This window comes from Balaenoptera ricei, chromosome 18, assembly GCF_028023285.1.
Source record: "Balaenoptera ricei isolate mBalRic1 chromosome 18, mBalRic1.hap2, whole genome shotgun sequence".
Lineage (NCBI taxonomy): Eukaryota > Metazoa > Chordata > Mammalia > Artiodactyla > Balaenopteridae > Balaenoptera > Balaenoptera ricei.
The window spans coordinates 8468856-8613034 of NC_082656.1; the positions used below are offsets into that span (position 1 = coordinate 8468856).

The 144179-nt window shown below is 40.4% G+C and overlaps 1 protein-coding gene across 1 annotated transcript; it reads left to right on the forward strand.

Annotated features, from left to right (window-relative positions):
* Window positions 1-51108: 51108 nt before the first annotated feature.
* On the forward strand, window positions 51109-116935 carry RXFP2 (relaxin family peptide receptor 2). The gene is made up of 18 exons (XM_059903406.1): window positions 51109-51121; window positions 68078-68248; window positions 70598-70675; window positions 74142-74247; window positions 75060-75131; window positions 83102-83173; window positions 83755-83826; window positions 85427-85498; window positions 86568-86639; window positions 89536-89607; window positions 91021-91092; window positions 94729-94800; window positions 94908-94979; window positions 97090-97161; window positions 100808-101037; window positions 101645-102055; window positions 113203-113421; window positions 116667-116935. The coding sequence occupies exons 1-18, from the start codon at window positions 51109-51111 to the stop codon at window positions 116924-116926; spliced, it is 2208 nt and encodes a 735-aa protein (XP_059759389.1). The 3' UTR covers window positions 116927-116935.
* Window positions 116936-144179: the final 27244 nt, after the last annotated feature.

Consider the following 144179-nt stretch of genomic DNA (forward strand, 5'->3'; position numbering starts at 1 on the left):
TTTATGCTTTGAGTCCTTTCAGAGATCTGTCCTTCCGGAAGCCACCTTCCACACCACTACTAGAAGAATATTCTAAAACTTGCTTACATTTTGACTATTTCCAGAGATCCGTTTGGAGAATTCTGTCACAGAGTTTTCACATCTTTTAAACAAACAAGAAAAGCAGTGTTCAAAGCATGGGACTGTCATGGGGGCTGGAGCCTTGAAGGAAAAGAGAAACTCCAGGAATCCTGGAAACCCAACAGGAAGTGAATCAATTTGTCGCTAGATTCCCTCGGGGGGGTCAGCTCGGACAGATGCTCCTGTAATCGTCACTGACATGAAGAAAGGTACTCTTGAGTCTAGCAGCTGAGGGTTCCTTGCCAACTCCACAGCCCACTGACAGCTGGTGATAGACCCACATGTGGCCCACGTGGAATCCTCTGGGGCTGGTGGAGTGAAGCATCAATCTTAAGTAACTGGAACTGTGTTCGTTGTTCACAGCTCAGCTGGAGCTGGGTCCTGGACAGGGGTTCACACTTTTTGTTGTTCTACTGATCTATAAATCAGAAACCTATAATTGATCAGTATGGCAAACCAAGCAATACAATCTTTTCTAAAGGAGAAATTGGAGGGAAAAAATAGCCTAGGAATGCCTCTGATGCTAAATAAAGGGAAGGATGTACATTTACAGTAAAAGTACAATTTGAGTTTCAATGATGAAAATAAGAAATTCAATCTGCTGAAGTTGTTGAGGCAAACTAAAAACAAACAAACAAAAAAGGAAACAAACAAAAACCAACAGCAAAAAAAGAGAAACGTATGTTTGTTTCATCAAGTATCCAGAAAGATGAGATAATCTGAAAAACAACCTTAAAAAGATGTAATCAGTTGTATGTCCCTCAAGGTAGAATGCACAGAAATGTCTGTTTCCATCTACACAATGTCTTTTCCATAAGAATAACAATGCAACCACAAATCTTTAGAGTATGCATAAATGAATAAATAAAGTAGGTAAATACAGAACTATTCAAGAGAACACAACAAGAAGTTAGAAAAATGAGAAAAAGAGGAAAACCATTAAGTACATAGGGCGTGGATATAGTAATGGGAGAAAACACAAATCCCCTGCTATCAGAAGACTATATTTCAGAGGATCAGGAAAAAACAAACCCCAGTGCAGCAAACCCAAAGCCCAAAGCCCAAGGACAGTGTTAACAGCATAAACAATTCTTTTTTGGTGGCAGGTGGGATGAGGATTATCGCTGCTGGCATCACTCCAGTCAAGAAAACCTCCTAAACAAACATCCTTTTTTTTTTTTTTTTAACATCCTTATTGGAGTATAATTGCTTTACAATGGTGTTAGTTTCTGCTTTATAACAAAGTGAATCAGTTATACATATAGGTATGTTCCCATATCTCTTCCCTCTTGCGTCTCCCTCCCTCCCACCCTCCCTACCTCACCCCTCTAGGTGGTCACAAACCACCGAGCTGATCTCCCTGTGCTAGGCAGCTGCTTCCCACAGAACCAACTAATTTGGAGGTAGCTGTATTCTAAGAGTATGACAAAGAAATTCATCCGTTAAATAGCAAACTTTTCTAGTGACTTTTCTTTTTTTGAACCCAGCTATTCCACCTAGTGGGAAATAACTGCATTGGGGGAAATGGTTGACAAGCAAGTGGCTTTTCTAAAACTTGGCAGGGGGGGATATAAAGCTGCATTCGTTTTCCAGCCTGAGAAAATACCTGAATGCAATGACTATGTTCCACAGTGTCACCTAGTGGTCTTGAGGGACAGGATCCAGAACTGAGGCAAATACTGGTAATGTACGGTTGGTTTCAGAAGCCTGTCATTTCAGACAGCAGCCTTCTCCTTTGATTGGGGGCGGGAGTGGAACAGGATTAATAGCTGACCTCAGGGCTCTGCGGTGAGGCTACAACTCTCAAGCCTCACCTACACTGTGTTTCACAGCACTGACCTCAATTGCTTTTATAAGCCTAAAACCACAGCTTTGAAATTGGGTTTCCACTTATCTGATGTGAAACATCTCCATTGGGTGTTTTTGAGATTTCTATCTGAGAACCAGCTAGCGAAAATATCTGATAAATAGATGCATGATTTCATGCAAGTGTCATTTCTGAGTTGTGTGGAGATGATTTGTACACAAATAGCCTCATCTCAGGTTCCAGTCTCACTGTGTCTCCAGGCTGGTTTGTCATTTGATTACACGATCGTGGGCCTCACTGACATGGAAATGTTTAGTTCAGGACAGTCTCCTTTGTTTCCAGAATCATTGCAACTGACTTGCCTGCCTGCAGCCTGGGCCCTACAGAATTTATCACCCACAGCGTTGCCAGTTCCCTTTCTAAAACATAAACGTGATCGTTGTTCCCGGCCTTAAATCCTTTATGGCTTTCTCTTTGCCCTCCGCAGAAAGTTCAGATTCCTTAAGGGACACGCAAGGCCCCAGGCCTCACCCTGTTTACCTCCCAGGTAGAACCAGCCACTTCCATTCACTCTCCACGCCTGGCCAGACTGAGCCCTCCCGGTGCACACCTGGGACCTGGCCTCTGGTGCCCCCACTGCTACAACACTCTTCCCCATCCTCCTTTACCTGTGTTATTCCTGCTCATCCTTTGTCCTTCTCCAACCTCAAGCCTGGGTTAGTGGCCTCCCCACAGTCCCCTAGAGAATTCCACATGTGATACATCCATAATGTGATACATAATACTCTGTTTGATAAGTACTCCTCCATCAAACTACTAACTGATGCAGTGTCTTACAGCTCCATATCTCTAGTGCCTGGAAGAGTGCCAGGGACATAGTCACTCTTTTTTTTTTTAATTTATTTTATTTTATTTTTGGCTGTGTTGGGTCTTCGTTTCTGTGCAAGGGCTTTTCTCTAGTTGCAGCAAGTGGGGGCCACTCTTCATCGCGGTGCACGGGGCTCTCATTATCGCGGCCTCTCTTGTTGCGGAGCACAGGCTCCAGACGCGCAGGCTCAGTAGTTGTGGCTCACGGGCCTAGTTGCTCCGCGGCATGTGGGATCTTCCCAGACCAGGGCTCGAACCCGTGTCCCCTGCATTGGCAGGCAGATTCTCAACCACTGCGCCACCAGGGAAGCCCCATAGTCACTCTTGATAAATACTGGAATAAAAGAAGGCACAAATGATTGAGTCAATGCCCTGATTCTCTGTCCCCTAGCATATCCAGCCAATCAACTTAGTTCCAAATATAAATGTGACCTGATGCTTAGTGGGACTAGTCTGTGACTATTAAACCACAGAGTCATAGACAAGAAGGTGTGACACATTCTAAAGAGAGCCCACAACAAGAAAAGCCAGATGTCCATCCCCCACCCCAGGCCCTACTACAACTAACCACCACCTACATTCAGCATCCCCCAAGTCTCCTCTGAGAAGAGGTCCCGGAAGAGGGAGGAAAGTGGCCATCATTAGCCTTATGGGGACTGTGGTATTCCTGTGGGATTTATCCCTCTGCCTCCAATATCAAGTGAAGGAGGAGAGTCCTAGGCACCCATGTGCATCCATGAGGAGTGCCAGCAAGAAAGGAAGCCCAGCTCTTGTTCCCCAACTCGGTGCTGGCTGAGCATGGTGAGAGAGTTCCTGGGAAAGTCTGGGGTGTCCTCAGGAATAAGGATGTAAAAATATGGAAACTGGGGTTTGCTTCTCAGGTGGATATTCCCAAAGGCAGGAGGCTTGATGGTGGAACCTACATCAAGTAAATAGTTTAGTAAGCAAAAAGGGGCTTTATTATAGTAGCCTAGTGTGCCTGGAAAGAAAAGGACAGGAGTGGACACCCTCACGCTAATTCCTCATGTCTTTTGGTCCCATGAAGGAGCTTGGAGTAGAGGACCAGACACAGGAGGTATGGAGTGGCCGAGATGGACACCAGGCCAGGAGGGAGTCCCCTCCTGGGCAGTGTCAGTAAATGTCCCTGCCTGAAGGGATCCTCAGCAACAGAGAGAGCCAGAGAGACACTCAACACCACGTGTCCATCTACAGCGACCACCGTGTCAGCAGAGGACACCCAGGAGCAGGTATAACCTGAGTAAGGCCAGCGACACTCCCTGCCACCAGCATCAGCCAGTGGATCTAAGACATTCCTTATCTTCTCTGTGATTCCTTTCTTCCTCCTTCCAAGTTAGGAGGGACTAGTCCTAACTGAGAGAAGCCTTATTGCAGAGGCAGATCATGCACCCCACCACCTCCTTCAATTCCAAGCAGATGGGTTTACAGGTCAAGCCTATGCTGGGATGTAGGAGCCAGAATAGGCTAGGTGCAGAATAGGCTACAGCATCTCAGAAAAGTCCCATGTCTCAAAGGCTTAGCATAGTAGGTTACTTCTCACTCATGCTGTTTCCGAAGCACACTGGCAGGGGCCTGTACTCACAGTGGTCACTCACAGACCTGGGCTGAAGGAGCCTTCACCTGGACATGTACTTCCCTCACCATCACAGGAAGGAAGGGGATGCAGCAAATCATGCACTAGCTCTTAAAACTTCTGCCCAGATGTGATACATGTCATTTCTGCTCATATTTCATTGGCCAAACCCAAGTCATATGGCCACCCTAAGTTCAAAGGCTGTGGGAGTTCTTTCCTGCCATGTCCTCAGAAGGAGAACTAGAAGATTCTTAAACAGTTCTAATGATGACCACGTTGGGGGTAGGGGAGAAGAGCTTCAGAATGAAATCCAAATCTAGTTTAAGCTTGAGATGTTGAACCAGAGTGGATTATAATATATGAAAGTGAGCAGAAAGATCTAGAATCTGCTGAAGGGACATTAAGGGACCACGAAGCATGATGCCAAAGAGTACAGTTGGTGGTAATGCTTAGAGAAGAGAAAACTGCTCACGTGTAGACTTACTCAGTAGATGTTTCTTTCAATTCTTCACACATAGAGTCCCGTCCTCTACAGCTATGGGAACCAAACTCCAAGAAGGCACTGAATAAACCCTCACTCCTCAGCACATCGTTTGACAGCCTCTTTCCTCTGTCTAATGTCTATTCCGCTCATACCTAACCATGCTTGTTTGAGCTAAGGAATATGTGACCGTGTGTGGGGGGAGGGTATGTAATTCTGAAATTTCTTGAGAAGAAAAGTATTTTCCAGTAAAAATGTTACATTGGCATGCAGAGGAATTACTTAAAAATTAACCCTAACTTCCTGGATCTGTGCATGAAAATTCACAAATATCTAAGGGAATTATTTCACTTTAGAAAATTCCTATTTGAATTATTTTCACTATATTGTAAACACAAAAGTCATTTTGATTCCTTTACGTTTACCTAAGTTGAGTAGAACCCTAATTCAAATATGAACTCCTTCTAAATTGCCTTTATGAAGAAATTGGTGGCTTAGATTTTTCACTTTGCCAAGTGGAAAATACCATCAGATGCTTAGAAAGGCTCCCAACAACTTGATAGATAGTGATGATTCCCATTTGTTGAAATGTTTCCAATTTGTTGAAATTGGGTTTTTTTGATTTATTCCCTATCAAATAGTGGTACGAAAAGAATTTTTAGTGTCAAGGATGATCTAAGGAAATAACAATTTAATATATTTGGTGTTGAATAAATGAGAAAATTTTATATTCTTTTCACTTGTATCAAAGTAAAGGAGGAAAGCCATGTAATAAAATGTGATAGAAAGTTTTATTTCAGATCTTATAGAAAAATTTTGGAGGCAATAAATTTTTACATTATGTGTCAAGTATTTTTGTTGAACTAGTAACAACTCTATTAGCAGATGGAAATTTTCTCTCATTGGATGTATCAAGCCTGTCAATCTCCTCCCCAAAGAAATTTATACAGAGTAGTTTTTATACTTATATGAAACAGAGACTTAGTGGGCTTTGTAAATATCTTGAGTGGCCTCTGTAAATATCTTCATAGAAGATAAACTCTGGTTCATACAGGAATGGTCCTTTTGCCATTAATGTTGGAATTTCCTTTCTTGTCCCATTCTAAATCTATTTTATATCTGAAAAGGCCTCTCATACGTTGTGCAACTCTCAAGATAACTAACTTCAGAAAGATCTAGAGGGTGGAGTGAAAATATTCTTTCCATTATATCTACTGAAATGTTGAGCACTAATTAGTCACATATATTTGATTTATGAAAGTATATTCCTCATCCTCATATTTTTGTTGGAACCAAATTGAAGTATGGAATTGGGAGTCTTCTTGCTCTCTCTTGCTCACTAGCTGTGTGATTATGAATAGAATCTCTTTTTCTGGGCCTCAGGTTTCATATTTGTGAAATTAGTTGAACTAGATGATTTCCAAGATCTCTTAATTTTCATAGAGGCTGAAAGTGATTAAATGTATTAGCATGTAAAAATTGTACTTCACATCAATAGAATATTTTCTTCTCTTGAACTGCCAAACGATTTTACACTTTAATGACTCAGAATTTGCATGGAGTGCTCTCTGCAATGTTTTTGAGCCTGTGCAAACTCATAAAAATACCTTCATTGAATCTATTGGCAAGAAGTATTAATCATATTTTTCTTTGAGATTAGAACCTGAGGAACTGTCTGTTAGATTAGCACTTGATTATAGTTTTAGTTATACATCCTCTTGCCAACATTTCCCAAAATGTATTTCCAAATTGCCTTTATGAAGAAGTTGATGGCTTAGAAATTATTTCACTTTTCACAGTGAAAACCACCAGCTGATACTTAGAAAGGCTTCAGATGCCACGCTTGATTGACAGTGGTAATTTCCATTTGTTGAAATTGGTTTCTTTTACTCTACTTCTAGTTCCACAGTGAGTTAACAGATATTCTGCTTTTTAAAAAGGAGTCTTGTTGGCAACTAATTTGGAGAAATGATGGGCTGACAGAGTTAAACCAGTCTCCTTACCATGTTCAGACTATTAAACTTGCTAATATGATTTTCTTTCTCCTATACAGGAGTGGAGTGCACTTTAAAGGAAGGGGGCTGCTGCCAGATCAGTAGGTAATCCCCTGCACACCCCACTCCACCCCCCAACACAGCTCTCACAGTGAGTAAGAAGACAATGAGACTTTTGGTCAGAGCAAGTCTTTCTGCACCAGGTATATAGATACTAAGCCAAAGCAGCTTTGTTATGAGAAGTAGGGCAGATCTTGAACCAGTCCAAAAATGTTCAATTCATAGTTCAATTTAAGCCACTTACAGTTCTATCTAAAGAAGGACTCTTTACAAAGCCGAGCTAAGTAAAAATGGAAAGGATTCTTTCTGGAGGCAGTGGGTTTCGGTCCTGGGAAATGTCCACGCAGAGGCAATCTGGAATTACAGGAAACATGTACTCTGAGCATTTCCTGTGGGAAAGGTAGGATGTGATTTTTAGTTCAGGAACTGATTTTTGCTTCAGCTACCTAGTGAAGGGCAGGCGCTTACTCAGTGACAGGCTTCATGGCAGGGCCCTGACACCCAGTCATTTTGCTGGGGGTGTGGGTTGATACCCATGTGGTAGGGGACAGAGCTTATCTGTATGGCCTCTGGTCTAGGCTAAATATAGGCCAGGGAAAGGAGTAGCATCTTCCCTGAGGTCTAGTCCTAATTCAGCAGTGCCCACCTCTAGCACCATGGACACCTGGCCCAGCCTGGCCCCATGTACTGTCCACAGGACAAAGTTTAATAAACAGGCAGCAGAATTTAGGGGCGAAGAGCATGGCCTCTGAAGTCAGACTCCCTGGGTTGGACCCTTGAACAGGTGTGTACTTTCTGTACCTTAGTTTCCTCATCATAAAATGGACATGACCTTAAGAGCTGCCCCAAAGTGTCGTTTTGAGAGACAAATGAGTTAGTCCATGTAAAACAATTCACAAACGTCATCATAATAAGTAATACTTAGCATTACTACAGAAGATTTAATTTTTGAAGTAGTATTTCCAAACCTATTATCTTACTTGAATCTCATATAACAACCATTTAAATTAGGTAAGGCAGATGTAGAGTATTATGCTTTTTTCCCCTAAGATATGGATATCGAGATACAAAGCAATTGAGTGACTTAGGTAGTTAAGAGCTTTAGAATCAGGGAGAACTCCTTTTGAATCTGAGTCTACCAAACCACTAGCTCTGTGACCTTTAGCAAGTAACATAACCTGTCTGTGCCTTTATTTCCTCATCTCTGAAATGGGCATAATAATAATATTTACCTCACAATGTTGTGGTGAGAAATCAAAGAGTTGTTAGTACATGTAAAAGCACTTATAACAATGCCTGGCAAGTAAGAACTAGTCATTTTAATTGTTGCGTTTACTATTTCTCCCCTCTGATTAGTTATATTATTTTCCTACTGCCCCAATTCTTGGTATACTACTTGATACATAAATGGTGATCAATAATATTTTGTTGAATGAAAATGCTATAGGATTTCAGAAGAGATCATGAGATCTAAGGAAATTCTAGAAGGTTTTATGAAGGAGATGGGGCTTGGGTTGGTTTGTGATAGAAAACACTTCAGTATTTTTGAAGGTGACAGAAGAGAGATTATATATTATACATATACTCCTGGATTACATATTTTACATTTTCTCTTGGATTTAATGAATTCTACATTATTTAATTTCCTCCATTTCTAGTTAATTAATGGCAAAACCTGTACAAACTGCATTACAAAGCATAGCTTTATCTTACACATATCTTTTGTGTGTTTGTTGTAAATTCCAGTTAACATAATCAGAAATCAAACTGAATTTATCATCATTATAAGATATGAAAAAAAATCACACCAAACAGCCTTAGGGATATTGTTCAGCTGCATTACAAAAAATGACCCACAATAATTTCACAGAGAACTTTCATTTTATCTAAATTTTATTTTTGCTAGATGAGTCCAATTACATCTCTGTTTCTCTTAGTAGCTTGGGATTTTTTTTTTTTTTTTTAATAGTCTCCAGGCAAAACCTCTATGTTTAATCTGCCTGGAGTGAAACTCCTTCTTCCAACGTCAGAAACAGTTGAGTTATTAGTATATTTTTCACCTACCATTTGCTACCAGCCCTAGAGCATCTTGATTTCTTTGTTCAAATGTCTGCCATTGCCAGTGGGGGTACATTAAGCATATTGTAATGTAATTAACACTGAGCATTCTTCAGAAAGTAGAGGTTTTCTTCCTCTTTTTAACTCCGTATTTGTAGCCCTTCCCAAACTATGCCACAGTATCCAAACAAAAATGAAAAAGCACAGGCAACCAGCTGAACATCTGACCTCTCTGATGTTGGTGTCCAGATCACGTGATCATTTCTAACTCTCCAGATGATCAGCACCTTGTCACCTGAAATCCACGCCGTCACACTTGACCTCTTGCTGCTCCTCTTTGCTGTTGTTGTCTGTAAACCCCTCCCCACTCCCTCTCATCCTTTGATGATTTTACCAACTATGCTCTTTCTCACTCCTGTCATCATTCTTAACAACTTCAACATCCACATAGACAACTGATTCAGTATCTTGGTCTCTCAAATCCTTGGGCTGTTTGTTTCCAGCGATGTGTTCATTCTTCCCACCTCAGCAGCCCTGCTGGAATCTTTAAAAAGCCCTCTGCCTGATAACCACATCTTTTCCTTCCAGGTTTCCCACCCTGAGTGTCCACTCCAGAAATTCTCAGACCTACCAAAGCATCGACCTGATCCTTTGCTACTACCACCCCCTTGGGCTTGTGCCCCTTCTTACTCAGCATAGCTTCCATAGATCATTATTAGAAACATAATCCCCTCACGCCTCCCTCCCTAACTTCACTGGCCTTGCAAAGCTGAAACCCTACTTAAGCCCCACTATGCATCTGCTTCCCACCTGCACCCAAGCAACTCAACAATGCTGCGTCAAACATACAGTCAAGCAGACTTGTTTCTCTTTAAGTATATAGTGACAACTCAGATGAGCACACTTTCTATTATGTGTGCTTGTTCACTCTCCAAAAAGATAATTTCCTGTCTTCTCCTTTCTGCTCAGTTCTACTCATCACACACACACACACACACACACACACACACACACACCTGTTCTCTCCTCTCTGCAATCTTTGCTTTCACCAGTGAGCTTGCTTCGTGTGCTACTAAAAGAAATACACAATCAGATACGCACAGTATTGATTGACTTTACCTGGACAAACCTAGATTAAGCTTTGCTCTTAGGTACAATGACAAATCAAGATAGAGAACATGTTTAATAAAAGTATAATTACATTGTTTTGTTTATCTGAGTTTGTGAATTGAGAACATTATATCTTCAGTAAAAGCGGGATATGTGACAGTGTCTTTTAAACCTTCATTAAAGTATATTTTTTAAATATTGCTACGAGATAGTATAATTAGCTGTGTTCCTATCAGGTTGAATAAAAAGAAATCCAGGGCTTCCCTGGTGGCGCAGTGGTTGAGAATCTGCCTGCCAATGCAGGGGACACGGGTTCGAGCGCTGGTCTTGGAAGATCCCACATGCCGCGGAGCAACTAGGCCCGTGAGCCACAACTACTGAGCCTGCGCATCTGGAGCCTGTGCCCCGCAACAAGAGAGGCGGCGATAGTGAAAGGCCCACACACTGCGATGAAGAGTGGCCCCCGCTTGCCACAACTAGAGAAAGCCCTCGCACAGAAACGAAGACCCAACACAGCCAAAAATAATAAATAAATAAGTAAATAAAAAAAAAAAAAAAAAAAAAGAAATCCAGCATTATCTGAAGGATCAGTGGCAACTAAAGATGATCTGTAGGGCCATAAAGCTATGTTCTTGGATCGATCTCTTTGATATCTTATGGGTAAAGGTACACAGATACTAAAAAGTTGGAGAAAAAACTAATATGCTGGATTAAAAAAATGTTGAAAAGATTTGATGTGCTAAAAAAATAGGCTGAAACAAATAAGATAAAATTTAATAAGGATAAATATAAAATCCTTCATTTACCTTTAAAAACAAATTTGTGATATAGCGCAGGACGGACAACACTGAATTAACAGAAATAAATGCACAGAGTAGTCTTTCATTAACGAAGAAATAGGTTCATCGCCAAAAAAAAATTTATGTTCATCACAAAGAAAGCAATAGACCAACCATCCTATGCACAGGCCAGACCTCAGCTGAAGGAGGAGATTTAATTCTGGGGACTTTATTTCGAAAGAGTTGTAACATCTACAGCACATCAAATGAAGGGGAGACAGGGCAGTGAAGAATGGAGATCTTGTATGAAACACCACTCCGAGAGGCTATGGGTAGATCCTGCAGTGACTGAAGGACAAATCCAAGGCTGTCTGGCATAACTGAGTTAGGCGTCCTTCATAAGAAAGTTCGAATCCCAGCTCTGCCAGTGATGCACTTTGTAAACTTGGGGAAGTTATTCCCATCTCCAAGCTTCAGTAGCTTCATTTACAAAAAAATTATGAGATAATCTTATTAACAACTGCCTCATGAGAAAGGGTATGAAAACTGAATGAGATAATCTATTTGAAGCACTTTGCCCATTCCTAGAACATAATAAATGTTAAATAAAATTTGTTCTTGGGCAAGGGCAGAGCTGGTAGGAGAAGAACAGATTGTTACCAAAGAGCCCAAAGTTGGTACTTTCAAAGTTCAGTACTTTTTTATGTTCAGAAAATATTGCCCTATTTTATCAGTTAATTTGGGAGGGTTTTTTTGTTACTGCTGTTTTTCTAACCCAGATGATTTTAGTCCTGGTTAGGGAGAAAGTTGAAAAGAACGATATGTTTTTTCCACATATGAGCCTGAGGGCAGAGGGACAGAAGTGTCTGAATGCATCAGGTGTCATGGTGATGAGAACCACGAAGGGGTGACATACACAGGGGCACATTGTCAGGAACTGCTTGCTTTCTGTCCCCCAGAGTCTCTTCTTGAAACCTCTGCTTCTGTCTTGAGGATATGTTTTGTCTTTACGGGGCGGGGGGCGTTTCCTTACCTGCTGCATCAAGGGGACTGGATCCTGAGCTTAGGGACATAAAGTGACATCCTGTGGGAGAAAGTCAAAATGGCCATTTGACTTGAGCTCCCGCCACTGTGCAGCGCAGCGCAGCGCAGCCCAGGCCGAGCTGGGAGCCTTCCTATCACCGCTCAGGAATTAGGCTTCGGTGCCTTACCTCTGCAACAAATACGGAGCTTTTGTCATCGACCCTTCCCAGTTGGGTCCTAACAAGGGTCCTCCTGCCCTGTGTCGCCGGCACCAATGAAACGAGTTCAGAATTTGGTTCAGAAGCAGAGGAAAGCTTTCCTCTTTGCTCAGAGAATGGAGAGATGAGAGCTCCCACGCTAGAGCACAGGTTCTCCAGACAAACAGTGGGTGGAGCTGCTTTATACGGAAATCGGAAATCGACTGCAGGGAGGGGCGGCGGAGGAGGAGTCTTTGCCAGTGGGCGCAGGCGCAGTTGTGCTGCTCCCGCTCCAGCTCCAGGGCCCGGCACCGCCTCTCTGCGCACCCCGCTGCCGCCATCTTGGATTGAGTCTCGTGTGCAGACGCTGAGCTGAGGTGTTAGTGCAGCCGTTTGTTACCGGGAGCTCTGGTCTAAAGTGCCAGGTGTGACGCCTCGGAATGCAGCACCCTGTGAGCCAGTGAAACTAGACTAAGCACAAAGGAAAAGAAAACAAAAGGTTAGACTTTATTTTGTTACCCAAATTCTATTTCTGTTTCCCCGGGAATTGTGAATGGGCTTTGCCGGTGACGCTTTGACCTACATCCCTCTCGTCGGTGTTAATCATGCTCTGCCTAGACTTGGCCCATCCGAGGAAGAGAAGTGCTAGTCGCTCCTCCTTCAGGAAGAGCACAGCTGCAAAACTTGCCGGACGCCTGTTTCTTGGTCCCCGGACCTCCTGTGATGGGCCCTGCAAGGCTGCTAAGCGTGTTTCCACTCTCCCCTGTATCTTCAGCTTCCCAGTCTGTCTTTTGAAAAAGTGCTTTTCCTGCCTTCTTCCCGCTCTGGCTTACATCACTCACTTTATTCTGTCCTTTAGAATCAAACTTCTTGAAAAAGCGGTCCTCAGGGCCCGGTAGATGCAATAGCATTGGCTGTGCTCTGTTCTTCAGGCGGGTGGTGGGGTTCATTTCATCACTGTGTTCCGTGACTTACGTGCATGTCACATAATGTGCTTTTGAACATATCAAATAAGGCAAAAGAAAAAAAGAGCAGCCCCATGAGTTCCTGTTGCCTCATTGCCTGGTCATTCCTGACCCCCCTGGAATCTGGAGCCCTCCCCCAGCACTCCACTGAAACTGCTCTGCTAATGTGACCCATGGCCTTATGTGTCTGTGCCCATTTCACAGGAATTCTCTGAGGTGTTCGATGGAATTAGGACTCCATGTCTCTTGGCACCCTTTCTTGTTTTCTGGACAACCCGTCTCCTTCCTAGTTGGTCTCTTAATCTTTTCCCCCAGAGTGTCTTTTTTCCTAGTTAACCACCTGTAGTTGACCTTACTAGCACCCGCTGCAAAGTGTGATCTGTAAATTCTGCTCTTCAGCACACTGCTTGTTGAAGAGGCCAAATGATGGGGACAGGTGAGCTGGGCTTGGGAAGGGGACTGCTGGAGCGGGGCTGGGAATTCTCCTTCTGGAGGCTGTGGCTCCCTCTGGGAGGGCAGGAAGGTGGAAGCAGGGAGTGGATGTACAGTTGACCTTTGAACAGTGCGGGGGTTAGGGGCACTGACCCCTCTGGACAATGGAAAACTCAAGTATAACTTTACAGTCATCGCTCTGTATCCACAGTTCTGCATCCATGGATTCCACCAGCCCTGATCATGTAGCACTGTGGTATTGGGTTGGCCAAAAAGTTCGTGTGGGTTTTTCCATGAGATGTTACGGAAAAACCTGAACGAGCTTTTTGGCCAACCCAATACATATTTGTTGGGGGAAAAAAAAACCTGTCTAAGCTGACCATACTGCTGAACTGAATGAATAAGCATTTTCAGAACTCTAATGGAAAACTGTTGAACTCATGAAAGTGCTAACAAAAGATCAAGATAAAAAAAAAATTAATTATATGGGACTGAGTGAACTGATGAGGATGATTATAATTTTTGTGACTTTCTGTTTGAAAAAAAAAAAAATCCCACAAGGACTCAGAGGCAAAGAATATAGAAATCAATTTTCACTGCAAAGTAAAGGAGCTGTTACAGTGGAGGATTACTGGACTGAATGTCAATATTATGACATAGTATGAGTGTGTTTCGTGTTTGGTAATTGCAATCATTGTTGCTTTTGTTGTGGTCATCCATTTACAATGCTTGGTGTCAGTCTATTTATCTCTTGTAAAAATAAAATACAGTGTGTGTGTGTGAAAAACAAAACAAAACAAAACAAAAAAACCTGTCTATATGGGCCCTTGCAGTTCAAATCCATGTTGTTCAAGGGTCAACTGTATACAGAATTCACAGTCTATGTGGCAGCATTCCCAGCAGAAGGACGTTTTACTCAACTGTGTGAGTGTCAACCTCCATTTGACTGTAGGTCTGAGGCAAGTGGGTGGTTTAGACCTGGCTTAGTCTTAAAAGTGTTTTCATGAGGCTTTTTGATAACTGGATAAAATCTGAGACTTACAGATCTCAGAAGGTGTAGTCGGGAAGGCAGAGAAGGGAAAGAAGCTTTACAAATATAAATATGTGAACCTGGCTTGAGGGAGGCCTCGGCCACACCAGGGTTCTTATCCCCAAAAGCAGGCCAGAATCAGCCCTCTCTGCTCCATGACAAAATGCTCATGTCTTAGTTTATTAAAACGTCAACTGGGTGCCTGTATGGGGGACCCTCACTGTTCTCTCCAGGCAACCGACACAATGTAGAATGGAAGCAGAAGACTACCTTTCTCTTTCCTCCCATTCCCACCTTAAGCTCAGAGCAAGCAATCAGTTTTCAATTTTTCTCTCCTGTCGGGTGCTACCCAACCCCTCAGATCTCCAGATTGAAATCAGTGGGAGATCGTCCATGCCCCAGGTCAGTCAGCAGGGAGAGAAGCAGGGGGGAGAGAACACTTGGGAAAATGCTTCCTTTAACTTAAAATGTTGATCTAGTCTCTAGCTTTCCTACCAGAGGTCTCTACTCCTGTCTTATGAGGTCTGAAAAGGACTGAAGATTGAGGGGCAGAGTAGGAGGATAAAGGAATCTAAGTTTGCATGTTTCCAGAAATCCATCCTGAAGGTCACTCAGTCAGTGGCCTATCTCCAGGGCCTGCTTCGCTCTCCTCTTTCCACCAAGTCATCCTTCCCCTCTCCAGAGGCTGCCCCAGGCTGTGCTGTGCTGCTCTGCCCAAGTCCAGGGGACTCAGGCACACAGCTGAAGACCCAACTAACACTTGATGGCAGTTCACAGAAGATGTCGGGGAATAACATAACTTCAGATGGAAACAAGATGAATGTCTTAGCCTGCTCAGCTGCTCTAACAGAACACCACAGACTGAGTGGCTTAGAATTTCTCACAGTTCTGGAGGCTGGGAAGTCCAAAATCAGGATCTCTGGTGAGAGCCCACTGCCTGGTTTGCAGATGGCCATTAGAGGCACACAAACATACATTCTGTAGCTAGGAACCTTTTCTCAGGGTCTGCATGCCCCAAACCCTCCAAATAAGCCCTCGTGGTTCCACCTTTTCTCTGACCCTGGTGTGATGCTAAATCTTGCCCCTCACATGGGCAGTGGGCCTCTCCTTGACAAATGTCCCTCCTGCATAAGATCTAGTTGCCAATATGAAGAAAATGACAAACTCTCCCAATAGATGTAACAGTTGGATAAATGGAGAGATCCACTGTGTTCTCAGGTGGGAATACTGAATCTTTTAAAGATAATAACCCTATTATCTTAGAGGATTAATATAATTACAATTTAAAAGTCCCAGCAGAGTTCTGGAAATTTGCAAACTGATTGCAAATTATTGAAAAAATAATCAGGCAAAAATTGCTTAAAAAAGATGAATTATGAAGTGAACTACTGGGTTTCAAAATCCATCTTAAAGAAAGCTAATGATAGTGATGATGATGATAAACTATCATTTCTTGAGCACTTCTGAGGTGCTGGGCATTATGCTAACCACTTTCTGCACATTATCTTTTCTAATCTTCACAATAATGCTGTGAAATAGGCACTATTATTATCCATATTTTACAGAAGAAGTGACAGAATTAAAGTGGTTGTTCAAGATCACTAACTTCTTCAAGATCAAACAGCTAATCAGCTGTGAAGCCAGGGTCTGCCTAATTCCTGGGCTTATCTCTTCACCCCTCTACACTGACATGGAACCCACATGCTACTGATGAAAGAATAGGCAGATGGAGCAATAGAATAGAACAGAATGCTCAGGGTAATTTTCTTAGTTAAAAGTGATGAAATAAGACACCAGGAAAACGTCTGTGAAAGTAACTATGCAGAAATTCAAGCCTATATTGTTACAAACACATAACACCCAATACACATACAAATGAAGGCGAAAAAAACCAAAATGACAGCAAATATAACAAAGAGTTGGAATGGGGTTAAGGTCAGAATTGCAGTCTGCAGCTGGGAAAGGAAAACAAGTGCAAGCAGAAGGGAGTTGAGGATGAAAGAAAACCTGGAAACATTTGGAGTAAATTTCTAGCTCAGTATCAGTTGCCCTTTGGCTTATTTGGCTGAAAGCATCAAGGATAAAGCAGACAATGTGTGAGAAGCCATATTAAAACAATAAGCTACTCACTTTTACCCACCAAATTATCTCCCCTTCTAGGGATCCACAGCCCCAACCCAGGGCAAATGAGTGACCCAGATGGCAAACTGCCATCTTCATGCTGGGGCGCAATTGTTACTGGATCAGGGGTGGGTGAGAGGCACCCCCCCCCCAACCAGCTGCCCACTGAACATGCTGTGGAAGCGCCAGCAGGAGTGGCCAGGTGCCCAACCGTGACCTTCCTTATATTCGAGTCCAGGAAGTGCCCCCACCGGGTTGACGCCCAGGTGGAGGCTAACGGTGGTTGCAGGGACAGAGAGGGTCTGGGGCTTCGTGGGGTGGGGAGCATATAGCAGAGAACCCATCGTAGGGAGGTGGGGGGGCCACAGGAGCCAAGCTCCAAGCCCTCCGCATGTGCTCCATTGTCCCGATGGACTTCACTTACAAAACACAAATTCAAAGATGAAATTATTAAGAATTTGGAGGCTGCAATCACAGAGCATTAAACCCCAAGCACAGGGTTCTTCTGAGCATGGGCCCTTGTGTGACTGCGCTGGTCCCAGGCCTTGGGAAGAGTTGGCTAGTTAAGAGAGACCTTACAACCCCTAAAATAGCTGTAGAAATATTTTACAAAAACGTTCACAGACCCCTGGTCTAGAGGTTTCTAATAGGTTATTGGATTTGGGGGGGATCTGAGCTTTTCATTGGCTTGACAGTTTTGCAGCTGTATAGAGATAGAAGTTAATTCTTAGAGGGCCAACAGTCGTGCTAACCACGCCTTTCACAAGGTGAAGACGTGATTGGCTGCTGCTCTGTGCAAGAGGCTAGTTTTGCATCTAATCACAAGTGCACCTCTGCACTCCTGACTGTTTATGTCTGTGTCTACTCTTTGGATTTGTCCTTGCCCTTCCCACCCTTTTTACATCTTACTGGAAAATGAACTAAATGTTCGTTCTATATTTGTAGGGCCAACATGATTCACTTTTTTGAAAAGAGTTATCCTTTAACAGAATATTGTTATTTATCCTTTAACAAAGTATTGTTATTCTTCCTTTGACAGAATATTGTTATTTATCTGTTGATTTTCCTTTATTCAACTTGAGAAAATGTGTGTTTGTTCAGTATCAGGAGTTGAAGCAGCGTTTTTTTCTTTTGTTTTGTTTTTGAGATTGCGTGTTAAACCTTTCAGCGGTTGCCAAATAGTGAAAGAGGAAACTTTACATTTTCTAAAGTTTTCTTTTACCACAGTGTGGTCCCCATGGGCTGTGAGGTGTGCGGGTAGAATGATCAGAAGCCTAGCCTGCCGGCTGAACGAGTGTTCTGGGCAGTGAGGTAGGCGCACAGGCACGGCTTGGGGGTGGAGACTTCCTGCTCTGCAGGGTCTTCCTCCTGGAGGACAGGTCTGACTTGACCTAATCTCCTGCTGGCGGTGGGGTGAGGCGTGGGGGGTGAGGAGTGGGGGAGAGAAGAGGCTGCCGTGGGCGGAACCATCCCTGCTGGGCGCCAGCGGTTGGATTTTGCTGCTGTTCCCTGTGTGGGTAATGCAGCACGACCACTGTCATCGCGAGCCCACTGCCGACCTGTGTCAGTGAAGACTGGGGCAAAAGTGGGGGAAACTGGTGCCGTTAAGCAGGTATCGCCCCTGCACCCCGTGGACTGATTGATGGCCAGCCTTCTCTTCTGGTGTCTGAGGTTTCCCAGGGCTCACTGGGGTCCCTTTGGGGGATCCTGTGCACTCATTTCCTAGGTGAGGTCTCTCCTGTGCTCATGTTGAAATGTGAGCAGTCTTCTCTGGTTGCTGCTATATAGTCTAAAAATGATTCATTATTTTCCCCTTGTTTATAGTAATGTCCCTAATTTTTCAGAGCTGATACGGGATTTCCTCTAAAAAATTTCCTCTTAATTCTTTGCCAGTTTCAGTGGAATTAAGGAGATAAACAAGGCAAATCAGTGGACTCAAACAATTGTCAATCTACATCATTTCTACTTTTTAGCGTCTGTAAATAGCGACGATGTCATCTTCATATTTGGATGATTTTCTCAGGATCTAGTCTCACAGTGAGATTACTGATCTATGCATATTGACATATTTATGTCTCTTGATACATAATTACTAAATTGCTTTTCTAAAAGGTCAGTTCCTTTTCCAGTGACTTCAGTGATATATGAAGGTATGAAACAGCAAGACTCTAGCTCATCGTGAATATTTTCCCTCCCTATTTTGATAGCTAAAATAGTGCCTGGTGCTTATTTTAATTTGTCCATCTTTTATTCTTTTGAGGAAGACTCTGTTACCTTCACATAAGCTGCAGGGATGTTAGCAAGCTCTCGTGCTTGCTGGTTTCACCTTGTTCCATTATATTTATTTATTTATTTATTTATATTATTATTATTTTTTAATTTATTTTTGGCTGCATTGGGTCTTCTTTGCTGCACGCGGGCTTTCTCTAGTTGCAGCGAGCAGGGGCTACTCTTCGTTGCAGTGTGCGGGCTTCTCATTGTGGTGGCTTCTCTTGTTGTGGAGCACAGGCTCCAGGCACACGGGCTTCAGTAGTTGTGGCACGTGGGCTCAGCAGTTGTGGCTTGTGGGCTCTAGAGCGCAGGCTCAGTAGTTGTGACGCATGGGCTTAGTTGCTCCGTGGCATGTGGGATCTTCCCAGACCAGGGCTGGAACCCGTGTCCCCCTGCATTGGCAGGCAGATTCTTAACCACTGTGCCACCAGGGAAGCCCCTCCATTATATTTAAATTAAAATATTCAGTAGCTTCAGTTCCCTTGGGTGATGAAAACCTAGTGTCCACTGTGACAGGTCTGGAGACTTGATATTTTTCGTCTAGTCAATTCTTATTCCAATTTTTTGAATCAATGGAACTCTCAGTCTCTCCCATTTCTTACCTCATGTGACTCTCATCACTCTGTCCCCTTTTCTTCATTCCCCTCAAACACTCTTCATACGAGGGGCTGCAAAAGGAGGGATGCAACTTGCAAGTAAACAAAACCTCTTAGCACGGCAAACAACCTAAAAGTTAAACATGAGACATTTCTATCATAAAAGGGCACAGCGGGGACCTCCCTGACGGTCCAGTTGTTAAGACTCCACGCTTCCACTGCAGGGGGAACAGGTTTGAGCCCTGGTTGTGTAACTAAGATCCCACATGCCACGTGGGCAAAAAAAAAATTTTTTTAATTAAAAAAACACTTATCTCATTTACTTTAATTTACTTATAAAAAAAAAAATTAAAAGGGCCCAGCCATTCCTGCTCCTTGGAAATTCTCATTGATCCCTTTCCTTCTTGGATCCTGGTTCCCTGCATTTGGCTGGCCTGCCTCTTCCTGACCACACCTTGTCAAGCTCCCCTCTCTCCCCTGAGTCCTGCGCTCCTTGCCCTGTGCTTCTCAGAGGCCTGTAGTCCCCCTCTCATTTCCACTTGGCCATGTCCTAGGGCTGTCTTTTCACAATCTGAAATGGCCCATTTAGTGTTTTGCTAAACAAATGCAGTTTTCTCCCTGAGTAATTATGCCAATCACTTTTAACCATTATTTTTTCCTCCCTTTTTCTCCAGCCGTATTTCCTCTTTTGTCTGTTTTCTGCTCAGGCTCTTTGCTTGTTTATCTACTGATGTCTTAATGTTTCTCTTATTGGTTAATGCCCTCTTTTCGTTCACTTAAAGATTCCTGAATTAAGAAAAAAAATCATAATTAACAGATGTTCTCTTTACAATAAACAGAAGGTACTATTTCTTAGTTTCTGGAGAAAATTACTTTCTCCTGGAAGAATCAATAAATCTTTCAAAAGATTATTCCATATATGGCTTCAAGCTAAAAAGCAGAAACTCAGATCCCATTTTATATATATATATATATAATCAGAAGAAATTTCCCATAATTGTGTTTGTTTATCTCTGGTTTATCTTGGTAATCAGTATCACATTGTTACCCATAAAAAATACAATAAATAGTCAACATCTGAATTTTACTAGACAAAACAAACATCTTTGCTTTGAATATTAGACATGTGTTCTTTTATTTTGAACCTTATTCTTAATAGTTTGAAAATCATCTAGTTCTAGAAACTTATTCTATCAAACTCAAATCTTTGGCTGTGTCTTTGCAGAAGTTACCTTATCTTGCTGTTTATTATATCTCAGATGAAAAGCGGTAGATTTTTAGAAAATGCAATTCATAGTTGTGTACTTTATATTTTCTTTTAAAATCTGAGCAGCTACATGGCCAGTGCAAATTAATAAAAATACCCAGACCTTTGCCAGCATTTCTCAAGTCTTCCCCAGTATACATGCAGTGACCCTTTGAGGAAAGGGGAAGTGCTCTTTACAAAAAAAAAAAAGAGTCAAGAATGATGTACAAAGGCAGACTATAAAGAATCAATGGGGAATCAAAATAAATAGAATATAAATGAAATAAATATAAATATTCAAATGTATTTTATAAATTAAAAAATCACATCAAAATAAAGGGGTTGCCAGGCTTTCCTGGTGGTGCAGTGGTTAAGAATCTGCCTGCCAGTGCAGGGGACACGGGTTCGAGCCCTGGTCCAGGAAGATCCCACATGCCACGGAGCAACTAAGCCCGTGCGCCACAACTACTGAGCCTGGGCTCTAGAGCCCACAAGCCACAACTACTGAGCCAACGTGCCACACCTACTGAAGCCCGCGTGCCTAGAGCCCGTGCTCCGCAACAAGAGAAGCCACTGCAATGAGAAGCCACCGCAATGAGAAGCCCGCACACCGCAACGAAGAGTAGCCCCCACTCACCACAACTAGAGAAAGCCCGCGTGCAGCAACAAAGACACAGCACAGCCAAAAATAAAACCAAATAAATAAATTAATTTAAAAAAATAAATTAATTAAAGGGGTTGCCATGTCAAGAGCTTGAAGGTAAAAGTAATTCTCTGCCACCAAATCTGTGTGACTAGCTTTGGGCTTCTGTCAGAGGATTGATGTGCATCTCCTGAGCAATTAGTAGGCTGCAGAAAAGCAATGAGACTTCACATGCCTTAGATCGCAGGTGGAACCTCAACCCCATCTCCGAATGGTGGTTAATGAATTCCAGCCTTTTCTGGAGAGGTCCCTCACATCATCCTAGGCACAAGGTTCACCACCTGACTTTGTTCTTTATGAGCTGCTATCCAGCAGAGAGCCTGCCAAAATACAGCAAACCTCTTATCGACACTTCAGCTCCTTGCATCTGCCCATACATATGGGAATAATTCATAGAAACTGAAGAGACCTGCAAAATATCTCCAGTAACTTTCAGGTGCTGGGAAGGAAACTATAGGTCCTAAGAACACAGACAGTATTTTCAGGTTTTCTTTAACTTTGGAGGCCAGGTCATTGAAAGTGAAGAGAAGATCGATAGGATAGAAGTGAAAACTTGCTTTCATGGATGCTGTCAGGGAATGGGATTTGCTAAACACGCTCTCTACTACTGAGCTACACCCCTGTTGTGTAGGGGTTTGCTTTTCTAGATTATGGCCCAAAGTTCCCAAACAATGGGTCTTTAATAAGGGACAGAATGATTATCCTGAAGTCCAGGGGAAAAAAAGCGTTTTTTCCCTTTCATTCCAATTTACAAAGGCTAATTATCTGAATAAGAATTCTCTTTAATCAATTTGGGTGTAAATTTTTAAAAATGCTTCTGTAACCCTTGATATCTGAGGCCATACTAGCTTGTGGGAAGGTAAATAGAAGTGTGATTAGTATTCTTGTTGTCAATGAATATATTCTTTGGTTCTGAGCCTAAAACAAAGGATGTTGAGAGCCCAGCACCTGCTGCATCATCTCCCACATCCTAGCCTTTGCCAGGTAGATGGGTGGCTTTTCCTCTCTTGTTGCGTATGTGATGTTGGTGGGGGGTGTCGGATGTGGAGGTGTGCTGTGCAGAGAGAACAGAACAGGTTTGTCTCCTGCTGTCTGGAGCATCTAGCACAGTTCCTGGAGCATGCTTCCTACGGGTATGGTGAGGATGCGTGGAATAATAGGAAGAATTGTAGCTCTGTACAAAAAACCCTGTTTCAGGAGTCAGATCGTATGGTTTCAAATTCTTTCACTTCCTGACAGCATAACTTGGCAAATCACTTAACCTCTCTAAACCTCCAATTCTTCAGCTGAAAAATAAGGATAATAATAGTCTCTTGTTTTAAAATGTTGATTCCTTACCAAAAATAGGATAAGTCCAAATTCCTTATCGGTACATATAAGCTTCATATTTTAGCTTTGAACTAACCGTTGCTGGCTCTTATCTCTACCTAATGTACTTTATTCTCCAATCCCACCAAGCATCTGACCTTTTCCTAGTAGGACAGTAGGACACAGAAGGATCCCGTAATAATTGGTGTCTGTTAGACAAGGTAACTATTCTTCTGCCTTGTAAACTCCTTCTCACTCTTAGTATTTCTCTCAAAAATCTCCTGCCCTTTCTGATTTCTCTAATTCGTGGGAAGGAGTTAGATCCTCTCTCTGAGTGCACAATGAACTCTGAGTTTTCTGCTCTCTACCAAATATCTGTTTTACACTCTTTATGCTATAACTTCTGAGCATCTTGAGAGCAAAATGTGTTTAATTTATCTTTGTCTACCATCTCTAGCACAGTAATGGTACACAACAGACTATCAATTAGTGTTGAATGAATTAAGTTCTTCCTTATGTGTTTTTTAACATGGTTTTTTAAAAACTAAGCTTAATTTGACAAACAGTCTTATATAAGAGTTTATACAATAGCTCAATTTGATCAATGAGTGAGGTAAATGAATCTTCTTACTATTGAACATATTCACTGATGTTCAGTTCTGTACCTTGAGGCTGGTTGATTCTAACTTAGCTCATAGAAGAAGAAAAACAAATAGCCAGTAAACATATGAAGAAAAAGGTTCAACTGAACTAATAAACAAAGAAGTTAAAGCATAACAACAAGATATGAAAAACGAAACAAAACAAAAACAAACCCAAAGGAATAAGCAAAAAAAAAAAAATTTAAAGATACACAATTCTGGTTAGGGTGCTGTGAAACAAACTCTAATACATTGCAGGTGGGAGTAGTGATCTAATACTTTTGTAAAGCAACTTGATAATATGTATAAAGAGTCTTAAAAATCTTCATATCTTTTTTGAGTAGTCAACTTCTAACAATCTCTCACAAGGAAATAAACAGAAATGTAGACAGAGCTGTGTGCACATAGGTACTCTGCACACCATCATTTATGATAACAAAAATTGGAAACAATCCAACTGGGAAGAGTTAAACAAATTATAGTATATCCATGCAAGAAATATTATGTAGTCACTGAAAATTGTGAGTATCAAGAGTCAGTAATAGTGTTGAGAAACGTTGAGGTTTGAAAGGGCATCATCAACTTCAGCACAAAGATGATGGTACATAAGCAGTCCATAATGGCAACGGCACTTTCATTGGGTACCTTTTATTTATTTATTTTACTACATTTTTCCTGTCTATTTTCAGTTTTCCGTAATGAACATATATCTTATAAAAAATTAAAGCATTAATTTAAAATTAACACACTGAACTTATCAGAGAGCTACAATCGTGGCCTCAAGTGATTTCTTCCATAAATGGATCCTCTAGCCATCTTTCCTTTAAGAGCACTCCTCAGGCAAGGGCTCACTAATATTTAAGCTGAACTTTGAAGAATCAGAAGGGGTTTGTCAGGCAAGAAAGGGGAATAAATGGCCTTGGCTCAGGACATGGGATATCTTGACAATCAATCTTTAGGAATTGCAGAGTGGGATATGAGAGATGGGTCTGAAACAGACTACAGGTTCATGGAATGTAGGGCGCTGGGGTCTGTGCTGTGGAGTTTGGACTTAAACCTGCTGCTTGTGAGGAGCCTGTGGCTGAGCAATTCTGCTCCTAGGTATTGATATGTACCCAACTAAGTACACACATGCGCTCACCAAAAGACACATCTGCAGATGTTCATGGAACCACTGTTTGCAGTGGCCACAGACTGGAGCAGTACAGAAGTTCATCTGTGAGGGGTGGTGGATGGATCTACATACAGTCTTTGGAAAACAGTGAGAATGGATGGAGGTTTAGTTGCAAAATTTAGTTGAGTTTTGCAGCTGTGGTGTTGAGTGAGGAAGGCTACTCACGCAGCGGAATGTGTGCGTGATTCCACTCGTGTGGAGTAAAAGAACAGGCCAGAAAACGTATGCTTTTGGAAGTCACAGTGGTGGTTGCCCGGTGGCAGTGGGCAGTGATAGGAGGGAGACGTAGGAGGGGCGGTCTTTGGTGCAGTTTCATAATCTGTGTCTGCAGATCACATGAGTGCATTCACTGTGTGAAGATATATTCAGCTGTATGGTTAAGATTTGCACACTTTTTTGCATGTTATACTTCAAAAATATTTACAAAAATAAAATATGTTAAAATAAAACCAACTCTGGAAAAACTTTTCTTTCCTGCTTCTACACTGCAACATACATAGTTGGAAGTCCCGGCTTCCTGACTACAAAGGTCTGGAGGAGTTGAACAGCTCTCTTCTGCCTTCCTAGCTCCCAATCCATCAGAGATCCCCAACCACTCAGGGCTCCAAATTATTGAATCTGGCTTTTACTTAATCAATAGAGTAGCAGGGGAGAAAAGCTCTAAAGGTTACCTTAGACCTGAGATAATGGCTGGTCTAATCCAGGAAAATCTGCAGCTGCTTCTCTGTTTTTAGAATTCCTCGTTTGTAAACAGATTCAATTCTGCCCCTAAGGAGTGATAATGTGATGAATCATACCCCTCAGGCAATCCAGATTACAGTGCCTGGCTTTCGTCATTAGGCTGGACTTCTATATTGCCAAGTAATCCAGATGTTTTTCCCTATTTTGGTTTAAAAGTTGTTACTATTTGCTACATACTTATAATGGATTTCATTTCAAGCAAAAATTATGGACGAGCCCCTGCAAGGTGGTTGGAGAATTTCTTACCCAGAAAGAAGGTACATTAAAGTCATAAAATCCCTTTGGAGCAGCAAAATCATCTCAGCTCTGTGTTTTGGACTTACTTCTACTTTCCAGAGTCCTTTCTTCAAATCTTTTCTTTAGATAAGGTGACTTTAGCAGACCCTGATGGTTCTTCCTCCAGGTAATATGTTCTCAACACAGAGGAGCCATGTGGTTTATTGAGAGCACATGTTCCCTACTGTCATCACTCAATGTGTTTGCCGCTCCATGCACCAAAGCCATGAGCAATGACAAAGCCGTGAAGCTAGAGAAATTGCTCCCAAATATCAGCATGCCAACTCTCCTCTCTTTACACTATACAGAGGTTTTCATTCGCTCGTGAACTCACTCACTCAGTCCCTCCACATATAATTTATTGAGCATCAGCTATAGCCAGGCATGTTGTAGGTACTTTGGATAGATAATGAAGAAAACAGTCCCAGACCTTGGCCTTGAGGAACTTACATTCTAAAGACAGGAGACTGACAACAAATACATAAATATATAAAATGATTGTGGGTGGAGAAAGGGCTAAGAGGGAAAGCAGAGTGGCGGGAGGTAGCAGGATGGAGTTGGATATTTTGGGTAACCTAGTCAGCGGGGCCTCTCTGAGCCTGGACCTGAGTGAAGTGAGAGCTCTAACTCCACCAAGATCTGGGGAAAGTGCATTCTGTGAAGAGGAACAGCCTGTGGAAAAGTCTGAGGGAAGAGCGAGTTCGGTGGGTTCAGGTTTGCAGATCAGTGTCCAGCAGGTCGGCCACCTCAATTGGTTCCAAGGTTTACTCTCTGAACTAATATCTAGTTAAATGCCCTTTAGCTTCTTCTTGGCAATTTGCTCCCCCAAATGGATTTTTCTTCTGACCATTTCCAGAACCGTGTTGTCTGGGGAGTATTGTCGGGAATGTCAGCCAAGATCCCTTCATCGGTGCCTTCTGGGCCTTCCTTTGATGGCAGGCTAGAACACTTAGCACGGGGGCTGTATAAATCCATCCTTTGAAGAGCCACCAGTGATAACAAGCTCCTTCTGGACTGTAGCATTAGGTGCCTAATGGCTGTGCCCCAGGAGCCAGGAATGTGCTCAAGGATTGAACACAGACCCAGGGCTGACTTTGGATGCTGGCTCTGCCTACCTCAAGCAACTTGACCTCTCTGTGCTTCAGTTTCTTCATCTATAAAATGGGGGCAATAATAGTAACCACCTCATAAAGTTACTGTGGAAATCACTTTAAGTAATATAAATATTTAATATCATGCCTGGTACATAATAAGAGCTTCATAAATATTAGTTTCTGTTGGAACCATCATTGCCCTGTCCTAACCATCTTCCACACTGCTGACAGACATATCTTTCTTGAGAAACAGTTCTCTGATTATAAAAGTAATAAATGCTAATTGTGAAAAAAATTGAAAAATACAGAAATGTATAATAGAAGAAAATAAAATAATTTATAATTCCATCACCCACTGAGATTATAATTTCAGTTTCCAGTTTTTCTCCTATGCATGTATAATTTTCATTAAAAAAAATTGGGATCATACTATCTAAATTATTTAACTTTCTTTTTCCATTCAGTTTGCTCTGTGAGCATTTTCCATATCCTTAAGTTTCTTTTTTTAACATGCTTTTTAATAGTTGTGTAATATTCTTTGCTACACATCTGTAGTATTCACTTCATGAGATTGTTGTGAGGATTAATATAGTTAAAAAGTAGTAGTAAAAAGTAGTTTGAATATCATTTTTGTATAGAAAGAGCTTTAAAATATTAGCTAAAAATAATAATGATTGTGGTGTTGAAACCACATTTGGAACAGTTTAATTTATTTCCAGTTATAACCAGACATTTTCTGGCTGAGCAGGACACACAACCTTCTTTGTTCTACATCCATTTGTGCACATGGTTTTCATTGTGTGACTGGAAAGGAGAGAGAGGTTTAGCGTAAGTAGGGGCTTGAGGGGAGAGTGGAGATGCAGCTCCCTCCCCTGATCTCCCCACCCCATGGTCTTCCTCACCCCATGGGTAGGGGTGGTGAGGTGTCTACTGCTACACAGCCCCATGAACCGAATTTGAACCTCTATAATTAGAAGAAAGAGAACCAGGGACCTTACATAACCATTTCCATGAGTCACGGCATGAGGTTCTCAGTGGTGTGAAATCACAGACTGGTTGTATTGTTTCTACTGTAAGCGTCTCTGAGCAGAGGCCTGGTTACTCTGAAAATAGGTGTCCACAAGTGGCACCTTTTTCTGCGGCGTTTTCTTCTCCTGGCCTCTCTGTGGAGCCCAGCGGTGCTCGGGCTCCCTGAGGCTCAACACCTTTCACAACCACGGAGGGCAGCCTCCCTAGCAAACCGCTGGTGTCCTCACAACAGCTGCTTCAGCTGTGGATATGGTGAGATCACAAGTGACTACTCCGGTAACTGAAGTTAAAAACCATGGCAGCCAGAGAAAAAGAAAACAAGAATGTATTTCCTCTGGAGCCAACATGGGCCACTCTGGAGAGAAAGCCAGTCTGGCTCCATTTTAACTATTGCCCCAGAAGACAGCCAGGAGGAGTGGCCCCCCGCAAAGTTCTCAGAAGCCAGTGGAGGAACCCCAAGTGACCAGCCAGGAGACTGTCCAGCAACCGTGGCCAAGTGTTGCCAGTCAGGACTTCTGAAAGCCACAGAGCTGCACCCCAAGAAAAAGAATCAGCTTTGCTCATTCGCCACCAAGCCCAGAGAATCAGATTTAAATATCTGCCAAAGAAAGAGCCAAAGCCTGGTTAGAGTGGTACAAACCAAGTAAGTCCTTTCCTGCTTCTCCTGTTTTTTCCGTGGCTTCCACTTAGACCCTGGAAGGGTCAGAGACCACACCAGGGACTAGGTAGCCATGCAAGGAAGAGAAGACATCACTCCTACAAAACACAGCTTGGCAGTGTGTGCCTCCTCTCTTTGCTGCTCTTATGGGCTGAATTGCATGCCCCTCCTCCCCAAAATTCATATATTGAGGTCTTAACCCCCAGTCCCTCAGAATGTGACAGTATTTGGAGATAGGCCATTTAAAGAGGCAATTAAGATTAAATGAGGAGGGAGCTTCAAGATGGTGGAAGAGTAAGACGTGGAGATCACCTTCCTCCCCACAAATACATCAGAAATACATCTACATGTGGAACAGCTCCTACAGAGCACCTACTGAATGCTGGCAGAAGACCTCAGACCTCCCAAAAGGCAAGAAACCCCCCACGTACCTGGGTAGGGCAAAAGAAAAAAGAAAAAAACAGAGACAAAAGAATAGGGATGGGACCTGCACCTCTGGGAGGGAGCTGTGAAGGAGGAAAGGTTTCCACACACTAGGAAGCCCCTTCACTGGTAGAGATAGGGGGTGGGCAGAGGGGAAGCTTCGGAGCCATGGAGGAGAGTGCAGCCACAGGGGTGCAGAGGGCAAAGCAGAGAGATTCCCGCACAGAGGATCGGTGCCGAGGAGCACTCACCAGCCCAAGAGGCTTGTCTGCTCACCCGCCGGGGCGGGTGGGGGCTGGGAGCTGAGGCTCGGGCTTCAGAGGTAGGATCCCAGGGAGAGGACTGGGGTTGGCTGCGTGGACACAGCCTGAAGGGGCCAGTGCGCCACGGCTAGCTGGGAGGGAGTCCGGGAAAAAGTCTGGAGCTGCCGAACAGGCAAGAGACTTTTTCTTGCCTCTTTGTTTCCTGGTGCGCGAGGAGAGGGGATTCAGAGCACCGCTTAAAGGAGCTCCAGAGACAGGCACGAGCCACGGTGATCAGCGCGGACCCCAGAGACGGGCATGAGACGCTAAGGCTGCTGCTGCCGCCACCAAGAAGCCTGTGTGCGAGCACAGGTCACTCTCCACACCGCCCCTCCCGGGAGCCGGTGCAGCCCGCCACGGCCAGGCTCCCATGATCCAGGGACAACTTCCCCGGGAGAACGCATGGCGCCTCAGGCTGCTGCAACATCACGCCGGCCTCTGCCGCCGCAGGCTCACCCCTCACTCCGTACCCCTTCTTACCCCCGGCCTGAGTGAGCCAGAGTCCCCCAATCAGCTGCTCCTTTAACCCTGTCCTGTCTGGGTGGGGAAGAGATGCCCTCAGGCGACCTACACACACAGGCGGGGCCAAATCAAAAGCTGAACCCCGGGAGCTGTGTGAACAAAGAAGAGAAGGGGAAATCTCTCCCAACAGCCTCAGGAGCAGCGGATTAAATCTCCACAGTCAACTTGATGTACCCTGCATCTGTGGAACACCTGAATAGACAATGAATCCTTCCAAATTGAAGAGGTGGACTTTAGGAGCAACATTATATATATATATTTTTCCCTTTTTCTCTTTGTGAGTGTGTATGTGTATTCTTCTGTGTGTGATTTTGTCTGTATAGCTTTGCTTTTAGCATTTGTCCTAGGGTTCTGTCTGTCCGTTTTTGTTTTGTTTTGTTTTGTTTAATATAGTTTTTAGCACTTGTTATCATTGGTGGATTTTTTTTTTGGTTTGGTTGCTCTCTTCTTCCTTTCTTCCTTTTTTTTATTCAAAAAAAATTTTTTTAAATAATTATTTTTTATTTAAAAACTTGATTTTACTTTATTTTATTTTATCTTCTTTCTTTCTTTCTTTTTTTCCTCCCTTTTATTCTGAGCCATGTGGATGACAGGTTCTTGGTGCTCCAGCCAGGCGTCAGGGCTGTGCCTTTGAGGTGGGAGAGCCAAATTCAGGACACTGGTCCACAAGAGACCTCCCAGCTCCAGGTAATATCAAACGGCGAAAATCTCCCAGAGATCTCCATCTCAACGCCAAGACCCAGCTTCACTCAACGACCAGCAAGCTACAGTGCTGGACACCCTATGCCAAACAACTAGCAAGACAGGAACACAACCCCACCCATTAGCAGAGAGGCTGTCTAAAATCATAATAAAGCCACAGACACCCCAAAACACACCACCGGACGCGGACCTGCCCACCAGAAAGACAAGATCCAGCCTCATCCACCAGAACACAGGCACTAGTCCCCTCCACCAGGAAGCCTACACAACCCACTGAACCAACCTTAGCCACTGGGGACAGACAGCAAAAACAACTGGAACTACGAACCTGCAGCCTGTGAAAAGGAGACCCCAAACACAGTAAGTTAAGCAAAATGAGAAGACAGAGAAACAAACAGCAGATGAAGGAGCAAGGCAGTAACCCACCAGACCTAACAAATGAAGAGGAAATAGGCAGTCTACCTGAAAAAGAATTCAGAATAATGATAGTAAAGATGATCCAAAATCTTGGAAATAGAATGGAGAAAATACAAGAAACGTTTAACAAGGACCTAGAAGAACTAAAGAGCAAACAAACAGTGAGGAACAGCAAGATAAATGAAATTAAAAATTCTCTAGAAGGGATCAATAGCAGAATAACTGAGGCAGAAGAACGGAAAAGTGACCTAGAAGATAAAATAGTAGAAATAACTACTGCAGAGCAGAATAAAGAAAAAAGAATGAAAAGAAATGAGGACAGTCTCAGAGACCTCTGGGACAACATTAAATGCACCAACATTCGAAGTATAGGGGTCCCAGAAGAAGAAGAGAAAAAGAAAGGGACTGAGAAAATATTTGAAGAGATTATAGTTGAAAACTTCCCTAATACGGGAAAGGAAATAGTTAATCAAGTCCAGGAAGCACAGAGAGTCCCATACAGGATAAATCCAAGGAGAAACACGCCAAGACACATATTAATCAAACTATCAAAAATTAAATACAAAGAACAAATATTAAAAGCAGCAAGGGAAAGGCAACAAATAACACACAAGGGAATCCCCATAAGGTTAACAGCTGATCTTTCAGCAGAAACTCTGCAAGCCAGAAGGGAGTGGCAGGACGTATTTAAAGTGATAAAGGAGAAAAACCTACAACCAAGATTACTCTACCCAGCAAGGACCTCATTCAGATTTGACAGAGAAATTAAAACCTTTACAGACAAGCAAAAGCTAAGAAAATTCAGCACCACCAAACCAGCTTTACAACAAATGCTAAAGGAACTTCTCTAGGCAGGAAACACAAGAGAAGGGAAAGACCTACAGTAACAAACCCAAAACATTTAAGAAAATGGGAATAGGAACATACATATCGATAATTACCTTAAATGTAAATGGATTAAATGCTCCCACCAAAAGACACAGACTGGCTGAATGGATACAAAAACAAGACCCATATATATGCTGTCTACAAGAGACCCACTTCAGACCTAGGGACACATACAGACTGAAAGTGAGGGGTTGGAAAAAGATATTCCATGCAAATGGATATCAAAAGAAAGCTGGAGTAGCAATTCTCATATCAGACAAAATAGACTTTAAAACAAAGACTATTACAAGAGACAAAGAAGGACACTACATAATGATCAAGGGATCAATCCAAGAAGAAGATACAATAATTGTAAATATTTATGCACCCAACATAGGAGCATCTCAATACATCAGGCAAATGCTAACAGCCGTAAAGGGGAAAATCGACAGTAACACAATCATAGTAGGGGACTTTAACACCCCACTTTCACCAATGGACAGATCATCCAACATGAAAATAAATAAGGAAACACAAGCTTTAAATGACACATTAAACAAGATGGAATTAATTGATATTTATAGGACATTCCATCCAAAAACAACAGAATCCACCTTCTTCTCAAGTGCTCATGGAACATTCTCCATGATAGATCATATCTTGGGTCACAAATCAAGCCTTGGTAAATTCAAGAAAATTGAAATCCTTTCAAGTATCTTTTCCAACCACAACGCTATGAGACTAGATATCAATTACAGGAAAAAAATCTGTAAAATATACAAACACATGGAGGCTAAACAATACACTACTTAATAACCAAGAGATCACTGATGAAATCAGAGAGAAATCAAAAAATACTTAGAAACAAATGACAATGAAAACACGACAACCCAAAACCTATGGGATGCAGCAAAAGCAGTTCTAAGAGGGAAGTTTATAACAATACAATCCTGCCTTAAGAAACAAGAAACATCTCAAACAACCTAACCTTACACCAAAAGGAATTAGAGAACAAAAAACCCCCAAAGTTAGCAGAAGGAAAGAAATCATAGAGATCAGATCAGAAATAAATGAAAAAGAAATGAAGGAAGTGGTAGCAAAGATCAGTAAAACTAAAAGCTGGTTCTTTGAGAAGATAAACAAAATTGATAAACCATTAGCCAGACTCATCAAGAAAAAAAAAGAGAAGACTCAAATCAACAGAATTAGAAATGAAGAAGGAGATGTAACAACTGACACTGCAGAAGTACAAAGGATCATGAGAGATTACTACAAGCAACTCCATGCCAATAAAATGGACAACCTGGAAGAAATGGACAAATTCTTAGAAATGCACAACCTGCTGAGACTGAACCAGGAAGAAATAGAAAATATGAACAGACCAATCACAAGCACTGAAATTGAAACTGTGATTAAAAATCTTCCAACAAACAAAAGCCCAGGGCCAGATGGCTTCACAAGCGAATTCTATCAAACATTTAGAGAAGAGCTGTCACCTGTCCTTCTGAAACTCTTCCAAAACATAGCAAAGGGAGGAACACTCCCAAACTCATTCTACGAGGCCACCATCACCCTGATACCAAAACCAGACAAAGATGTCACAAAGAAAGAAAACTACAGGCCAATATCACTGATGAACATAGATGCAAAAATCCTCAACAAAATACTAGCAAACAGAATCCAACAACACATTAAAAGGATCATACACCATGATCAAGTGGGGTTTATCCCAGGAATGCAAGGATTCTTCAATATACGCAAATCAATCAATGTGATACACCATATTAACAATTTAAAGGAGAAAAACCATATGATCATCTCAATAGATGCAGAGAAAGCTTTCCACAAAATTCAACACCCATTTATGATAAAAACCCTCCAGAAAGTAGGCATAGAGGGAACTTTCCTCAACATAATAAAGGCCATATATGACAAACCCACAGCCAACATTGTCCTCAATGGTGAAAAACTGAAACCATTTCCACTAAGATCAGGAACAAGACAAGGTTGCCCACTCTCACCACTATTATTCAACATAGTTTTGGAAGTGTTAGCCACAGCAATCAGAGAAGAAAAAGAAATAAAAGGAATCCAAATTGGAAAAGAAGAAGTAAAGCTGTCACTGTTTGCAGATGACATGATACTATATATAGAGAATCCTAAAGATGCTACCAGAAAACTACTAGAGCGAATCAATGAATTTGGTAAAGTAGCAGGATACAACATTAATGCACAGAAATCTCTAGCATCCCTATACACTAATGATGAAAAATCTGAAAGTGAAATTAAGGAAACACTCCCATTTACCATTGCAACAAAAAGAATAAAATATCTAGGAATAAACCTACCTAAGGAGACAAAAGACCTGTATGCAGAAAATTATAAGACACTGATGAAAGAAATTAAAGATGATACAAATAGATGGAGAGATATACCATGTTCTTGGATTGGAAGAATCAACATTTGCATATTTGCAAGTATTTGCAAATCCTATATCTAATAAGGGGCTAATATCCAAAATATATAAAGAACTCCTTCAACTCAATAGGAAAAAAAATTCGATTAAGAAATGGGCAGATGGGCTTCCCTGGTGGCACAGTGGTTGAGAGTCCGCCTGCCAATGCAGGGGACACGGGTTTGAGCCCTGGTCTGGGAGGATCCCATGTGCCACGGAGCAGCTGGGCCCGTGAGCCATAACTGCTGAGCCTGCGCGTCTGGAGCCTGTGCTCCGCAACAGGAGAGGCCGCGATGGTGAGAGGCCCGCGCACCGCGATGAGGTGTGGCCCCCACTTGCCGCAATTGGGGAAAGCCCTTGCACAGAAACGAAGACCCAACACAGCCAAAAATAAATAAATAAATAAAAATTAAAAAAAAAAAAATGGGCAGAGGATCTGTATAGACATTTTTCCAAAGAAGACATTCAAATGACCAACATGTATGTAAAAAGATGCTCAACATCACTAATCTTCAAGGAAATGCAAATCAAAAACCACAATGAAATATCACCTCACACCTATTAAAATGACTACTATAAAAAAGACAAGAAATGACAAGTGTTAGGGAGAATGTGAAGAAAAAGGAACTTTTGTGCACTGTTGGTGGGAATGTAAATTGGTGCAACCACTATGGAAAACAGCATGGAGTTTCCTCAAAAAATTAAAAATAGAACTACCACGTAATCCAGCAATTCACATCGGGGCATTTATTCAAAGAAAACAATAATTCAAAAAGTTATTTGCACCCCCATGTCCACTGCAGTTTTACTTACAATACCCAAGACATGGAAAGAACCTAAGTGACCACCAATGGATAAATGAATAAAGAAAATGTGGTATATATGTATATACAAAATGGAATATATTCATCCATAAAAAGAATGAAATCTTGCCAATTTTTACAACATGGATGGATCTTGAAGGTATTATGCTAAATGAAGTAAGTTAGACAGAGGGAAATACCGTATAATCTCACTAATATGTGAAGTTTAAAACAAAAACAAAGAAACCGAGCTCATAGATACAGAAAACAGAATGGTAGTTGCCAGAGACAGGGAGGGAGTAAGGGTTGAAATGGGTAAAGGTGTCAAAAGGTACAAATCTCCAGTTATAAAATAAATAAGTCATGGACATGTACACTGTGATGACTATGGTTAATAATACTGTGTTGTATATTTGCAAGCTGCTGAGACAGTAAACCTTTAAAGTTTTTATCACAGGAAAAAAAAATTTTGTAACTATACATGGTGAGGGATAACTAGACTTATTGTGGTGATAGTTTCACAATATATACAAATATCAAATTGTTATGTTGTACACCTGAAACTAATATTATGTTATACGTCAATTATACCTCAATTTTAAAATATGTATGAAAAAGAAAGATACTCTCAATGGAGACCAATTACCTGTGAGAATATTTGAGCTAAAATATTTCTATTTTAATTTTTCAATATTAAGAATAAGCTAGAATCAAATATATCCTTAATTTAGCAAAATTTTCTCTGAGCTTGACACTTAGCATGTTTCCTGGGTCCTTGCCATCCCCATTCCTACCCCCAGGTGGTTTGTAAACAAGTCAGCCAATTTTAAAGCCTGAAGCCAAGCTTGCGATCTTGCTTCTAAATGAGCTGTTTGATTTCTGAGAAAGGGGCACAAAGGTGTCTATGAAAAGCACACAGTTTTCCTCAGTTCTCACGTTCATAATACACCAGGTGCGGGGCTTTGTTCCCACACCCACCGATTTTCCCATACCAGCTGGGTGTCCTACAATTCCATTCATTTCTAACACTAAACAGAGTTATCACAGGCCCCACAAGACTGCCCCCTCCTTCAGATGCCCATCACAAGGGTTGAGTCCTCAGGTTGCCCACCATTTATGTCCTTCTTGGCTAAAATTAGAGGTTCCCATGACCCTCTCCTCGCGTTCAGTAATATGCTAAAGCAGCTCACAGAACTCAGGAAAACAGTTTACTTACTACTGCTGATTTATTACAAAGGATATTTCAGTGGCTACAAATGAACAGCGGGAGAGAAGTGTTACATAGGGCGAGGTCTGGAAGGGTCCTGAGCACAGGAGCTTCTGTCCCTATAGAGTTGTAGTGCGTCTTTCCCCAGCTTGTAGATGTGTTCACCAACCTGGAAGTTTCTCTGAACTCTGCACTCTTAGGGATTTTTTTATGAAGGTTTGATCATTTATTTACTCAATTGCCAGCCCCTCTCGCCTCTCCCGAGAATGGGAGGTGGGCCTGAAAGTTCCAAGCTTCTGATCATGGCTTGGTCTTTCTGGTGACCAGCCCCAATCCAGGAATCCATCAAAAGTCACCTCATTAGAACAAAAGACATTCCTATCACGAGGAAATTACAAGGGATCTAGGAGCTTTGTGTCAGGAACCAGCGTCGAGGAACAAACATTATCAGGAACCAGGGGCAGAAGCCAACAGATATTTATTTCCTATTATTTCACAAAAGGTTTGTCCTGATCTCAATTTCAGCAGTGCCTGCCTTACCCATTCTTCCTCTTTTTCAAAGAACTCCTTTTTTGTTTCACAATTATTTTACAACTAGTCACAAGGGAAAGTGAAGGCTTTGGGGAAGAACAATAATTAATTACAAGAAAGTCCACAATACACTTAAGGTTCCCTGCCCTTGTGTGTCCCTTCCCCAGAGCCCCACTGTTGGGTGGTCTTAAGGAAGGTCTGTAGGACTTCTCCCCTCAGGGAGCCTGCCAGCAACCCCATTTCCTGCTATAGAATGAGAAGGGGGATAATCATATCTGTTCTGCTTCACACTGAAGGATGATGGGGGATCAACTGAGAATAGGTATTTTAAAGTGCTTTGGTAACTATAAAAATCTCTATTCAGATAGAATGGATTGGTATTTGATTTCCAAAACAGGCTTCACTACTAGGAGGGAAAATGTGCTGATATTCCCTGTCAACATCCTGGCAATCATTTTCCTCATTAAAACTGACTAAGTTGGCTTTCTGCTTCAACTTGAACTGCTATGGGTTTGGACAGCATCACCCTATTTCCCAGAGTTTTATTGCTGTAGGTTAACTCAGCCACAAAAGAAGCTTGAGATTTCAATTCTGCCAAGCTGACAGAGCAAACGGAAGTCATGCGTCTTTTCTCACCACCATTGGGAAATAATCATAAACGTGAATCTTTAAAGTGGGGCAAGTGCATTAGACAAGGAGCTGAGATACATGGGCAGTGCTGAAGTGACCTTGAGGAAGCCATTTGAACTGTCAGCCTGAATTTGTCACCTGATAAAAAAATGGGGTGAAAAATATTAATCCTGCCTATTTCAGAGTTGTTAGGAAGATTAAACGAGGTCTGTAAAGACACTTTGCAAAGTATAAAGTGGCCTATGGAAGTGAAATATTATCAATTATTATATTTATTGTTACATAACTGAATTACTAATTAGAAAAGGGATGAAGTTAAAACCGAATTGAAAAGTCAGGCGTTTCTCATATCATAAAAGCCAGTATTTGAGGAGGTCATAAAATAACAAGGCTAATAAACCATGGTTGAAATGTATTATCTCATTTACCGCTCATAAGAACAAAGCTCCCAGGAGTAGGGGAAAGTCTCCCACTTTTATTCTTCAAACTTGAGATCAGACCTTTTATATTACAGTGAGCAGGTAATTACGGAGGAATTACTATAACCGAGTCACTTTGATGCACAATGGACATCAAGATCTCTGCCATTGAAGAGCTTAGAACATAGAAGAGGAATGAGAACATATACCCAAAAGAGCAAATAATGTCACCACACTATATAGGCAGCAATAAATTATATATTGTGAACAAAAACTGCCTCAGAATTTGAGAAGAGGGAGAAGTCTCTGTGAGCTGGGAAATTTGGAAGAGTTTTGATGAGAAGGCAGTGGGACTTTTATCAGGTCTTGAAGGACACATTATATGTATTTGGACAAACATAGACTCGTAGGCAACCACTACAGACAGGGAGAACAGTATGTGAGCAGAGGTTGTAGGTGAAAAATCATGGATGCATTTGAAAAGCATTACGGTAGACTGAGTGGCTGGAGTCAAGGAAGCATGAAGTGGCCAAAGGAAAACAGGGTTACAGGCTTTCCCAGCTCTGCTTTGTCTCCATCAGTAATTCAACTCCAGGGATCCTCCATTCCCAGCTTCAGCCCCAGCCCAGTCATCACTCTTACCCCATTTGCAGTGACCTCCCAAGGGAGTCCCAGTCCGCTGTGTGGCACACATGTACCATCTCAAGTTAGGAAATGACCTATAGGGAAGACACCTCAAAGGAGGAATATTCTAAGATAATACTTGTGTCAAAGCATTTTTTCTAATCGTAATTAAGTATCTTTTCATTAGGACATACCTGTTCTTGATTTGTGTAACATGGTTAAGCTTAAAAACAATGATCCTGAGTGTTTAAAGTAAACCTTTTAGAGCCTAGTAACTTGGGAAAAGAAGCAAAGCAAAAGTTTTGCTTACTCCAATGCTGCTATCTTAAAATCGTTTTTGGTGCTTTTCTAATAATGATGTTTAGTTAGTTCATCAAGTAGTTAAGAGCAATAAAATAATTTTTTTCTCTCAATAACTTATAATGTCAAAGAGAGAAATCAACCAAGATTTAAAAATAATCTCTTTTTCTATTCTGAGAACTATAAAACAGTCAGTTTATCAGTTTACTCATGGAGTACATAAATCCTAAAATTCTTTTCAGCAAATAAATTCTTTTATGGAACTAAAACCATTGGACTATAAATGTATTTGAGCTCCACGTTGTATTAATTTAAATGAAGGAAACAGTGAAAAAGAAGGCGATGAGAGGTGGTGAGAAACACAGAGATTAAAGAGAAAGATTGATGAAGGAAATATCCCCCCTTTACACAATCAGCAAATGTTTACTGAGAGGCTCCTCTGCACCTGGACCAATGCTAAAAAGGAAGAGGGGGAGGAAGAAGGAAGGAATAAACAACAACAACAACAGCAGCAGCAAAGGAGAAGCCCTGTGGTTTCTGGACCAGAGGGAGTCCAGGGTGAACTGCTGTTCTCTAAAGCTGTGCTGTCTAAGGTGCTGTTACCTGGAAGCTGAACCTTCTGTCCTTCAACATTTTGTTGAGTTAAAATCTGCAGTGCGTTGGTCTCCCAAAGCATCATTAAAGCTTCACAGACTCTTCTCAAATTTGAATAATCCCAGCAATAAAATTGCCCTGAGGGCTGCAGAAGCTGCTGTGAGGCCCACACTCACACAGGGGATATTTGTCAAGATTCAGATGAACTAGAGTTGAGGCCAGATTTGGCCCATGGGCTGGAGATTTGCCAAATCCAAAGTAATCCAACATGTTTCTCCAACAAATATTATACAATACGTGATCATGTTCTGAGTTCAGAGTTTCATGTAGTGAAAAATCCTAAGCAAAAGTTGATGTATTTATGGAATGCCAACCTGTTTATATTCCTAAAAGACACATTAAATGAAGTGTTCAGTTATTCAATATAATTGAATATATAATTATTCAAATACATAATTGGTGCCTGTTATAAAATCCAACAGATTCAATTTGCTAAAATTAGTACTTAGACAGTTTTTAAGCTACAGAACTACTTCAACATATGCTAAAGACAGACTCCGCAGACTTATCAGAGTCTCAGTGTTTGTTTCAGCAAATGAGGTTTTCTGGTTTATTCAATGGCCAGACTTTCTGGATTGTTAACACTATTTTGCTCTTTCAGTTTTTTCAGACTCAGAGGATTTCGCTCTCTCCCCTCCCCCTCCCCCTCCCTTTCACTCTCCTCCTCCTCCTCCTCCTTCTCCTTCTTGCGCTCTCTCTCTCTCTCTCTGTCTCTCTGTCTCATACATACACACATACTACATACACATATCCTCCTCTATTTCTGTGGTGTTCTGTTAGCAGTGGCTTCTGAAAGGGACACAAAACATGTCTGAGAATGCAAACCAAGGAGATGAAATATATTCTGCTTTAAAATATTGGAGAAAGAGTTTTACAAAGCTGCAACTTTCTAATTTAGCAAAAGTGTAAACTTCATATTGTTTACCATTTAGAGCTTTAAGCAAAACAAGAAAAAGAATTGTGTATATTTAAAATATATGTATTATTCGAGTTTATTTGCATTTATTTATTTTACTGGAACTGCAAAATCTTTCTTTATATAAATTAAAGGATATGCTGTATCATGAAACATGGTTTTCCTGATATTTTAGGGCCAAATGTTTTCTAGAGAAATATATTTTTGGTTTTATAATGAAAATCAATGGGTCTATTGACTCAATGGAAAGACATGTATTTTACAGATACTATTGTTGCGAATGCAACTATTGCAAGATCCTGTTATACATTAAGAATCTGAAGTTTTGGCAAGATTTTTTGACAAGACAGTTCCCATGGAAATTCTATAATGTGGGATCTCTGTAATAAAATAGAACCCAGCTAGTGGCCCCTGATTTGCCTCCTGCCAACCTGTCTTTAAAATAGTCATGAAAACAAGAACAAGGTATAAAACTGATGCACCAGTAGAAGCTAGAAACATGGGTCAACATTTATGGGAAGAATTCACCTATCCAAAGTGCAGATGGGGCCCTCAGGCAGAAGAGTGGGAGTGAGGGAGAACGATATGGCACCTCACATGTCTCTCTGTGAAGTCCCCACTTCACAGTTAATGGAGACTTTACTGGGCAAGCATGGACCGTCAGCCGTTTAGATCATAGAGTCTCTTCTTCAGGTAAATGAGCTCTTTAACAAATATAGTAAACCCTTCCCTCCTTAGAAAAGCTCTTTCTATTTAATTTAGGGACTATAATTTCCAATGATACGATAAAGCCATAGGTAGAAGTGGCAGGAGTTGTTCAAGCAATATAATTCAACATATTATACATATGTATATGACAAGGACTGTGTTAAGAACTCAGGATAAAATGATGATGAAGTAATAGTCTTTGCTATTGAATATAGTGGTAAAGTGAACAGACATGAATTACTATGTAAAAAACATCCTAACACAGATGCCATTTAGTGGTAATCTAAATCCCCTCAGAAGGGAGGGGATATCTGTATGTGTATGGCTGATTCATTTTGTTGTGCAGTGGAGGCTAACACAACATTGTAAAGCAACCATACTCCAATAAAAATTTAAAAAAAAAAAAAAGCATCCTAAAAGAGGTTTCCTAAGACCTGCAAGCTAAGGAAGGGTGCTTTAGAGATTGCAAGTTGACCATTGCAACATCCTTCTCTCCTTCCTTCTTAGTAACTTAGCCCTGCTTTTTCATTTGCATGTTTCCACCTGGAATGAAAGACTACATCTCCTGTTCTCGGTGTGGCATGAGTCCTTGTTGACATAGCGAATCTACCGAGCCAGCCTGGACAACCAACTTTCCAGAATTATTTTATGTGAGAAATGGTTCAATTTTTCTTTTACACCATTATGTAGGGGTCTAACAGGTGAACCCCTAAATATGATACAAGGACTAGTCAGAGGCGGAGAAGAGGAAGAAAGTGCTGCTTGGAAGAAAAAAGCAAGAGATGGAAGACCTCTGAGAGCAGAGTACCCTGCTATTGTGGTTTTTCATACCCTAGTTCTAGTAAAGGAAGACCTGAGGTCACAGAGCAGCTGCTCCTCATTCTAATAGAGCCACAGGAGATAAATGAAACCCTGGCCCAATAAATTTAACAGAAAGACCAGCACATCAACACATCACCCAGCATTCTAGTAGGAAATGAGCTAACACAACAGTGAGGGTTCCCATGAGAAAGCACCAGTAGTAAGCATATACATATATATTTTTTTCTTTTATTACCTTTGCATTTTGATTCATAGAAAGTCTTTCCTTACACCTTAAAGAAGAATCCATCCATGTTGTCTTCTAGTGCTTGTGTGCTTTCATCTTTTACCTTTTGAGCTCTAATCCATTTGGAGTTAATTCTTATGTTCAATGTGAGATACACATCTAATTTTATCTTTTTTTCAAATTGCTCTTCTATTTTCTGGTCTCTCCCTCTTAACTCTGTTCCTTCGTTCACACCACTGCTTGACCTGTCTCCCTAAAACATACCTTCCCACACATGCTTCTCCTGCTCAGTGGCCACAGACGACTTCCTGTCACCTGCTGCATCAAGCCCGAAGCCTTCATGCCAAAAAAAATTAAAGCCCTCCATAATATTTACCATCCAGCATATTCAGTCCATCTCCATAATCCTAGACTGTAACAATTTTCTGGTCTTTTAAACTTAAATGTAAGAGCTAAAATTTATATAAATACATACACAAAATTGGTATATAGGCTATATTTTTAAAAATTTTTATTGTATATAATCTACAGCTCAGTATAGTTTTTAAAATATATAAATATATACCTATTATTGTACACAACATTTTGGTTTACACTGAGTATAATAAAAGAATGAGTTAAAAGTGATTTTCCCCTGGGAAGATAGTGTTTTACAAAGTGCTCTGTTCAGACCATGAGCTCATTTAGGATCCGGAGGTCTGTCCTGGGCAAGTCTTAGAAATCAAATATCTCCATTTTATAAGAAACACAGAGTTGCATATTCTGTTTTAATTTTTTAGGGATTTCCTGTATGTATCTGTTATATCCACTGGTGACTTCATTGCTACATTTGGCAATAGTTACAAAATTATAATTTGAGTTTCAGATTTTTTGTGAAAAACTTCAACAGCAAAAAACTGAAGGTAAAAATTGAACAGCATAAAGATAAGGGAATGACAAAAGAACTGCTATAAGAAAGTCAAAATTCCTTGGAAAATTTTATAGGAATTTTTTTGGGAAATTTTATAGGAGAGCTAAATATTTCTTGAGCACCAGTTCATGTAAATGTCATAGTAGTCTGTGATGATGTAAGCTTTGGCCTTCCTCAAAAATCAGCATCCAAGCCACTCCTGGGAAAACTGCTGTTTATTGCTGAGCCTTGGATTGTTGTTCTATTAACAATTATCTGTATATGATCCTGCCTGGTATGGTTGTGTGACTTCCAGAATAACTGGTTATTAACTGTCTCGAATAGAAAAATAACACTACCAGATGTGAGATGAACAAAAACTGTAATTATGATTAACATATCTTTGGAAGCTTTTTCACTCTCTGAGCTTTCCGGAGCAGAAAAGAAAAAAATGTATATACCGTATACAATTCTGGATTTTCCCTTTTCTTCCATGGGCTTACTCTAAGTATGGCTATGACATTTGGAAACATCTCTTTATTTTAGCCTATTTTTCTTCATTGTTCTCCAGTGTACATGTTCACTTCATAAGTTCTTGTTATCAATTGTTCTACTACTTAGTTCCTTCCTCTTGGCCTATTTGCTTTTCCAGTACTGTACTGTGATGATGCATCCCCTCCCTCTACCATCTTCCTATGTCATATGTGTGTCTGTGTGTGTATACACACACACATATATATATGTTAAATATGACTAAAAGAATGGGAGATGTCTTAAGCCTACAGAGGCATGAGGACAGGAAGAAAGTATTGACTTGAGGCAGCCTGCTATGTTGCGTGACTCACGTAAGAACTTTAGGCCACTGTTGGCACTAGCCAGTGAAATCACTTCTCTTTCTCTCTCTCACCTCAGCTCCTATCCAGGCTGCCTTCCAGAGTCTCCTTGAGCTCCCTTGGTTCTCATCGGAGCTCAGGGGACTCCTAAAATACCTAGAGAAGTCATCCTTACATGCATCTGCCTCAGGGACAGCTCTGTGATTTAATAGAGGATTTTAGCCTTTATCTAGCCCTGTACTTGGCCCTACTTATTTGGATTCATCAACTTGATTCTGAAGTTAGCTGCTGTATCAGATCCCACAACATAAAACTTTTCGATATTTTCACAAAGTTTAGTGTTTACTCCTATTCATTTGTCAGCTTTATGTGCCTTAAGTATGCATTCTAAAATCCAGTACCATTGTATTGACAGGATCTAACGGATTTTCTGCATATGTGCTTGGAATATGCATGTGTACATATAATTACTTCACCTACTCTCTGTGATATTGTCATTTTTTTTTTTGTAGATCTTTTACTTTGGTTCACCCAAATGGAGATCAGCTATGCTGGTCCTATAATGAATGTTCATTAGATAGTAATCTGAAATTAGCTGTGTGTAGCTCTAGTGCCTTAGAATTTTAATGACTTTTAAGTAAAGCTTCTAATGAATATCTTCTTATATATATATATAGCAACTATATGATTAAAATTTCTTCATTGTAGCTTTTCAATCTCTTTATTTTGAAGTATTTTAGGTAATTATTCTATGAATGAGACTCCTTGTTTCCCACACCATACCTCTTTCCTGAATTCTAACTTCTGTTTCCAACTGTTGGCTAGACATTGCTCTCTGGATGTGCCTCAGGCCCCTCAAGTTCAGCACATGGAAATATTCAGTCAACATTGTCTCTGATAAAACACTCCTCCTCCTGGGTCTATTACCCAGTGGCTCAGTTTAGAGATCTGAGAATCACCTGAGGCATCTTTCTCTCCCTTCCTTCCATTGCTCACCATATCCCTTCAATTTTACCTCCTAAGTATATCTTAGATTTGTTCCCTCTTCTCTGTTCCTTCTGCTTTGGTCCATGCCTTCCTGGGCTACTGCAGTGGATCTAATGGGTCCTCCTGCTTCCAGACTGTGTCCTCTCCAACATACCCTCTACACAGTGGCCAGCCCACTCCCCCTTCTATTTGATTAAAACTTCTCAACAATTCTCCCTTCCCTGCCACATAAAGTCTACATTTCTTCCCATGGCTTAAAAAGCACTTCCTAAGCTTGTCCCTGTTCCACGAGAGCATTGGGCATCCTCCCACAGCCCTGTTCAGTCCACCCTCTGTAAGGCCACGCGCCCCCCACTCTTCAGCTCCAACGTAAGTAAACTCAATAAAGGTTTGTTGAATGAATAAGTCCACAAATGAAATGAAAATATCCATCATGAGTTAACAAAGAGTTGCACAAAGGTGAACAGCGCTAACTCTGCTATCCAGAAATTAACCGGTTTATTTAGGGTCTTCCGCTCACTCTCCCATCTAAGGCCAACAATTTGGGCACTTTTCTGGATACTGCATCCAGCTGTCAGAATGTAAAATTATAGAATGAAGAAGCAGTGCACAGATCAGTGTTCATACTCAAGCAAAAGACGAAATAAGAGAACAGGATGAGAATAATGGCCGTCACGAGCATTCGGGCTGATTTGAGGGCATTGGTAGGCTGTGCCAGGTTTGTGTTTTTATGATCCTATAAAACGAAGGGCTGGCATAATGAATGCGAGAAGAATTTAGATAAAAATGATTTGTGGCTTTTCACTTTACATCAAAGATCATTACCCAGCAATATACATGATTGTGTTTTATAAATAAAGGTACGTTCATTCAGGGTAAACTCAATACACAGACCTGAAAATTCAAACATTCACCAAATAGTGTTCTAATTTATTTTACGTTACCTGAAGCTTTAAAATGAAGGCAATTAGAGACCACGGTACACATGCACTAGAAAATAGCACCTATTTGTTTATTTAAGCTCAGTCATATTATACAGAATTTCAGAAAAACAAAAGAACTTAGTAACTATATGAATGATTTTGTGAATAATGAAGGGAATGTCACCTCTGCAAGTAATACCTGAATAATTTACTCTAAGAAATTTGGAAATAATATATAATGCAAAAGACATTCCAAAAGAAGAAAATTTCTTCAAATAAAAATGGAATTTGTGCACTAATTTACTTAACATACGTAGCACATGCTGCTAACCCAATATCCTCAGTTTTTGTCCTGAAAAACTAAGATCAGGACCAATGACTTCCAGATCTATCTGTCTGAGTCAGGGTTTGTTGTGGCAACCAAAACAGCAGCAATAAAACAGAAATCTCAGTGGCTTACAACAATAAACATGTATGCCTTGCCCACGGGTCTGTGGGTCATCTGTGGCTCTTCTGGGCTTGGCTGGACTCAGGTTCAAGCATGCTGCACGTGATTCTCGTTCTGGCTAGGGAGTGCGAGGGGAACCAAGCCACACCACACAAGCACATTTAAAGCCTCTGCTGGAACGTGGCACATGCTACATCTAGTCACATTTAATTGGTCAAAATCAGTCTCACGACAAAGGCAAAAGTCGATGCAGCAGAGAAATATACACTACCTATAAGGGGTACTGCCAAGTCACATGGCAAAAAGTGGGAGTGCATAATCCTTTTGCAGCAAGTGGAATAATCAGCAATGCTAATCTAATGTACCATAATATCTCTCATATGCTTTTTGAGTAACTACCCTCTTTTTGGTCTGGCCATGTTTGTGTGGGCAGTATTCTCTCAGTCTCACTCAGGTACAAGAATCTGCTTTACTTCCTTCTGCCATCAGCCTGACTTGAGAGTATCTTAATACCTCTGTGAGAATAGCTGACGTGACTTCTTAATCTCTCAATCCGTTATGTTCAAGATATGCAGAGCACAGGTTTCATCTAATGGTCTTTGCATCTCAGATTGTTCCCTTCCCTGAAAGGCCATTTAACTTCTTATCTTTATCCTTCATTTGGGTTCTTACTTAACTTTTTAATATATCTTTTGCTCCCTTTAAAATATAGTTTTCCTAGGAACACAGTTTTTAGTTGCCAGTCATTTTCTCCCAAAATTTAAATGCTATTGCACCTATTCTGGCTTCCATCATTGTTGCTGAGAAATCTGCTAGTATTCTAGTTTTACCTTTGTAGCTCACCTGTTTTTTCTCTCTGCTTTCCTTTAAAGCCTTCTCTGTATATTTGATATTACCCAATTTCAACACCAAATGTCCAGATGTGGATTTATTTTTATTTGCACTGCCTACTAGAAATTGTTCTTCCTATATCTGTAAATATTATATTTTATCATTTCTAGAAAATTCTTAGTCATGATCTCCCCCAAATATTCTCTCTTCCTTACTCTCACAATTCACTCCTTCTGGGACTCTAATTAGCTGTATGTTGAAACTTTTCACTCTTTCCTCCTAACTCTTCTTTAATTTTGTTCATTCCCTGTTTATCTGTACTACATTCTGGATAATTTCTTTACCTCTTTATTCCAATCTACAACTTTTTTTCTCAACTATGTCTTAATGACTACTTTTACCCATCCATTGAGTTCTTAAGTTCCACAAATATGTTGTTCGTGTCTAAAAATTCTCTTTGGTTCTTTTGAATGGTTTCTTATTTCTTACTCACTTTTGTGATTCCATGTGTTTCTTCCTGTAAACATTTTATATTCCATAACTGATAATTTCAATATTTGAAGTTCTTGGGGTTCTAAATCCATTGCTTTTATTTCTGCTAAGTGTCACCCAAGTGTGCTTGGTTGATCTTTGATAATGAGCCTATATTTGGTTGATGTTAATCTGGGTAAACCCTAAGGAACTAAATTAAGGATGTTTTCTACAGAGTTTATGTGTCTATTTCACGGTGCTACAGGGTGCCTCTTTGACATTGCTCAGCTTAATCCTCTGAGGAGGCTGAGGCTGAGCCCTGAGACCTTGCCACCCGACACAAGCTTGGTCTGGAAGTTGGTCTAAAAGTTGATATCTGCATTTGTTTGCAGGCACGTCTTGCCTTTTATGTTTGTTTACTGTTTACTTGTTTCTGTTCTGCATTGCTGTTTCAGCATTTTGTTTTTGTTTTGTCTTGTGCTTTTCCTTTAGACTTAATTCTTCTCATTTTTAACACTCCAGAAATGCAGTGAAAATTGTTTTATGCAGGAGCTGTTATTTTCAAGCAAGAAGGCTTTTCAGAGTATCTAATCTACCATCCTGCCAGGAGTGGATGTCTCGGTGATATTTTTTACTCTGGGTTTGTAGCTGTACTCCTAATCACTGAGCTTGCCAAGAGTTGAAATTCCCAGATAAATGGAGCATGACTTAAATTATTTTAAATGTAAAATATCAGAGTTAGAACACCTAACTGAGACTTCCCTTCTCAAAATGGACCCTATATCAGGACTGGTTTGCTTAATTGACTGACACTCTATGCTAATGAGATTATGTGATTCAGTTAGGTTTGCTCTGTCTACAGAGTGCAAATAAGTCTGCTACCATTGCTGAAAAAGTTACTCAAAATATCAGTCTTACTAAATGACAAGTTAATGATGTAATCTCATGAAGAAAGGCTAACATAATTATAATCACAAATACTTAGCTGGTATAGCTGAATATCTAATGTTTTACTATAACTTCGTATATGGAGGCTATTCAATTGAACATTGCCATTGTTGGCCTAATATCATGAGCGTGGGATTCTTATATTTATTATTCTATAATTTATCTTTTTGGGGAAAAATCTTACCTATTAATATAATTCCTTCATTGACTATCCTATGTCCTTTCCCTCAAAACAGAAAGTGATACTAAACAGCTAATGAATAGGTTTTGTGAATGAAAGACTAGAGACTGTGGAAATAAGAGGCATTTAACAAGCCTATACAGTGTGAGTGTTTAGCAAATATCTTGATTGAAAATACTGATTTAGCAAGATAGTAAATTATAGCTTATATGAAAAACAGTCACACACTTCTGAAAGTGAGTTAATATCAGGGTTTTCTGACCATATTTAAATTATGTTCTGGATTTCAGAACTTTATATGTAACAATGGCTTCTAAGATGTGAATAAAAGTTACAGTAGAGGCTAAGAAAATGCCCCTACCTCTCCGCCAGCCCCGCCCCCCAACTATTAAACTAGGTAATTAGTCCTTTCAGTAAATAAATTCCCTTGAATTAGCGAGAATTATATTGAATTATGCTATTTATTAAATACTATATTTATATGAGCTTTTATACTGTTATTGCCAAAAATATGAGTGCTACCCACAGGAGATTGGAATGAAGGAATAAACTGATTCAGGCAAGGATCAATAAAATACACCTGTGCAAATTTGAAGTTAATATCCAGGGATGAATCAGTTTGTACAAGCCTTCCTCTCAGCTCTGCATGAAACACTCTCTGGAGCTTCCTTGCCAACTGTGTCTCCAAGGAAAGAGTAAATCCATTCACCCTTATTTAAACACATATATTATATCCTTGTGTACATTTCAACCATTTGGGTTTCAGTTCAAAATGCTGGATACTCATACTAAGTAAATCAAAGTTAAAACATATTAAATGAAACACGTTTCAGTACTTGCACTCTCCGTCTTTGGAAACCAATAATGAATGAGCCTAACATGTTCTTAACTATTATTTATAATTATGGAGTTCTGAATTTTTCATGTTAATATTTCAAAGATTAACTTTGAAAAGCTTAACACAAAGGGATGGTGATTCAGCTTTTTAACAATTTAAATCTGCTTCTAAGGCTTAATATTCACGAAGAAGTCGAAATTAAGTTCTTTGAAATCTTGACATTTCTTCTTTCTCCAAAAATTGTGTTTTCATGGAGTATATATTTAAACTTCAGATAGACTTGTGATGGGCAATTCATGGTATTTAACTGCACTTAAAATTTCATGCTCAAAGTTTCAGTACCAGAAACTAGCACCCATCATCTTGTTAGTAGAACACAAAATGTAAGAAAAACTGATCACTCTGAATTTTTTTTACATGAACTAAGGTAAATTTTATCTAAAAAGACCTCGAGGTTAATGAAGAAAAAAAATTGCTTGAAATATAAGAAAAAACCTTGAAATACTTCTTTTCATTGTTTTTCCTTTATTTTCTTTGTTGCTCTCTCTTTTGGTTTGAAAAATAAGATGAGAACACATCTAAATGTATCTGGAAAAAGTCTTAGGGAATTTAGCTCACTTCTTAAAAGAGAAAAGAACTAACTACATTATGTGATAAATAAAATATTTTCTATTTGAAATTCCCTTTGAATCTTTATTCTATCAAAGGCTGGAATGAAAGAAAGAGCAATGAAAACCCCATCTCTTATGATTTGTGATGACAGTAGCCATTTGTCACAGGATGGTTTTTCAGTGTTGTTTCAGTGTTATTATGATTAATAACAACATATAAGAGAATCTGTATCGTTCCCTTACAAAATCCTATGTCCAAATCAGAACTACAAAATGTTTCATATGTCTACATAGACATTTCTCAGAATTTCATAGACAACGAAATTCTACAATGTCCTTTTGTAGACTCTTTATCATTACACTAGGATCAACTGAATCCTACAACCAAAGTCCCTTTCTATACTTTAACTTGCACTAACTATGCTGTTTTAAAAACTGCTTTCAGGATGTAAGAACTGAATTATAATTAATATTTTCTAATAGGTATGCAACATGGGATTGAAAGCAAGAATAAAATTACCCATTTTTAAAAAAGAATATGATTATAGAGGAAGTAAATGAACTTTAAAATATTGTGTGAATGTCTTACAGTAAGTAACTATTAAACACAGGGCTGTATATTTAGTTATTACTTTCTGTATGTCATTTGAAAACATTTAAGTGCATTTGAATGGAAGTAGGAGTTCTTCATGTATTTGCCAGTGAGTAGTTTTTTTGTCACTTTTTTATTGCATGAAAAATATGCTTGAAAAGAGTTTCATCACCTTTTCAGTGTAAATCTATATCCCTTTCTATTTGAGAATTTCTGTATATGTTTGGATTTAAATTAAGAGCAAATTGTACTACATGCTCTAAGGGGAACATATTTTTAGAATGATTTTAAAAAATGTTTCTTACCTAATAATACCAGAGTCTTATATATGTCTCTCTGTACGTACTATAATGAATTAATGACCAAGAATACAACTGTAGATTTAAAATAAAATGAAACCAAAAAAGAAAGAATGAAAAAGATAGGCTGCATAGTGACAAAGACCGTCTCCTCTCGTGCCAGTAAAGTTCTAGCTGTTGAGCATGCTCAGACACAGGGGAGGCACTGAAGTTACTATATCAGAACTCCTTCTGAGGTTAAGGAGCATACATCTAATAACTCAATTGCTGTGAACCCGTTGTTATTTTTCTGGTATTAAGCGTCTCTTCAGCTGCAGATTGATTGCAATGTTCCTTCTACTTCATTTCATCGTTCTGATGGATGTCAAAGGTAAGGCTACTGCTTTCTTGCTTGAATGAGTGCAATTCCAAAAGAACAGAATACTTCTACTTGGTTCTATCATATTTATGATACACTCATTGCAGTGTTTGATAAACAGACATCCAGTTTGCATTGTCATTATCACTAGTTGCCTATAGTCCCATCCTAGCAATTTCTAGATGCAACAAATTTTTCATGGAAACTTGCCTTTAAATGTTGTTAAAATTGTAATAAGATAGCTTTAAAAAACAATGTTGAAGAAATCAATTATAATGGAGAAATTTTTTTTAGTATTTGAAAAAATGTATGACAATTAATAACTTAAAATTTTGCCTTATGAAATTTCAACCTGTTGAAATCTGTTCATAAATTTTATATAATTGTTAGTTGCTATGTTTCATTGTTAACATAGTTAAACTGGGAACTGCAAAGCCAAAGACAAATCTAAAAATCAGTATCTCTCCCTAAGAGCAAACCTATGTAAAATAAAATAATTAAAAATGGACAAAAGTTACCTATTCATATAATTCTATTTTCTGTTTTTTATTTTTAAACTTTTCATTTTAGCCAAACTGCGCATTTTCAAGTTGGCAGTATTTTTATTGTAAAGCTGAAAAAAAAAATAAAATTTAATCTTCCCCTGGTTTTAGAGAAAAATATAGACTTGTTTTGTTATGAGCGTGTACACTTGTAAATAATCTAGTCATCATACCCAAGGCACATTGGGTTTATTATTATTATTTTAAAATGTATTTAAGTTCATAGTCTTTCTTAAAAACTTTTGATAAACCTCTGAGACTAAAGTTAGAATTCAAAATTATTTTTCTTTTCTGAGAAATTCGTTTTAGGTTTTTAAAATGTTTAATTTTATTAAATGAAGTCAACTGAATATTTTAAATATTGAAATAAAATGCAGTATTTATGAGCAGTTATTTAAGAACTTCTAACAGATAAAAGATTTTTTAATATTTAAATTTTAGTTTGAATTTGAAATACTAAAACTTTGTTTCAGATTATTTTAAAATATTTTAATACATGTAACATGATTTTTGTCTTATATTTTAATCTTTCTTACATGAAAAGTGTTATCTAAGGAGAAACGATATATGAACTCATTTTGCATGTAATACAGTTGTAGAAAGCACTCTACTCTTTTTTTTTTTTTAATCTTTTATTTATTTATTTATTTATTTATTTATTTTTGGCTGTGTTGGGTCTTCGTTTCTGTGCGAGGGCTTTCTCTAGTTGCGGCAAGTGGGGGCCACCCTTCATCGCGGTGCGCGGGCCTCTCACCGTCACGGCCTCTCGTGTTGCGGAGCACAGGCTCCAGACGCGCAGGCTTAGTAATTGTGGCTCACATGCCCAGTTGCTCCGCGGCACGTGGGATCTTCCCAGACCAGGGCTCGAACCCGTGTGCCCTGCATTAGCAGGCAGATTCTCAACCACTGCGCCACCAGGGAAGCCCGAAAGCAGTCTACTCTTGATATAAGGTCTTCTTCCCTCAGAAGTTCATGCCCTATGCACATTTATAATATTCAATTTTTTATGAATTTTAAGGACAGACAGTTACAAAATAGGTTCTTGGATTCAACACACTTCATAGAGGTTATCTATGCCCTTAAAAAATTCTTTAATGTACAAGACTGTAACTATAGTTAACCAGTTTTAACTACTTTTGCTTATGGTAATGCATCTAATTGATTTGCCTTAGAAAAACAAAATCTTTATGAGAAGAAAAATATCTATTACTAAAATAATGTTTTAAGATTTACCACAATGTGTAATGGTGTTCTTTAAAAAAAGAAGGAAAGAAACTTTAAACATGATTTTTTTAATTTCTAAGTAAATGTCATATTTAAAATCCATAGTATCAATCTGATATTTAATTGTAATTCCCTGGAAATTTTTACTTTCTAATTTTATATTATTTTCAATTGATAATTTATATTTAAAATCATTTATTTTCAAAGTTAGATATGTTAACCAATGCTTTGCTATCTTATTCCTACTTATAAAAATAATAATAATTTGCTATATATATTAACAAAACTTCTTTCTTTTTCACAATAAAATTAGAGTTAAATTAGTTAAAGCAGTTAAAATTACACAGTTAAAGCAGTAAGGCTCTTTATCATAAACAAAGAAAAGTCATTTAGAATTATGTAAGAGTAAAAATTGCTTCTTAAATTTAAATGAATATTTGTGATAGATTCTTAGACCAGATCTAAACAAAGGGAAAAGTTAACAATTATATGATTGTCTTTTCTCTTCTGGCCATGATCACCCTTGCATGCCTAATGAATAAATGATACAACCATCTTAAGCTACAGACGTTAATTGATAAGTAAAGATAACATGTCTTATTATCACTTTTTTCATGTATTTTATCATCCATTTATTCACTGGGTGTCCTTGTTAACCAGCTTCAAACTCCCTCCAAAAAAAAGTTTTTTATGGACTAATTATGAACAATATTGCAAACCAAAAAACATGGGCTTATATGGGAAACTGAAAGCGTGAAGTATTGAGAATGCTACTGGATAACTACCAGTTGCTACTTACTCAAATAATTTGCTAACCTTGAAAAAGGTAGTCATCAAAAGCAGGGCTAGAGCAGCATTTGGACGTGAACAGTATTTGACTGCCCCCTAATGGACTAGTTCAAATCTCATCTTGGTCCTTTCTCAGTAACGTCAGTTCGACTTGGATGCTGTGACTTAAGAAAACGTTTCTGAACTAAATTTTAATTTCACACAATTATATCCATGCTGCCGATAGCTGTGAAAATCAATTATATTGCAAGACAGTCATACTGAGAGGCTAAAGCAGCACCACTAATGAAAAAGAAACTCACCTGCTTCAGGGCTGAATGGAGCCTGCTGTGAGGGAAGAGGAAAAATATCAGAAACCCAGAAGTTAAGGCCATTTGAGATAAGTTATCTTTAAAGGCACTAACTAAATACATCTCACAACAGATGTTTATTCATTTGTTCATCTTACTGTGAATGAATATGACCAGATGCAATAAAAGAGTTTTAAGGACTCTCACTTGAAGTGACAAAATTGGCTGTCACCTGAATTTTAAAGACGAAAATGGGGATGTTGCTTCAAATAAACTGATGTTGAAAAATGGCACATTCGTCCTAAGAAATTGTGGCTTGAATAAAATTCAATTAACTAAGAATAGTTTTTGTGTACATAGTTATATGATGATAAATGCACAGACTTTTTAGGAGTATATATATGTTTGAGAACCCAAAACAGCTTGGTTTCCTTGTTTGGTAAAAATGTAACTTACCATTCATCAGGCAAAATGAATGTGCTTGGTTTATATAAGAAATCACAGTGGAGGGCTGCCCTGGTGGTGCAGTGGTTAAGAGTCCGCCTGCCAGTGTGGAGGACATGGGTTCGAGCCCTGGTCGGGGAAGAGCCCACATGCTGCAGAGCAACTAAGCCCGTGCGCCACAACTCCTGAGCCTGCGCTCTAGAGCCTGTGTGCCACAAGTACTGAGCCTGCACGCCACAACTACTGAAGCCTGTGCACCTAGAGCCCATGCTCCGCAACGGGAGAAGCCACTGCAATAAGAAGCCCGCGCACTGCAACGAGGGGTGGCCCCTGCTCGCCACAACTAGAAAAAGCCCATTCACAGCAACGAAGACCCAACGCAGCCAAAAATTAATTAATTAAAAAGAAATCATAGTGGAATTAGAGGAAACATTTTAAAGTGCTTTGTTCACATGCATCAATTCTTCATCCCTATAATTCTAGATGTTGTGTATGTATAGAAAAAAACTAAGCTTGCAATAAATATTGTTCTCATCAGTGGTATATCACTTTCTTTTTTGTTTTTTGCCCAGGGAAGTTCTGTGTTAATAGAATATGTTTGATAAGGGGAAGATAATGTTATCTCCCAGTTCCCCAGGTATGAATTCTTTCTTTTTTGGAGGCCTGGACATTTTCATGAAGTTGGAGGGATTTTTCTCCTGCACATGTCTCCCTATGAGTGGTCTCAGAAATGCCTCAACAGAGTGCATTGGAGTGTTCAGTTCTGAGCCGTAGTTTATGAGTATCTCAGAGATTTTACCTTGTGGGTGATCCAGTTCCAAATCTCATGCTCAGTTTGCAGAGATACCACCACTGCTTTCCCTACTGGCCGTGGGCAAGGGGCAATATTCAAATCACAACCTTAGGTGGTCAGCAGAGGCATTTCATCCCCCATGCATTGTTAGGGGCTCTGTCCCAGCAGGTAGCTTCATGTAGGTCCCAGACTCTGCTGGTCAGGCTGCATTCAGCCACTTTCTCAAACAGGCATGGGAGCCAGATCTAACTGCTCATCCAGTCTAGGCTCCTGTCAACCAAGTGGGCTTAGCTCCTCTCACAACAGCAGCTTTTTCTCTGTTCATGTTCTGTGGAGATTCTCTCTTCAATAAACTAAATATTTCAGTGAAAAAACATAGTAACAGTCTTCTCTATCTTTGGAAAACTAAATGTTGTGGGAAACATTTTCAGGATTTGCTCACAATAGATCATCTTTGACCCAAAGCTCAGAAAAGAAGGTAGTTTTTAATTCTTCAGATTTTGCTTAATCAGAGATTGGACATGAAAGGGCATACACACCAGAGATTTGAAATCATGAAGTAGAGTGTTACACAGCGGAAGGGGTTAGGATAGGAGAGGTAGCAGAGTGGCAAGGATGCTAGATTTAGGGGTGAGCGGACCTGTGTTCAAGTCACAGCCCTGATCCTCTGAAGCCTTTGACCTTCAGCATACCAGAGAACCTCTCAGCCATAGGCAAACATCAGTGCAATTATTGAATTGCTAAGAATCACTTGTGATGATGGTAAAGAAATAGATTCTAGGACTCTAGCCCCCCCCCATAGATTTGATAAGTCTAGGGTGGGGTGTGGGACTCTGTACATTTAAGAAGCATTCTAGGTGGTCTGATGAATCTGCCCCATAGGTCACACCTCTGGAAACACTGGTATTGCAGTTAGCACATCAAAATATGAGTAGGCTTTTTTTTCTGTAAGGGAGGCTAATTCCTTGTTATACTCTTTGTGCATACCAGGATTGCTAATTGGATTCACTTGGATTATTTGACATGTTAATACTACCTGAAAAGTCTTCTTTTTTCAATTTTGGGGGTTATAAAGACAAATTAAGTATTCGGCAAGGGAATAGCTGATCTAATGATCAATATACTGACTCAATGGACAGTAAAATTCAAAAAAGTATAATTAATACATAAGTTTACCTATAAAGTAGTCTTGATGCTAATTACCACTCCCTCCTTAAGAAATAAGAAATTAGTAAACCAACGACACAATGGTTTTGCTGAGTACACAAGAAATTAAAGATGATACAAACAGAGGGAGAGATATACCATGTTCTTGGATTGGAAGAATCAACATTGTGAAAATGACTACTACCCAAAGCAATCTACAGATTCAATGCAATCCTTGTCAAACTACCACTGGCATTTTTCACAGAACTAGAACCAAAAATTTCACAATTTGTATGGAAACACAAAAGACCGTGAATAGCCAGAGCAATCTTGAGAAAGAAAAACGGAGCTGGAGGAATCAGGCTCCCAGACTTCAGACTATATTACAAAGCTACCATAATCAAGACAGTATGGTACTGGCACAAAAACAGAAATATAAATCAATGGAACAGGATAGAAAGCCCAGAGATAAACCCACGCACATATGGTCACCTTATTTTTGACAAAGGAGGCAAGAATATACAATGGAGAAAAGACAGCCTCTTCAGTAAGTGGTGCTGGGAAAACTGGACAGCTACATGTAAAAGAATGAAATTAGAACACTCCCTAGCACCATACACAAAAATAAACTCAAAATGGATTAAAGACCTAAATGTAAGGCCAGACACTATCAAACTCTTAGAGGAAAACATAGGCAGAACACTCTGTGACATAAATCACAGCAAGATCCTTTTTGACCCACCTCCTAGAGAAATGGAAATAAAAAGAAAAATAAACAAATGGGACCTAATGAAACTTAAAAGCTTTTGCACAGCAAAGGAAAACAACACGAAAAGACAATCCTCAGAATGGGAGAAAATATTTGCAAATGAAGCAACTGACAAAGGATTAATCTCCAAAATTTACAAGCAGCTCATGCAGCTCAATATCGAAAAAACAGCCCAGTCCAAAAATGGGCAGAAGACCTAAATAGACATTTCTCCAAGAAGATATACAGATTGCCAACAAACACATGAAAGGATGCTCAACATCACTAATCATTAGAGAAATGCAAATCAAAACTACAATGAGATATCACCTCACACCAGTCTGAATGGCCATCATCAAAAAATCTACAAACAATAAATGCTAGAGAGGGTGTGGAGAAAAGGGAACCCTCTTGCACTGTTGGTGGGAATGTAAATTGATACAGCCACTATGGAGAAGAGGATGGAGGTTCCTTAAAAAACTAAAAATAGAACTGCCATACGACCCAGCAATCCCACTACTGGGTATATACCCTGAGGAAACCATAATTCAAAAAGAGTCATGTACCACAATGTTCATTGCAGCTCTATTTCCAATAGCCAGGACATGGAAGCAACCTAAGTGTCCATCATTGGATGAATGGATAAAGATGTGGCACATATATACAATGGAATATTACTCAGCCATAAAAGAAACAAAATTGAGTCATATTTAGTGAGGTGGATGGACCTAGGGTCTGTCATATAGAGTGAAGTAAGTCAGAAAGAGAAAAACAAATACCGTATGCTAACACATATATATGGAATCTAAAAAAAAAAAAAATGTGGTTCTGATGAACCTAGGGACAGGACAGGAATAAAGACGCAGATGTAGAGAATGGACTTGAGGACACAGGGAGTGGGAAGGGTAAGGTGGTACGAAGTGAGAGAGTGGCATGGACTTATATACATTACCAAATGTAAAAATAGATAGCTAGTGGGAAGCAGCCACATAGCACGGGGAGATCAGCTCGGTGCTTTGTGTCCACATAGAGGGGTGGGATAGGGAGGGTGGGAGGGACACTCAAGAGGGAGGAGATATGGGGATATATGTATATGTATAGCTGATTCACTTTGTTATAAAGCAGAAACTAACACACCATTGTAAAGCAATTATACTCCAATAAAGATGTTAAAAAAAAAAAAGTAAAGGAGAACTGCTCACTGGCTATGCTTGATCTGAAATCACTTTGAATGACTTTTCATTTTCAATACTATATAGTATACCATTGATAAATATACCACAATTTTTATCCACTTTATTTTTTTCAAGGACGTTTGTATTGTTTCCAGTTTGGGGCTATTATAAATAATGCTTCTGTGAATATTGCCGTCTGTCTGAGTCTCTTGGTGCACATGTGCATGCATTTCTATGGGTATGTACCGAGAACTAAAACTGCTGACTCATAAGGTTCTCAATCGTCAAGTTTAGTAGATAATGACAAACTATTTTCCAAAGCAGTTGTTCCAGTTAACACTTCTATCAGTGCAGGAGAGTTTGCATAGCTTGACATTCTCACCGGTGTATTATTGGTAGTTTTTTAAATCATACGTAACCATACTGGTCATTTGTTTTTGCATATGGTAATTTGCATTTCCCTGACTACTAATTAGATTTATTCCTTTTCAGATGTTTTTGGCCATTTGGATATCCTCTTTTGTTTAGTGTCTATTCAAGTCTCGCCCATTTTTCTATTTACTGTTTATCTTTTCCTTATTAATTTGTAGGACTGACCTCTCTCTCTCTTTCTCTCTCTCCTAATTACAAAACTTTTTGCAAACATCTTCTACTCTGAGGCTTGCCTCTACATATTCTTAATGGTGACTTTGTTTTATTTTTATTTTTCGGTTAACAGAAGTTCTGAATTTTAATATAGTCTAATTTAGCTATCTTTTATGATTAATGCTTTCATTTTTTGTTTTGTTTTGTTTTTTCCCTTAAAATCCTACCCTAAAGTGATAAGTCTTTTCTCCTATATTATCTTCCAGAAACTATTGTTTCACCTTTAATCTTTAGATCCATAATCTACTTAGAGGTGACTAACCCCCACTACTGCTCTGCAGTGCCACTTGGTCCTAAATCAAATGTCCGTGTGTATCTGTATTTTTCTGAACTTTCTGAATTATTGTATCATTATCATAAGTCCTGATATACAGGTAAACAGTTCTCTCACCTTGTGTTCCTTCTTCAAGACACAGCTAGTTCCTCCCGTCCTTTATCGTCACCATATGCCTTGGAGAAACAGCTTATCCATTTCTACGCACACATACCTATACATGTACACTCCTGGATTCTTATTGGAATTGCTGTGAACCCATAGATCAATTTGAGAAAAGAATTAACTCCATTTATTTAGGTCTTTTTTTTTAAATGTCAGCTTTTCAATTATATATATATAAAGCTGTTTTTAAAACAATATTTATTTATTTTTATTTATTTATTTTCTTTATTTTTTTGGCCGTGTCGGGTCTTAGTTGCGGCACATGGGATCTTCGTTGTGGTGCTTGGGCTTCTCTCTAGTTGTGGCGTGCAGATTTTCTCTCTAGTCGTGGCACGTGGGCTCCAGGGCACATAAGCTCTGTAGTTTGTGGCACACGGCTGTCTCATTGAGGCACGCGAGCTCAGTAGTTGTGGCACTCGGGCTTAGTTGCCCCGGTGGCATGTGGGATCTTTGTTCCCCGACCAGGGATCGAACCCGTGTCCCCTGCATTGGAAGGCGGATTCTTTACCATTGGACCCCCAGGGAATTCCCCAGTTTGCGAGCATTGCCTCCATTTATTTAGGTCTTTAATGTCTATCAATAATTTTATATACTTTACATAAATGTCTTGCAGGCTTTTGTTCGATGTATTCCTAAATATGACACAGTTGATGCTATAGTAAAAATATTTTTTAAACATTTCACTTTCTAATTGTTTGTAGATGATATATAGAAATTAAATTGATTTTACAGAAACCTTGATAAACTCTATAGCACTAATAATTTATTATTTTGGATTTTTTATGTTCACCCTCATATCATTCATGAATGATGACAGTTTTATTTCTCACAACTTGTATATGATTGATTTGCTTGCCTTGCCTCACTACATTTGCTAAGTCCTCCACGACAGCCTTGAAAAGATGTAGTAATGATGGACATCACTGCCCTGATCCCAACCTCAAACTAAACGTCTTCAAAAAGTTACCATTAAGTATATTATATGCTATGGGTTTTTATTATAGAATATTTAAATATTTTATATAGAATATTCTAAAAATAGAATGTTTTCTATTTTTAGTTTGCATAGTTATTTTAAAGTCAGGATCAGATCGTTTCCTCTCTGGAGCCTCTGTTGTAAGCAAAGTTAAAGACAAGTGACAAACTGGGAGAAAATATTTGTGAGTTATGGAACAGAGGGCTAACTGCCCTGAAGAATTCTGGTCAACTTTGCCAGATTTGGTTTTCTCACACATAGTTCCATACACTGTGTTCCAGGCCACTGCTGTCAGGAATGAAAGTTTCAGCAGTCCGTGAGCAAAAAAATAAGTTAGTTTTTTTGTAAAGCTAAATGTATTCCTTTCAAAGGATTGTCTTTTCTTCTGTGCATATATTCTCTCAAATTTTTAGCAATAAAATACTGTTTTTTTAATAATCATTATTATAATAGTGGTAATTTAGGTTTTTTTAATGTTCTTGTTTGACAAACTAAAATACTAGTAACTCTTTGCAGGTCCCTCTAAATTCTCTAATTGATTTGATTCTGACCCAATGCATATCAGTGACATTCAGTATATTGACAAAGAAAAAAAGAGCCAATGCATTAAGGAGATGGGTGGGAATAGAGACAGGGCCTTTAGAGAGCGTGGAGAAGAAGGAAGTAAACCAGGGCAGTGAGACATCACAAAGCCAAGGGAGAAAAGGTTTCAACCTGGTGACTGTGGTTGGCTGTGTCAAATGCTGCAGAGAACTAAGTAAAATGAAGACTATAAAATATGTCTGGTGTTAGTAACAAAGAGGACATGAGTGATTCCAGTGGGAAGAGTTTCAGTGGAGCAGCAAGGCCAAGACTGAATGCTGTGAACTGAAGAAAGAAAGGGTGGTGAGGAAGTGGAAACATTGACTAGTATGATTTTTCTGAGAAATTTAACTTTGAAGAGAGAAGGGTGTCTCAGTTCCAGTGTGACTATAATAGGATTTGGGTTGGTTAGTTGATTGGTTGGTTGCTTGCTTGCTTGCTTGACTGGTTAGTTGGTTGATTGATTTGTTTGTTTTGAAGATGGGAGATGATTGAATAAGATTAATGTGAACAGAAAAACCAGTGGAGAGACAGGAATATTGGAAATACAGGAGAGAAAGGAGATAATGGAGAGAGATTTTGAGAAGAGGCGATGAAGTGGAATATAGAACACAGACGGGAGGCTTTCCCACGGGCAGGAAGGGAGCCCATCAACCTTTGTGCATCATAAAATAAGCATCCGGGGCCTCAGCCTTGTACTGTGCAGCCACAGCTCAGCACTAGCAGCTGTGTGAACAGTGCCCCATACTTGTGCGAGGTACATCCTGCCCAGTCATACGCAGCAGCCTAGGATACAAGTAAATATGTAAGTTGATTTGACTAGAATTTGAGAGAATTACCACCAAGAAGAACAGCCAGTGAAAGTCCCTCGAGAGAGAGCAGTCAACCACTCAGAGAGGAATTGGAAGAGAGAGACGTGAAAGGAAAAAGCTATCATCTTCTCTCCTCTCCACATTTCTCATGCCAAGTTTCTGTCAGGTTTCACCCTGTCTGTTTCATAATCACCCTTTCCATGTTCTTCTTCCCTTCATCCACCACAGTGTTCATTCTCTGAGTTCATTGTACACAGGCAGATTTTAGGAAGAAGCCAGTCTTTCAAACTCATGGCAGAACAAAATAGGAATTTAAATACTAAAAGACAAGATATGAACCTAAAAGAATGCATCCCTTAAAATGAAGCTTAAGCAGTTTACTGGTCAGTAGAAATGTTTTGGGAAAAGAAATCTTTCTTGTGCCTGCATATACCTTAGAACCCACCAAGAACCATGGTGTTCAGTTTGTGACCCACATAAAAGCACCCAGCCAAGGGGGACATAGGATGGAAATCCATCCCTGGTGAGGATGATGTTGGCAATTTAAAATTCTTTTTTTTTCCGATTTAAATCAACACGTATTGAACCTATACTGTGTCCCACATAGTTAAGCAGCATTTCCCCAAATCTGTCCAAGCATTGGGCAGTAGTCTGAAGAGGGAGATGGGGTGATGGTTTCTGCAGAAAATCTGTGAGTAGGATCCTGAAGGGCATTCACCAGTCAGAGGTGGTGGGTTTGTCTCAGAAGAACACTGCAGAAAATAGGGGCTTAGAGAAAGTCAGTTAAGGTAGGAATCTTTGAAATGGGAGGAAGTTGGGGGAAATGTGTGCATGCAACTGGATCTGAATTCTACACATACTGATATGGCCACACAATATTGTCATAGCTGGGAGGACTGAACAGTAGCATAAAGGGACAAGATTTCTAACTTCAAAAAACAACCACCAAGAGGGTAATTTCTCTCCACTCACCTTAACATAACCACTTTTTAAGGCAGACTTTACTAGTTTCCTTAAAACAAATAATAAATTGGGTGCCCTAGAAAGGTGAGGTTTTAGTGGCGCTCAGACTCTTCCCAGAAGGAGGGGGGCGTCCAATAGGTGGACTCAGCGAATGACCTGGATTCACCTTTGCTTCACTGAGTAGCGCTGCTGCCCCTCTTGGAGATCCTGCCACCTGAGCTCCGGGTGGGAATGGACGTTGTCTGCCTTGTTGAGGTAGCACGTAGTACGCACTCAGCTAAAATTTCCTAGATGTTAAATGAATGTTTCTTCCTGTGCTGCAGTAACTGGCTCTTTAGAGTAAATGGCAGAGGCTCCCCTGCATCTGAACTGGATTGAACTCCACTAGGAGCAGTGCACGCTGGGAAATGGCCTCACTGGCCAGGATCCTCTGGGCTCCCTGTGGGTGGTGGGACCTTCATCCCTGGCAGGGCTGTGGAGAGAGTCTCAGCCAGAAAACCAGGCTGAGACGATAAAGGCTTTCTTCAGCTTCATGCAGGACAAGCATTGGCAGAGAATCAGAGAAAGCGGAGAGGGTCTTGCTCACCTCCATCGATTCTCAAACTGAGCACCTGTAAGATCATCCTCACCAGTAGTTTCCCAACAAGGAAAGGGTTTGTGGGCAACAAAGTATGTTCTTAGGCAGCGGTCAGTTGGTTTCCAAAAGCTATCAAGGAGTCATTTTAGAATCCCTTTGCACAGATATGTCCAGAACATTGACCAGAAGAGAGACGAGAAAGACCATGATGGAGAAATTTTCTTTCATATGTTCAGACCTCCTCTCAGCCGTGTGTTTGACACAGGTCCCTTAGAAACTGCTGCAGAAACTACTGGCACAGCTTGTATGTAGGCATCCTCCGTTTTTATAATCCCCGAGTTTCAGTAAAACTATCTCCACTTCCACAGATGGCAGGAAGAATAGACAGCATACTATGCTGTCTACAGATGGGTATTGATTCTTTTTCAGTATGCGCCAAATACAGCAAGGATTCTTAATCATTTTCTAAATTGTATAATAACCGAATGATAAATGGTAAATACCTTGAAGACTAAAAAATACTTTCTCATCAAAATAAAAACATTAGGGCTTCCCTGGTGGCGCAGTGGTTGAGAGTCTGCCTGCTAATGCAGGGGACACGGGTTCGCGCCCTGGTCTGGGAGGATCCCACATGCCGCGGAGCAACTGAGCCCGTGAGCCACAACTGCTGAGCCTGCGCGTCTGGAGCCTGTGCTCCGCAACAAGAGAGGCCACGATAGTGAGAGGCCCGCGCACCGCGATGAAGAGTGGCCCCCGCTTGCCGTAGCTAGAGAAAGCCCTAGCAGAGAAACGAAGACCCAACATAGCAATCAATCAATCAATAAATAAATAAATCTTAAAAAAAAAAAAAAAAAAAAGTTTAAAAAATAAAAACATTACCCTGCAACTATGGGAATTCTACATTTTTAAAGGGGCTATTCCTTCAACTCTTCTTTTATTCCTAAATGACCCATTAATTCATTTGTTCATTAAAAAAATTTTATTGAGTACCAAGTAAGTACAAGGCACTAGGTTAGACAACTGGGATTTAGGATACAGAAGGCAAGGGGTAGGTAGGGAATAGATTTTATTTATTTATTTTCCTTCCACATAAAATTTATACCTTGAGTTGTTTTCAGGAATATTCCATTCTGGGGTGAAAATGGAGAATTTTGAGAGATACAGTTGGTAGGTGCTGTTTGTACATGGGCAGTCTTTCTCCTCCGCTTCCTTCACCCGTACTTGCTAGGTGAAACCCATTTTTTCCCCAGGGAAAAGGAAATCATCTTGATCCTTCTTGTCTGTGACACTTGACTGTTTGTCTCCCTCGCAATGAGTCTGCATCTGTGAGGATGCACATTTAGTTGAGTCCAGCCCTCAGAGAACTCAAGGTTATCTTCATGATAAGACCCTATAATGGAAGACAATATGCCACCTTCAAAGTGTCTTACACAGCCTCAGTTTTCTGTTTCAAAATTGTCTTTAATCAAATGAGTAACCACCTCTTCTAGATCAATAAAAAATATTATTAGGAAGTTGTAAGGACATTTTTGTTGCTTAATCATTTACAACCCCTCTTCAGCTTTCAAAAGAGATTTGAGGCTACTTAAAATAGAAACCATATATGTCACATGGCTTTTAATTTTTTTTTTTTAACTTTTTTGTTTGGGTTTATTTATTTAGTTATTTAGTTATTATTTATGGCTGTGTTGGGTCTTCGTTTCTGCGCGAGGGCTTTCTCCAGCTGCGGCAAGTGGGGGCCACTCCTCATCGCGGTGCACGGGCCTCTCACCATCGCGGCCTCTCCTGTTGCGGAGCACAGGCTCCAGACGCGCAGGCTCAGAAACTGTGGCTCACGGGCCCAGTTGCTCCGCGGCATGTGGGATCTTCCCAGACCAGGGCTCGAACCCGTGTCCCCTGCATTGGCAGGCAGACTCTCAACCACTGCGCCACCAGGGAAGCCCCAACATGGCTTTTAAAATTGAATAACATGAAGAAGTTGGAGAAACTTTATTATAGTCCTATTATTTCTTTTCATAGAAGTCATATAAAAAGATCATGCAATGCTAAGGCACAGCAACCTTCCATTAAAGTCCTATTTTTTCACTTTGCATTGAAATTGCCTGTATGCCAACATTAACCAAGGGTCTACCGTGGGCCAGGCACTCTTCAGCACTTCACAAGCACTAACTTGTCTGGTTCCTGGGATATTATCATTACCCCTATTTTAAATATGAGAAAACTAAAGTTTAAAGAGGTTAAGCAGCTTGCTCGAAGTCACACAGCTTGGGAGTGGCAGAGAGAGTTACAATCTGGGTCTGATGGTCTCCAGAGGACTTCATTACTAATGAATATTTTAAAATAGCGGGTCCCATGCCATTAGTGGCCCGTGAGATCAACTTAGTGACTTGTGATGCCTTTTCAACTGAATAAGATAGAATAGCAATGATCAGAGTTCATCCGCTGTAGTAAAAGGTAAGTAATATTTCAAGAAATTTTGCTTTCTGTGTGTGTGTATGTGTGTGTGAGTTTGTATACCAGACTGTGATGTGATACCAAATTTACTTCTAACTGTGAGTTACTATTTTAAACAATTCTAAAGCTGCTACACTAAGGAATACTGACCCTTATTCATGTTCCAAACACAGGAGGACAGCTAGTTTTTGTAAACCTGCCCTCTGTAGAAATCTTTATAGGAAGTTAAGAGAGTTTACAGTCTATGACTCAGCATGACTCTCCCTGTGTGAACAGGCTTAACAAGCCAAACCCCAGAGCCACACAGCAGAGAGTTTTCCTAAAATAGTCAGACCTGACTGGTCTTACGCCCAATTGCTCATAGTAAATCATTCATCGACCCCTGCAGCAGAAGCAGAGAAAATAGTTCTTGCTTTTGTAAAAACAAAAATCCAGTGGGTAGAAAAGAATCCGAGGGCCACACTCGCCACTCAGGGAAGGCCTAGTGGATGCAGCAGCAGCTTTCATGGGAGAACGGACACTGCTTCATCTGGCTGTCCCCAGGAGAGGGCCAGATGCTGCGCTTTTATGTGTTTGCTGGATCTTCAGGGTCATCATGACCAAAGGACTAAAGCTCAAAAAATCAAATAACCTACTCATCCTCTCTAACAATATCACTAAAAGCTTGGCATGCACCGTAACTCAGACATAGCTTTAGTGCCTGTAGCAAACCCCTGCCCTTTTACAAACGGCATGATTCGTTAAACAAGGAAGGCCAGCAGCCTTCACCGACTTTAGGAGAGCCTGGTGATCCGTCTGGTGGGAGAACACCTCAGTGCAAGGCAGCATTTGCTTGGAGGGCCCAGACCTCGCCAGGGTGTTTTCCCAAGAACCAGAGTAGAAGTGCCTTCATATTCTCAGCCTTCATTCCTCATCTTTACGTGGGGATAATAACACCAACAACACAAAGTTGCTGTTAGGAGTAAGTGAAATAATTAGGAAACACCCAGCACGCAGTAGAAGATGCTCCTCGAAGGTTGATTCTCTGGTCCTCTGCAGTATTAAAAAGCCCCGTAACCCCCAACCCAAGAAAATTCCTGGCCATGATGCCACCTTCAGTGGTGCGGTTAGGAAAACTTTGCCAACAGCCCTCGTTCCCTTCTATTAGTCATGATGAGTCTATACTGAGTAGACTACTACACTACTCTCTGCCTGAGTCTACACTCTCCTTAAATCTGTTTCTGTGAAGTTTCATCTTGCACTCCTTCCCCCCCCCCCACTCACATTTTATACCCTTGACTCATTTATTTTGCAGCTGGAAGTTTGTACCTCTTAATCTCCCTCACCTATTTCTGTCCAACCCATACTCCCTTTTTTTTAAAAAAATACATGACTTCCAAATTTTTACTAGAGTATTTACAAAAACACCCACATCTCTTTATTTTCTGGAAAGTACTCTTTCAAAATTAAAAGAGTGTCTCTTGCATCTAAAATTCTGGAATTTCTTTGGTCATCCTATCCACAGATACAGTAACTTTGTAAATGTTAATTCTCTTTCCTTTCTGTGCTTTCTCATTCAACCCAGCAGTTGCTCAACTCTCATTCATTTTCTCTTACTTTCCCAGCACAAGAAGACTATTTTTAATTCATCCTCATAGAGGACTTATGCTCCTTGAAATGCGGGTTCCTGATTCCCCCGAGCAAGATGGTTAAAAATGGGCCTCTGGGGTCAGAGGGATGATTCAAATCTACCTGTGTGATTTTGCATTCAACTTCCCTAACCCTGAAATAGGAAGGATACTATCACCCACACATAGACTTGTTGAAAGAATAACTGAGATTAACCACTGTGCAAACTACCTGGCACACAGTAAGCCCAATGAGTGTTAGATGTTATTACTCAGTATTATCTCTCCTTTTTCCAGTGCGGTTCTGGATTTCACTGCCATGCACACTTAAACTCTCCTTTTGCATGTGTATTTTCATTATGTCACCTCAAATCCTCCTTATAAACGATTAATAAGTAAATAAATCCACCTATTTGGTCCTGTTAGCTCATGGTTTTACCTTTTTGTTTCCAGGAGTGAACAGGTCTTTAATTTCATACAAAAGTAGGACAATTGATTTGGTTTTGTTTACCGTTGCCTTCCTGAAGCAAATTCAAAGTGAGCCTTGATTCCACTCTTGGTGTAACTGGTGTTTGGTATGATTGTGATTATTTTAAATGTTATGAACATTAAATATTATTTTAAATATTATGAACATTTTTCAGAGAAACTGTACACTAAGAATAACGCCAGACAAACTCAACTCATAGTGTTTTGTGAAAATTAAATGGGATAACACAAAAAGAGTTTGGCCATATTAACAATTTCTTCCCATTACGTAAGACTTCTATCCCCTCTTTCACATAGATTTTGCACTGACCGAAGGAAGTACAATCACTCCTTTGTGCCCAAAAGGATATTTTCCCTGTGGGAACCTGACCCAGTGCTTACCCCGTGCGTTTCACTGTGACGGCGTGGACGACTGCGGGAACGGAGCTGACGAGGAGAACTGTGGTGAGTCCTGGGCTCGGCTCCATACGGACACCACCCCTTGTGAACCTCCCAAAACTGGGGGTGGATTGAATGCTAATGGTGATGAAAAAGGGGAAAAGGGGATTTGGTATTCTATAGGGAATCCTGTTGTGACACAACTAATTGCTCCCCAATGGATTTGTGATAATTACCAGAATTTTCATATATAGAGGTTGCTTAAATCAGAAATACAGTATTAGAAAAAGTTGTATTTGATGAAAAAATAAAATTATTTAAAGTTCTACTTGGATACCCATGTTTTAATTTTAAATGGCTTACTGTGACCACTTCCCTATGGCTTGGTAATTTGGCTCAGCTGAAGGAATATCCTTAAAGTGCAAATGGGCCTGCCTAGAGAATTAAGTTATTCAGTAGACCCATATCCAGTGCCCATTGTGTGCTCTCCAAGTCACCAGGACGCAGCAGGCTCAAGGGAGACAAGTGTCTTGCCCTTATGTGGTTCACAGGGACCATGTGAAGAAGGAGGACAGTAAACTTGTACATAAACAAATTAAATAATTTCAGAGAGTGATAAGTGCCATGAAGTATATAGAACAGGATAATGGGATAGAAAGTGAGTTGGGGGAAAGGCTACTTTAAAGATATAGCCAGAAAAACCCTCTCTGAGATGATGACATTTGAATTGAGAATGAAATGAAAAGAAGAAAGAAACCATGAAAAGGAAACAGCAAATGCAAAGGCCCTGAGGCTGAATGAAACAAGACAATGTGTTTGTGGGAAGGAAAAGTCTGATTGGCTTGGGCGGAGTGAGCAAGGATAAAGAGGGTAAAGAGGTAACAGGGGTCAGATCACGAAAGGTCTTATAGGCCATTTTAGGTCTGTATATCAGGACTGTACATGTCATCTAATCTAACCCGTGTATTTTTCTCTCGAAGAAACTGAAGCCAGGAGAGGTTGACATGTCTAGTTAGTCACAGAGTATACACTAGAACCCAGGTCTCCTGAATCTGAATGAATCCTGTGTGTTTTATACCACACAGAACTGCCACTCCTTGGCACTGCCCAGCTAGCAATCAGAGGCGACAGCAAAGTCCAGGAGTGCCAGTGTGCATCTCTGGAATCTGCTCTCCTGCCCCTGGGAACTCATGCATGCTCCCAGCACCGCTGCCTTCACCACCTGTGAATCACTCCTACTCAGCCTGTAGGGTGCAGTTTAGGTGTCCCCTCCTCCCCTGAGAAGCTTGGCTTTCCCAGCCATGCCTCCCCACCCTGAAGCTCTACCCCAGGTCTAGGACAAGCACCCTTTCTCTCTGTTGCCATAGCACCCTGGGTATACCCGGGCGACCGTACTAAGGACTGCCTTGTCTTTACACTGTACTTCTCTCACTAGACATAAACTCCTTGAGGAGAGTTCTTATTTGTTTTGGTGTCACCAGATCCTAGAACAGTAGAGTACAATCAGTGCTCGTGATGGGGCAGCTCTCTGGATGCCAATGGCAAGTCACTCAAATTCTTGGCCTTTCCTCTTCAGTGGAAATCTTAGACCATGCATGTTATCTACCTCATGAGGGTGTTAGGAACGCAAATTAAATAATTCATGTAAAGGCATCAAATAGAATAATTTTAAAAACCACTGAGGTTATCAGCAAGAAATAAAAATAAACTAAAATCTTCAGAGATCAAAGGGACCTGCGGGCAGTTATTTAAATTTACTTTTCTATTTGTATGAACTTCAGTGTCATACATCATATTGTGTGTTTTGCCACTTTAATAGCTTATGCTAAAGTAATGATGCTTCAAAAATCAAGCCTTCTTTTTTAAAAGAATACAATTTTATTTCAAAAAACGGAAAACTTGGCAAATAAGCAGATTGTATCATCTGACAAGTTGAGAAAATATTTTTCTCATCAGGACTAGACAGACTTTATTAAAAGGAACTTGGTTTTTTCCTTATTAAAAAGGTCAGGTGACATAAACTTTGTCAGAACTCATTACATATATCAAGTATGTATCTACATACACGTGTGCATATGACAAAATAAAATTCAGATTATATTTTCTTCTGAGGACCTCAAAATTAAGATCAAACATTTAAAATGTCAGCATTAGAGACAGGTGATATTTTTCAAGATAGACACATGTATGGAAAATAATCATCTATTTTATGATACACACATTTAAACTATTTGTAATTGCAGAAAAAGACAAGACTCCAGATGTTTGCCTACCTTTTTCTCCCTTGTTATCTTTCTATTACTTAAACAAATTTTTAAAATTGATTTCATGATCAAATTTTTATACTTTTGTTTTGTAATTTGATATTTTATTTCTAGAATAACTGACACATGTTCATCGCCGTGTGTTTCACAGGAGACACTAGTGGATGGGCGACTCTGTTTGGCACAGTCCATGGAGATGCTAATCATGTGGCATTAACACAGGAGTGCTGTAAGTAGTATTGGTCTGAAGACTCAGCCTCAGCTTTGCGAGCAACATTATTTATGGGGCATGGATTTATATGGGTAGTGTGATAAATTCCCTTAAGAATTTCAATTTCAGTTCAGTGTATTTCAGTGGTCAACTGGTCTATTATCTGTTCTTGGGACTGAAAAGATGGAAAGAAGAAAACAACATGCTCCATTCATGCTCATTCTATGTATTAGCCTGTGAGTGCAAGAATACATAGGTACTGAATACTTGTGACAAATAATAAAGATCTTACTCCCTTTGGTTACTTTCTTTAATAAAGATATTAAGCACCAACTACTTTCCAGGACCTATGTTAGGCACTGAGAGTGCAAGGATGACTGAGGTCCTCAAATACCTCACACTGTTGCAGGAAAGACAGACCCTTATAGAAGCAGGAATGATACAATATTTGTGCGAAACTGAAGGAAGGACGCTTGCACAAGGGAATGTGGAAGCCCTTTGGGAGAAATGATGGCTGTGCCAGGGATGGGGAAAAATCCACAGACAAGGTGACATTGAGATGGACTTGGAAGTCCTTGGATGGAGGGAAGGGGAAGAGGTGACAGGATGAGCAGGGGAGTTTGATCAGCAAAACAGTGGGGTCAGTCAGAGCCTGCTTCACATTCGTTCTAGTACACGAGGTGGAGGAGCAGGAGCTGGACCCAGAAGGGTGGAGCCAGCGCACAGAGGGTTTTGGGTGCACTCTCTGGAGTTTGGCCTCTATCCCAGAGATAGAATTATATCTCTCTATATACACAGATTATATTATATGTTAATCTATTATTATATGACATATAATATGTATATACATAGATATAATTATGTACGTGTATATACAATTACAAGCATACATTAGTATGGATACATAATATATGTATATAAAGTCCATATATTAAATACTACCCTACAGTATATTATGCACTTTATAATACCAGGTTATAATTGCCACTTATTATATACTTTATTATACACAAATATATCATACATAAAATTAGAAATTGAAAAGAGTAAACTAAAAGGATTAAAAATAAATATAACTGAAAATTCTAACATTCTCTTCTGGAACCACAATGGGTCATCTTGTACACATGCCATGGTGGAGATCACTGCTGTATACAAGGGGCAACCACCAAAGTTGTGAGCTTATTTCCATTTAGTGAAGAGGAAGATGAAGTGATAAGAAGTGTATGTGAAAATGATTCTTCTACCAGAATTTTAAAGAATGGGTTAGAACGGTGTTCTCAGCCTGAGACCGTTCTGCCCCTGGAGAGCATTTGGCAATGTCGGGAGACATTCTGGGTTGTCACAGCTGGAGAGGGGTGGGTGACTGCTGGCATCCAGCGGGCGGAGGCCTAGGACGCTGCTGAGCCTTCTACAGTGCACAGGTCAGCTCCTCACGCCAGGGAATGGTCCTGGTCCGACCCCGATGTCAACTTTGCCGAGGTTGAGGAGAAAGCTTGGTGAAAGAGACGCTGGACATTATGTTTCTTGCAATGCTCCAGGCTAATACTAAGAACCTGAGCCCAGAAAATACCTCTTGGAAGAGTGAGGTAGGAGAGCTTCAAGAGGCACTTCAGAAGAAGAATCCAGAGGTTGGGGTTTAACTGACCTGCAGATGAGGGAGTTCCACTCACATTTCTGGTTTAGTCAACTGGCTCACCTTGGAGTACATGAAATTCTCTTATTGGTAAATAAGAGCTTCCAATCCTAGGCTTTCAATCTAATAATGTAACCGCTATTTTCAATGTCAATTAAACATTGAAGTAAACAATCTGGAGTTATCTTTAGGAAGTTGAGATGATTAGCATAAGCCTACGAACACCACAGAATATTTTCTAAACACTTATACACTAGAATGCATCTTTTGGATTAGGGAGGTACTCAATAAAAGTTTGTTGGATTTACTAAAATTTGGTGAAATTGATTTTAAAAATGAGGTTTGAATAAAAATGATCTAAAAGAAGCAGAGCAATTAGAAAGAACTTATAATCAGATTTAAATAAATAATAAATATAAACATTTGAAAATAACTCTCACTTTTTTTAGCTCCTTCAAAAAAAATACCCACAGGATCAGAGGCAACATCAAATGCTCCATTAATATCATCCCCCAACCCTCTCTCTCTCTCTCTCTCTCTCTCTCTCTCTCTCTCTCACTCGCTCTCTCACACACACACACACACACACAGAGTCATTGTTCTGCGGACCAACTTGGCCTGGTTTCTCCATAGATTTCTCATATGCCATTATTTTAACAATTAACATAATTAATAACTACATAATATGTAAATAAAAGAATTATGTGATAATGTTTATATATTATTAATATATTATGATAAATCTTACTAATTATGGTAATATGCCATTGTATTAATAATTATGTGAGTTCCTTCAAAGTAAATCCTAAAGTGTTTTTCTTCCTTCGGAATGCTTCAGATAGATGGATCTTTGGTCTTTTTCTGCTTTACAGTTTCTCTACAACTTTTACCTACCACGTTAACTTCATAGTGATGAAAAGCTAAGAGCCGGAATGATAGAGTGTCTGGGTTGGTTGATTTCGCTAAGGCACAGTGGTGGCCAGTGCCCAGCCTGCATCTCACTCTTGTCGAAGCTCTAAGAGAAGTTTGAAAGGGGGAAAATAATTGAGTTTAATTTTAACCAACAAGCATTTACTGAGCAACTTCTTTGTGCCATTCAATTAAATGGAACTGACTCAGTTATACCCATTAAAGATTTACTCAATCATACTCATGTTTTTCATTGAGAAGAACTTAATCTTGTTCACCATATGCTTTTATGCTATTTAAACATCTTTGTGGTTTCTTTCTAATCCCTTGTTAAATGCCTCTGAAATGACCACTGAAAGCTAGAACTGAGATGAATACCACATGAGTCTATATTTGTTTTTGGTTTTGTTTTTCATACTTTATTTATTTATTTTTGGCTGCGTTGGGTCTTCACTGCTGTGCACGGGCTTTCTCTAGTTGTGGTGAGCGGGGGCTACTCTGTTGGCGGTGCACGGGCTTCTCATCGCGGTGGCTTCTCTTGTTGCGGAGCACAGGCTCTAGGCACGCGGGCTTCAGTAGGTGCAGCACGCAGGCTCACTAGTTGTGGCTCGTGGGCTCTAGAGAGCAGGCTCAGTAGTTGTGGTGCACGGGCTTAGTTGCTACGTGGCATGTGGGATCTTCCCAGACCAGGGCTCGAACCTGTGTCCCCTGCATTGGCAGGCGGATTGTTAACCACTGCGCCACCAGGGAAGTCCCAAGTCTATATTTGACTGGGAGAAAATTCTTGTTTGCTTTTATTATGGGCCAGAATAAGTTCATTTAACAAGATGTGAATGTTATACATTCAATGGAAAAAGAACAATGCCAGTTACTAGAAATAAAGTCATAATTAAAGAGGTTTTTTTTTCCTATTGAATCGTTACACTTTTTGCCCCCTAGTTTTAAATCAGTACCCACAACGCTGTGACTGCAAAGAAACTGAGTTGGAATGTATAAATGCTGGCTTGAAGTCTGTGCCAACTGTTTCCAGCAATGTGACATTACTGTGAGTAAAATTCAAATCTTGATATTTGCTCCTAAAGTCACATGAAAACCATGTAGTCTAATCTAAACTCTCTTTGTTCTGTTTTATGCTACTTATATATTAGCAAAATCATAGAAAGTCCCTTTAAAACCACCAGCCATCAGAGAACTCTGCACGCTTCTTCTCCAGGGAAAAAATGTTTCAAAACACTGTATGTTAGATTAGCCAGGTTATCGTTTAGCTCACAAACGTCTGTGGCCTGGAGTTATTTTCAATTACTTTCCAATTCATGTATTATTACTAATATGCCAGTACTATACAAGTAAAAATAAAAATTTGAAAAAAAAGGAAAGGTACTCACTCACTCTATCTCATTTTAAGTAGTGGTAATTTGTCCAAGACTTTAAGGTGTAAAAGATCCACAAAGCTAGCTGTGACATAACTGTGCAAGTTTTTCTGAACTCTGCATAGAAGTTTTGAGAGCCTCAGGAATTTGCCTGCAGACATATCATAATTTGGGCATGCATGAGTTGGTTAGGATTTTTGTTGTGTTTTGTTAAATTATCTAGAGAAGAAAAAGTTAAATCACCATAGATGTTCCAGTCTATTATATTGTACGAACTGGCTAACCTTGTCAAATATTTGCAAACTGCTTTAATTTTGCTTTATGGACTTTTCATTCTCACATGAAAGTTTTTATTTATTATGGGCATTTTCAAATGTGTGTGAAGTGGTATGGAGCATCTTCAAATATTCTCAGGCATGCAGCTTCTAGGGAAGAGTTTGGTTGGTCATAAAATCCATGATAACGTTTTCTTTCCATGTTATTTTAGGTCTCTTAAGAAAAACAGTATTCACAGTCTTTCAGATAAAGTTTTCATCAAATACACAGAACTTAAAAAGATGTAAGTAGCTATTAATAGTGTTTTTATGGGAAAATCTGTGGGATGTTTTGTTTAAGATGTTTTTAATCTAAGAGTAAAATGAAATATAAGGTTGATTACCTTTATCATTAAAGTTATTTTTCTAAATGGAATTAAGATTAGACAATAAAGCATTGAAAAGTATGCTTTCTTTCCATTTCATAATTTAAAATAACAACTGGTTTTACTTAAACTTTCCGTAGAGAGTTAAACTGGATTAAGCATCTCAGTAAGAAAATACATAGTTCCACGGTTTTACTCCAGATCATTTGGAAAATGACATTGCAGATTCAGAGGCACTAGATGCACTTTTTAACCTGGAAGAGTGTTAACATAGACAAGAACCATCGTTTAAAACATATAATGATAGGATATGGGCTGTCTCCCAGGACAAAAAGAGCAAAAACACGATCTTGGTGAAATTGGTGATATTAGCATATCTGAGGAGAGAAAATAATAAATAGGACACGGTCAGCCATGAGAAACAAAGTGTCAGGATGCTTCCAGCATCATCAAAAAAAGAAAACCAGGATCTGAGAGATACAATCCCTAGAGATAGTCTCTGTTGGGGGGCAGGGATGGATTGTGCATCTCCACCGTAACTCCCATGAACTTTATTGTGACACTGTTCATATCAAGATGGAGAATCTCTTTGCTTTGATTCCCTGCTCATCAATCAACCTTATGATGACTACATTAACTTCCTAAATTATTCATACTAAAGTATTTGGGAGGTTACCTTGGATGGGGAATAATAACATTCCAATTAGTGGAATGGAATACATCCTATTTAAATAAAGCGATTAGGGAATTCCCTGGCAGTCCAGTGGTTAGGGCTCCACACTTCCACTGCAGGGGGCATGGGTTCGATCCCTGGTCGGGGAACTGAAATCCCACGTGCTGCATGACGTGGCCAATAAATAAATAGATAGATAGGTAGAGAGATAGATAGATAAATAAATAAATAAAGCAATTAAATATTCAACCTCTTCAGAGTTTGGTTACTATGTGTCAGTCCCTCTGAGCCTGAGTCACTCTGGGATAATGGAGAGGTCAAGTTTCTGTGCTTGTGAAGATGATCATTAGACTAGATTAGAAAATTAGCAAGACAATGTTGTAAGGTCCCTAGGTAGTACCATCATCTTACAATTTTGCCCTTTAACATTCAGAATAGAAGAGAAAGTTTCTAGAAATGTGATATATATTAAAATCCAGGATAAAAAATAATCTGATCCTTTGCTGTACTGGACAAACACATTTGGTTTGAAATGCCATCAACAGTTCTGTGCTGCTCATGAATTTAGGTATCAGACTCCCTTATACAAGAAAGGAAGTCCCTGAAGGAAGTCCAGTAGTGAGGAAGAATCTTGTGTGAACACAGAGAATCATGCCTGTGTTTGATTGTAGCCTCCGTGATTCAGTGAGCTCCTTCCGCTCCATCCTGGAGAATGTGCTCATGTTGCTGTTGTCCCCAGGAGTAGCTATGCATTGCCTCTGGGGTTCCAGATTCCTCTAGAGAAGAAATCTTAACTATACTGCTTCTGGCCTTACTGGAAATGCTTAGAATCACAGCCTGTTCATTTCTACGAATCAATATTGTCCTTGCACTCCCTGAATGATGCTGAGGGGAAGAAAACTAAAATAGCCTAGCATAAAGGAAGGAAAAATATTCATGTTTTAGAGTAGCTGTTTAAAACTATTATCTAGAGTCATAGAAGTCTTATGAATTCCTAATTAAGTCTTCTCATTATTTACAAGGTAACTAAAGTCTGCAACAGTTAAATGACTTACCTAAGGTCTACAACTAACTAGTAGAAGAGCTAGAATTACAGCCCATATCTTCTGATGCCCAGTGCAGTGTTTATTCTACAATAAACAGAAACCTAGAGATGGAAAGAAATTGCTCTAGCATCTAATTGAATCTTCTACCAACACATACTCTTCTGTCCCACGCAGGACTCCCTGCTATATCTTTTGCCCCCAAATTTGGGGAAAGCTGACTTCTGGGGAGGCAGAGGTATCACTAGAAGGTTAAGCAAGGAGATTTAAAATTAGACTTCGCAGGCCAAGTCCTTCCCTGGACTGCTGATTCATAGCTTTGTTCTGTGTCAGTACTTCTCTCTCGGTATCTGGTAGCCCACTGAAGGGAAGAATGTGGAAGCGCTATTGATAATACAGGCCTCAATTTTCCCTAGTGAAAAAAAGTAGAGATTTTTTTCCCACCAGATTGCCCAGATCAGCTGGAAATTTCTCCAATTAAACATTTAATTTCTCCTAAGTCTGAGAAAACTTAGGTACCACATCATAACCTGAATATCACTCAGCAGGGGTTCTCTTAATGCAAACTGTTATTTGATGCTTTCGAGGCAATTTGATTCTCCCAGAGAATCAGAGAGAAAAAAATTATAAGACTCTTATCAATAAACATTCACCAAGTGTCTCTTACATGCAAGGCACATCAAGGGAGATTAAACACAATTTCTTACATTCATCTATCACTTTTTAAAGTTGACAAAGACTTCCAACATTTGGAATTCTCATTTGGACTTTGATCCTCAAAGTCTGTGAGGTAGGGCAGACAGCATCAGATTCCTTTCAGGAATGAGGAAGCCATCCTTGGAGAAGAAAGGTTGTTTGTCCAAAGTCAGCCAGCTGACAAGTGTTAGAACTTGGCTTCAAAGCCAAACCTCTGACTATAGTCCTCTGGAAGTCCACCCACATGGACCGATCTCAGAATATTGTTACCATCGATGAAAGTGTCCAGAAAACAAACTTTGGTTTCAAAATAACCGAAGTTCTTTATAAACATTATTCAAATATCCTAAAGCAGTTCATAAGCTCAGCAACTCTTCTTTAAATCTCCTTCCCCTCCCCCATCCCCTTTTCATACCACTCAGCTCCTCCTGCCACTCTCCAAAACTCGCAGAAAAATCTCCCCAGTCTCAGGCAAGCCCTTGTCCTGTCCTGTCCCTTTTCTTCCTGATCCTGCATTACAACAGTCCAAACAACCAACGTAGCAAAACACAAACCATCCCCAGGAAAGGGTGTCAGGGGAAGGAAGAAACTAGATGGACAACCCCAGAACTCTTGTTAGAGACAGCAGGAGGGTAAAAGCTGGCCAAGCCCACATGTTCGTTCATTCTTTCAACAAATATTTATTGATACCTATGAGGTGTCAAGGATATAGCGGTAAACGACACATATGAAAAGCCCTCTCCTCAAGGAGCTCAACTTCCAATGCAGAAAGATAAAAATGCGTAGTGTGTTAGATAGTGATTATGGGGGAAAAAAATAAACCAGGAAGGGAATTAGGAGGTGCTGAGGGAAAGGAATTTCAAACAATATGCTAATAAACTGTCCTGTCACATAACTCTACTACTGCCCCAAACATCTCTAAAGCTCCCCATGATTCTGAGCGTTACCCCGTGAGACGGATGAGAACACACCCAATCAGTCTTCTGTGTAACTCCTCTGATATTCAAAGCTGGCCATTATCACCATGCCCCCCACCACAGGTTTCTCCCCACGCAGCCTCGAATCCTTAACTTCTTCCCCAAAGGGCCTGGTTTCAAATCTATTTGTCACTCTGTATATGGTCACTTACATATTCCTTACGTGTAGTATCTAGAATAAATGTAATATTATCACTTGTATGACACATACAAGGGCAGAACAGGGGGAAGCTAGCAACCCTTCCTTTCTAAACTCCTTACGCCCTGAGGTTACATTTGTTCTTTTTGTGGCTACTTCATACTCTTAACTCCTAGTGATTGTGTCTCTAAAATCCCTCATCCTGTACCATATGCATAACTGACAAGTGACAGCTTCTCCATCCTGTACTTGTGTGCTTAGCACCTGAGAGCTAGTTGTGGCACTTCAGATTTATCCCTATTCAGTTTCACCCTGTTAGATTCAGCTTTTCTTACCAGACTGGGAAGATCTTTTTGGCTCATCCAACAGATTCACTCTTCATCCCAGCACTCTGTTATCTGAAAATAAGATGAGCCATCTTCACCTAAGTCATGGAGCAGAATATTGAGCAGGACAGTGCCAGTATTCTTTATTTTGTCTGTAAAAGCATCATAAAACCACTTAATCAATGCCCGGGAGACATATAAGCAAAGTCGACCGCACATTTTTATCTGATCAGTCTTTAAATGAAGAAAATCAGGTTGGTCTGACGTGCCCTGTTTTTCGTGAACTTCCCTGTTCCTGTTCTCTTTGAGGTGCTCACAAAGCAGCATCACAATATCCTGTCCTACGATCTCGCCCAGAACCAACTTCAAGCTCATCCAACTATAGCTTGTGAAATCTACTTACCTTTTGGAAAATCAAAATGGCATTTGCCATCTTTAATTTTCCAGCTGCTCTTCCTTTTTCCAGATTCCATTGATCATGACTGAGTGTACGCATTTTCAGTGTTTCTCAGTTTCTAGGAGAAATTGTCCAAACCAGAGGCTTTAACTCATTTTGATTAACTTATTCTACCATTTTGGGCTTTCACTGCCACAACGCTGTATCCTATTTATTCACTTCAGTCCTGAGATCACCTTCATTGACCAAGAAGGCAAGAACAATGTAGGAATTGAGAATTTATATTTTTTTATTATTTCATGATAATATAAAACATGTCCCATACAGCAGGCTTGGGCTTTTCCTTAACATTTTCTTGTTTCCAAAATATAACTAGAAATTCATTTCTACTGCCCATTGTATTCTTCACTCTCTGAGCTTTGAACATGTCTTAGGTCATTCTTTCAATTATGATTCCATTTTGTGAACCCCTCACCTTCGTCCTTGGACTCTGAAGAAACCCCTCATGACCATCCTACCCTCTTCCTGAACTGGATGGTCCTCTGGCTCTCTCCTAGTACCATGTACCGCCACTGCCAGCACCCCTCATTGTCACATATGCTGAAACATATGTGAGGATCAGTGTGTATTCTGTTGAAGGAATGATGTGTAGGACTAACACACAGGGCTAAAGAGAAGGTGGGGAGCATCTTCAGCAAGGAGGACCAAAAAAGCATAAGCAGAAACACTCAAAGGATGTTAGAAAGAGAGTGACCAGGGAAGTTTGTCTAAAGGAAACGAGTTCCCACAGGAATGATGGAGTGTATGCTGGAGAGGTCATTGAATCATGATTGTAGGGCCTTTGAATGCTAGGCTAGATCATCTGGGCTTTATTCTGTTTGACCAGGGAAAAGACATGCATGAATATGTGTTTTAGATTGTATTGAGCTTATAAAGTTGATATGCATCTTTAAGTTGTATTGGGATATATCCTAAGGGATCACCCAATTTAACGTCAAGTGCGTCTCCGGTCTTGCATGCTCTAAATATTCACAGTGAAATTAAGGTCATTTAGGCATCCAGAAAAAGAAATTCCTAAGTCAAAATAAAATGTTAATTGCTAGATGAACAAATGTTACTTATCTGATTGCTTTTACTAGCGATCAGTTTATTCTTTTTAATATTCTTTTAAACTTTCTAACATTAGGGGGTAAGAAGCAATTTAAGATGATCTTTGAGAGAAAGAAATAAAATACAATTTATGAGCTTGACCATAATACTTCATCACTGCTACCACGGAAACCAACAGCAGTTCCTCTCCTCACTGTGACATAAATTTTATATAAATTAGGAATTCCTTCTTAAACTGGGTTCTTGTTCAACACAATCATTGGCAACAAAATGTAATTCAAGGAGTCTGCCTGGCTCATGAATACAAAATGTTGCATTAAAAAAATAGTCTATAAACATGCATGCCATTAAAGCATTTATTTGCTTTAGTTTCAGGTACATAAATTCCTGGCGTTTCTGCTTGAAAAGTCCTGACAGCTGAAACAGCAGGAATTCATGAACCAGTAAGTTATTCTTAGAAAAACCATTCAGTGTAAAGTATATCAAACGGGCTCATATCTCAGCTGTGAAGAAAAAGAGGACACCACTTGCCAAATTGTCATGTTTCCAAATTTCCCCTCATATTCACCAAGCTACTATTCTGTAAAGAAGAAAGCAGATACTGAAGGATCAAGTTAAAAAATTCAGCAGCCTAAGTCTGAGACGAGAGACCTGGGACTCTAGTTCTCCATGGGGTGCCAGCAAACTGGCTAAATAGAAGACTAGAGCTTCTTTATTATTTAAGAAGTTGGAGTCTTAACTGGTGTCAGTGAAGGCAGATAGACTGAACATATCAGGTGAGTCGTGCAGATCAAAAGCACAAGGTCAAATTCACAATTTACGACTGCCCTCATCTCTTCAAGATTGACAACGTGTAGGTAAAATGTGCAGTGCACTTTTGACTTAATTATCTTAAATGAAATGTAAATAACACTAGTTAGGAAGTAAATTTTATATTTAACAGGAACTTCAAATATGTAGATTATGGTGTTATATTCTTTTTCTATTTTCATTTGCTATTGTAATATAATTCACCATATTAACTTTCATTACATCACTCTAAGGGCTCTGAAAATGCTAAAACAGATATTGATCTGTATGGGTTCGTTCTATGCACAGCAGAACTTTAAGGCAAAAGCAGAATTTATGCTACAATGTGAAGCATCTCCTTACAGACATGTTGCAGCAGGGAGAGGGGGATGGAATGGCACAAGTTCTTACAGGGTTTCAAGTTTACTTTGTAGGATTGAAATTGTTGCTTTGTGTGTCACTACAATTGTAATGCATGTGCTCTGTAGTACGCAGCTTTTCCACATGGTGGTACACAGAGAAAATGACAATATTTGTTCAATATTTGGGATAAAAGATGGGTTTGTTAATAACTGGAAGCTAATCTTGGCTTTACTTTGCCACCTTGAGGGCTGAGGACATCAGTATCCCAGCACACCTATAACGCAGTCATGACTCAAAGGCTGGGAAGCTTCACTGGGAGTAAATGTGGTGTAACAAAATTCAGAGTACAGCCAGATGCCGGACAAGCAAAAGATCTACCGATAGTTTTGCAGTGAAGTATCATAACAATGAGAAAGTGTAAAATATTTTAGGAAGCAGGAATTCCCTGGCGGTCCAGTGGTTAGGACTCTGCACTTCCACTGCAGGGGGCATGGGTTCAGTCCCTGGTTGGGGAAACTGAGATCCCACAAGCCACGTGGCCAAAAACAAAACAAATCAAAACAAAACTTTAGGACCCAAATCAAATCAAAATAAGAGATAGGGAAGCCACTCAGAAGATTATGTAGACGTTAGTTACTATTAATAGCGTGAATATTTCCTGCCTAAAGTTCTTTAGAGAATATGAAATCAAGGCTAACCCCCCACTGTATTAATATAATGAGCATAGGAAATGGAAGCTGTTTACTTAGATACTCCTGAAAGTGCTATTATTGAATCCATACACTCTTGCTAGGTTGCTTCAGCGGTTAAGGAGCTCATGGCCCTGTGAGCTGAAGTTGGTACACTGGCCCCAGTTCAGCCACTGATGCCATTTGTGACCTTGAGCCCGTGTCTAACTAGCTGCATCCTCCTCACTCTGCATGTTGAAACAGAACGAGACTTGCCCTCGCCTCGTTTCATGGGAATAGAATGAAGAGAAGTGAGGAGTTGAAGGTGGAACCCTGTACTGAAAGAGCAAGAAATCTCAGCAGTGAGAGCCTGGCTAGTCTCACATGCTGGGCAACTCCCGCATGTCAGAGGAGGAAGGCCACTGGAATGCCAGTTTGCAGAAATACGACTAGTTCTGTCCCCACACACAGCATACTGGACCTCAGTGGTTCAAGTCAGAGATGTCGGGGTCTCATTGCACGGGCGCTATCAGGACAGCAGACACAGCTAGGTGCACAGCCTTCTCTCACTGGCAATGCTTCTACCTCCCAACGTGAGAACAAGACAGGATTTTATGAGCCAGGAGCACAAATTGTCTTTAGGTGAAGAAACAACCTAACAAATACATGAACCATAATCACATGACTCTTCTGTCTTATTCCTACCAGATTCCTTCAGCATAATTGTATTAGACATATATCCAGGAAAGCATTCTTTGGATTACATAATCTGCAAATACTGTGAGTAACTTCTTTATAATTATGAGTACAATTTTAAGTAACAATTAAAAGGGTAGAATGAATGGTACTTTTTTAAAGGCTCGACTTTGGATATAGAGAAATGGGAGAAATAAGTTTTCACAAAGTACAGTGTAATTAGTTATTACACTGAAAGAACTGCTAAAAAATTCCAAGTTTTACCAGAATACAGGTATAAAGGCTCTCTTTAATCTTGTCTCCTCAAGTTTGGGTCATTTCCACAAATAGAAAATATATAACTTACCTAAACACTTTCTTAAAATGTTAGTCTACTAAGGATGTGTGACCAAAAGGAGAAAAGCAAAAATCACCTCACATATTTATTCTTCTGTTACACTCTAACATAATATAATGTCCCAATACATTATTTTTGGCCACTTTCCTGGTCCTGGCCCTGGTGCTTGTTACACTGGCTTTTGGTTATCTGTATCTCCTGCCTGTTCTTTGATTTTCTGGCCCCTGCTCATCCAGTAGAGTGCTTTCAGAAACAGATGTCCAGTAATTATATGTGACTAAAGTGGAGTATTAAGTTTGCCTAATTTACTCACCCGTGCTATTTGTAGATATCTCAACCACAACTGCATTACAACTCTCAGACCTGGAGTATTCAAAGACTTACATCATCTAACTTGGCTGTAAGTATTCTAGCTTTTCCTTCCCTCGGATGGCAGTCCTAATGATACTCATCAAGGCTCATAGTTTCCATCTATGTATGTATCTTGTTTATTATACTTATTTTTCTGCTTGTCACATAATCTGGAGCATGTTACCCAAGCACTTCAGATAATGGCATGCCAAATAGTGGTTGTGTGAAGAGAAATCAGTGCTATGTTTTTTCAGGTGGCCTCTGCGCCCAGAAGTCGGCTTGCTAAGTCATCCATCCACCTGGTGTTTACCTATAGCTGGGTGTCTCAGCCCAGCTCTACTGGCATTTTGGCCCAGATAATTCTTTGATTGTGGTGGGGGGGGCGTGCATTTTAGGATGTTTAGTGCCATCTGTGGCCTCTACCTCACTAGATGCCAACAGTACTCGTTCCCAGAGTTGCAGCAATCAAAAATGTCTCCAGACAATCCCAAATATCCCTTGGGGGAAAGAGTGCCCTCTGTTGAAAACCACAGACCTAGAAAGTAAGCAAGATAAGGCCTTTTTCGATTTCCAGAGAATTCATAGAAAAGACTGAAAATATGTGAGCTTGTTGTGTTTCATCACTTATCAAGCTGAGCCACCAGCTCCATCCTAAGGAGTCTCACATCAGAGGTCTTTGTTTTCATCAGGAAAAATGAACAAAGTGCAGTTAGAAGGCTGTGTCAGTTTTCCTATTTTCTGTAGGTCAGCCTGGTCTAGTGGAAAAAGCCAGGACTTCAGCTTCATCCAGATCCTTGTGTATGCCATGGCCCCATGCTTAATGTTCCAGACAATTTTCTTGATCTTCCTAGGCCTCTTTTTCCTCATCTTTAAACTATAATCATAATTCCTTTTTTCTAAGAGGGATGTTGTGAGAATTAAATCATATAACATATATAAAGTGTCACATGCAGAATGCCTGGCATATAGTAGGTGCTCAGAAGCCCCCTTCTCCAAATCCTACCCTCAGGTACCTCTGAAAGTAAGAGGAAATGGTACCTGGCTTCAAAGGCAACAAGAGAAAAGAAGGCATATTTCCTCTTATCTATTTTTTTCTAGGAAAATACCATATAGAATTAAAAACAGTGATTTGAATTTGTAAATTTTTTCACTCTTTCACCCTCAAAGCTTCTAATAAGTTTATTTGCATAGGCCCCACTAATTACATCATTTAAACACTGTGAGACCAAGGAACCATTTGTGATTTCCTAAGAATTATTTTTCATTCATTTTTCATTCAGTCAATCAGTAAGTCAAAGCATTTATGGAGCCCATAATCAGCCAATAGCTAAGTGCAGCTTGTCTGGACCCAGGAACCCAGAGGTGAAGGTTCTTAAGTCCAAAGGGAGGTGGATACAGGGAGCAAAGACCATCGGGATGGACTTAATAAATCCTGGGATGGGGATTATGGGGGTTTGGAGGAAAGTACTGCTCCAGCCACGGGGTGAAGTAAAAGCTCTCTGGGAAGAGCCCTGAGCCAAGTGTGGACAGACAGGAAGGAGGAGAGCAGGTGTTGGGGGGAGACAGGATTGACACGGCCTTTTATTTCTTCCTGGTTTAATTTCACAAATGTATGTAACATTGGAAATGTTTGTGATACGTTTTGTCAGAATTCTAGATGACAATCCCATAACCAGAATTTCACAGCGGTTGTTTACTGGATTAAATTCCTTGTTTTTCCTGTAAGTATTCATCTACCTTTCAATCCATCTGTCTATAAATTGCAATGACGTCTAAAACTAGCTTACAAAAAGAGCTTTAGGAAAATCAAGCCCCCTACAATGTATATTAGTCAAAACCTTCCCTGTATTTCAAGCCACAGTTACTGTTGCTACTTCCTATCCATGGCTCATGGTATATTTGAAGCCGACTAGTTCAATTCCTTTTGATCTCCTTTAATTCCCTTTAGTCCTAAGGCATGTTCTGTTTTGGTTTTCTAAGGCATGTTTTTATTTGCAGTGGTTCACCAAAGATAGTATTCATTTTCATCTCCTTACTACATTTAAATTTGTTAGAGTCTTCCAGGAGTTCAGCTCCAACTGCATTTTTAACAAAGGAAAATGTGCCTTTGTCCAGCAAGAGTAACTGAAAATTCCAAAATCTTTGTCTTAGCAACTAAGCTTTTCTCATAATTACATTTGCAGTGTTTATTAATATACTGGGATGATTTATCAGCAGGGGATTATTATGTTCCTTTACAGTTGATCATATAGCATCATTAATTTTCCATTTGTGAAAAGGGACCACAATATCATAAATTAATCATGCAACTTAACATGTTCATGAGTTGTCTTCTTCCCCAAATGCCCCCCACTATCACTTCTTAGATTTAATGCAGTTTCCAGTGTGGCCTTTTAATATTGTAAATGATTAACATTTCTCTTAAAATGAAACTTTGGATGTATGATGCTGGAAATGATTGCAAATTTGAAGTTTACAAGGAAAATTACCATGAACTTCAAAATTATTACCCGGTATATACTTTTGTTTCATCTCATGAAGTCAAACTGTTTCATATTTATTCCTAGGTTATGTATCACACTTATGCATTCATAGTTTCTCTGACATCTGCTCCCTTATCCATGCCACACACATATCTAGAGACCATTTTGAAGAGGTAGTTATGTTTATATTCTTCATCCTAATATACTGATTTTAGCATACAAGTTCCCGAACTGTGGAAATAGTAAAAATACTGTTCTTAAAGTGGCATATCATTTCGTTTCTAATTAATCTCTTCTTTGTGTAAAGGTCTATGGTGAATAACTACTTAGAAGCCCTTCCCAAGCAGATGTGTGCCCAAATGCCTCAACTCAACTGGATGTGAGTATGCACTTAGCAGCTAATTTGTTATTCGCCCAGATTCAGGAAACTAGCCCTGAAGTTAATTAACAGTTACACAAAAAGCTCATCTCTGCTTTTCTTTCTAAAACCAAAATTTGGTCATGTCACTTCCTGGCTTAAACATCTTTTGGGAATCCCCCCGGGTGTGAGGGCAACGTTCAAGCCTCCCAATTTAGCACCAGAGACCCATTGTCCTCTATCCCTTACTGCACCTGGTCTCTTTGCCAGCCCCTTCTCCTCTTGTGCCTTCCTTTCAGATACACCAAATTACTGCTCCTTCAGTCAGTTCCCTGAACACATGTTGTTCCTTCAACTTGAAAGGTCTTGCTTCTTCATTCTCCGACATTTCCTTCAAAAGTCAATTTAAGTGTCACCTTCAGGAAGCCGTCTCTGACACACCCACCAGTTCAGTGGTTGCCTCTGTGCCCCGATTACGACAGGAGAGCCTCCACCACGCCTCCCCTCCTCCCACTGCACCGCTGTCTCAGGGCACTGTCATCATAGAACCATCTGTTTACTTGTTTATCCCCTACCGTTCAGTAAATTCTGTGATTTTATACCCAGCACAAGGATCAGCACATAATAGTGCTCAAAAAAAACTCTGCAAATGAACGTGCTAAACCATTTCCACTCCTTGGTAGCTTTCGACCAATACACATTTAAACCATTCATTTGGTTTCACCACCACTACCCACCATTCCACCATGTTCATATTCACGGTCTCCTGAGACAGGCAGGATTGGTACAGGAGTGACTTCCTGTCCTGGGAAAATGCCGGTTGTACTGTCCCCCCAGAACTCTCCCCATTGTCAAATCAGGGGACTCAATACCCATAATATGATAAAATTTTAGTACCTCAGCTTTGGATCCTCTCTGAACTTGCCTCACTTGTTACAACACTATTAGGTGACCTTGTGTTTATTTACTGACTTAAAAAAATTATTTACATACCTGTTATCAAAAGGCTTTTAAGGCAATGGGGGTCTCACGTAAGTGCGCTAAATGTTAAAAATGGGAGAGATGGGACTTCCCTGGCAGTCCAGTGGTGTAGACTCCATGCTTCCAATGCAGGGGGCACGGGTTTGATCCCTGGTCAGGGAACTAAGATCCCACATGCCGTGCAGAGCTGCCTTAAAAAAACAAAGTGGGGGGGAATTGATGATCTGAAAAACATGAGAATAAAACTCATTAAGAATAGGTGGAAAATACTTAGAAACTAAGCAAGTACATCCACACAATGGGAAAGCAACATGAAGGAGTAACGTTAACAGAAAAATATCAGGCCTCCAGCCTGTACCCACCTGGTCCCCAAAATGGGCATCAGCAACAAGCAGGAGACCAGGAAGCAACATCCGAGCCCCGGGTTCTGGGGACACTCATTTTCACTCTAGGCTCCCACAGACACGAGGGAAAAAATAGACACTCAGTGAAAAGATGTCGTTAGCAAGATTGGCTGATCACAAATGAGAGCTGAGAGGTCAGACCCAAATCGCCCCAGTTCAAAGGCAGAAAAAACCCACCTTGGCCATGCTTCTCCTCCCTCACTTGCTATCAGCTAGGACTGTTGCTCACAACTGCAAAGTGTTATGAGATGTAAAAACATTTTCCCTATTCTACTGAACAATATTTGGACTTTCAAGGGACTACACTGTTTATTATTTGCAATTGCTGTATTTTAAGAGTGAAAAAAAAGTTGAGTTCCTGCAAGACCTCCAAGATGGCTTTAAAATAGGATTTTAAAGGCAATGACAAAGGAACTGGTGATTTTAACGTGAATGTGAGAAAGGTTCAGAGGCAGCAAAACAGCTATTGTCATGTACGGGAAGCCTGTAGGAAGCCAGCGGTAAACGGAATGAGGAGAGTTGGCAGCAGAGCCGACCCTCTCCTTCCTTGGCGCTGCTGGAAGCGGCCATGTCGGAGTGTTCCCGAGGTTGTTCCCTGACGGTGCGGGTGCTGCTGTCATGAAAGGTTCACCTTGGCAGAACGTCATCTCTCCACCAGTGCTTCTCCAGCGTCAGCGTATAGCGCAAGCAGCGCAAAGACTCAGGACAGCCCGCTGGACCTCAGTCCTAGCGTTTCTGATTCAGTGGGTCTGGGGTGGAGCCTGGGAATCTGCATTTTAACAAGTTCCCCGGTGATGCTGGGACCCGGGACCCTCGGAGCAGCACTGCACTCAGCGTCAGCACCATGGAGGGAGGTAGAAAGAGCAGGCACTTCCCTTCACACAGCTTCGGACTCGCCATCCTGACTCTGGCATCCAGTATTTGGTAGATAGTTTGGCCTAAGTTTCTCCTTCAGCAAAATAGAGACACAAATATCTACCTGACCCTGGGGGAGGGGAGGGGAGAATATAGCGATCTACGATGCCATGACTAAGTGTCTATGCATTAGATTCAGATGGATCGGAGTTAGAAGGTCAGTTCTACCCCTCAGTAGCTGTGTGACGAGAAGAAAAGTGAATTTCCAAGATCCTCAGATTCCTCATATGTTCAATGGGAGGTAATAATGCCCACTTTGTAGGAGTGTGTATTATGCACTCAGAACAGTACCTGACACTATAAAAGCCCAATAAATGGGAGTTACTGTTATTACTGTACAAATTTTATGCTAATTAATAGCATGGTGTCCGGCACAGAGACACATTCACTAAATGGCGGGCTGCCCTTTCGCTCAATTTTATTAAGTTCTAACGCTAATTAGAAGGGGAAAAAGATACAAAATATTAATTATACTGACCCTGCAATAAGTAGGAGGAAAGCCTAAAAATTGGAATGAAGTAAAAATAAAGTTCAGAACTGTTATATCACCAAAAACTGCCTTTAGACATATGATTTGTGCAAAAACATTAAAAATAGTTTTTCTCCATGCCTTTTAGGGATTTGGAAGGCAATGGAATAAAATACCTTACGAATTCCACCTTCCTGTCGTGCAATTCACTCACAGTGCTGTAAGTATACAGTGTAATTCAGTAAATGAGGGGAAACCCAGTAGCTTTGGAAATCGAAAGGAAATATTGGCAAGGAATTTTAAAGTATGTTTTGTTTACAGCCTTGGTCTGAAACTGCAGTACTAGAAAATGTACACATGGATCTATTGACTTGGATGGTAGGGCCAAGCCTTATGTTTAGCTGCCAACCATTTAAGCCTCCTCCTTTCTGAGGGCAGTCATCATTTCTGTGCACTCTCTCTGCTGAACTGGTACCTAACCCCACGGTCAACAAGGAAATGAGATAATGTATGTGAAAGTGGTTACTGCTAATGACACTTATCACTTGATGTCTCTCTCTTTAAAGAAAACAAAATTTTATTCTAAAGAGAAGAACCTCTAATGTATTCTGATTGGCCAAAGATTCTGACTGGTGATTCTGATTGCTGACTGTGTTTTTTATGGGGGCAGGAAGGCAGATGGATCGGTTAATTGGCACATTTGCACTCGTAAGCTTAAAAACACAAGAATGTGCTTTTGTTTTAATCATAGTTCTCCATATATAGTAAGTACTTAGTAATGTTTGTTGCTTGGATGGGTGGTTGGGAAAGAAAAATCAGAGCATATCCATTTGTAGTAATCTAACCACTTTTCTCCAACAGACTAAGAGATAAGGCTGTTGCCAGGTTGCAGATTTATCAATCAGATTGAAGATTAGCATATTTAGTAAGAAAAGAGGCTATCCCACATAGGAGATGCAAAGAGTTTATTCTTTGTCTCATAGATAATGAGAGAGAACACTGGAAGATAAACAAATACCATCCACGCCTCCTATTTTATAACACCATGTAGCTTTTGAATCACCTTCATACTCTTTATCTCATTTGTTTATACCCCTGTAAGGTAGTTAGCTGACGACCCCCTCTTTTTTGCCGTTTGTCCTGGAGGATTCCATTTCTAGACAGAGGAAATGTAAAATCACTGTTCCCCCACTAAATTTAAAATTTGTTTGTGGCCCAAATGGGGTTGGTTCAAGCTTTGCTCTTTTTCTGGACTACTTCTTATAAGGAATGTGCCTTACCCAAAGATCCTCTCAAAGCCTTCACAGAATTATTAACAGGGTCCAAATTTGACATTGCATGTGTGCATGTTGGGAAAGAAACACTTTCTAAAGTAATCAGAATCCAAACGAAGTGCAGCTCTGTAAACCACACTCAGCACCTCCAGTTCCTTACGGGAGCATGTCCTGGAGAGAGCATATGGATACATTCTCTGTAAGAAGCTCCTGCCTGTGTTCCACACCAGAACGTGCCTTGCTTTGAGATTTCAATGGAGGCTTATTAAATTACACCCGGATCAATGGCATCTCCCAATGAGAACTGATTACTACAGCAGACACAAATCAACAATGCTGACTCTTACCATGTCTTACAGGTTTCTGCCTAGAAATCAAATTGATTTTGTTCCAGAGAAGACATTTTCATCATTAAAAAATTTAGGAGAACTGTAAGTAGCATTGTCTACTAGGAAAATATGATTGCTTCTTCAGGATTACAAATCTAAATGGCTAGTGAGACTGCTTTTCATTAGTAGCAATCAAAATCCTGTAGACCATTGGATATTCAAAATCAATTAAGAAAACCAACATTATCCTAAAAGTAAATTAAAAATCAGACAGTGGGCTTAATATGGATTTAGCCTACTCTAATTTCTCTGCCTGTTTTCTTTGACTGATTTCATACATACGTGTGTTTGGGAGTAAATGAGTTTTCCATGGCTCCTTAAACTCAGGGATTCTCCTCTCTAATGTCTGGAGTACAATTAATTCTCAATACATGCTTGCTGAATGAATAAATGACTGAAATAATATTAATCAATTATAACTAAACAAAAGAATGAACATGCTTATTATCCCTTAAGATATTATAACTTCCAGAGCAGATGACGCAAATAGAAATGTCTAGAAAGAGGCTCATTGAAAAATATTCAGAGAGCTCATGCACATTTTTCTGTTCAAATATATGTTTTGTAGATCTAAACCTTTTGAAAATCATCTGTCTTGCTATTAATTCATCGCTACCCACAAAATGATGTATCATTGGCATTTAAAATTGTCTGTTACATTACACATAGTGGTGATAAGGGTAGAGATCTCCTTCTCCTGATCTGAAGTCTAAAAAATGGAAATTAATTTCTTAATCACCTTCTCCCCCATTCTTTATACCTTGCTTTGAAATCCAGAAAGGACTGTGAAAAGTAGTTCAATAAGAGTAATTTGAAAAACAATTCACAAATAATTAAGATAATTTAATCTAATGAATGAGTATCATAAACCAAATCCACAAATATTTAAGTGCCTATAATGTGCAAAGCACCACATTAGAACTAAAATATTATCATTCTATGGCAAAAAATTAAAGACAGCTCACTGCTTTCTCACAGGGGCATTCCTGATCAGACCTTGGAGGATGGATACAGATTTGGGTTACGGGGGTGGAATGGAGGAGTAGAGTAGCCCAGGACAAACAGGAGTGTGTTTTTATACAAACTAAAGGAGACAGTGGTACGGAGTCCACATTCTGAACATTTTCCTAATCCTCGTCTTATACTACACTTAGGCAAAGCCAACCCCCTGCCCCTGCCAAAAACAAGAGCCTAAATAAGAGACGCTAGCTTTCTTCTTTTAGGACCACCAATAATTCATTCCAATCCAGATAGCACCAGTATGATAGAAGAAATTCAGAGCTCAATAGAATTAACTCGAACAAGGCATTTACATTTCTTAAGTTTACAAAAATGTTAGATAATTTTACTGTGCCTTCTTGACCACAAACCCCTTCTGGAGAGGAATAAGCACACTTAGATGAGGCCACTCAGATTCTTTCCGCACAGAAGACTGTACTTTATTTTTCAAGGTAACACTTTGCAGGACGTTCTCCAGGTGTACGAGATCATCGTCATCTTGTTTTGCTGTCACTCTCCCTCTGATCTGTGCACACCTGTGGCTTTCTTCTGCGCCGTGACCCACTTGTGCTCCTTGCATCTGGAGCACCAGCTCAGAACACCAGCTGGCAGGCTGTCTACACTTGGATGTCATGACAGTCCCTCAAAGTCTATTTGTTTAAGTTAATTTACAGATGACCCTTACCCCACAGCCAGCTTCTTCCCCTAGGCTTGCCTATCTTAGTGGAACCTGCATTCTTCCTGGCAGCCTGGCTAGAAGACTGTTCCCTTTCCTTCTAACTCTCTTTACACTTGATGTCCTATCAGACCGCAAACCCTGCCAGTGCCTCCTTCTACCCGTATCAGCTCTCACCCGGTCCAGGGTCACAGCCTCCTGCCAGGTCTCCCTCCTCTGAATCTCTGGCATTTCATCCTATCTTTCATTCTTCTAACAGAATTATCATCCCATAACCCAGAGCATATTTTCCCACTGTCCTGTTTAACATTCTCCTTCCTTGTTGCCTGCCATAAAGCAAAGTCCTTGACAGAGTTCTCAAATATTAACGTTCAGAAGAATCACAAGGAATGCTGGCTTTAAATGCATGTTACCAGGCTCCCTTCCAGAGATTCGGGTGTGATAGTTCTGGAGTGGCACCAGGAAAGTGCTCTTTTTATAAGCATCTTCCTTGATTCTGATGCCTGAACTGTACTCTGGGAAATACTGCCTTGGAAGGTATTCATGGCCTTCCCATTTTGTCTCCAGGCTCTTTTCCAGGCTCTCCTCCTCTACATCTCCCCATCCTTTCTATCCTCCACCCACGTTGGACAACTTGCTGACTCCTGGAGATGTCACTGACTTCCAAGCATCTGTTTCTCTGGTCCTGCTTAATCCTCACCTGAAAATCTGCTCTTCTTTGACTCCACCTATAAAAATCATCAAACTTTGCTCAGACGCTTCCTAATTTCCCAGGCCAAGTTTGATGATTCCTTCCTCTGTTTTTCATCTGTACTTGTGTAATAACACTTGTTTCATTCTTTTGTTTCATAATCTAGTTGTTTACTCTAACTGTAAGCTTTTTTTTTTTTTTTTTAATTTATTTTTGGCTGTGTTGGGTCTTCGTTTCTGTGCGAGGGCTTTCTCTCGTTGCGGCAAGCAGGGGCCACTCTTCATCGCGGTGTGCGGGCCTCTCACCGTCGCGGCCTCTCCTGTTGCAGAGCACAGGCTCCAGACGCGCAGGCTCAGCAATTGTGGCTCACGGGCCTAGTTGCTCCGCGGCATGTGGGATCTTCCCAGACCAGGGCCCGAACCCGCGTCCCCTGCATTGGCAGGCAGACTCTCAACCACTGCGCCACCAGGGAAGCCCTTAACTGTAAGCTTTTTTAGAGAAAGAACTAAGTCATAGTTATTTGTCACTCCCATATATCCATCAGGAGCACCAAAAAATCAAAAATAGATAAGATCTTTTGTTTGACTCCTAGGCGATTTCACATCTGTTTCACTTTTAACATCTTCTCTGGCTCAGAGGATATTTTGGACCCTTCAAGATTCCTGATTCCTTCTTATCCTGACAAATCTCTTTTTCACATTCTGTAGGGACACTGCCCTGCAATTTTTTCTGGATTGGACAGCCCTATTATATTTAGATCTAAATTCTCAATTTCTTCTAAAAAAAAAAAGTACCATATAAAAGTAGACTAAAAATATGTGAACTTATCCATTCAAGATCATCTGGGCAGCTATTATGTGGTCAAAACTCTCTTAGTTGGAATGCAAAATAAGTAGAGACATAGGTCTTGATCTCAGAAAGCTTCTAATGTAGTTGGATAAACAAGATATCACATACATGAACCAAATAGGAATCACAGAAACAATGAATGGTTGAAGGTACAAAGAGTACCTAAAACAGAGGGAATTAATCAAAGTAGACATTGAAGCCATGTTGGGAGTGTGTTGGAGAGGGGCTGAGAGGAAATTCCAGATATGGGAACTGGATGAGCAAAATGTCACCTGTCTGAAGGTGATGGAAAACATATCCATTTGGCTGACTCACATGACTTTGTTGGGTAACAAGCTATCAGGTTGGTTAAATTGGATTGTATTTTCTGTTACATCAAATGGGCTGATGACAGTTGTGAGCAGTAATAACTATGTCATTTATTTCCAATGTAATTGCTTTGGGTTTTCACTGTCACCAACAGGGACCTGTCTAGCAATATGATAATGGAGCTACCACCCCACATTTTCAAAGACCTGAAGCTTCTTCAAAAACTGTAAGTTCTTCTTCCCCCTGTCATCAGATTTAAATGGCAACATCTTGAGTTTCCAAAATAATAATATCCTCATGCTTCCTTCCTCCTCCCTTCTAATCGTACAAAAGGAACCTGTCGTCCAATCCTCTTTTGTATCTCCACAAGAACCAGTTTGAAAGTCTTAAACAACTTCAGTCTCTGTAAGTCAAATGTAACAGTATGTTGATTATAATTTTAGTGTGTGTGCTTTACTTAGGACCACATTTATTTTTAAATAGGTATTTGACACACAGGAGAGCTTTTAATTTGAGCATGCATCCTCAGACAGTTGTTAATATCATGATTACCATCAAGTATGTACTGAATGACAACAGAATCTCATTTTTTACCATTCAGTGTGTGTAAAGACCATTTCTGTGTTTGAAGCTATATATAGCTCCTTCCTGAAAACAGGATTCATATGGAAAAATCTCTTACAGTTTTCACAAAGAATTAAATTTGCAATAGTTGTGTTACTAAGCAGTCGGTAAAAAAAAATAGCAAATTATATAAGACTTCTCTACTTCTTCCCTTTCTTCTTTCCTACAACAGTCTACTTGATATCGATCCTCAGAGCATGCTTTTTACTTTTCAATCAGTAAAGAAAAAATTATCCCATAAATATGAACATTCAGACAATTAATATTGTTTAGTATTTTAAAATTTCCAACATACTAGATGTTAAATGGTGCCAAGAACTCTGCCAGCTGTTCTGTGAGCCTCTTCAGTTCCTTTCCCATGAATAGCCATTGTTGGTTAAAGTCTGGGTTTTTTTTTTCCCCACAGAGTGCATATTACTTTACCTCATCCCAGCCCAAAGCCTTTCTTCATTTAATTCCAAAGACCAATCCTTAATATCACTTTTTATTCTTGCTAAATAGTTTTCTGTTGGAAATTAATACAAGCTTTAGATTCTCAATAGATATTAGTGAACATCCAGTGATGAAAAAGACTTGGTTCCTGCTCTCAAGAAGCCAGAAGATATGGACAAAATGATCTTCCCTTCACTCACTACGTACTGAATTCCGAAAGGCAAAGTATCAAGTTACACATCACGCCTTTCTGAAAAGTCAAAGTAGTAACTATTTACCCCATACTTCCCTTTCTTCATTTCTTTTCTTTCTTTATTGTTTCATTTTCTTTTCTCTAAAGATTCATTTACACATTTATTTTACAAACATTTATTAGCCACCAACTTAATCATAGCACTGTCTTGGGCACTCAGTATATAGTAGCCTCTGCTCTTTTGAAAACCACAGGCTATTCATCAAATAATCACATAATCCATGTAATGGTAAAACTGTGATAAGTTCAGGAGAAGCTAGAGAGCAGAAGAAAGAAGGGGGGGGGGCGGAATCCTTTAAAAAGGACTCCAGAGTTTCCCGCAGGAGGGGCCCTGTGATGATTCAGTGGTAGAATTGTTTCGTAAGTCTCATTTCTGACCACCAAGGTCCTCTATAAAGGACTCAATATGCAAAGGAAAACTCAGAACCTTATCCAGAAATCCTTATTCAGATTTGCCCAAAAGAAGCTGAGTGAGAATCAAACATCTTTCAAAATAAGCCTTTAAAAAGCAAAAGGTTTCTGTCTTTTTAGACTATCCTCTTTCCATCTATGTTTCCTGAGAACATGGCAGACTCCCTTAATTCATGCCATCCTAAAGTGTCTTCTAATAATCCGTATTTGAAGAAGCTTCTGGATAAATGAGGAGTGTTAGAGGTTATCACTGGAGTCCTGTGTGGACATTTTATGGGGTTGGAGGAATTACAGGAATTATGCTTCCCACTGTTGTCTTAGAAAATGACTGTCCTGAATCGGAGCTCCTTTTATTATTGCTTCCATGGTTTTCTACCTTAAAGATACATAGGCCAGGAAGAAATGACTGTATTTAAATCCAGATTCTGACAAAACTCAGGTTGAAAATATCAAGTCCTGTCTGAAACCCTCTAACTCATATTTCGTGATTTATAAAATCAAACTACAGAGCCAGTTTCACAATCATATAAATCACAACTGTCATTTTTAAATCAAAGAAATGAATGAACGTGTTTTATTAGAAGGTTGTTCTGTGTATGAAAGTGACAAATCAGCTCCAAGTTACAGGAGGCATAAATAGAAATGGCAGTTTTCTAAGACAGTTTATTGTAAAATTTTCATCCTAATTTGAATTTATAACAAGATTTTGAAGCATGGTGTTTAAGATTGACAAAGAATACAATGATTTAAAAGTTAAATCCTAAAAACATGAAACCTATTGTGCATATTTTCCAGAGACCTGGAAAGGATAGAGATTCCAAGTATAAACACACAAATGTTTCAGCCCATGAAGAATCTTTCTCACATGTATGTATGTATGAAAGAATGGGGAAAAAAGTATGGTGAAATGTTGCCGATGGGGAAGAAAGTATGGTGAAATGTTGCTGATATTCTCTTTTAAACTGTCTGATGTATCACTGCAATGTGTTTTATTTTTAGTTAATTAATTAATTTATTTATTTATTTTTGGCTGCGTTGGGTCTTCATCGCTGTGCGTGGGCTTTCTTTAGTCGCAGTGAGCGGGGGCTACTCATCGTTGCGGTGGCTTCTCTTGTTGCGGAGCACGGGCTCTAGGCGTGCAGGCTTCAGTAGTTATAGCACGCGGGCTCAGTAGTTGTGGCTCGCGGGCTCTAGAGCGCAGGCTCAGTAGTTGTGGCGCACGGGCTTAGTTGCTCTGCGGCATGTGGGATCTTCCCGGACCAGGGCTCGAACCTGTGTCCCCTGCCTGGGCAGGTGGATTCTTAACCACTGTGCCACCAGGGAAGCCCCTGCAATGTGTTTTTATGCAAGAAAAGTCTTTTTATTGAGAACTTTTTAATTTTGTCACCTTTGGTCCCTGTTCAAATAGAGCTCAATATTATGATGTGCTGACATGAATGACACTTCTCTCTGGAAACATGCTGTTTATCCAGTTGAGGCCCAATAAGAGATTAGGGTACCAGAATGCCACATATGACACAAGATGAAGTCACTGGCTAATGGTACTCAGGAGACCTGGAAACATTAATTCACCTCACATGAGTGAGCAGTCAGCTACTCTAAGATTTGAGCCCTTAAGAGGAAAGGTGCTATATAAATTCCAGGTGTTGTTTCTGTTACTGAGTGCACTGCAAAACAGAGGTAATTAATCTTTATAGTAGTTCTGATAAGTCATGTTAATATATTTGGCTAAAGTGCACTGTGTAAGTTGTCTTAATATAGGAGTTTATGACATGATCATTTCTTTATCAACTGTGTAATCTAATGTGTTCATGACTTCAAAAATCAACCATTGTTATCCACAGCAATAGGGAGGATTCGATGTAAGATATCAAGTTGGGATCAGCAAGGGGCTGAAATGGTTGGTGTGAAGGTGACCTTTTGGGAGAATATTTTGTTTATGTCTGTGCAGTAGGTGTGATTACCCAAAGACAAGTATTTGATGTATATCCATATGGTTTTCATAAATTCTCTTTCTGTGGCTCTAGTAGATAAATATTTCATGAGGCTATCATTTCCTTGCTGCAGGCAGAATGTGAAGTCTCCTTAGAACAAAGAAATTCAATCTTTATAGAACTTGATGGAGAAGCTGCTGCTTTAAATAGGAACCGCAGGTTGAGGTCAAGAAGGACCCAACAATTAACAGAAAACGTGTGAACTTAGTTACTTCCCTACTAAGTGACCTAGTGGTTCTTCTTTCATCTTCCTTGCCCATCGTTTATTGAAACACGTCCACCTGCCAACCAGTGCCCTGGTCCCAGTGGGAGGAGAGGTTGGACCACCGTAAGCTACTTGAGGGCAGGGATAGCCTTCAATATCTCTATGTGACATACCCAGCACTAAACCATGCATCATTCATTTGCCATCTAACAAGTATTTGTTGAGTACTTCCCCCATGCCAGGGAGAACACAGGGATGAATGAGAGAGAGAAGTGTCTGCCTCACGAAGCTTCCATTTAGCTTTGGGAACCAGAAAGTAAACTAGTTAACAAATAAATCATTAAGAAATGCTGGGAAGAAAAGTATAGCAAGATAAAGGCAAGGAAGGAGGATGTAGGTAGTTCACCTAGAAGTCAGAGCTGTGACAGTCAAGCAGCCCTGAGTGGAAGGAGACAATTCTTCCTGGAAGATTCTTCCAGGAAGAGAGAAAAGCAAAAGCACTGCACTGAGAAGGGGGTGAGCCTGGCTTGTTCGAGGATTAGAAGGGAGCCGACGTGTCTGGGTGGAGTGAGCACGGACGGGAAGCGCTGAGGCAGATCAGAGTAGCCAGGGGTCCAATCATGGGAGGCCTGCAAGCCGGGGCAAAGTAAAGCTTTCTTTTTTTTTTTTTTCCCCTGCCTCTCTTTTTTTCAAATTTTCTTCTACTTTATTTTTATTTTCTCTTTTTTACTGAGATATAATTGACATACAGCATTATAGTTTCCTGTGTACAACATAATGATGCAATATTTGTCTATATTGCAAAATGATCACCACAATGAGTCTAGGTAACATCCATCACCACACATTGTTGCAAATTTTTTTTTCTTGTGATGAGAACTTTTTAAAAAAAATTTATTTATTTATTTATTTATTTTTGGCTGTGTTGGGTCTTCGTTTCTGTGTGAGGGCTTCCTGTAGTTGCGGCGAGCGGGGGCCACTCTTCATCGTGGTGCGCGGGCCTCTCACTATCGTGGCCTCTCTTGTTGCGGAGCACAGGCTCCAGATGCGCAAGCTCAGTAGTTGTGGCTCACGGGCCCAGTTGTTCCGTGGCATGTGGGATCTTCCCCAACCAGGGCTTGAACCCGTGTACCCTGCATTGGCAGGCAGATTCTCAACCACTGCGCCACCAAGGAAGCCCGATGAGAACTTTTAAAATCTACTCTCTTAGCTACTTTCAAATATACAAGACAGTATTATTAACTATAATCACCATGCTGTACCTTATCTTTCAAATGTTTTTAAATTGTTGTATTATATTGAACGTCAGAAGCTTTTAAAAAGTGCAGAGGATATAGTATTCATATGTTGAGAACATTGGCTTTTTAAAATAAAACAGTTAATTGCTCTTTTAATTGTATCCAATGGAATTTTTTTTACCAAAGCAATTTTATCTACACATACAAATGTTAAAATATATAAACAAACTTTCTTTAACTTGCTAGTTTAGCAATTGAATGGGCAGATGACAAAAAAAGATTAGATGAAGAGAAAAGAACTAAAAGAGGTGGTGAACGAATATAAAAATAAAATGAGTTTTATGGGAGAAAATCCTAAACATAACAGGTTTGGAGAATGGCAGTAAACCAAATGATCTCCCCAATTCCAGCCCTTCAAGATTCCACACACTTAGACCATAAACACATTGATCACAGACAGGCCTGTATTTTTCTCTAGAAATGGTTTAAGTCCTTCCAGGCCCTATTAAGGAATCTGTGTTTAAGGCAGCTGCTTCTCCTCCTCACTTCAATGAGACTGAATTTTCCTAGTCTCAGGGACCTTCCCTTCCTGCCTGTACCAGGGAAAAGAAGGCTAGTTTAAGTGAATATACTTAAAACTAAGTACAAGACAGGAATGTTTTTAGTGAGCTACTCCGCGGGTCCCTTATATCCCAAACCGAAGCCCCTGAATGTTTGCTAAAAGATCAATTTAACAATGACAATCTACTTTTTTGTAATACCCTAGAGAATCACCCAATGTGATGGGGAAAAGTAGAGTCCTGGAGATTTCCCATTCTCATGTCCTCCCCTGACTTACCTCAGACAAGCCACAGCAGATACCTGTGTTCTTTAGGTTCTTCACCTTTAAAGAAAGAACACTGCCTAGAGTAATGTAATATTTAATGAAGAACTCTACAATTACGTAATCACTACTAAACAAAAATAACCAAGCCTAGTGAAGCCACACACCTAACACAGCTGCAGCCCCAATAGGACTGCAACTGTCGTTTCTGTGTCATTGCTGTAAAGTGACTCTTTTTTCCCTTTGACTTTAGTTATTTCAAAAACTTTCGATACTGCTCCTATGCTTCCCATGTCCGAATATGTATGCCCTTGACTGATGGCATTTCTTCATTTGAGGACCTCTTGGCTAACAGTATCCTCAGAATATTTGTCTGGGTTATAGCTTTCATAACCTGCTTTGGAAATCTTTTTGTCATTGGCATGAGATCTTTCATTAAAGCTGAAAACACGACCCATGCTACGTCCATCAAAATCCTTTGTTGTAAGTATGTTTCCTATATATATGGATTAAGGATATCTTTGGAGAGCTGTGCTCTAGATTATATTGGCATTCAACAGATGGTGTTTAATATGAATTATATATGCTGGGCAATTTTTTTTAAAGTATGAAGGTACTATTGTTCTCTTTGGCTGCTCTTTTCTGGATTGCATGAATCTGCAGTGACTTACGTCTTCGAAATGGGGTAACAGGGAGCCGATGAGTTAAGGGATGGATTATAGAGAACAGGTTGTGGGTCACAGAACTATGTTTTGTTTAACCTTCAATCGCAATAGCATCCATGCTCCTCAAGCCCAGAAAATGATTCCTTTAATAACTATGTTAGTAATATTTTTTACTGTTTAAAACCTAGACCCCCCCCATACCCCCGCAAATTATCTCCCCACCACCATTTTTTTCAAAATTATAAAACAAAGATGCAGTGTAGTACTTTAGAAATAGTACACCTTTTGAAGTCCATTGGCTTCTAGGCACTATTGTAGGTTTTACGTTAGTTCGCTTAATACAGGAAGAAGGAAGCAGGCCTAAATCAGAAAACTAAGACGGAGATGCTGGAACTACCAACATACATTCTATGACTCTTCAATAGGTGCGGACTGCCTGATGGGTGTTTATTTGTTCTTCGTTGGCGTTTTTGATCTAAAATACCGCGGGCAGTATCAGAAGTACGCGTTGCTGTGGATGGAGAGCTTAGAGTGCCGCCTCCTGGGCTTCCTGGCCGTGCTGTCCACCGAGGTCTCCGTCCTCCTGCTGACGTACTTGACTTTGGAGAAGTTCCTGGCCGTTGTCTTTCCCTTCAGTAACATCCGTCCTGGAAAATGGCAGACCTCGGTCATCCTCATTTGCATCTGGATTGTGGGATTTTTAATAGCTGTGATTCCGTTTTGGAAGGAGGATTATTTTGGAAACTTTTATGGAAAAAATGGAGTATGCTTCCCACTTTACTATGACCAAACAGAAGATATTGGAAGCAAAGGGTATTCTCTTGGAATTTTCCTAGGTAAATTATATTTTTCATTTCTTGGACAAACGTTATTCTTGTAGCAATACCATAGATTTCAGTAAAGCCATATTTCTCCATTTCAGAAAGTAAACAAATATAGTCAAGACTGTTTTCCTTTTTTAAAGAAAAGTCCTTGCTATGTATATATAGGAGGTTTTATTAAATTTTTTATTATAGAGATTTAGTATGGAAAACAAAAACATACTGTCAGGATCTCTGAATGATCTTTTTATTATCTGTAAGACCCTTTGATTTCGTGTTCATACAAAGTGACAATGAGCTGGAGGAATTCTAGTTCACTGCCTTGTCCTGTGACGCTACCAAGTTATTTGAACTCATTTTTTTACAGTCTAGATATGAGCTAAATAAATAATAATAAAATTCTTGAAACTGACTAGCAGGAGATTATCTGAATGGAAATACCAGGAAGGTTTATTACCTTCTGTAAATGCAGTTCCAAAGTCCGCAATGGAAGGGTGCTTAATAAAACTCTTTGCTTTTTAGTTTTCTTAATTCTCCCTAATTAAAGAGGGAGAATTCAGGGTTTTAGAAAAGAAAACGCTACCTTCTCTATTACAAATGAATGAGAAGTTTAGCCCTTAAAGATTAAAAAGACTTTTAAAATTGTCTAGTAGGTATCTCTCTTGCTTAAAACTAAGGCCATTCCCATGTCCCCTCTTTAACTAGGGCAGTATTATCATTTCGATTCCCCCTTCTCATCTTGTCCCCCTCATCTAAGAAGTCAATAAGCTCCATCATCCTTTCGTTTTTTTTAATACTCGTTATCTTTTTTTTAAATTAATTAATTTATTTTTGGCTGCTTTGGGTCTTCATTGCTGCACGCGGGCTTTCTCTCGTTGTGGTGAGCGGGGGCTACTCTTTGTTGCGGTGCGCAGGCTTCTCATTGAGGTGGCTTCTCTTGTTGCAGAGCACGGGCTCAATAGTTGTGGCTCGCGGGCTCTGGAGCGCAGGCTCAGTAGTTGTGGTGCACGGGCTTAGTTGCTCTGTGGCATGTGGGATCTTCCCAGACCAGGGATTGAACCTATGTCCCCTGCATTGGCAGGCAGATTCTACACCATTGCGCCACCAAAGAAGTCCTCATCCTTTCTTTTTCATCAAATATTTTTCCCTCGAAATACACCTTTGTCTTCTCTTTCTTCCAGTCTCTACCTACTGCTGTCACCTTTGTTTAAAGCCTTATGACCTCTGCCCTGAATTATTACATTAGCCCTCACTGGTCTTTTGGCTTCTGGGGTCTTCTCTTTCCTGTTTATCTGTTCACTACCTGAGTACCGAAAGGACTGAGTATCCTCTGCTCAGAGACCTTCAGGAACTCCCTGCAACCAAGGTCAAGTTTAAATTAGTCACTTAAAGCCCATCACAAAATGGCCCTAACCGCCACTCCCAGCTATTCTCCATCTATTCCTTCTCTTCTTCCTCTGAAAAAGAAAACACTTTATATGTACCATTTTAATAATACTCCTCACATAAACCCTGTCTGATAGCCATTTTTTCATGGCTATGGCACTCCTACAATGTTGTAAGCCGTTCCCGGCATAGGTGCACTTCATGGAAGCCCTCTCTCCCTCACACACACATATACACACACACTACTGTACATTCATTGGTTCAAACAGGATTTATTAAGCACCTCCTATAGGCCAGGCACTATTTTGGGAACTGGAGATAAAACAGATTGGCCCCACGGATCTGCAGCCAGAAAGAAGGATGAAGACAAGGAAACACGTCCTCACGTCACAGGCTGACAGATGCCACGAAGGAGGAGTACAGGATGTTCCAGGAGCCCCAGATCTGAGGACCAGGGAAGACATCCCAGTAGAAATGAACCCAAACGGAGGCCCAGAGGATGAGGACACATTAGCCAAGTGAAGGCAGAGGTCGTGTTCCAGGAGCTGGAGACCCACAGCCAGGGAACAGGCCCAGATAAAGGGCAAAAGAACTATGGTGTGGAAAAAGAAAAAAAAAAAAAGAACTATGGCATGGCTGGATCTTACAGTTAAGGTGTGGGCGTCACTACAAGGGTTTAGCACACACACATAAACATCATCTACATACACATAGCTTATCTGTGAGAGATGGAGTCCTAGAGCCCGTTCTTTTGCGTAAAAAATATAAGACTATATAGTTTTTGTTTTTGTTTTTTTTTTAAATGAAGGTCTTTTTTTTTTTTTTTTAAACACTATTTTATTTATTTTATTTATTTATGGCTGTGTTGGGTCTTCGTTTCTGTGCGAGGGCTTTCTCTAGTTGTGGCAAGTGGGGGCCACTCTTCATTGCAGTGCGCGGGGCCTCTCATTATCGCGGCCTCTCTTGTTGCGGAGCACAGGCTCCAGACGCGCAGGCTCAGTAATTGTGGCTCACGGGCCTAGTTGCTCCGCGGCATGTGGGATCTTCCCAGACCAGGGTTCGAACCCGTGTCCCCTGCATTGGCAGGCAGACTCTCAACCACTGCGCCACCAGGGAAGCCCCCGACTATATAGTTTTTAAATAATTTTTTAATTTTGGAATATATTTAGATTTAGAGAAAATTTGCCAGGACAGTACAGTTTCCTTATACCCCTCACCCAGGTTCCCCGACTGTTAACATCTCACATTCCTATGGTGCTTTCAGAACATACACTTCTGAACCTTTCTATAAGTCTGTTTTCAGGATTTGTACCAGAGGAACATCTTTAACAGTCATTTTATTTTATTCTTTTTTTTTTAACACCTTTATTGGAGTATAATTGCTTTACAGTGGTGTGTTAGTTTCTGCTTTATAACAAAGTGAATCAGCTATATGTATACATATGTTCCCATATCTCCTCCCTCTTGCATCTCCCTCCCTCCCACCCTCCCTATCCCACCCCTCTAGGTGGTCACAAAGCACCGAGCTGATCTCCTTGTGCTATGCGGCTGCCTCCCACTAGCTATCTGTTTTACGTTTGGTAGTGTATATATGTCCATGCCACTCTCTCACTTTGTCACAGCTTACCCTTCCCCCTACCCATGTCCTCAAGTCCATTCTCTAGTAGGTCTGTGTCTTTATTCCTGTCTTGCCCCTAGGTTCTTCATGACCTTTTTTTTTTTCTTAGATTCCATATATATGTGTTAGCATACGGTATTTGTTTTTCTCTTTCTGACTTACTTCACTCTGTATGACAGACTCTAGGTCCATCCACCTCACTACAAATGACTCAATTTCGTTTCTTTTTATGGCTGAGTAATATTCCATTGTATATATGTGTCACATCTTCTTTATCCATTCATCTGTTGATGGACACTTAGGTTGCTTCCATGTCCTGCCTATTGTAAATAGAGCTGCAATGAACATTTTGGTACATGACTCTTTTTGAATTATGGTTTTCTCAGGGTATATGCCCAGTAGTGGGATTGCTGGGTTGTATGGTATTTCTACTTATAGTTTTTTAAGGAACCTCCATACTGTTCTCCATAGTGGCTGTATCAATTTACATTCCCACCAACAGTGCAAGAGGGTTCCCTTTTCTTCACACCCTCTCCAGCATTTATTCTTTGTAGATTTTTTGATGATGGCCATTCTGACCGGTGTGAGGTGATACCTCATTGTAGTTTTGATTTGCATTTCTCTAATGATAAATGATGTTGAGCATCCTTTCATGTGTTTGTTGGCGATCTGTATATCTTCTTCGGAGAAATGTCTGTTTAGGTCTTCTGCCCATTTTGGGATTGGGTTTTTTGTTTTTTTGATATTGAGCTGCAGGAGCTGCTTGTAAATTTTGGAGATTAATCCTTGGTCAGTTGCTTCATTTGCAAATATTTTCTCCCATTCTGAGGGTTGTCTTTTCGTCTTGTTTATGGTTTCCTTTGCTATGCAAAAGCTTTTAAGTTTCATTAGGTCCCATTTGTTTATTTGTGTTTTTATTTCCATTTCTCTAGGAGGTGGGTCAAAAAGAATCTTGGTGTGATTTATGTCATAGAGTGTTCTGCCTATGTTTTCCTCTAAGAGTTTGATGATGTCTGGCCTTACATTTAGGTCTTTAATCCATTTTGAGTTTATTTTTGTGTATGGTTTTAGGAAGTGTTCTAATTTCATACTTTTACATGTAGCTGTCCAGTTTTCCCAACACCACTTATTGAAGAGGCTGTCTTTTCTCTACTGTGTATTCTTGCCTCCTTTATCAAAGATAAGGTGAACATATGTGCGTGGGTTTATCTCTGGGCTTTCTATCCTGTTCCATTGATCTATATTTTTGTTTTTGTGCCAGTACCATACTGTTTTGATTATGGTAGCTTTGTAATATAGTCTGAAGTCAGGGAGCCTGATTCCTCCAGCTCCGTTTTTCTTTCTGAAGATTGCTTTGGCTATTCAGGGTCTTTTGTGTTTCCATACAAATTGTGAAATTTTTGGTTTTGGTTCTGTGAAAAATGCCATTGGTAGTTTGATAGGGATTGCATTGAATCTGTAGATTGCTTTGGGTAGTAGAGTCATTTTCACAATGTTGATTCTTCCAATCCAAGAACATGGTATATCTCTCCATCTATTTGTATCATCTTTTTTTTTTTTTTTAATTAATTTATTTATTTATATTTATTTTTAGCTGTGTTGGGTCTTTGTTTCTGTGCGAGGGCTTTCTCTAGTTGCGGCAAGTGGGGGCCACTCTTCATCGCGGTGCGCGGGCCTCTCACTATCATGGCCTCTCTTGTTGCGGGGCACAGGCTCCAGACGCGCAGGCTCAGTAGTTGTGGCTCACGGGCCCAGTTATCCCGCGGCATGTGGGATCTTCCCAGACCAGGGCTCAAAGCCGTGTCCCCTGCATTGGCAGGCGGATTCTCAACCACTGCGCCACCAGGGAAGCCCTATTTGTATCATCTTTAATTTCTTTCATCAGTGTCTCATAATTTTCTGCATACAGGTCTTTTGTCTCCTTAGGTAGGTTTATTCCTAGATATTTTATTCTTTTTGTTGCAATGGTAAATGGGAGTGTTTCCTTAATTTCACTTTCAGATTTTCATCATTAGGGTATAGGAATGCTAGGGATTTCTGTGCATTAATGTTGTATCCTGCTACTTTACCAAATTCATTGATTAGCTCTAGTAGTTTTCTGGTAGCATCTTTAGGATTCTCTATGTATAGTATCATGTCATCTGCAAACAGTGACAGCTTAACTTCTTCTTTTCCGATTTGGATTCCTTTTATTTCTTTTTCTTCTCTGATTGCTGTGGCTAAAACTTCCAAAACTATGTTGAATAATAGTGGTGAGAGTGGGCAACCTTGTCTTGTTCCTGATCTTAGTGGAAATGGTTTCAGTTTTTCACATTGAGGACAATGTTGGCTGTGGGTTTGTCATATATGGCCTTTATTATGTTGAGGAAAGTTCCCTCTGTGCCTACTTTCTGGAGGGTTTTTATCATAAATGGTGTTGAATTTTGTCGAAAGCTTTTTCTGCATCTGTTGAAATGATCATATGGTTTTTCTCCTTCAGTTTGTTAATATGGTGTGTCACATTGATTGATTTGTGTATATTGAAGAATCCTTGCATTCCTGGAATAAACCCCACTTGATCATGGTGTACAATCCGTTTAATGTGCTGTTGGATTCTGTTTGCTAGTATTTTGTTGAGGATTTTTGCATCAATGTTCATCAGTGATATTGGCCTGTAGTTTTCTTTCTTTGTGACATCTTTGTCTGGTTTCGGTATCCGGGTGATGGTGGCCTTGTAGAATGAGTTTGGGAATGTACCTCCCTCTGCTATATTTTGGAAGAGTTTGAGAAAGATAGGTGACAGCTCTTCTCTAAATGTTTGATAGAATTCATCTGTGAATCCATCCGGTCTGGGCTTTTGTTTGTTGGAAGATTTTTAATTACAGTTTCAATTTCAGTGCTTCTGATTGGACTGTTCATATTTTCTATTTCTTCCTCGTTCAGTCTCGGAACATTGTGCATTTCTAAGAATTTGTCCATTTCGTCCATGTTTTCCATTTTATTGGCATAGAGTTGCTTGTAGTAGTCTCTCATGATCCTTTGTATTTCTGCAGTGTTGTTACTTCTCCTTTTTCATTTCTAATTCTGTTGATTTGAGTCTTCTCTTTTTTTTTTTTCTTGATGCGTCTGGCTAATGGTTTATCAATTTTGTTTATCTTCTCAAAGAACCAGCTTTTAGTTTTACTGATCCTTGCTATCGTTTCCTTCATTTCTTTTTCATTTTTTTCTGATCTGATATTTATGATTTCTTTCCTTCTGCTAACTTTGGGGTTTTTTTGTTCTTCTTTCTCTAATTGCTTTAGGTGTAAGGTTAGGTTGTTTATTTGAGATGTTTCTTGTTTCTTAAGGTAGGATTGTATTGCTATAAACTTCCCTCTTAGAACTGCTTTTGCTTCATCCCAAAGGTTTTGGGTCGTTGTGTTTTCATTGTCATTTGTTTCTAGGTATTTTTTGATTTCCTCTTTGATTTCTTCAGTGATCTCTTGGTTATTAAGCAGTGTATTGTTTAGCCTCCATGTGTTTGTATTTTTTACAGATTTTTTTCCTGTAGTTGATATCTAGTCTCATAGCATTGTGGTCGGAAAAGATACTTGATGCGATTTCAATTTTCTTAAATTTACCAAGGCTTGATTTGTGACCCAAGATATGATCTATCCTGGAGAATGTTCCATGAGCACTTGAGAAGAAGGTGTATTCTGTAGTTTTTGGATGGAATGTCCTATAAATATCAATTAAGTCCGTCTTAAGCTTGTGTTTCCTTATTTATTTTCATTTTGGATGATCTGTCCATTGGTGAAAGTGGGGTGTTAAAGTTCCCTACTATGATTGTGTTACTGTCGATTTCCCCTTTTATGGCTGTTAGTATTTGCCTTATGTATTGAGGTGCCCCTATGTTGGGTGCATAAACATTTACAACTGTTATATCTTCTTCTTGGATCGATCCCTTGATCATTATGTAGTGTCCTTCTTTGTGTCTTGTAATAGTCTTTATTTTAAAGTCTATTTTTGTGTGATATGAGAATTGCTACTCCAGCTTTCTTCTGATTTCCATTTGCATGGAATATCTTTTTCCATCCCCTCACTTTCAGTCTGTATGTGTCCCTAGGTCTGAAGTGGGCCTCTTGTAGACAGCATATATACGGGTCTTGTTTTTGTATCCATTCAGCCAGTCTATGTCTTTTGGTTGGAGCATTTAATCCATTTACATTTAAGGTGATTATCGATATGTATGTTCCTATTACCATTTTCTTAATTGTTCTGGGTTTGTTATTGTAGGTCTTTTCCTTCTCTTGTGTTTCCTGCCTAGAGAAGTTCCTTTAGCATTTGTTCTAAAGGTGCTTTGGTGGTGCTGAATTCTCTTAGCTTTTGCTTGTCTATAAATATTTTAATTTCTCTGTCAAATCTGAATGAGATCCTTGCTGGGTAAAGTAATCTTGGTTGTACGTTTTTCTCCTTCATGACTTTAAATATGTCCTGCCACTCCCTTCTGGCTTGCAGAGTTTCTGCTGAGAAATCAGCTGTTAAGCTTATGGGGATTCCCTTGTGTGTTATTTGTTGTTTTTCCCTTGCTGCTTTTAATATTTGTTCTTTGTATTTAATTTTTGATAGTTTGATTAATATGTGTCTTGGCGTGTTTCTCCTTGGATTTATCCTGTATGGGACTCTCTGTGCTTCCTGGGCTTGATTAACTATTTCCTTTCCCATATTAGGGAAATTTTCAACTATAATCTCTTCAAATATTTTCTCAGTCCCTTTCTTTTTCTCTTCTTCTTCTGGGACCCCTATAATTCGAATGTTGGTGCATTTAATGTTGTCCCAGAGGTCTCTGAGACTGTCCTCAATTCTTTTCATTCTTTTTTCTTTATTCTACTCTGCAGTAGTTATTTCCACTATTTTATCTTCCAGGTCGCTTATCCGTTCTTCTACCTCAGTTATTATGCTATTGATCCCTTCTAGAGAATTTTTAATTTCATTTATTGTGTTGTTCATCACTGTTTATTTGCTCTCTAGTTCTTCTAGGTCCTTGTTAAACATTTGTATTTTGTCTATTCTATTTCCAAGATTTTGGATCATCTTTACTATCATTATTCTGAATTCTTTTTCAGGTAGACTGCCTATTTCCTCTTCATTTGTTAGGTCTGGTGGGTTTTTGCCTTGCTCCTTCATCTGCTGTGTGTTTCTCTGTCTTCTCATTTGCTTAACTTACTGTGTTTGGGGTCTCCTTTTCACAGTCTGCAGGTTCGTAGTTCCCATTGTTTTTGGTGTCTGTCCCCAGTGGCTAAGGTTGATTCAGTGGGTTGTGTGGGCTTCCTGGTGGAGGGGACTAGTGCCTGTGTTCTGGTGGATGAGGCTGGATCTTGTCTTTCTGGTGGGCAGGTACGTGTCTGATGGTGTGTTTTGGGCTGTCTGTGGCCTTATTATGATTTTAGGCAGCCTCTCTGCTAATGGGTGGGTTTGTGTTCCTGTCTTGCTTGTTGTTTGACATCGGGTGTCCAGCCCTGTAGCTTGCTGGTCGTTGAGTGAAGCTGGGTCTTGGCGTTGTGATGGAGATCTCTTGGAGATTTTCGCCGTTTGATATTACCTGGAGCTGGGAGGTCTCTTGTGGACCAGTGTCGTGAACTTGGCTCTCCCACCTCAGAGGCACAGCCCTGATGCCTGGCTGGAGCACCAAGAGCCTTTCATCTACACGGCTCAGAATAAAAGGGAGAAAAAATAGAAAGCAAGAGACAAAGAAGATATAATAAAATAAAATAAAGTAAAATAATATAAAATAAAGTTATTAGAAGAAAAAAGAAAAAATAATTATTAAGAAAAAATTTTTTAAAGTAATAAAAAAAAAAAACAGAAAAAACGGACAGACAGAACCCTAGGACAAATGGTAAAAGGAAAGCTATAAAGAGAAAATCTCACACAGAAGCATACACATACACACTCACCAAAAGAGAAAAAGGGAAAAATATATATATATCTTTGCTCCCAAAGTCCACCTTCTCAATTTGGAATGATTCGTTGTCTATTCAGGTATTCCACAGACGCAGGGTACATCAAGTTGATTTTGGAGCTTTAATCCGCTGTTCCTGAGGCTGCTGGGAGAGATTTCCCTTTCTCTTCTTTGTTCACACAGCTCCCGGGGTTCAGCTTTGGATTTGGACCCGCTTCTTTGTGTAGGTCGCCTGAGGGCATCTGTTCTTCACTCAGACAGGACGGGGTTAAAGGAGCAGCTGCTTCGGGGGCTCTGGCTCGCTCAGGCCGTGGGGAGGGAGGGGTATGGATGTGGGGCGAGCCTGCGGCGGCAGCAGCCAGCACAACGTTGCACCAGCCTGAGGCGCGCCGTGCGTTCTCCCGGAGAAGTTGTCCCTGGATCACGGGACCCTGGCAGTGCACAGGGCTGCACAGGCTCCCGGGAGGGGAGGTGTGGAGAGTGACCTGTGCTTGCACACAGGCTTCTTGGTGGTGGCAGCAGCAGCCTTAGCGTCCCATGCCCATCTCTGGGGTCCGCGCTGATAGGCGCAGCTCGCGCCCGTCTCTGGAGCTCCTTTAAGCGGCGCTATTAATCCCCTCTCCTCGCGCACCAGGAAACAAAGAGGCAAGAAAAAGTCTCTTGCCTCTTCGGCAGCTCCAGACTTTTTCCCGGACTCCCTCCCAGCTAGCCGTGGCGCACTAGCCCCCTTCAGGCTGTGTTCACACCGCCAACCCCAGTTCTCTCCCTGGGATCTGACCTCCGAAGCTGGAGCCTCAGCTCCCAGCCCCGCCCACCCAGGCGGGCGAGCAGACAAGCCTCTCGGGCTGGTGAGTGCTGGTCGGCACCGATCCTCTGTGCGGGGATCTCTCCGCTTTGCCCTCCGCACCCCTGTGGCTGCGCTTTCCTCCGTGGCTCCGAAGCTTCCTCTCCGCCACCCGCAGTCTCCGCCCGTGAAGGGGCTTCCTGTGTGTGGGAACCTTTCCTCCTTGACAGCTCCTTCCCACTGGTGCAGGTCCCATCCCTATTCTTTTGTCTCTGTTTTTTCTTTTTTCTTTTGCCGTACGTGGGGAGTTTCTTGCCTTTTGGGAGGTCTGAGGTCTTCTGCCAGTGTTCAGTAGGTGTTCTGTAGGAGTTGTCCCACATGTAGATGTATTTCTGATGTATTTGTGGAGAGGAAGATGATCTCCGCATCTTACTCTTCAGCCATCTTGACGCTCCTCCCTTATTTTATTCTTAAACTTTCTGACAATAGGCCTGAGATAAATTAATTTTGTGAAATTCTATTTGTATGAATTTATAATGAGATTCCATGGAATATGAAATCTTTTGGATAAAAACAATGGAACACCTTAAATTTATAGAATTTTTCCCTAGACTTCACCAGTCTTACATACAGTCTAATCAGATGAACATTTTTTAAACAACTTTGAAATTATATGGAAATTTTATGTTCACTATAAGAATAAGATAATCACTTTTAGGATTTTTATGATAGCAAGAATATAACAGAGTGACAAAGAAGTCAGCATTATACGATAATGATAAGTGAGAATCTTCTGAACATATTTGACCCTAAAAGAGTAATTTATATAGTTGAATTTTTAATGTTTCTCTTATTCCTTGTTTTCCTAAAACAAGTCTAAAAGGTTCGAATTTTAGTTTAGATTACTGTGGGCAAACTGAAGAAAAAATAAAAATGTATTTTAGTTCTATGTATTATTTTTTTAAGACCAGAAAACGTAAGAAATAATGTTTCTGAGGCTATTGTCTTCTTGATAGTCCAAGGATATCTTATTCATATTTATAAGTTAAAGGAATAGGGGCATATTGATTTCTTGAACTGTACATGTGATTATAATCCCTTAAGGTTTGAATTTGCAGAGAACTAAAAATGAAATAGCTTTTTTCCTGCTTTAAAAAAGCTAAAATTTACCTCATGATATACATAGATCTGAATTTCAAAGTCTACAGTTCTTGGAAAAGTGTTTATGTATTTAAAATACATTTTTGATCTGGCAAACCCAATTTTTTAAACTTGTTCCAGTTTATAGCCTTGGATTCAGGGTTTTAGCTGATTTACCACTGGGCTTATACCAAGAATGCTTCCTGGAAGTACAGGGAAGGGGGAGAGACACCATATTGAACATCTATGTAACACAATATTTCTACTGTTGATTTATACACCTGAGATGTTAAGAGGTGTGCTTTTCCCAACAGGTATGAATTTGCTGGCTTTTCTCATCATTGTGTTTTCCTATACTATTATGTTCTGTTCCATTCAAAAAACTGCCTTGCAGACTTCAGAAGTCAGGAATAACACCGGAAGAGAGGCGGCCGTCGCAAACCGTTTCTTTTTTATAGTGTTCTCTGATGCCATCTGCTGGATTCCTGTATTTGTAATTAAAATCCTTTCCCTCTTCCGGGTGGAAATACCAGGTCAGTCCCTTCTGTAATTCCCAAGTATGTTGTGCTTTCTTATGCCCTTTGTTTGACGAGGCGAGAATACAGTCCGTCACATATAGTAAGTTCTCCATAAATACCTACAACTTGAATACAAAGGTTTAGGATTTCCTAAGTGTTTTATAATCAGTATTCTAAGATAGGAACCGGGTAATGGTGCAACCCAGACAAGAATAACAAAAACACAGGAGACAGAGAAAAACTAAGTCTTAGTGTCTTGCTTCCACTTGAGCTAGATAGTGGTGCTTCACCAAGAGTACCTAAAACAAAACAAAATATACATGCTCAGGTTTCACCCTGGGCCCCTGAATTTAGTCTATAGGGGCCAAGGCCTCTACATCGGTGTTTTGTGATTCTAAGGTGCACAACCCTGGTTAAGAACCACCAGTCTATTTCATGGCCCTAGCCATGTGGTTGTCACACTGTGCCCTGTGGAGGTCTAATGTTCCATGAAAGTGCCTATCTAAAAGGCCACACCCCTACTTCAGCCAGAGAAAATCACCTTTCATTAGTTAGGATTTTGCTTGAAGGCCTTTCTGGGACCTAGAAATTGTAGCCATCCTAGGGTCCACCCAGGGCTTTTGCCCAACCCTCAGGGAAACAAACTTTGGGATCATCTTCAACTCACTTTTTCAGCCTATTGCGAATCTATTTGGAGTGTTCCTCCAGGGCAGGAATTGTCTTCTTCATCTTGGTAGAAGATGTTTTCAGGATTTGTACCAGAGGAACATCTTTAACAGTCATTTTATTTTATTCTTAACTAAACTTTCTGACAATAGGCCTAAGATAAATCAATTTTGTGGAATTCTATTTGTATGACTTTATAATGAGATTCCGTGGAATATGAAATCTTTTGGATAAAAACAAAAGAAGTGTCAAGCATGGGGCTGACACATCAGAAGCCCTTATAAAAAAGTGATGAATGTACAAGTAACAAACACCTGCAACTATTTATGTCCCTCTGCCTTGCCAAATGCCTCACTGCAAAATGACATACAACATTTGCAGCATCCCCTTAACCTATGAGCTTAGTCTCACAACAAGGTTTTCTGATAGCAGGGGTAGTAATCATTATTCTTAGAGAGAGTCTAAGACATTGCAGATCATGATATGGAACTAGAACAGGAAAAAAAATCATGAAAATGTTATTGGGCCACACATTGGTCTTTCTCTACATTTTATAGTTCAGTCCTTTGAGGTTTGTCTTGAATACCTCGGTGCACATAGGAGAGAAGTCTTTACCACATTTGACTAAGCCCCTCCTCGCTTGCCCAACTTCCCATGGTGTTGTAGAAATTGCTACATTCATGGACCTAAATGCCCCCTGTCCCCACCCTCCAAGAACTCTGGGGTCTGCTCCATCATGGTAGGTCACTGAGAGTACATGGGTTCAGCCCCAAAGATAAGCTGGCTTCAGCCCTCCCGTCTCAGGACTTACCTGCTAACCTTACATCAGTGAGCCATCCTGAGATGAACAGGAAGTCTCATTCCTGATCACAACCTCCTTTGGGGACACAACAGACAAAAAACAACTGACTGTTTTTCTTCAGTCACAAACTGTTCATATCTAATTTTTTTTTAAATTAAGGACAGATAATCTAGTAATATAAAACTTCATTTAATAAATCTAAGGTATACTAAATAGAAACGTATTTCTTTCATGTTCTTTCCAGTTAAAAAGAAATAAGGAAAAGAAAGAGAAGACGGGATGGAAAAGAGGAAAGGCAAACATAGAAAAAGGAGAAGGGGGAGATCAAAGGGAAGGAGGAAAGGGCAGATAAAGTCAGAGAAGAAATGGAAAAGTAAACCGGAGGAAGAACAGACAGGATGTAGGGAACAGAGCAGGGCTAAGAGAAGAACAAGTAACAGTGTCTGAAGGATAAGAAATTTACAGGATGGGTAGGGAAGGAGGGGGTCACAAAGGAGAGGGGGAGAGGAAGGATGCTAGGCTTATGTCCAGCTCTCACCTGAGCTGGCAGTTCTCAGACTTTTGAAGATGGGGGAGGAGACAGCAGAGTGTGGTGGGACTGGAGAACCCCAGGTTCTGAAAATGTGCTGAAAATGGTTGTTCGCAGAGCCGGCCCAGCTCACTGACTTCAGTCATGTAAGTTATCGTCAGCCCCTTTCACAGATAAGGCAGTTGAGGTCTGGCGAGCTTAGGGGATTTGCCCACAGTCACACAGCTAAGAAGTGTGTAACCCTGGGAGCAGGCTCTGTTTAAGGGAGAAAATAGATTTCATCCTAACCAAGCAACTGATGTACCATCGGCCCTCCGTAGCCCTACATTCCAAATCCATGCATTCAACCAACTGCAGATGGAAAATATTGGAAAAAAATTTCCAGAAAGTTCCAAAAAGCAAAACTTTAATTTGCCTTGTGCTGGCAAATATTTACATAGCATTTACATTGTATTTACAACTCTTTACATGGCTGTACCTTGTATTAGGTGAAGTAATCTAGAGATGATGTAAAGTATACGGGGGGACGTGCATAGGTTATATGCAAATACTATGCCATTTTATTTAACGGACTTGAGAACCTGTTGATTTCAGTGTCTGTGGAGCTCCTGGAACCACTTCCATGGTGGATACTTAGGGACAACTGAATTCAGAAATGACACTGCCATCCAAAGTTTCTTCTCACTTTTTCTGGCGTATTTCCCTTAATATTCTATTAGCCTTTGTAAGCCTTCACACAGAAGGAATTCATTGAGTTTGGAGATATATTCTTTTTTGCTCTTCAAATCTTCTGACTGCACTCTGAATATAGCAGTGGGGATATGAGGGCAGGGCAGGAAGACCTTCAGGACTGAAATTCAGACCAAGGTCAGAGCTGACTCTGGACCAGAACCTTCTAGTTCTGGACACTGTCCTATTGATTATGAATTATTTCCTCATTTTCTTATTTTTCTATAAGGAAGGGCAATAAAAACAAGAAAAATACATTATATATCAATTTATAGTTTGTGAAGTGTTTTCACATATTTCCTCCCATGTTGTTTCGTAACAACCTGCAAAGTAGTTTCTGAAACTCAGAAAAGTTGGTGGTAGGACCTTGAATTCGTGGCTCCTATGCTCTTGCAGCAAAGAGATTTTCCATGAGATGAGACAGAACGTAAATGAACCAGGTAGCCGTCTCAAAAATAGCATTGACTATAAAGTGTTATGTGTCTTGTGTCTATGAAAACCTCAACTTTCTTTCACACTTCTTTTCCTTCTCAGAAACAATCACTTCCTGGGTGGTCATTTTTTTCCTCCCAGTAAACAGTGCCTTGAACCCAATCCTCTACACTCTCACAACCAGCTTTTTCAAAGACAAGTTGAAACAGCTGCTGCACAAACATCAGAGGAAATCGATTTTCAAAACTAAAAAAAAAAGTTTGTCTACATCCATCGTGTGGGCCGATGACTCCTCGTCACTGAAACTTGGGGTTTTGAACAAAATAAACCTCGAGGAGAATATAGTGAAACTAGTTTCCTAGTAATGGTTTTGGAGCACTGGACTTTCAATGGACTACCTAAAAAAGCACAGCATTTGGAAGATGACATCTGCAGTGCTTTTCATCTTTACCAACGGCGAACCTTTCTGCACAGAGAGCACGGCAGGATGACGTCAGGCACTGCATTCCGATGGCAGCTGTACTGTTTACCAGCTGGGCTGAGAACTGTACCTGAGAGTTCTCCTCACCGACATGCCTGAAGTGCACAATCCATAAATAGCAGGCTGATAAGCAATTGTTCTCTAGCTCGCCAACGCGGCCAACCTACCAGCGGAGGCCCACACGTTGGCACTGCATGGTCTGTTTTTAAATTGAATTGTGCTGTCCATAAAATAAAAAGAGTCACGACATCTAACTCTAGCGTGGCGGTAATAGCATAAGCCTAACATCTCTCTCCTTGCTTTTTCAACGTCAAATGAAATCATCAGCATCCTGCTGAACTGATAGCGAAGGATTTCCAAGATGTCTACCCACCTCAAGTCCTGCCCTATGGAGGCCCGTGGATTAGCGGCTTTGAAAGCAGAACTTCGTACAAGGTTCGAAGTCTAACATATGACCAGAGAGGCACGCTGACCATTCGCCTAGTACCATGCACCTTTTCAGCTTGTATTTAATGTGAGAAGAACTGAGCTCTCAAAATATTTGTCTTAAGGTTGCCCATGCCATAAAGGAAAATTGGGCACTCCAACTGCCAAAAACTACATTTTAATATGTTTTAAAGTATAATTTCTTAAGAGCAGTATCCCTATTGCTGGCAAGTTCTGCCATCATAGAACACACAGATAAGAAGTGTTAAGGGGGATTTAAGAATACTGGACTCAGATAAATTCCTATTGTTTTTAACAAAAAGGCTGGTAAGTTTGGATTTGTTTTTTGAAAATGAAAAGTAGTTGTGAAGCCCTGGACATGTTTTTATATGGAAAGTTTATATGTGAAAAAAAAAAAGAATCAGGTAAATAAAATATTTTGCATTTGTCTATACATTATTTTAAATTCAGTAAAGACCACAGATAGGGCTTATTGACTGTTACCCATGTTTTTCTTGGTAGAGAATATAACTAGCAAACAAACACAGCACCGCAGTTAACAAGACACCTCTTTACATTTTTCTTTCTCTTCTCCCCTTTTCCAAAGCATGGAGCAGTAACTTAATTTCTTTACTCTTCACTTCATTCTGAGTTCCTTTAATGAGATGAAATGTAAGCAGCTGACTCAGAACTCCACATCACCTCCTACTGCATATTAAATGAGATGCCCTTTTATCCAGTAGCATCCAGGAAAGAAAGAATCCCAGAGTTTATGCATCACAGCTGTGTCGGTAACTTACCTGTTGTTATCTAATATTGACTAAAACCTTCATGGGAGTTCCTTTATTTTGATCTAGTGAGATATTCCTTACATCAGTGAAATCTTTTCACTCTTATTCTAGAAATTATGTCCCTACCCATTGACTAGGCCACTCTTTTTCCTTACAGTTTCAAATTTTCTCTGTTCTATCTCCTCACTATGATTAGTTGCTTCCCAACTTGTCTATTTTTTTAAATGTCCTTTGCCAGTCCTTGAACATCACATGATTTATTTCTAATATATTTCCCAACATCAAAAGCATAAATAAGGAATAGACCCTGAGTGTAGGGCGTCTCAATCTTAGCACAGATGTGTCTCCCAGTTTCCCATTCTCGAGCCTCAGGCATGGGCCGGGAAGCAAGGATCTGGGAACTGTGTTTGTGAATGTCTACACTCTTACTGTTGAGCTTTGGACATGAGGAGAAGCACAAGGTCAGATGCACCAGGGAATTTGGCAGCATATTTCATGGAAAAATGGAAGCTCTATATTGGTCAGCAGCATGACAAATAGTATAAAATTGAATTCTAATAGCTTAGTGATTTACAATCTTACTCTGTACTGCTATATAAATAGAAAACCATCAGAAATATGTTTAATTTTAGCAAATGATAGTGTTTTATCTGGGCTGAGTGAAACCTTTTGTGTTGGGTCAAACTTGTTTTCTAAACCCAGTATTTCTATGTGGTTGTGAAAATACCACCTCTGTTCATGAGCCATTTTCCCTGACAAGATAAACATCAATTAAATGTCACTCCAGAATTAAAGAGGCCACAGACTGTGCCATCTCTGAGTAGGAGAGGGTGAGGGCAAATTACCTGATCCACATCCTATTATGCCTTTGTGTATAACGTATCTTGTCTTGAAAAGAAAAAGATATTCTAAAAAATCAATATGGAACCTCAGACATCAGTACAAAGAGAGGCTTTGTGGTTTATCTGTACTAGACATAGCCAAGCTTTTCTACATCACTTTGTTTTATTCTTAAGCTTCATATCTAATTAAAGTTAAACTAGTTTATGCCAATCACAGTTGCTGAAATAGCTTCTTGATGGTCAGGTGCTTTAAGTGAAATTAGGCATATCTGAGCTTTTGTATAAATAGTAGTATCACCTTCCCCCAATCCCATCTTACACCCCAATTCTGCGGCTTCATCTACCTGGTCTCTATAAAATCAAGGAGCCATAAAAGCAGACCCATCTCCCCAGTGTTTGCCTCCTAAGGATGACTCGGTTGCCAGATCAAATTAGCATTTGGTGATTTGCTACCTATCTACTCATGCCACATTTTCAAGATTTTATCTCACCCCAGGTGATTCTTCACTCTGCTTTACCATCCTCAAGTTCATAAGCAGTGCAGAAATCCAGAGAATGCACATGTTAGAGATGAGAAGTGGTAAAGACTTCACATCAATCATATCCACCCTATCGTTTGATAAATCCTCCAAGGGAGTCTGAAGGAAATGTATCTTCCAAAATTAACAAGGAATACATGTAAGACATATTTCTTTTTAGTTTTTGCAGTATAATGTAAATGGGCATATCGTTCTATTTAATACATAGACTTAGGCAATTTAAGAAACAAAACATTGAAGATAAGTATTTGTGTTTTATTTCCTTATTCTGGTAGATAAGAGAATGATTACAAAGATCTCTATGTATCTATTTATATATTTATCTGTTTATGTATGTTTCTGTTTATATGTCAGTTGTCTGACATCTTGTTTATGAAAGACAGAAGGTGTATATTTAATAATGTTTATTATCTCTGACCAGGAAAATGAAATGAAATTAGATGATTCTCCTTTTACATGGCTTTTCAGTGGGAGATCTCAAAGTCCTTGAGAAATACTTCCCAAAGCCCTGAAAGCTAGTTGAAACCTATTACTCCCTGTATTTCATTACACTAGTCTTCAGGAGATTTCTCCACATGACACATACGGAAGGAACAAATTACAAATGAAGAAATAGAGAACAAAAAGGCCAAGTGACAAAGTTGCAGATCGGGAGTGGGGATCGTCTGCTGTCTGAACAGCCTGGTCCGAGTCCATAGTGGCACCTCCTACCCCCAGGACCTGAAGAAACTCATAACAATTTTGGGTTATAAGCTCATAACCACTTTATACAGAAGAAATTATTTCTGGACTACCTGGGAGCTAGTAAAACGTTCACTTGTTTAGTGATTCTCTGACTTCATGGTGCGAGGGTGTCTGATTCATATAGGTTTTGTAATGAAAGCTGTCTAGTTTCTTGCTAAGACAACACACATTTAATACAAGGAAATACACTGTCAAAAGTAAGGGGGCTGGTGACATAGTTCAAGGTCAGCCATCAACTACTTCCAAGACCCCAGACAAATATCTTTAAATCTCTATCATTCTCTATAACTGACTTTCCTTAAGATTATATCACATAAACTGACGTCTTGGCCCATTTCTGGGAAGATCTATTATGTGGATTAAAACACTTGCTGAAGGTTGATATGGATTAAAAATCCAAAAGTTTACATAAAGTTCAAAGATCATTCAATTCTCAATTTCCCTTTTCTCAGGAAGAATGAATGCGCAGAGCCACCAATGTTCAGAAATCCACTCCTTTCAGTGGATTTCCTTCCAGGAAGCTTCTATTCTGGAAAAAATACTGAAGCAAAGCCTCAGACATTGAAGCTTTTCTAGGACACAGGCACTTACAACAATACAGCAGTAAGTACAACTTAAAAATTAGATGGCCTATTGCTAAGCAAAATCCAGGAATGCAGAGATCAGGATAATTAACAAGCAAACATCTTAACTACAAATCAGACTGATCTCTTCACATAAGTGTATAAATAGGTCTACTATCACCTGCATTATCCTCTTAAACAGACATAGATGCACAGGGATGTCCAGCTCTTATGACTGGGTATACTCCTGGGAAAAATGTTGTTAGGATAAGAAGACAATGACACACCTGATTTCCCTGTGGAACCAGCATAGAACATGTGGTTCTTGACCCAGGGTTCAGCTCCACCTCCAACTTTGCACCATCATCTGTAAACTCCCTCCCCGTGTCACCAGCCTCTCCCTCCCTCTGCCAGCTCTTTCTCCTCAGCTCGCAATGCTCAGAATTATCACCGCAAAGAAGACAATCCCACCATCCTGCACCCTCCTTTAGCATCTGTCTTATTCTCACCTTCTCTTTATAGCTAAACATTTTGAAAGAATAGTACATTCTTGGTCATCAGCATCTCACCTCCCATGACTTCTCAACCACTGACCTCCACCCTCACCACTCCACTGAGCTGCCCTCGTGAAGATCGAATCACTATGTTGTACACATGAAACTAATGTAATGTTATGTCAATTACACTTCAATATAAATAAATAAATAAATTACTTTTTTTCATTGAAGTATAGTTGATTTACAGTGTTTCAGGTGTACAGGAGTCTCTGGCTCTTCCATCACTTCCTGTTCAGGAAGACGCATCAGGCCACAGGAGGGTGAGAGTGGAGGAGGGGTAGTAGAATCTGGCTCCTCCAGCAGCTACTGAAGAGGCCAGGGCATGTAATCTGAAAGTGCAGGGTGATTTACTCCCCTCTGAATGAACTTTGTCCATAGGAGAGGGAAGAGAAAAGGGGGCCAGCAGATCCATTTCCACTTGTCCTGCTCCAAGGAACTGTTCCTAGGAATACGTTCCCCTAAAGCCTATCCAGAGACACCTCATGTGACCTGCCCAGCTGCTCGTCTTGCCTTGTTCTGAAGCTGTGGCATTTGCACAAACCTTGCATTTGCTCCTTATCCTTCTCTGCCTCACATTCTGCTTCTCTCAGCCTCACTGCTCTAGGGTTGGCTTCCTAATAAAGCACTAGCTCTTAAACCTTGCCTCAGGCTCTGATTTTTCTAGGGGATCCAGGCTAAGACATCCCACAAACCAGCAATTCAACTTGCAGGTGTTCACCCTAGAGAAATCGAAGCACATGGGCACAAAGAGATGAATACAGAGATGTTCAGTGCTACAATGTTTGTTCAGTATTTGTATTAGCACAAAAGCAGAGGCAGCCTAACTGTCCTGCAGTAGGAGAATGGGTAAACTATGGCTTATTAATTAAAACAATCCATTATCATTCAACAGTTAAAGTGATCTCATGTATCAAAATAGAGAAATGTCAAGAACGTAATATTGACTGAAAACAGTTATAAAAGATGGAGTACACTATATCATTTACACAAAATTTTAAAACACAAAACAATATATCCCTTATATATCTTATACATGGGAATGATATTCTGCAATTTTAAGAAAGGATTTACCTCTGGGAAAGAGAGAAAAAACTTTTAATCTGTCTTTAACAATTGTTCTAAAAAAAAAAAAAAAAGACCTAAAGCAAATATCACTAATGTGATTATCTGTTTAACTTTGCCAGTGTATATATTGTTATCAGTTATATTGGGTTGGCCAAAAAGTTTGTTCAGGTTTTCCATAGCATTTTACAGGAAACCCGAACGAACTTTTTGGCCACCCCAATATTAGTTCATAAACTTTTTTGTGGTTCCACCATCTTTTAGAATTAAAATTTAAATGACTCAAGCCCTCATCTTGCATATCATAACGTTAGAATGTCCAAAAGTCTCTTGAAGTGAGGTTTCTTTGAATTTTCAGGGGATTTACAATTGGCTAAATTGGTTCCTGTTTTGTGAGCACTTTCCTTCTCCCCTGATCCCCAGCTCTGGGCCTCCTCTAGGCTCAACTGTCTGGACCATGGGCCTCAGTCCTCCCTCGATATGGTGCCAACACACTCACAGAGCAGAGGGATACTGTAGGGAGGGCTGTGTTATCCCTCAAATCCGTGTACCATTAACAGACTTATAGTTGAGGGTAATGAAGACAGATTACAGTTCAGCGAAAAAAAAAAAAAAAGAACACAAAACTTAAATGAAGTGTGTTCTAAAAGCTCATTCAGTCATTTCTCTCTCTACATTTAGGCCCACACTGTCTCCATCTTCTGGGGCTTTTCTGTTACACACACACACACACACACACACACACACACACACCCCTTCTCCCTACCCTGACTGCCAGCCGTTTTATCCCACAAATTCTGTTAATCCCTTCTTCAGAATAGTTTTGTTTTTCACCCCTGCCCCAAACTGACTTTCAAGCCTACCCTGGCTTATCCAAAATATGAATCCACATTGTTAAACAAAGGGCCTTCTATTTAGGATCTCTGCCCTTTGGCTACACGAAACAGAAGGAAAAGCTTTGAAATTACAGGCTTTCCTTTAGCATGAACAAATTTTATGAAAGATAGCTTCCCCCTACAAGTCTTTCTCAAAACAGAAGGAAAACAGTATGAAAATTCACTTTACATCTGTCCAGAATAAATCCGCAAGGGTGGTGAATCTCCCCCAACGCCCCACCACAGTTTACCCAACTCAGCACCCCTACACATATATACAAGTGCTAAAAGCCCTGAAATCTAGGGCCATTTAGTATAGGGGCAAATAATTCCATACACCTTAGTTGATACTGAAGAAATATATGCATTATGATCCAGTATTAGAATTACTGTCCATAAGGATGATGCCTTAGATGTGCATAGCCTTCCACAGTTTACAAGGAACTTTTATATAGAACACAATCTGTAAAGAAATACATAAGGAGACGCAAATAATTTTTAGCAGAACTGAAACTAAAATCCAATTCTCTTGACACAATAAAATTCTTTCCACTCTACCAAGCTGTATCTAAACTTATGTCACCTAGAAAATATTAGATTAGTATGAGTACTATAGAAAGGATAAGGTGAAAAGAAATCTAAAAGATTTCAGAAGAATTCATTTCAAAGTTTAAGCTTTGGTGGACAAATGGTTGTCTAGAACAGTGCCTAATGCATAGTAGGTGCTCAAGAATTTGTTGAATGAATGAATGAAATGTGTATGTCCCTGGCTGCCTGAAATCACTGTTTAGTTATCCAGAATAACCCAAGGGTTTTAGATGGTTGAAATGGTGTTATCCAGGATGGAGGGAGATGTGTTTATATGTATGGAGATATATATATATCTCCAGAAATTCCCCATCTCTATTACTCTCTTCCTTGCCTACATCCTTTGTCTTCAAAGCCACATTAGAAAGTATAGATCATTAATATATAAGAAGACATACCCAGGGGTATAAAAACCATACCTAGAAGAGGACACTGAGATTCAGATAAGATTTTTTCACAACTTTATTACCTACTGAATAGAGTACCCTTTGTGTAATCTTTGGTGAAATCAGACTTTCTTAAAGGAGAGAGCATATGTGACTTCCTTCCTTCTTCCTGGTGCTGAGGGTGAATGTGGCCGTGCAGAGCACAGAGGTAATATAAAGTGAAGTAAAACCCTTGACTTTGATTCACAAGAGGGGGAAAATTTGCTCAGAGAATGGGACGCATCAGAGAACAGACCTCGGTCCCACTCTCAGGAGAGACTGCCCAATGGCTGAGCAAACAGCAGAGTTTTATTTGGCAGAATTTGCTTCAGAGAGTTGAGAGAGGAGAGAAGGGATTCAGAGAGGAAGAGTGAAGATCAGGGTTTAAACCCCTGTGCAAGGAGTGCAGTCAGGTTGAAGCACACTGGAGAATTTAGAACACTAGCCAAAACAGAATCAATATCTATCTAGCAAAAATGCCAGAATGTTATTAAGTCACCTGCAAAGCATATGAAGGAGAGAAAAGGGGTCTCTTCCTGCACCAAAAGACAGCAATCCCTGAATAGGTTCGTGGTCTATCACCATGAGGAGCTTAAAGAACACTGCCAAATAATGAACTTGTATGATTGTATTGAATAAAAAATTTGCTAAAGGATTCAAACATCTTGTGATAAGTGAACGTGAATCAAAAGAAACGAAACTCCATTAACTCAATGCAATTTTGAATCAGCAGATATTGAGGATTCAATTTAAGAGTTGAAAAGATTTGGGAAGAGCCTCTAGCCAAGGAGATAACGTCTTCCCTGAGGGTGGATTAAGGAAGTAAAATATAGCATTCCCCGACCTCCAGAGTGGCGGAATGGCTTCAACCGCCAGATCTCCTCCCCATCTCAATAAACCCCAACTCACTGCTGGGGCTCAACAGCCTCACTCCCAGGCCGACAGTGGTGCTGGAAAAGCCACAGACTGGTGATTTGTTTTCTCTTCTTTTTAACAATGTAATTAGTATTGCACAAACTAAACTATGGCAACACTGAAAGAAACAAATAAAAAAATGAAAATCACCCATAATCCCCTCACTTTAATATAATATGATTTTCATTTATTTATTTTCTATTATGTTAATAGATATGTTTTCCCTCATTGCAAACCCAGCATATATACAATTACATGGTGCTGTTTTTCTTTTGCAAGAGTGTAAAATTTTTTCATGTTCCCCAGTTTTCATAGTTGTTATTTTTTCTATATTGAGATTCAGTGATTTTCCATTGAAGTATTAATCCTAATTGATGTAACCACTTCCCTGCTGTGAAGCATTTTGGTTCTTTCCAACTTTGTTCATTCATTCAGAAAGCACGAAGTGTCTTTTATGTGCCAAACACTATACTAAACATTAGAGACATAAATAGTCCCTGCTCTTGACAAATTCAGGGGAAAAGAGATGTGGTCACTAAAGGGGGGACCTGGAACCAGACTGCCTGGATTCAGAGCTCCCCGTGGAGTTGGTCTTGCATCCGAGCTCACTTCTCCCTCTGCCTAGTCTTCTTCCTCCCTCTCCTTTCCACAGGGGTTGATCCTGTGAGTACACCCTAATAAACCCCCTGAACACTAGACTGTCTCAGAGTCTGCTTTCTGAATACACCAACCTGTGAAACACCATAAAAGAAAGGTGAGCTTTTCAAACCCTTGGGTAGAAATGGAACATAAATCTCACACCGGGGATCAAAAGACCTAGTTCAAGTCCCAGATCAGCCACAGAGAGGCAGTGTGATCTCGAACAAGCCTCTTACTGTCTTGAACCTCAAATGTTTCTAAGAGAAGAATAATTCCTCCCCATCTATCTTACAGGGTTATGGCATGAGGATTTAATGATAAGATGTGTCTTGGGAAAACACTACAGAGTGTAAGTTGCTAGATAATTTGTTATTCAGTAGATTGTGGAGTTGTTCTTTTCTTTGTTAAGTTCATCCTTCTCAGCATTAAACCATTCAGATTGCTCTAGAAAAATATTTCCCTGGGTTATTCTCATAGGTGACTGGAACTAACTCTCTAAGGCTCATAAAGAGATGTAAAAGATCAAGAACACTGAGAGAATATCAAAGGACTCTGCATATTTACAACAAACATTTCTACATAAAATATTTTATGACTACACATCCAGATCCCAGGCTACATGAAGCCCTGTAGTCTTGGGTATAAATGAACTAAGACATAAGAGAGTCTGAGGTAGACACAGGACCAGATATAAAGGAGATTATGTGGCCCCAGTCCTGTTAATGATAGGAAGTTATAGTATAATGATTTTATGGGGAGGGGGGTCTATTGCTAATATTTCAGCCCATCCTGGCTAGAGAACTTTGTAAGCACGTCTTGGTTCATTTTTCTTTCTGTTGTTGAAATTTCTTCATAATAATTAGGAGTCTTATCAGAGAGATGGTAGCTCAGCTGGAAATCAGAAGAATGATGGACATTTCGATGTGCAATGGAAGGAGAGACTGTTAATGCAGAGACTGGACATAGTGGGGACGGCAGCTCTTCAGTGCACAGCGTCACTGAGAGCCTCTCCCATTGAGAAGGTGTGACCACCGTGTCACAACTTCTCTTCCTCTAACCACCGTGTCCTATGCCAAGTCGGTAAGACATAGCATCCAGTGAACCGCAGCCACTGCAAACACTCTATCTATCTAGCTATCTATCTACCATCTATCTATCTATCTAATCTGTCAATTGTCTATCTATATCTTATTTATCTATCTATGTATCATCTATCTATCATCTCTATCTCCTTTTTTGAGAGAGAAAGTCTCAGATTAGTGTGACAATTCACTGACCTGTAAATTGTTATAAAAGAAAAATTAGGGGTTATAATGAGGGTCTTAGCCTCTCTCCACCTTCAGCAACCTTCAGAGATCTTTGATTTCCTCATCTCGATTCAATGAAAAACACAATATTAATTAAAAGTTAAAGCATTTTCCCTTTGCTAAGGGCAGCAATCTTTCTCTTAGCCCTTTTCCAGCACTGATGAGGAGAAAGCAGATCCCATTCAAAAAGCCCACTGTAGAAAGTGGAGCTGCTCTGTCACCACCAGCGAACAAGAGTGAACAAATTATCCTTAATTTCCCCCCAAAAATATTAGTAAATAATTAATAGAGAAAGTGGGAGTTCATTTGACAGTAAACAGAACAAGATCCAGGCTAAACAAAGAAAAACGAAAAAAGCGAAGTTGGTTTAAGTGTCTCTTCTCTTCCCCTCTCTGTTTATGTCACTTTTCTCTCTCCCTTAGGGTCTACCAACCTTTGTACAGGTTGTCTCCCCTTGCAATCCCTTGGCCTCCCAAATTCCTCACCCTAATTTGGCTGTCCATGACTCAGTATCTTTATTTACCTCCACTCCCCAACCCAAGGCATGCACTCCTTCCCCACTCATAACCCCATTAGTCAATGGGTCTTATGCCCTCAGGTTTTAAGGGCTAACTAGCTAGTCCGGAGGCTAACATAGATTACAGAAAGAGGCTGGGTAGGGAGGGGCTGCTCCCAGATAACATATAGCAAATACATGTTAATAATAACTTCCTAAAGACAAGTGGTCCATGGGAACCATTTTCTCCATTAGAGATTCCAGTGGTGGACATTTCAGACTTGACAGCTAAGGAGGGCCAGGCTCCGGCTGGCTGGGGGGAGCGAAGAGAACTGCAGCTGGAATGACCACTTTCACCCCTATCTGAGGAGCTTCCTCCCAGCCCTAATCTCTTGATGTAGAGGCCCTCTACCTGCTAGTTTCCTTCCTTCAAAGTTTTGGGAACGTAGATACCATCTTGCCAAAAGCCTTTTTGATTCCCTTGATTCCCTTCAGTCTGGTAGTATACCTTGGCTTCAGAACAGAGAGCTGTCAATGATGATCTCCTCTGATCTGGCAATTCTGAAGCATAAACGTGCCAAAATGAGACAATTAGAGGAGCGGTGCCTTATGCGTGAGTACTATTATGTATTAACGTACTGAGTGCCACCCAAAAGAGAAGTAGTAGGTACCCAGACACGCGGTATTTTAACCTACATGTTTTAAAAACTCGTGAAGCTTTAAAACTCCCCCAGCATATGCAACAGAATCATTCTGCGTTTCCTGAGGTAGAAGCTGGGTGAACAGAGTGATATTGCCAAGGGGGTTTAGGGAGGTTGATCAGCGGTGACATTAAACAGCAGTTTCCTGTGAGAAGCACAGCTGCCATTTAGACAAGGCAGGGAAGAGCGGAAACCAAGCAAAGAGAACACTAGGGAGGAGATGACGGGGGACAAGTGGAGAAGCTGTACGGTAAGCAGTAAAGCCCCGCAGAGGGATGAGGAGCCCAGCGAATGCCTCCTACTAACACGTACCCACTGCTCATCTCCTGAAGAGAGAAAACCAACATGGCAAACCTTTCCTTTTGTTCTCATGAATTGGCAAATATAAGGCCCACATCACTAATGTTGCCCCAAAGTCCTGACTATCCAGAATGACTAAAAACAAGTCATTCACTCATTCAGTGAAATGAATGGAGTGGAAAAATGGGGGATAGGGACGGGGGGAGACAGATTTCACCAACTTCCACATATTCCAGAATTATTTTTATGTCTGCCTTCCAGACACTTGGATGTAACACATGTATGCAGTTGAAAGAGATATTTTTTCCTCTTAACATATAGGGTAGCTGTGCTTCACATGATTCATGTATAGGTATAAGATTTAAATATGGTCAGTTTTGCTTATTTTTTTTTGTTTGTGGCTTTTTAGCAGCCTCTCTCTATTTTCCCCACCCTCCCCACCCCAAGGCAACCACTTTTCTACTCTTTGTTTCTATGAGTTTGACATTTTAAAAATTTATTTATTTATTTATTTATTTGTGTGTTTGTTTATTTACTTATTTATTTATTTCAGAGTCCACATATAAGTGATACTATACGGCATTTGTCTTTCTTTGTTTGGCTTATTTCACGTAGCATAATGCCCTCCAGGTTCACCCATGTTGTCACAAATGGCACCATTTCCTTTTTTGTTGTGTCTGAATAATATTTGATTGTATATACAGATCTTCCTCGACTTATGATAGGGTTATGCCCCATAAACCCATCATATGTTGAAAATATCATAAATTGAAAATGTATTTAATACCCATAACCTACTGAACAACGTAGCTTAGCCCAGCCTACCTTCAACATGCTCAGAACACAACATTAGCCTACAGTTGGGCAAAATCATCTAACACAAAGCCTATTTTATAGAATAGGCGACAGTATAACAAAGTGTTGAATATCTCATGCTATGTATTGGATTCTGTATTGAAAGTGAAAAACAGAATGGTTGTTATGGGTACAGAATGGTTGTAGGTGTATCAGCTGCTCACTTTTGTGAGCCTCTGGTTGACTGGGAGCTGCAGCTCGCTGTCGCTGCCCAGAATCACACAAGAGAGTATCGTACCACCTATCACTAGCCCAGGAAAAGATCTAAATTCAAAATTCAAAGTACAGGGACTTCCCTGGTGGCACAGTGGTTAAGAATCTGCCTGCCAATGCAGGGGACATGGGTTTGATCCCTTGTCCAGGAAGATCCCACGTGCCGCAGAGCAACTAAGCCCATGCACCACAACTACTGAGCCTGCGCTCTAGAGCCCACGAGCCACAAATATTGAGCCTGCGCCACAACTACTGAAGCCCGTGTGCCTAGAGCCCGTGCTCTGCAGCGAGAGAAGCCACCGCAATGAGAAGCCTGCGCATCGCAATGAAGAGTAGCTCCCACTCGCCGCAACTAGAGGAAGCCCGCGTGCAGCAATGAAGACCCAACACAGCCAAAAAAAAAAAATTCAAAGTACAGTTTCTACAGAATGCATATCACTTTTGCACCATCATAAAGTCAAAAAATCATAAGTCAAACCATCATAAGTTGGGGATCATCTGTACATATACCACACCTTCTTTATCCATTCATCTGTTGATGAACACTTAATGTTGTTTCCATATCTTGGCTATTGTGAATAATGCTGCTATGAACATGAAAGTGCAGATATCTCTCTGATATTCTATTTTCATTTACTCTGGATATATATCCAGAAGTGGGATTGCTGCATCATATGGTAATTCTATTTTTAGTTTTTTGAGGAACCTCCAAACTGCTTTCCTTAGAGGCTAAACCAATTTCCACTCCCACCAACGGTGCACAAGGGTTCCCTTTTCTCCACATCCTCACCAACACTTGTTATCTCTTTTTGATCATAGCCATTCTAACAGGTGTGAGGTGGTATCTCATCGTAGTTTTGATTTGTATTTCCCTGATGATTAAGGGTGTGAGTACCGTTCCATGTACCTATTGATCATTTATATGTCTTCTTTGGAAAAATGTGTATTCAGTTCCTCTGCCCATTTTTAAATTGAATTGTTTGATTTTTTGCTATTGAGTTGTGTGAGTTCTTTATATATTTTAGATATTAACCCCTTAGCAGATGTATGAGTTGCAAATATTTTCTTCCATTCTGTAGGTTGTATTTTCTTTCATTTTGTTGATGGTGTCTTTTGCTGTGTAGATGCTTTTTAGTTTGATGTAGTCCCACTTGTTTTTTTTTTGCTTTTGGTGCTTTTGCTTTTGGTGTCAAATCTAAAAATCATCATTGCCAAGACCAGTGTCAAGGAGCTTACTCCCTATGTTTTTTTGTAGGTCAATTCTGTCAACTTTGGACAATTTTGTTGTAATGAAACTTTATTCCTGAAGGATTTGTTCATTGAGTTGTCACTGTATAAGGAAAACCACATTAAAATGCAAGACTTAGAAAAACAAAAACTTAAGTCTTTGCAAGATCAGAGTGCTCCTCACTTTTGCTTAATATCAGATTGTCAAAATTAGTAATCATCAGCTGCAAGAAAGAAATAATTTATTTTTTCATAGTCTTGACTAAAGATTTAGTTTTTATAAGGTGGAGAACAAATTGTATGATTTTGGGGGTGGGGATTGAAGAGTTTATTCAATTTATGTTTCAAGGCAATTACATAACTGTTTATTTTGGTTAGCATAATATTTTGTTGCACAATTAGTGCTATTAATTTATACCATCAAATTGTATGATTTTTAATAATTTTTTTCCCTTAGGATCTGAGTAATTTTTTTCCAATTAAGGAACAACATTTAAAAAAAAAGAACCTTTGAGAGAAAAATTCAACTGTGTCAGTGTACCTAATGGATACTATAAAATAAACCAGATTGTTGACTCGGTCTTTCTCTCCTAATAACTGACCCAGAAAAGAAGTTTAATTTCTAGAATGTAAAGTAGGACTATTTCCTTTGATATTTCTATTAATCAAATATCTTAAATCCAAATTTATAATGGGCATATACGTCTGGCATTAAATTGTTTTTAAAATGAAGTACATTATTTCTCTGACCCAACAGCTGTTACTGAATACTATAGAGATGTCTGAGATTGTGTTTGTAAGCACAACTATAATGGTTTCTGAAATATGATTTAAAAATCAATATCTAAAAGTATTTTAAATGCATACTTGGGCATTATTCATCCTAGAGGCATGCACATCTCATTTTCTAGAAAAATCAAAGGCATACTCTGTAAAAATAAAAACAACATTTTCAATACTGTCTGTAGGATTTGATTGTGCAGGGCCAATACTTATATTTAACCAACTTGGGGGGATGAACTAAATGATGAAAGAATATTAAACTTGAACAGCTTAGACATAGATTTTCTACAGCTAAAACTCTGTGTCTTAGTCATAGAGAGCTACCACAACCACTGATAAAGAAATGAATAAAGTAAAGATTAACTATAAGTTTCTTTTATCTTAATATTTCTTTTAAAATATAGGGAAAAGAGCAGTTATATTATTTGTGAGTTCAATATTATTATCCACTGATTATATAACGCTTAATTCATTTTCCTAAGGTATGTTTGGAGAAACAAGTAACAACAGTATTATAGGGATTACATCAATGAAGAGCAATCACTAAATAATAAAGCAACAACATTTATAACAAATATAATAGTTTTGTTAGGGTTTTAAAGTCCCTAGGAATTTTTGAATATTGAAAGAGCAAATAGATATAAATATATTTTGCTTTAGATGAGGTTTGCAATTTTTCTTTCCATGATTAATTTTAGGGAAATTAAGACACATTTTTATGGAAAAAAAATTTACTCTGTAATTACATATTACTTCAAGATTTTTAAATTCATGCTCTGATATATAAATAGACTATAATCAAACTAATTAATACTACATTAATCTGGTTCATAACAAATCAGGTTACAGTTGATTCAACACTCATTACAGTTCATCTTTATTTTCTAGTTGAATTTAAAAATGATTATTTTTCTGAGCAAAGAGAGGTATTAAGAATTTCATTTTTATTTATAATAATTAATTGTTCAACATTTCTAACTTTATCAAAATTATATATTTTGTTGATTCTTTGGCACTTCAAACTCTATAATTTGGGTAAATTTTCAGCACATGCCTGAAAATTACACATTTGCAATTTATTGTGGTTTTAGTCAGCAGTGGTTAGTGAACTCAAATTGGAATCTTTAACTATAAAATACTTAGAGCCTCTTACTTTAGACCGTGGTAGGTACTGGTTTGAAAAGATAATTATAGAAATACATCTGTTAGAAACATATAGTCTTGGGGGAAAAATTAATGAAATACATAAATATTTCACAAGAAATTCACAAGGTTTGATATCTGTAGGCAAACCCGATGATGCCACCACCGAACCGTACCTGGCCCAAGGAGTGGCAGAGAATGGGCTGTGTGCAAGAGAGAGCCTGAGAACAATTCTGCAGATGGTGCTGAAAAACACCTGGATGCACGTATGTACAATCTTTCAACCTCCACATCCCAGCTCTGGTGGGAATCTCCCTCCCCTTGTCCATGCACATCCCTCAAGCTGCAATTTACCCTTCTGTCTTCAAGGTGGCTGTGAGTTTAGTTTAACCTGATTTCACTTCAATAAATTGTTAAGGGAGACGAATGCTATTGGAGCTTTTCACACTCCGCACACGGGTAGAGGTGGAACTGCCCAGATTTTCACTTCTCCAGGCCCTTGCTGATGGCCAATCTCCATATAAGCCCCCCAGGCTTCCTAGTCCACAAGCATCCATCTGAATTTTGAATCATGCTGAGGGCTGTGGGTGCAGAGCACAAGGCCTCAGGAACCAACCTAAAGCTGAAAACATTGCAGTTGCTACTTGTAGAGAATATAATATATACATGGTTCTTCCAGTAGTCACGTGTCTTTTAACCTGATAAAAGCACAAAAGTGCTAGCTGGAAATGAGAACGGAATCTGCAAAACTAGCTTAGATCATTCAAACCTGCCTGACTCCAAACCAGTCCTGGGACAGCCCGGCATCTATTCCACCCACCACCAGTGTTGGAGGTCCTCTAGTTTCATTTCATAACTAGAATGACATCCTTCAAAAGAAGTAAAGTAATTGTTATCATGTTAAGTGGTCAAGACAACCTGGCAATAGTAGTTTTTAAAAGTAATCAAAAAGAGAGAGTTAAGAAATAAAAAAGGATCATTTGAGTTCATTTTTGAGAGAAGTTTAGCTACATCAAAAAAATGCTTCAAGTCAATTATTTAAAAGATAGAAATGATTTCAGTGTCAATCTCCTTTAAACACATGCATCTGCTGGGTTTTGTTTTATTTTATTATCATTTGAAGGTAACTAGAACTGCAAACATCAGCTTCTCTGAATAATCACTATGAAGTCTTCCAAAAGAAAGGCAAGGGCTATAACCCTAGTCTAAATTTTTGGATGTCTTCCCAGTTAAATGTCAAAACAGTAGCTTCCTTTGGGATAACTCTTCTTCTTTATTGTACTGAAGAGCCTTTTAAGTGGTTTACTCTGAATAATTGCATATCATGCTCGACTTTACTTTCACATACTATGAAAATTTTTATTTTCTCATTCTCTAGGAAACAGCCAAGTTACTTCAAGCCTGTTTCTTTTCTCTCTTAAATACAAAGCTATTTTTCTGGAAGTGGAGGTGGGGGACCTGTAATATGCAAAGGCAGAGAACGTATAATCAGTGTAGATGAACAGAAACATGTATCCCCTCCCCCCTTCATCCACATCAAGTCAGCTTGCTTTCTTCTGAAACCATAAACACATTCACACCCCGGGACTTTCCAGGTGCTGTTTACTCCTGCTCTTCCCTCCCCCTCATTCTCAGACTCCTGTTCCTCACTCATCTTTCATTGTCAGCTCAGAATCCATCTCCATCATGATGCCTTTTCCCCTGATCACCCAGACAGGATGATGTGTTCTTTTCTCAGCTAGGGAATGGGTCCCCACTGTTAACTTTTTAGAGTATACAATTTTAGCATTAGTTTTGATTTAAAAAAAAAAAAATTCACAATTTTCACATTTACACTACTTACAAAATTGTTCTTTTTCATGGGGCTACCAACGTTTGCAGTCACTGTCTGCTGGTATCCTTCCTTTCCTGAAATTCTGTCATAAGGTACGTTGATTCTCCTAGAACGGCAAGGGACCCCAGGCTAGCTGGCTGGAAACACCAGGATCTGGCAGGTGGCTCAGCAGGGGAACGTTCTGGTTCTTCCTCTCTACCTTTGATTGTCTTTTCATCTATAGAAGCAGGTCCCGTAAATATCCCAAGGGGCAGTAGCGGATCACTGTCCCAATAGCTCTCTGCCAAGTGACCTGGAAAGGAGGAAGCCTGCTTGAGAAGGCTGTGGAGCCACGGCTGGGGGCAGTGGACGGCTGACAAGGGCTGAACCCCTCCAATGACACCACTGTCCTCTTCCCGAGGACTGTTTCCCACACGCTGTTACGTGTGGTCCAATTAAGTTGGTCCTTTCGCACAAATCATTTTTTTCCCAAATATATTAGGAAAACTGTCATGTTCATCTGCTTTTACTTTGATCAGTAAAGAATACTTATTTAGGGATCGATCTGGCTGGGGCTGATGATATTTGATAACATTCACAAAGTAGCTTGCTTATTTTCATTATCTCATTTCTTCCAGTACATCATAATTCCTTGGGGAGGGACAACATCTGATCCTGCAAGAGGAATAGCTCCAGCCTTCTCATTGGTTCTCCCCTGCCTAAAGACTCCAGGGAGATCAGCACTCCCCCATTCTTCTGGATTCCCTAGATTTTTGCACAGAAATTTAGGGAAAAGAGCATTGTAATGCTGCGGTGTTAATTAGATATTACAATCTTGTGAAGGATAAAAATGAGACTAAAAGGGTGACCTGAAAAAGAAAAAGAAAAGAAGCAAGGAAGATTTAGAAAAGATTTCGAAGATCTTTAAAACTACTAGGAAAAAAAAAAAAAAAAAAACTACTAGGAAATTATCTCCTCAGAGCGAAAAAAAATTCTATAATAAGTATTAAAATTAGTCTGCTGTCAAGTACTTAGCTTATTTACTGTTAAAATATTACAATTGTGCTTCCGTAGATTGAGACTAACTTTTAAATTTCAGGCATTTAGATTTAGGGTTCAACTCACAGCTTATTAAAGTGTGGGATGTGATTCTCTAATGTTCTTACAACTATGTCCCAAAACTCCAGAGTGTTCACACTATATGGGCCAATTAATTTCCAAGCTTCATAATGTATGTCAGCACTATAAACAATTAGTAACAACAACAAAAAGATGATACCCTTTTTGATGGTAAAATGATACTGAACATTTAACAGACATTCATTGAGGGCCTATTGGGTCCCAGGCACTCTCAGTGCCCGGATGGGGATGGGGAAGGGGGTGAGGAAGTGCACAGGGTAAGGATAGATGGGGGATGCAGGTGGGGGGGAGGGGAAATAAGGAAATTAACAAAGCACAGTACCCGCTTTCAAAGGTGTTCATGATCCCACGAGAGTTGAGAGAAAAGGTGGAGGAAAAGAAAAATGCTGTTGGGGACTTCCCTGGTGGCGCAGTGGTTAAGAATCTACCTGCCAATTCAGGGGACACGGGTTCGAGCCCTGGTCCGGGAAGATCCCACATGCCACGTAGCAACTAAGCCCGTGCGCCACACTACTGAGCCTGCGTTCTAGAGCCCGCGAGCCACAGCTACTGAGCCCACGTGCCACAACTACTGAAGCCCGCACGCCTAGAGTCCGTGCTCTGCAACAAGAGAAGCCACCGCAATGAGAAGCCCGCGCACCGCAAGGAAGAGTAGCCCCTGCTCGCCGCAACTAAAGAAAGACCACGCGCAGCAACGAGGAACCAACGCAGCCAAAAATAAATAAATACATAAAATCAAAAAAAAAAAAAAAAAGCTTTCTCAGAGCCAGGAAATGAGTTCTGTCTCAGCTCCATCACTTAGAAACCATACGGCCTTAAGTGCATCCCCTCACCTCTCCACTTTCAGGAGAGAATGCAAGAAAGCCCTTCGTGAACTAAAAAGGTAGAAACAAAGGCCAGCTAATGATACTACTATGCCCCTCAGAGACGACGGAACTGGGCTTAGATTAAGACCACCAAAATCACACACTACAGGAGGGATAAGAAAGACCCAGAGGAATTCAAATTTTCACTTCCTGATTAGGCTGCCCCTTTTGAACTGAGCTCTAATCCACGGCGACAGTTTGTCCTGTGAGGAACAGTCCAGCTTCACTTCCTGCCACACCTCCCACACAGGGCCACATCAGACATTGCTAAAAGACAGCACAACACCAGCCCCTCCACGCCTGTGCCAAGGTCCTGCCTTCGGTCTTAGTACCCTAAACCTGGCACTGTCTTACCTCCTTGGAGTAACACCTTATTGTATTATAACGACTGTCCCCTTAACAGTCTGGCAACTCTTTGAAGACAGAGATCATGTATTATCAATCTTTGTACCCCTGTCAGAGTACCTGATAAAGATACATGGTTTATTGAATGAGTGGATGGGTGCATGCATATAAACCATTTCTGCCCACAAAGAACAGAATTGTGACATACTCCAACTATGTGCTTATGTGTGTCTCCCTAAAGCACTATAACTCTCAATATGGTTTTATAACAGCTTTACTGAGATGTAATTCACATACAGGTAGCCTCGGTTTTTTCAAAAGTTTGCCATATACCACTTTGCTTTTACGACAAACCTACATTGGTAACCATTTTCGCTAACTGAAGGAAATCCAAAGAGGGTTTTTGCTTTTATGTAAAAGGCCAAAAGCAAACATAGCGTTTGTCATTTGATTTGCAACAAGCCGTTATGGAGGCAGCGCCAACCTGGGCAAGGAGAGTGGCCCTGCCAAGGTCCTCCTCTGGGAACTACACTCAGCATCGCAGCAACAATCTGCCATAGTTTTGAACTGTGTCTGTGAGCATCTGTGCTTTATCTCCATTTATTTTGTGTATGCGTTAGCAAGACGTGCCCCAAGGTAATTGCTTCTGTGCTTTATGCCGTTTTGGCTTATGAAAGGCTTCATAGGAACACTCTACTTTGGGTAGCAGGGGAAACCTGTACCACAATTTCACTTAAAGTGTACAGCGCAGTGGTTTTTAGTATATTCAGAATTGTGCATCCATCGCCACTAACAAATTGAGGAACAGTCACATTACCCCCAAAGAAACCCCAACCTATTAGCAGTCACTCCCCATCCCCCCTTCCCAGCCCCCTAGCAACCGCTAGTCTACTTTCTGTCTCTATGGATTCTTAATTTCTTGTTACACTGTGTACATAGCTCAGTTATTAGAACGCATTTCTGCATGACTGAGAAATAAAAACTGAAGCAGCTTCGATTTAATACAGAAGTACAAAATCAATCTCCTTGCTCTGTGACCTTGGATAAGTTGTTGAACTGGGTTTAGTTTCTACATAAAATGAAGAAGTTTGCACGGTGTGTGAGGGCACCTTCAGGTTAAAAAAAAAAAAAGCAAAAACAAAACAAAAAAACCCTCTGTCTATAATTCCGAGACTCCACCCTAGGTAGCCTTTTCTGGGCTTCCCTAATAAATAAATGTCTTTATATAATTAAGACTTCACAGCAGAATTGCTGCAGCCCCTGCCTTCCCCGCGAAGGGCCCTAGAGAAAATGTTTTCTCTTTTCCTGTCCTTCTTGGTCGTCTATTTCTGCGCGGGCCAAGGAGAAACTGCAGAGCCCAGTAGCGGAGTCTTCGCGCGCGCTACACGCAGGAAGTCTCGCCCAGCCCAGGACCCCACCCTCCGCGGCGCCCCTGGAAAGAGCCGGCCGCCGCGCGCGCCCCCAGCGCGGGAGGGGCGCGGCGATGGGGGCGGAGCCAGCGACTCCGCAGCCAATCCGGGAGGCGGCGCGTCCCGGGGGCCGCGGCTCGCCCGGCGCACAGGGGGCGGGGCTCCGCTTGACAGTGGCGGTCGCCGGGCAGCTCAGCCAGGGCGCAGTGAGCGCGGCGCGGCGCAGGGAGCTCGAGCGGCGCAGGCAGCAGCGGCGGCGGCGGCGGCGCCGGGTCCCCTCCCGCTCCGGCTCTTGGCGCAGCGGAGTAGCCTCCCGCGGCGGCGGCGGCGGCGGCGGCGTCCGGGCGATGCTGCGGGTCTCCTTGGCCGCCGGTGTCCTGACCTCTTCCTAAAGGTACTTGGCTGGGCTCGCCCCGTCGCCCCGGGCGTCGCAGCGCCGGGAAGTGGCTTTGCAAAGCCCTGGGCTGCAGCGGGCGGGCGGTGGGCTGGGGCGCGGGCTGGGCGCGGGCTGGGCGGGGCTGGGCGGGGCTGCGCTGTCTGGGCCGCTTTCCCTGCGAGGAAGAGGGTGGCGGCTGAGGGAAGCGGGCTGGGGGAGGAGGACTGTCTCCGGGCAGCAGCTGGTGGCTTTGCCATCCTCTATCCTCCTGCCCCCATGTGGTTTGAAAGAGGTTTTGTTCTAGGAGAAAGTTTGATGCTGAGACGAGAGGAGCCGGACTCGGGGGTCCCTGAGGCGCAACCCCATTAGAGGGAGACAGGTCACCCTGGCCGGGGACGCCCGTGACCTGAATGTGGGCATGCGGGAACGCAGGCCACTTTCTGGCCCGAGCAGCATTCCTGACGCAGGCTCTTCCCTGAGGACATTCCTCTGCGGGAATCCCCCTGGGGGGAGGGGACTTTCCGGAGACAGGGCACTCAGAGCCCCCCCCGTACTGTGGCTTTTGCAGCAGGTAGTTAAGTCTCCCTTACCTTCTAATTAAAGGTCCCTAAACAATGTGTCCAAGGTGCCGATGATTCTTCTGTCAAATCTTGAATATTTTCTTAATGCTACATGTTTTCCCTGAGTGCTGGCGTGGAGCACGTGAAAGAGAGGAGAAGTTGTGGCCCAGCTCTTAGGGTGAGAGGTGGGAAGAAAGAATACAGAACCCACGCACCCACTTGAAGATGGGAGAAAGTTTCGACCTTCAGAAAAAGATGGATTAGGTGTGGATGATTTGCTTTACAAAACTTCCTCGAATGCAGAGAAATAAAGTTAGTGTTGAGTTTCACACGATTGTAGGAACACATCTGTCATAAAGTAGCTAAGAGTAGAGGTAGTCATGTGGATGTCCTATGGACTTGAAATGAGCAGATCTCAACAAGTGTATGTTGAATTCTGTTTAATTCTAATCAGTCTGATACCTTTCTGATCACATGTGTGGATTCTCACAGGTACTTTATTTTTTTTTATATAAATTTATTTATTTTATTTATTTTTAGTTTTGGCCACGATGGGTCTTCGTTGCTGCGTGCGGGCTTTTCTCTAGTTGCGGCGAGCGGGGGCTACTCTTCGTTGCGGTGCGCGGGCTTCTCATTGCGGGGGCTTCTCTTTTTGCGGAGCATGGGCTCTAGGCGTGCGGGCTTCAGTAGTTGTGGCTCGCGGACTCTAGACCGCAGGCTCAGTAGTTGTGACACACGGGCTTAGTTGCTACGTGGCATGTGGGATCTTCCCGGACCAGGGCTCGAACCCGTGTCCCCTGAATTGGCAGGCGGACTCTTAACCACTGCACCACCAGGGAAGCCCAAGTTACTTTATTTCTTATCAAAAATATTCATACCATAAGACAACTTGATAATGCCAACTTTTGTACCCTGGGGACACCCTTAGCCAAGGATGTCAACCCCTTGCTCTGGTCCATATGATTTATCCCCACACCAGGTCCCACCACTTCTGTGAGAACATTTACATATTAAAGAGAAGGAAACCTCCTTGGTCAATGGTAACACAGTACGTTGAGCACATACTACGTGCCAGATATAGTACTAAGTATTTTATATATAACTTTTAATTCTCACAGTCACCCTGACGAGTTATTATTACTTCCCCTGTTTTAAGGTTTAAAGAGTTTTGCAGTTTTCCCAAGATTACTTGTCAAATGATAGAGGTGGGATTTGACCCCGGATGTGTGTGACTCCCTGCCCGTGCTCTTTTCCACTGTCTTATGCTGTCTCCCAGCCCCTCTTGAGAGAGAGTTGCCCATGTTATGATATAGCAGGAAATCCAGATATGGCAACCTGTACTGCATCTCCCAGCCTCCTAGATCAGACCCCTTTGTAGAGTATCTTCTCCCTCTGGGAACCCACCACTGTGTGCCTGTGCCCCGCAGGTGTTCCCTCCACCCAAGGGTGACATCAGGGACTCCGCAGAGCCCTCCCTCCCACACCCCCAATCCCCAGGATGTAAATCAGATGGAAATCTCCAGACATATAAACTCCTTGCCCTTCCAGATAGCTTGGTTCCAGAAGACAGGTAACCAAGTGTTTCCCTCACTGGCACTTAAGGAGCAGTTTCTCCCCTCTCAGCCGTTCAAGTCTATTTTAAGCGTGCACGTATAAGTGCCCCCCACCAGCTGGCAGCAGCATATCCCCTGCAGCACTCCCACTGGCACACTCATCCTCCTGTACCAACTGTCAGAGAATTCCTGACACAGCCCTGTCTACTTACAACGAAAGACTGAAACAAGGTCACTGGGGAAGGTGGTGTTATTCCAGGGAATCCCTGGATTCTCCTCTACTGACCAGAAAGGAAATTCGCTAAGGACCTTAGGAGCAGGAAGCAGGCCTTCTCTAGAGTGCAAAGTGCCATTTGTGTGGTGTAGCCTGTTGTCAGCACTGCTGAAGATATGTATTCACCATATAGAAATGCTTTTACCGGTTATATTGGTGATGGATGTGGCCACACACCTATTTCTGATTTGATTACTCCCTTTTACACTGAGGCAGTTGTCACTTGGCTGAAGGGTATGGAAACCTTGTGTCACAGTTGTGACAGTAAGCTTGAAGCTGTGCCTAAAAAAAATTTATTATTATAATCTACAACCACTGTTTTATCATTTCTCTTCCCTAGGGGGGTGTGTATGTGTGTGTATTCTCTCCCTTTGTATAGTCTTCAACTCTCTCTGGTTCCAAAATGATGCAGTACTAAGGCTAAAAAGAAATAAATGCCTTTTTGAGCTGTGACCATATGCTGCCTGGAAGCATATCCCTGTAGTTGGCATTTTACTCATGTTAATCTAGTGCTAAGCATCGCAAGGTCCCGTGTGCATGCTTTGGGATTTCAGATGGGCTCTCCTGTCTAATTATTTCACTCCATCCCCTGCAGCGTGGTGAGGTTTTAGTTTAGAAGACAGCCCTGGCACCTCCCCTCTGATATCTCTAAATGGCCAAGAACTGGAGCAGCACTAATTAAAGTTGGGAAAGTAGAACATGAGGTTTACTCATTGTCACTCTTGCACCAGAATGGAAAATGTACCAAAAACATACAAAACGATACCAGAGTATTGACATGGTACAGTTTGCCTGAAGTTGGGTGCATGCAAATGCCTCACTAACCTAAAAGTGTCCAGTATCAACAGACTTCCACTCTGCATTCTATTCTAGTTTTAAAACTTCTCATTAACTAGCGATCCATCTTTATTTCTGTATTTCATCAGATTGAAAATGTCAGCTGTAAGACATAGCATGATTTTTGTTATACAGGAAGAAAGAGAAAATACTGCCAATTATATTATGACATGCCACTTTAACAGTGGTCTTCCATGACACTGCATGAATCTGTCACACTAGCATCTCATTGCTTTCAAGATTCCTTCATCTCCTCCATGGCTTTTGGTACTTTTTCCTGCTGGTACCTTCAGTAGCATTGCTTATGGTGTGATAGGCAATCGGTTTGGATGTCTCACTTACAAACTGTAACACAGATTCCTCTTTTGTGTTTTTCTTCAGTCTGGTAAAGCATTTGGATTTTGCTTTGCAAGGTAATGTGGAAATGCCAAACAAAGACAAATGTTTCCTCCAGTAATATAACATTCAGGCCCCACTGCTCTGTTTGTTTGCCTTGGTGCGTACACAGTAACATCTTAAAGTGCCAAATCATAGTGTAATCTTTTTGAAAACCATTTAAATGGCAGTTTAACAGGACACGTGCCATGCTAAGGATGCCCCTAACTTAGTGGTAGTGATGACAAAGTGAATAGCGATGACCAAGTTTATGCAAATGCAGGGAAATGGCAATTGTGCTGTGACTGCGGCCAAGTTGTCAGCCGTTTTAAGACACCATCAGTATTAAGACACATCCTGATTTCAGAGATATTAAAGTGTGAGGAAAAAGCGAACCTTATCAATGAAATATGTTAATCTGTGCCCACTCAGTTTTCTGAACTCTAACCTGCCTACCACCTTGCATGTATTCATTCATTCATGGAGTCATGCATTTTGTTAAACTCCAAGCTCCAAGAGGGCAAGGACTTTTTCTGCCTTGTTCTCTGCGGTATGCCAGCCACTTAGGATAGTCCTGACACATAGTTAAGCTGCTCAATAAATATCCACAGAACGAGTGAATGAATATCCCCTTTGGAAGACATGGAGACACGTCAGGCAGCTCACTACTCTCCTGCTGGTTAGAAAACATATTCTTAAAATGAAGACATTGACAGAAATGCCAAACATAGAGAAAGAATACAGGCCAGCATTAAGTCCTTTTTTTCTATTTACAAAGCCCAATACAAAATATTTCATGCCATTGCAGAACTAGTTTCTGGTAGAAGAAATTCCAGTGTAGCTTTTATTGATCTTTGACCACTGAAGGAATTTATAACAACTTATATCTTGGTTCTTTTGTATGATCCAGAATCATTAATTGCTTGAATTTTATGCTTAGTTCATTTTCATGTACTTGTCCTGTTGTAGATGTAACACGTACCAGATGACAGGTAAATACCTTTTCCTTCAGTAGGCTCCTCTGAAACAGAAGATCAGTGCTGGTGACCTTGTCTGGATGTACATCCCCAAGAAAATATATGTCTACTTAAAGGCTGTGCCTTACGGTCTGCTTTTAACCCCCCAAAGAGGCCGTCTTTATATTTTGACATTTGGCAAAGAAAAACACAAAAGAAAAAAAAGAAAGGGAAAGAAAAGAGAGAGAGAGAAAGGAAGGAAGGAAGAAAGGAAGGAAGGAAAGAAAGAAAGAAAGGAAAGAAAGGAAGAAAGGAAGGAAGAGAGAGAAAGAAAGCGGGAGAGAGGGAGGAAGAAAGGAAAGAAGGGAGGGAGAAAGAAAAGAGATAAAGAGAAAGAGAGAAGCAAAGAAAGAGAGGGAGGGAGGAAGGAAGGAAGGAAAGAGAAAACCCTGATGGGCAAGGTAGACCTGCATCTGCCGGTGCCTCTGCTTCCTTATTGCTCCTGGTCAAGCAGAATGCACGTCTAGGCCAGGGCCAGGGAGCTGGATGAAGATGCCAGCAGAAGGAATGGCAGAGAAGTTGATGTAGCAGCAAGCTCTGGAGCTGTCCTGAGGATTGAAGTGAATTTGCACTGCCCAG

Excerpts from the sequence above, each read along its gene's own strand:
- RXFP2 (XM_059903406.1), top strand. Across the intron at positions 91,093-94,728 it reads TTAAAAAATTTAGGAGAACT|GGACCTGTCTAGCAATATGA; the intron begins GTAAGTAGCATT and ends TGTCACCAACAG. Across the intron at positions 94,980-97,089 it reads CTTAAACAACTTCAGTCTCT|AGACCTGGAAAGGATAGAGA; the intron begins GTAAGTCAAATG and ends CATATTTTCCAG.